The sequence below is a fragment of the Columba livia genome, chromosome 5 (genome assembly GCF_036013475.1).
Source record: "Columba livia isolate bColLiv1 breed racing homer chromosome 5, bColLiv1.pat.W.v2, whole genome shotgun sequence".
Taxonomy (NCBI): domain Eukaryota; kingdom Metazoa; phylum Chordata; class Aves; order Columbiformes; family Columbidae; genus Columba; species Columba livia.
Window position 1 is genome coordinate 12,072,973 of NC_088606.1, and position 115,783 is coordinate 12,188,755.

At 41.5% G+C, this 115,783-nt stretch overlaps 5 protein-coding genes and 1 non-coding gene across 19 annotated transcripts; 3 read left to right on the forward strand and 3 right to left on the reverse strand.

The window, feature by feature from the left end:
• The first annotated feature begins 6,003 nt into the window (after nucleotides 1–6,003).
• ANKRD9 (ankyrin repeat domain 9) lies at nucleotides 6,004–7,860 on the forward strand. Of its 2 annotated transcripts, none has more exons than XM_065063456.1 (2): nucleotides 6,004–6,160; nucleotides 6,625–7,860. In XM_065063456.1, exon 2 carries the CDS (start codon nucleotides 6,694–6,696, stop codon nucleotides 7,570–7,572), a length of 879 nt encoding a protein of 292 aa, XP_064919528.1. In that variant the 5' UTR covers nucleotides 6,004–6,160; nucleotides 6,625–6,693; the 3' UTR covers nucleotides 7,573–7,860. The 2 variants fall into 2 exon arrangements, with proteins under 2 accessions (XP_064919528.1, XP_064919529.1); XM_065063457.1 differs by lacking the exon at nucleotides 6,004–6,160 and adding an exon at nucleotides 6,211–6,333.
• Nucleotides 7,861–24,409: 16,549 nt separating this feature from the next.
• On the reverse strand, nucleotides 24,410–69,316 carry TECPR2 (tectonin beta-propeller repeat containing 2). 4 transcript variants are annotated; one of them, XM_065063442.1, is made up of 21 exons: nucleotides 69,162–69,290; nucleotides 65,737–65,848; nucleotides 64,349–64,633; nucleotides 64,110–64,238; nucleotides 63,561–63,692; nucleotides 62,462–62,619; nucleotides 61,042–61,354; nucleotides 60,125–60,257; nucleotides 58,349–58,819; nucleotides 56,688–57,682; nucleotides 55,061–55,244; nucleotides 52,942–53,115; nucleotides 50,558–50,738; nucleotides 48,898–49,039; nucleotides 47,333–47,573; nucleotides 46,466–46,555; nucleotides 45,397–45,630; nucleotides 41,598–41,746; nucleotides 28,291–28,432; nucleotides 26,898–27,047; nucleotides 24,410–26,634 (listed from the first exon to the last, which is right to left on the reverse strand). In XM_065063442.1, exons 3-21 carry the CDS (start codon nucleotides 64,580–64,582, stop codon nucleotides 26,477–26,479), a joined length of 4,410 nt encoding a protein of 1,469 aa, XP_064919514.1. In that variant the 5' UTR covers nucleotides 64,583–64,633; nucleotides 65,737–65,848; nucleotides 69,162–69,290; the 3' UTR covers nucleotides 24,410–26,476. The 4 variants fall into 4 exon arrangements, 3 of the variants coding, with proteins under 3 accessions (XP_064919514.1, XP_064919515.1, XP_005506145.2); XM_065063443.1 differs by lacking the exon at nucleotides 65,737–65,848 and having other exon boundaries at nucleotides 69,162–69,316; XM_005506088.4 differs by lacking the exons at nucleotides 65,737–65,848; nucleotides 69,162–69,290 and adding an exon at nucleotides 68,569–68,776.
• CINP (cyclin dependent kinase 2 interacting protein) lies at nucleotides 69,214–87,268 on the forward strand. Of its 5 annotated transcripts, none has more exons than XR_010472755.1 (6): nucleotides 69,214–69,332; nucleotides 70,735–70,903; nucleotides 72,260–72,386; nucleotides 73,958–74,087; nucleotides 75,931–76,208; nucleotides 86,725–87,268. XR_010472755.1 is itself a non-coding variant. In XM_065063459.1 (5 exons), the coding sequence occupies exons 1-5, from the start codon at nucleotides 69,326–69,328 to the stop codon at nucleotides 75,201–75,203; spliced, it is 540 nt and encodes a 179-aa protein (XP_064919531.1). In that variant the 5' UTR covers nucleotides 69,214–69,325; the 3' UTR covers nucleotides 75,204–76,262. The 5 variants fall into 5 exon arrangements, 3 of the variants coding, with proteins under 3 accessions (XP_064919531.1, XP_064919530.1, XP_064919533.1); XR_010472754.1 differs by lacking the exon at nucleotides 86,725–87,268 and adding an exon at nucleotides 78,831–78,973; XM_065063459.1 differs by lacking the exon at nucleotides 86,725–87,268 and having other exon boundaries at nucleotides 75,097–76,262.
• On the reverse strand, nucleotides 79,670–93,660 carry ZNF839 (zinc finger protein 839). 3 transcript variants are annotated; one of them, XM_065063445.1, is made up of 8 exons: nucleotides 91,209–93,659; nucleotides 89,371–90,294; nucleotides 87,070–87,321; nucleotides 86,207–86,299; nucleotides 85,712–85,864; nucleotides 83,937–84,077; nucleotides 82,796–82,934; nucleotides 79,670–81,045 (listed from the first exon to the last, which is right to left on the reverse strand). In XM_065063445.1, exons 1-8 carry the CDS (start codon nucleotides 91,911–91,913, stop codon nucleotides 80,054–80,056), a joined length of 3,399 nt encoding a protein of 1,132 aa, XP_064919517.1. In that variant the 5' UTR covers nucleotides 91,914–93,659; the 3' UTR covers nucleotides 79,670–80,053. The 3 variants fall into 3 exon arrangements, with proteins under 3 accessions (XP_064919517.1, XP_064919516.1, XP_064919519.1); XM_065063444.1 differs by having other exon boundaries at nucleotides 89,371–90,297; XM_065063447.1 differs by lacking the exon at nucleotides 85,712–85,864 and having other exon boundaries at nucleotides 89,371–90,297; nucleotides 91,209–93,660.
• Nucleotides 92,544–92,617, reverse strand: TRNAI-AAU (transfer RNA isoleucine (anticodon AAU)). Its single transcript has one exon. It is a non-coding gene; the product is annotated as a tRNA-Ile (tRNA).
• Nucleotides 93,661–93,821: 161 nt separating the features above from the next.
• MOK (MOK protein kinase) lies at nucleotides 93,822–112,621 on the forward strand. 4 transcript variants are annotated; one of them, XM_065063454.1, is made up of 13 exons: nucleotides 93,896–93,986; nucleotides 96,811–97,020; nucleotides 98,462–98,576; nucleotides 100,332–100,421; nucleotides 102,023–102,093; nucleotides 105,717–105,795; nucleotides 106,232–106,280; nucleotides 107,206–107,384; nucleotides 109,720–109,821; nucleotides 110,243–110,416; nucleotides 110,669–110,780; nucleotides 111,857–112,054; nucleotides 112,141–112,621. In XM_065063454.1, the coding sequence occupies exons 3-13, from the start codon at nucleotides 98,557–98,559 to the stop codon at nucleotides 112,219–112,221; spliced, it is 1,155 nt and encodes a 384-aa protein (XP_064919526.1). In that variant the 5' UTR covers nucleotides 93,896–93,986; nucleotides 96,811–97,020; nucleotides 98,462–98,556; the 3' UTR covers nucleotides 112,222–112,621. The 4 variants fall into 4 exon arrangements, with proteins under 4 accessions (XP_021148153.2, XP_064919525.1, XP_064919526.1 ...); XM_021292478.2 differs by lacking the exon at nucleotides 96,811–97,020 and having other exon boundaries at nucleotides 93,822–93,986; XM_065063453.1 differs by lacking the exon at nucleotides 96,811–97,020 and having other exon boundaries at nucleotides 93,845–93,968.
• The last annotated feature ends 3,162 nt before the right edge of the window (nucleotides 112,622–115,783 follow it).

The following is a 115,783-nucleotide window of genomic DNA, read 5'->3' on the forward strand; positions in this document are numbered from 1 at the left end:
CACCTGTTCAAATCAATTCCCAGTGGGGAAGGCATCTCATTCTCTAACTGTACAACACCACATCATTTTTCTAAGCTTTGAATATTACTGTTTGGTTTTTTTTCAGGTGCAGAGAGAGAAATGTACACGGTACAACTGCTCTTTCCAGAATTGGAGCACCAAATGCCAACTGAAATCCCAACTGGATATTGCATGACAACAGAGACAAGATGTGCTGTGCACATTTGGGGCAAGGGAGGCAAAGGTTTGACCCCCCCCGAGCCCTTGGGGTGTGCTCTGCCAAGGCCAGGTTGCTATATCATTGTGATAAGGGTAATCCTGTTAGGCAAACACATCAAACAAATAGTCGTTCCTGATTGCCGACCTTGTCTAGGCAAATCTAACCCAGGGTTAAAAATGTGCTGACTGCACAGTCCTGTGGCACAGCACACTAGGGCTGAGCGGGGGATACGCAGGGGTCTCCTGTGCCCCAGGACCCTGGTGCAGGCCCTGTCCGAGGCTCAGGCTAGTGCCTAAAAGCATTTAAAAATTGCAACAGAGTAAGTTCCCTCTCTTTCCCCTTCACTTCTTGTGCAGAAGAGGACAGATGACTCTTATGTCAGGCTGTTTTGCTTCTATAATTATGTCCTGCCTTAGGCTCACAATGTTCAGCTCAGATGCAATCCAGTCTGGTCGTATTAATACATCTGGGATAATATTTTTAACAACCAACATCAAGCTGAAGGCCAAAATCATCCGCAGGCGCCAGGAGCTCTCTGACCCCTCTCATCCGCTTGCTTATGCAACAGAAAGGATCCCCAAAAGGTACCTTTTCCCTTTTCGTCTTTTAAGGGACAAGTACACTTTTCAGCTTCCCCCTGTAACATACTGGATCAAATCTAGTTTCTGCTGCAGCTCTGGGAGTTTCCCTAGGTTTCCAAAAGGATGAATGTGGCTCATTTATTATAGGTGCCAAAATCAAGGTTTGATGAAAGGTGGCCTGCAAACTGAGCCAAAATAAAGAGGACGCTGCTGATAGCCTGTGACTATCCTTGAGGGCTTGTGAGATAGCAACAGCTGAAGGACCTTATCACCTTTCTGTCTACCTCACTTCTGCCAGAACACTTTGTCAAGGAACCAGAATAAAAACTAAGTTTTAAAGACTGGGTTATCCCACCAGTGGACACCGACAACCTCAACAAATTCATGACTCCAGCTGAGTCATTTATTCAGCCTCCCATCAGCTGGGACTGATGTTTGACAGTGGTCAACCTTCATGCTACGTACTTCCTCAAGAGCCAGCAGAGAGATGTCCTTTCTAAAACAAAGTGTTTCAGAGCTTCATTTGGTCTCCCAAGAGACATTTGGGATGCAGATTTTTGGAAAGGTGTCATATTCGCTCAGCAGCAGCCAGGAAACAAGAGAAACAAGAGAAGGCTTGTTCACTTCGCTGTTTCCAAAGCAGATTTTCTTTCATGCTGTGGGTCAGGATGGAGCTGACCCTATAACACAGCAGAGAAAGCAAACCAGCCAGGGTTATGGGTAGGTCAGGCTGAGTGTGAAGTGATGACTCACACAAAGTCAGGCAAGCAGGGAGTGCCTATAACACAGAAGAAGACTGAGGATGAAGAAGAGGTGGGTGCTGAGCCAGACAGTGTGGGGGCGAGCGGTGAGAACAGCTTCAAGGCCACAACTCCTTCCCTGGACAGAGCGATGTTGTCTGATGGTTTCAGCAAGGGAGCTGGAAGCAATGCCCCAGATTACCACTGATTCACTGCAGCGTCATCAGCGGTCTTGTTTCTCAAGTGGAAATATTTTCCCACTTCCCAGGAAAACTTGTGTGTCTCTTTTCCAAAGGGATTTGAGGTTCTGAAATGAAAGGACATGGTGATTTGTAACAGCCACTTACTAGTATACTCCCATAAAAAACAGGCACACAAAAGGCATGTCCACGATGGACATGATAGACTCAGAGGTGGGTATAGGAGGGAGATACTTTTCTCTCCACATCTGATGTACAACACACATCCATAGTGAGTTGTCCTCATCACCACGCAGGGAGGACGTGTGCCCTCCTCCTTCTCGGGGAGGGACAGGACAGTCCCCAGGCAGCTTTCCTCGGCTGCCCTCCCATCCCTGCTCCTGCAGCCGCCAAGAGCCCTGCTGCCTCTGTCCAGGCTGAGTGCTCTGGAGATGACAGAAACAAAGGGTGAGCTCCTCAGGCAGGGAACCAGCAGCAGCAGAGAAAATGAAACAGAAAGGTTTCTGGCAAAAATGTTTATCTAAGGCTTCCACGAGGTGTCAGCAACAGCTATTATTCATCACAGCTGAACAGAGGTGCCTGGAACTGCCATCCGCCCCTTCACCTGGCATGTTCTTACGAAAGAAGAACATGTCCCATCTAGAGACTACCAGCAGCTCTGCCTTCTTGTCTCTCCACAGGCCAGCACCCTATGACAAGCCTGTGTCCCCTGTCTAACACAGCAGAGCAGAGGGGTCCCCATGCAAGGCCAGGACCCTAAGGACCAAATTGATACACCTGTGTATTATCCCTGACCTAAAGAGCTCACCAGCTAAACCAGAATGGTTGAAATGGTGTTACTGCACCCACCCTGCAGACAGGATGCTGGGGGCACAGTGAGACTAAATTGGAGGTCAATGAGATACCTTCGGTGAGAGAGGGTCACACAGTGTGTATATTCTATCCCAGTGCCTCTGCTGCAAACCCCTGACTCTCCTCACTCACTACTTTCTCTCTAAATACGTTTAATTTTAGCTAAACGGGACATTAGGCGTTTCTATCTGACTTGTTTATGAAGACCCCAGAGTCAGAGGCTTGAAGCAAAGCAGCAGCTCTGCTGCTCCAGCCCACCATGGGTCTGGGGCTGTTGTCCGAACTCTGCTGACCTTTGGTCCCAAGCCTGCTTTTGAGAGAGGAGACTGGTAAATATTCAGAGTCAAACCCGTGCACAAAATCCTCACAAGGACTGGAGTGAACCCCATTTCTTTCAGCTCTTTTCATAAATGGGCGATGCACTATTTGCTCATCTTTTATCTCACAGTCAAAACCAGCGCTAAACATTAACTGTGTTCAGTTTGCTCACTGATACTGCCTATTTTCATATTGCTTTTAATTACACCCACAATCATGGCTATTAAGTCAATAGGATCCTGCCCTCAATTTAATGTAAAGATCAGGAAACAATTGACATCTGCTAGAAGAAACAGCAGAGCTTTTCCCTTCGTCTCGTTATATGGCTGGGTTTCAGTAGTGTTAAGTGGGATTTAGTTGGTCGCTGGGTGGAGAAACCAAAGGATCAACATCCCGGAGGAGGGGGAAGAAAAAAATAGCTCTGAGAGGACACGTCACATTACTTAGATATGATCGCACTGATGGAGTAATCTTCACCATGTGCCAAGGAACCTGTGATAAGCCTTCTCATAGTCAGATCAGTAATAAGATCACTTACTTAACTCAAAGTGATTAAAACCAGGCTGGACTGCAAACAAACAAGTCATGTCTGTGGGTCTGTGCATAAAATATATACCACCACAAAAATAAAACTTTCTTGAGATATTGTGTTTTGCCACTATTGCTGGACATGCTATAAGCAATTCTGGGGGCAAATGCAATACTTTTTCTGCAGTGCAGCCCGCAAACATACTGCCTCTCTACAGCAGGCTCCTGATTTGTATGTGACAAATACCTTTTGCAAACAGGGGCCCGCTTCAGGGTTACTCGTCTATTGGTTGTGAGGCCACAAGGACTCAGCACGCTGGTTTTAAGCCAGTGCTGGGGCTCGAAGCATACGCTGGTTGTAGCTGGTCCCCCCACCTCCATAGGAGAGCTTGGCCTGAGAAAAACAGTCCTGCTTCCATACTAAAGGTGTTAATTTTCTACACAAAAGCCAATTTGGCTTTGCAACTATGCTAATCCCCTGCCTTCAGGCCCAAACACCACTTGGCTTACCGTCACCCAGGCATGTGTGGAAGATGAGTAGAAAGGGCTGGGCAACCTGGCTTGTCACCACGCTGGACATCCAACTCTATGACGGTGTCCTGGTGACGACAAGGAAAGGATTTGGGATTCATGGTCGGGCAGGCTGTCTCCTGAAGAGGCAGCAGGCAGAGGTGCAGTGGGTACCACTGCCAGCAGTGGCGGGCGGCGAGGCACAGGCAGGTGGGGCCACGCCGAACACAAAGGAAGGGTTACAGAATTATCTATTTTAAAACCATTTATTTTGATCCTGCACTTTGGTACAAATTATCCCGTGCCTGCAGTAATAGGATGCAACTGGAAGACGAGTGCTCCAGCAATAGCAGGGAGAGGCGGAAGTGGCTGCCTTTAATGAGTTTTCATCTGGAATCGGACACGAGTGATGAAAGAGGATTTTCTGTGCTGTGGCTGACATCTGAGACGCCAAGAGCTGCGGTGGATCCGCGGGGATCCTCAGATGGTGAATCGCTCTGACAAACACTGGATGTAATTCTCTCCCACAAAGCAGTTCAGTGCATGTTAGCCTGATTTCTCTTCCCTGGGACATGGTCACCGAGAGTTTCTGAGTGTGCCAGTGCTGTGCAGTGTCCTGCCCGGCTCACCCCCCCCCAACCTGCATCTCCTCACATGGACCCCTGGGTTCTGGTGTGAGCATCGCATGGCAGGGAAGAAGTCACAGAGCAAACAGAGCACAGTTTAAGCATTATTTCCCCAGCTGAATGGCAGCTCAGAAGAGGTGCAACAAAGCGAGCAGTTGTTCCTCGCTAGCTTTGTTCTCATCAGGGCCAAGGGAGCACTATGAGGGTGCTGTGAGCCCCTTCCCTACTGCTCCCAGCAGCTTCCTAGAGTGCTGCAAGGAAGCGGGATGTTTCAGCAGACACGTGACGGTCCCCCCTGGTGTGCAAGCACACAGGTTGTGCTGGGACACATGGAAAGTGTCACTTATTCCTGGAGCAATCAGCAGTAGCTGCACTCCTGATGCTGGCTGGGAAGGCTGGAGATCCCTGAGGACAGAGAAACCAGAGCCATCGGCCATGAACATGACAGTGACCGGCATCGCTCGCCTGCAGTCTGATCACACCCTCCTGATCGAGAGGGTGATGGCTGCAAGCAGGGGAGGCCAAACGTGGTGCAAAAGAGAGAAAAGCTCTGAACTCACTTGGAGGGGGTAAGGACAAAGCTGATCCCACGATTTGCTGTCCCTAAGGAGGCCTTACGAGTGAGATCACAGTAACAAGAGCACTTGCATTCGCCGTGCATTACTAGCACATGGCTGTTACCTGTGCACACAGGTTTTAGGGCCAAGGGACTGCAGGCGCCCCAGGGGAAAGTCCCTGGTGCAGGGCTACCAGCTCATCCCCCACCACGACTATCTCCTTGCTCTTGCGTAGCCAAAATCTGACAGGCAACTGTCAGCTGGAAGAGCTGCAAATGTCACTGTCCGGGAGGGAAGCAAGAGCCAGGAGTTGTGCAGCAAGCACGTGTGCGCACACATGCAGGAGCCCACAGCCGCCGCCAGAGCCCCGCGGGGAGGGGGCCCTGCCCGGGCCAGGCAAGGGGTGCGACCCTGCCCGCCCGGGACCCGTGTGCCTGGGGCACTGCGGGTCTGCAGCCTCCTGCGCCCGGGAACTGGAGTGTCCCAAAGCCCCAGTCACCATCCCCAGGACCCCACTGACTCAGGACCCTATAGCCCTGGGACCCTGCGCTCTCTGCACCCCATACCCCCAGGACCCCATGTGCCCCTGATCCCCTGTGCCCTAGACCCCATACCCCCAGGACCCATCCCCCTGTGTCGCCAATATCCCCGGGACCCCACACTCCCGGGACGCCAGACCCCCAGGACCCCACACCCGGTACCCACGGGCTCCCTGCCCCGGGCCCCCGCCAGGCCCCGCCCGCCCCGCCGGGACTCGGCGCCGGCAGCCAAGTTTCTTGGAACTTTGCCTCCCGTGACGCACACGATGGTGCAGGGCCCCGTCCTCTCGGCGCAGCCAATGGGCGCCCTGGGGAGCCGGGGCGGCGGCCAATCGGCGGCGGCTGGACAGTTCCCCGGTCCTGACCGACCTTCACCGCCCGGGCCGGGGGGTGGGGATAAAAGGGCCCGGCGGCGGCGCGCGCTCCCGCTCCCGCCTCCACTGCGGCTGCGGCGGCTACGGGCAGCGGCACCGCGGGGACGGCGGAGAGGTGAGCGCCGGGCGGCCGGCGGGGCGGGAGGGAGCCGGGAGCGGGGCAGGTCCCGTGCACCGGGAGGGGCGGGTTGCCGTGCAGCGGAGGGGAGGCGTTACCATGCACCGGGTTCCCCTGCACCGGGACACGGACGTCCTGTGCACTGAGTGGAGGCCGTTCCCCTGTACCAGGTTCTCTTGCACCGGCGATATGGGCGTCCTGTGCACCGAGGGGAGGCGGGTCCCGTGCACCGAGTTCCCGTGCACTGGGGGGCAGGGGTTTCCGTGCACCGAGTGGAGGCGGTTCCTGTGCATCGCGGGGAGGGAGCTGCAGCGCACCGGGATGTGGGTGTCCCCTGCACCGGGGCTGTTGTCTGGTGCAGCGGGGCCGTCGCGGCTCGCTCACTCTCCCCGCACCGGCGGCGGGTGCAGCCCGGGAGAGCCCCGGCCGCACGGCGCTGACCGCCCTTCCCACTCCCGCAGGTCCGGACCCGATGCGGCCTTTGCGCGCCGGGGTGGGAGGCAGCCCCCGGAGGAGCCCGCCCGCCCGCCATGCCCTGGAGCGTCCGGTGGGTCGGCGGCCGCGGCGCCCAGTCCCAGAAGCACTGCAAGAAATCCTCCTTCGCCTTCTACCAGGCGGTGAGGGACCTGCTGCCCGTCTGGTTCCTGGAGGACATGCGGACCATGGAGGTCTTCCACTGGGAGGACGGGGGCAAGGTGAGCGTGTACTCGCCCTCGGAGGCCCTGCTCTACGCGCTGGTGCACGACCACCAGCCCTACGCCCGGCACCTGCTCACTAAGTTCCCCCAGAGCGCCCTGGCTGTGCCCAGCCAAAGCTTCAGCTGCTGCCAGTCCTCAGCCCCACACCTGGCCATGGCCGTCCGCTACAACCGGGTCCGCATCCTCTTCCGAATCCTCAAGGCCATCCAAGCCTTCCCGCCCGGTGACAGAGCTGGCCACCTGGACCGCCGGGGCTGTAGCCGCGTGGAGGGTGGCAAGACAGCCTTGCACGTGGCCTGCGAGCTGGTGCGACCCGAGTGCTTGCTCCTGCTGCTCGGGCACGGCGCATCGCCCTGCTTGCAGGACAGTGCGGGGAACACCCCCTTAGACACTTTGCTGCAGCAGATCGCCCACACGCCGGCAGCAAACATGCGTGCCAAGCTCCTCTGCCTCGACTGCCTCTTCTTCTTCGTGCCTCAGGACCTCCAGTTCACAATGAAACAGCAACTGTTGGACAACCGGCAGCGGTGGCAGGACCTCCTGGGGGAGAACAGGCTCCAGTGCCTGCTGGGCTTAGCTCCCCCATCGCTGTTTGTCGGAGCCATGCGTGTCTTGATCAGGACCATTTCACCTGAGCATTTCCCAGAGGCTTTGGACAATTTGCCTCTGCCTCATTTTCTAAAGCCTTTGGACTTGAAACTGGAGAGCTAGAGGGGTGGCATGAGAGCCTCCTGCTCACCTGACAGAAATAGACTTGTGCTAAAAATATATCTGTATATGAAGCTGCTAATGCAGCAGCCAAGTATCTGTTTTAATTAGGACTGTATTTTTTAAAAGAATTGTATCTGGCACTTTACAATATATTTTATTTAAAGATCCTTGCAGTGAGGTGAGGTCTGCACTGCATTTTATAAAATTATGTACGAATGAGGGTACGTAGGAGAATATATTTGTAAATACATCTAAATAAAACAGTGGCAGATGTGATCAAAATACAAATCAAGTGACTGAAAACTCTGAAGTGGCATGTGCCTTGAAACAGTGTGGATGGGGAGGGAGAGTCTCTCTTCGTTAGGATTTCCCTGTTACATAAGCCTCACGGTGCTGGAACAGGATGACTCCTTTTTTACAGCTCTCCTAATACATCTTGGCAGGGATGTGGTTTTTTTTTAAAGGCACAGATGAAAACTTCCTCATCTTGTACACAAGACCGAAGAGAAGCCAGATACAATTAAAACTTCCCTAAATAAGGCTGGCAGGGATGCACAGCTGAATAAAATACATTTTAAAAATGTACATAAATAACAGTTGGTTTCTTTGCAAAGTTCTCTCTGTTCTTCTGGGAGAGTCAAGGTGTCAGGCAGGAGCAGAAGGACGCACATCCCCCTGGCCAAAGATGATCCTGCCCAGGCAGCAGGCAGGGATGGACCCGGCCGCCCCTCTGATGGGAGGAGGGTGGCACAGAGCAGGACCAACCTCCTTGTGCCTGCCCTCTGCTCTGCCCAGGGGGATTGATGGAGGTGTGGCAATGGCCCAGGACCCTAGAGCGGCTTTTGTTGGTTGATCCTGGCTGCTCCACTGCCAATTCCCAGCAGAATGTGATGGCTCAGGTTCAGCTGAGAGAGCTGTGCCAGTCTTGGTGTCCTATCTTGGTACCAGAGGAGTAGCTTACATCATAGAGTGTCCTGAGTTGGAAGGGACCCACAAGGATTATTGAGTCCAGCTCCTGTCCCTGCATATGACAATGCCACAGTTCACACCATGTGTCTGAGGGCATTGTCCAGTGCCTCCTTGAACACTGTCAAGCTTGGGGCTGTGACACCTCCCTGGGGAGCCTGTTCCAGTGCTCCTGCACCCTCTGTGTGAAGAACCTTTTCCTCAAGTCCAAATTAAACCTCCCCTGGCACATCTTCCTGCCATTCCCTCGGGTTCTGTTGTTGGTCAGAGAAGAGATGAGTGCCTACCCTTCCTCCTCCCCTTGTGATGAAGCTGTAGACCACAATGAGGTCTCCTCCAGGCTGAACAGCCAGACTTCCCCCAGATATCCCTTTGGAGATGTTCCAAGGTACACAAAATACCTTCACATCCACCCCAGCTCAAAAAGCCCTTCGGGGGCAGTGTCCTGCTTTCAACACTTGTGTTTAGACACTTCAAAGTCCTGAGCAAAGGGTACAGCTTCAGCAATTTGCTCTGCAACCTTTACTCTACAGCATTCTGAGTGGTCACGCTGCCAATTTCCCTGTAAAACCAGCACTGCCCCTGTCTGCTCTGCAGGGCGAGAGCTGCACCAGCTCAGCCAGCATCGCCACCACAGAAACAGCCACAGCACTGTAGCTTTGTCTCTGTTGTTACACATTGTCAGTGAACCTGTAGCGTTTGGTTTCAGTGCTCAACTGCATAGCCAGGGAGCTATTTGCTACTTGATCTATTTCAGCACTGTTGTTCTCTTTGGGGTCACCAAGGAACCGATGTGTTCAGAGGGAGAAGGCCACATTCAAGGCACACATTTCTTTATTCGTGAATTAATTTTGGTTAGGAAAAAAAAACCCACAGAATGCAGCACTATAAGCTGTTCATGCTTCAGCAGAACAGAGTGGTATTTCATCTAAAATAATCTCCGTACTGCATGCACAACAGAAGATAAGCCATACTTCTGAAATTCAAGATGCAACAGAAAGAAGACTGCTATTCTTAGACTGATGGCACCAAGAATGTTTCCTAGAAGATGAAATGTTCCTTTTTCTCAAGAAACCAAGCTGATACGTGCTTAAAATAATTACCATGGGAAATTTAGATCCCTTGCTAGAAAGCATAGAACAACTAACTATTCTCTTCAGCTACCTTGTTGATAATAAATTACAGAAATCCAAAGAACTAATCCCTCGCTTAGATGCTTAATTAGAAAAAAAAATTAAAAATCTGTGTTGCTACATTCTTAGAGTACATTTTCCCCATTGATTCTGTAATAGTGGTGTGGAACCATCTTCCAAAACAGACAAGTAAAGCAGTCAGGTCCAACTTGCACATGGAAAAATGTCTTGAGGTGAAGGAAGAGGCAGAGCTGGTGGTGGGAGGAAAGTTTGCTCAGCCTTGCTGACAGAGACATAATGATATTCAGCAGTGGAGAGCTGGTCAGTTGAACTGAGTGCTGGAAGATGCTCCAGCTCCCAAGCTGTGAGGCTAATTACGCATTGGAACAACATGACAGGCTGGGCAGGACATCCTACACTTTACAATGAACCTGTTAACAAAACAAGAATTCAAGGCCAGAGCTGCCCCTGCGATTCTTCCCTTCTTCTCTGGTAATTCACTGTAGCAAACAGAAAGGGTCCCCTCAATGTGTTGTGACAGGTCCAAATTCAGGTAACTGCTGTGCCTCTCCTGTTACCCTGGGACAGAAATCAAGCCTATTGCTGAGCACATGCTGGGATCACCCTGCTGAAGGTCACTGACAAACCTCACTACGTGTGGCTTGGTGATATGTCTGGGATGCTTCATCTGGAGAGGCTGAGAGGAACCACGGGCAAACTACACAGATCACTCACCCAACTGAGTCCAGGCTTGTTTTTCAAACAGTGTCACAGCTTGGAAAAACACTGGGGCTTCTCGGCTTTGGAAACAGAAGTCCTTTGTTTATAGACCAAGCAATCGTGGCATCAGCTTTCCTCAGACTGACGTGCCAGCATGTCTCTCTGTCCTCTGCCACCTTCAGAGCACAGTGGAGCACAAGCTCCACAGCATTCTCCGTCTCTTGGCGAAGGCTGCCAGCAAAAATGCCAGTTAGTGCCAGTTGAAACACCATTGCCAAGCTTAATAAAGCAAACATGGACAGTCATTATGTCTCTGCAGAAGAGGACTGCCAGTGCTAGTCAGGGAGCCGGCCACAAAGGTGTGGGAAAGAAGATTCACCAAGTCCTGACCCCATGAGGGCACAGGGGTAAGGATATATACTTAAAAGCTTCTGTCTTACCTGCACACAGGTTAATCTAGACACACAAGGCAAATTACTCATCTGTAGGAAATACTTTCAAAAGCATATAAGGCAGCATTCCTGAAAAGCTTAGTTACAGCCAGCTTTTCTAAAAAACTACTTCCTATCATGAAACAGTGATGAAATAAATATTTCCCATGTGTATCTCAAGCACTTTCAAAACAAAGTACTACCCACCTTTTAGTACAAAGTGCGTTTATTTGCAGGTATAAAAGGCCTGAAACACTTTCATTTGGAAAGCAAGGGGAGAGATGAAGTACTGGGTTACTTTTATTTTTGACTCTGCAAATGACTCCTCGCTGCAGCTCCCTTAAATGTTTCAGGAATTACAAAGTTCAGCCTGTCTAGAATCTGCTGAACAAGCTGAAGTCTATTGTAAATTTGAGTAACTCATTTAAAAGATGCATTTGGGATCTTTAAGGCTTACTTTACCCACAATATTAAGTAGTTCAAGAATTTAAATTGACGTGAACACAAAATTAAGTGGTTTAAATAGTCTAAAGAATCCTTTACTGTAACATTTGTCTCAGTCCTGCTCTCTGACTTAACGTCCTGGCATAAAAGCTGCATCCTTGTTCTCACCCTGGTCACAGCCTGGTCTGAGCATCGCCAGATGTGAACATCTTAAATTTAGCAGAAGATGCAGGTATTAATTACACTTGAAAAATCACTCCCTTCGCAAAGATGTATAGATACGGAATATCAAGCCTAACATCAGTTTAACACTCGGCATCACACAAAGAACGTCTGCTGCAAACAGGTAAAGGTTTCATACAGCTTCAGAGGGAGAGGAAAAGGGCTGTTAATGAACAGGCTCCTCTGTGCAGACAAGTCTTGCAAACTGAACCAAACAGGGAAGCATTAAGTAAAGGCAAAAAAGAAGCAGGAAACTGCCAAGAGCAAGACCTGCTGGGAGAGGAGGCCTTGGCTACAGGTATGGCTGCAATTATAGACTGGATTGAAAATCAAATTGAAAATATCAAGGACAAAGATCCAGCACAGAGGCATGGAAAGAGAGAGACTAGAAATGGGCCAGGGTGCCAGGTTTGTTTCCTAATCTTTATTTGCCCTATGTCTGGTGTTCAAATCACTTGGGTTTCTGACTTGCAATATACCAAATCTATTGAATCAGCACATCATGGTGCATTGCATCACCTCATCTTCAGATCAATGCTCCCAACTGGACAAACAAAGCACCCATGCCGTGCACTTAATATTTAAACAGTACTGTAAATCTGTGCAAACCAACTTTGATAACACCTGTGTTAATGACAGGTGATCACTGGTTGCTGTCAGCAGCTGTCTGAGGTGAGTTCACCATTAATCCCCAGCCTGGCTTCAGTGGTCTCTCCACCTACAATATGTGAAAAAGAAATTCTGCCTATTACTTGCTCAGACCACATCAAACTGTCCTCTGTTATCACACACAAGAATCACATCTATGGTGTCGCAAGGCTGCTGCTTGCACTGATTTACTCCTCCTCACATGTGTAGCACAAGAACGGAAGGTGCAGAACTCTCTTGCAAAACATAACTCATTGGTCATAGCAGAAAACAGAAATTCAGTTTGCAAAAACATCAGAGCACCCTCACTGCTGCTAAAAGAAATGGATCCAAGTGCAGCTGGGATAAAAAGGTTCTCCCTACTTGCTCTGATGACCTCTGAAAGGAACGGTATCTCTTCGCCCAGTGTTTTAGTTGATAAACGGAAAGACTACATGAATCAACAAAGCAAATCTTTAGAAGCCTCGAAAGATGAGAAACACTTCACATTTAGGAATTTTTGCTAAAGTCAGAAGAGTCTAGTCATCTGGTCTAAATTGTGTATGACACAGGTCAGCAACTCCCATGTTGGGCCTATCACAGCTGACTGATTTGCAGCATGTGCTTTAAGTCCAGCCTTATTTTATAGTTTTTTGAACACTGGAGCATCCAAGGCTCTCTGAGGAACTTGTGGCCGAGCCAAGCAAAGGTCCCATCCAGATCAGCTCAATCTCTCACCTATCCCTAAATCACAAAACATCCCCGGTCACCAGCCTTGCCTCCTCCTTCTGTAGGAAAAATTAATCACTTGCTAATGCAAACACAAGAATTGACCGGAACGGATCAGAGTCAGCAAGGAGAGAAGCAGAGACCCACTCCAGAGAAGCAGGCAAGGCAGAAAGGGGCTTTGATCTGTCCCATGCTTAGACCTCAGCTCTGCAAGCAAGCTTTCAGCAAGAGGCTGAGCCAGTAAGTCAGGGCCCTGGGTGAGCTCCAGTCACACCAGGCCTTGTAAGGTTAAGTTCCCTGTACTGTGAGTCTAACAGGAAACACAGGGCAAATCAACTCTTCTCCTTCAGGAAATCATATTAGGCCCCAAAAGTTCAATTCCCAAATTCAGGCCTCATGCATCCCACATTCTGAGCCACGGCAAGATGCCTGTATGCCTGGGATATGAGGCTCACAGTCTCCCCTTCCCTGCCCTCCCCACCTATGGCAAACAGGAGGCTCCATGGATCTCAACAGAGAGGCGACCGAGGCGCCAGGGCCAGCCAAGCCCTTCCCTTAGGCTCCTCTGTGGAAAGCAATGGAAGGAGGCCAAGGGAAGAGAGAGGCTTCCAGGCAGAAAGCACTTGGCTGCATGCCTCCGCCAGGACAGGGAGCAGCTTCCAGCTCCCAGGAGGACAGACAGCATCGTCCCTGCCCTCATCCTCCCGCCCGCACTCCCCGCTGCCTGGCTCCTCAATTCCTGTCCCCTTCGCCGCCTGCACTTCAGCTCCTCTCCCACAGCCTCACGGTTTTGGGGGGGAAATGCCTGTCTTTCCACCTCCCGCCCACACACCAGTGATCAGGCAGCGTCCGCAGACCCTGACTCTGTTGGGAAGACTGGGAAGTCCCATCTTCTCTCTCAGCTAACAAAGCTCCCCTGCCCAAAATTGTCCCTCTGCTCCTTTGTTCCAGCCCTGGTGGTAATAACCGTTTGGATGCAAGGGTGGTTTTTTGGCATCATGCTCTTAATATTTAGGCTTCATTTTACAATCATTAGGGTTCTTTTAAATGGTGCAAGTAAATTATAGTAAACACATTATCCTACATCACATTCATATTTTTAATGTGGTGTCATTTCCCTGACAATGTTTGAGGCAGCATTTTACAGCAAAGTCTAAAAGGATAAGTAATTTCTAACTCACAGTAAGAGAGAGAATGAAGTCCCTTGAGGAGCTGAGTTTTTGAACATCCTTTCCTCCAAAACCATCTGCTAGTGCTCTCCCGCTCTCTCCCACTCCTGCAATAAGGAAAGCTATTGATGATTAGTGACTCAAAGCGACAAGACAGAAGGATGCAGACTCTCAAACTGACTTCAGTCCTTTGCTAGTGACATGTACAGACAGGGCAATGGTCAACGCCAGGCTGGACTAAAGTCCTCAACTAGTAGTGGAGGTGAACTGAGTGACTGCTTGTCTATCTACCACTTCTGTGAGGAGAGGGGCATGTTGCATCTTTCACTGCTGGGACATGGGACCTTAAGGGCCACATTGCTGAGGAAAACTACTGAGAGCACTGTAGGGTCATGGCCATCTGACAAAGAGCCATCACAGAGCTCTCGGCACTAACAAGGGGAAACACATGCCAGCAGTAAGAGCGTGGCACTCCCTCAGGGTTGCCTCCTCCTTCAGATGTCCAAGGTCTGACTCAGCTTTGCTGCCACCTCATCTTCCCTGTCAGGAGCAGCGCAAGGGCTGTGGTTAGACCGAGAACGCCCTGGCAGAAAAACACCCTCTGAGACAGCCCTGAGGTGAGAGCTGCCGAGAGGCAGACCAGGTGAGTCACTCACTGAGTCACTCACTCACTGGGCAGAATATTCTGCAAGATAAAACCAGGCTGTTTCCTTCAGAGAAATGCCAGCTGCACAACCAAGGCATTGTGTGTATCACCCAGGTCGGCTTCACTATTCAGTGGTGGTGGAGCTCTGTACAACGTGCTGGCCAGAGATGCCCAGTTCACATTCAGGAACATCATCCCAACCTTCTTGATAGATCAGTGACCTATCACCCCATCAGCCAGGGCATGGTACCAAGCTCTACATGAAAGACTCAAGGTATATCTCCTGATAACTCTTTCCCCAGCCAGTCTGATCTCTCAGGAGACTATGGCTTCTCTGAGGGTCATCACCCTGGACTGGGTGTGCAGTAGAAGACACTCCACCCTCCATTCCCTCTCTGAGGAATAAAGCCCTTACCCTCAGCACAGCCTGTCCTGAGACTCCTGTCTGCCACTGGCCCCTTCCAGCACTGCCTACACCCCTGTTCTTCAGGTGCAGAGGAAGCACCACCAGCATGGTGATGGGCAAAGAGCACAGCCCCCATCCGAGTTACCCTTCACTGCGGAAGAGACCTGGTAAATCCTGGCTCCCCAGTGAGATCAGACACCTGGGGAAGCACAGAGTAGCAGGGACCTGGGGGCTGGGGAGGACAGCACAGCCAGGCAGACAGTGGGGCCAAGCACCAGAACATTTGTATCGTGAAAGCTGTGAGAATTTGAGGTCCTAATTCTTTGATACCACATGGCATCAGCTATGCTTACATACGTGCTTAGACATGTCTGTGGTACTGATGCACTGCCCACATGATGAACAGCAAATCACATCTCCTTCCCGTACCAGTTTAGAGTGACACAGAGCAGTTTCAATCCCAGCTTTCTGAGCTGGAGCTTTTTCTCAAGTGGTATCAGCAAATATTCTTATCACCAGAGGTCTCTGGCTCAGTATTGCCCTGCAGTGGCCACAGCAGTGGCCTTTAACTCCAAGTCTCATAGGCACTCACTCAACACAAGCCAGCTAGCAGCAGACCTTGTCTTACAAAGGTCCACACTGCACCTGCAAACAGCATTTGTGCTTGTACGAGCCAGGGCAAATCAGGCAAATGTTCCTCTCTGCTGCACAGCTAAGATCACCAGGGCCAAAACCAGAACCACAATCATCTATGCTCTGCTCAAACCGCAGGACTGATGTGTTCCCATCCTCTTTCCACTTTTGCTGAAATGATGGCAAGGGAAAAAAAGAGGGGAGACCAAATTGCCTCACTGCCCCTGATAGTGAGTGAGTAATTTTCCAGCCTAGAGCCAGGCAGAGAGGGCAGGAGTAACACAGAGCTTGGCTCTGCCCACCACCAACTCAGAAGGAAAAGCTCTGCTTAGCAAATGCTTTGCCTTTTTGAGGGTGCTAAGCAGCACTGAGCACTCACTTTGGGAGGTGACAATTCCCAGCTGGTAGTCTGGATTTGCATCTATTCACCTTTTTGGCATATGCAGTTCATGCATGGAGAAGTGGCACTGTACTGTACCAAGCCACGGATACCGAGCTGGGAGGGTATTCGGAAGTCTTTTGTTCCAGAATCAAAAGAAGCCTTTCCTGCCTCCTGCTTGTGATTTGATGCTTTAGAAACTGGTTGCTCAGATACCAAACAAATCTTGTGTAGACTCCCTGCTAAAACAAAAGCATAGAAATTTATGCAACCAAATCCCTGCTTTGGACTGGGACCTTATCACTAATTAGGCTACACTGAAGCTTTACGCAGATCCAAACCTGACACTGATGCAGCTGACTCTGTAGGAGACACCCTTCCTAATGGGACACATACCGAACATGCTATTTTAATGGAATGTTGACCAGAAGTGGCCTTGATGATCCAGGCATTAAATACAGTGTGGCAGAAAGATATGTGTCCTACCTCTCTCTGTGGGCTGGTGTCTGTGAAGAAAAAAGCCAGTTTGGCTATGCGAGCCGAAGGCTTTCAGCTCAGTTGGCAAAAGGGCTGCGTGCACTGTGAGGGCAAGTCTTGAGCTCGGAGCCTACAGAGAACCTCTATTCATTGTGGTATCAAAACATGAAACTCTAGCACAACAATCATGGTATTATTGCCCACCTTTCTAGTTTCCCCACCTCTGCAATGGGAAAACTTAACTCTTCATTGGTTTGTTGCTCACTTTTCTATTACTGTAAGGTGTACTTGCTCTGACCGTCATGGTACTCTCAAGCCCACACCCTCACTGTAAAACTCCAAGCTTGATACCCAGCTGAACTTGTGGTTAGCAAGGGTCACCCCACCCTGCTCACCACTCAGGTTTACTCCTTTCCTAGCAGCATTTGGAAACTACTCCTGAGCACAGCAAGTCTGTCAGCAGCAAACCTTCATCTCCTTCTTATTGCCTGCCCTCCTTCCTCATCTGCCTACAGGTGCAGACAAGCCAGCTGCTCATCTCTTTGGAAAGTGCTGTTACTACAAGAAAACATGGAGAAATGCATGACATGGCTGGCGTTGTTGAAAAACTGAAAGGTTAAAAAAAGGGTTAGACCACACAGATCAGACCTGTTGAAGACAAAGGCTGACACTAAATGTGAACATCCACTTGTAAAGAGAGAACTTCTGAGAAGAAAGATTATTGAAATCAGCACCTAGAGTTTGACAAAAATGGATTTACTACACAAGTCTAGCAATTATTTTTAATAAATCTGCCATATGGTTGTAATGTCAAATCATCAGTGGTCAAATGAATCCCTCTCATCTTACCCGCTTGATGTACTGATTCTGAAAACCAAACCAACCAAGCCCCTCTTGTGTTACATCTGTTACAGGTGATGTTACATGTATTAGTAGCCAGCTGGTTGCTTTTGTGCTTCCTCTACAATAAAGAGCTCTGTTCTCACACGGGCCATCAGTAGGCCCCGAATGTTCTCACAATAAACCAAAATAGCTGTAGGACTGATTTGCAGAAATGCTGAGTGTTCATAGCACCAAATGTCATTAATTGAAGATGCACGTGTTCTGCACCTTCAAAAGCCCTGACCTTCTGCTAATGCCGTTCAGATCTACCATAGAGAACACAAAAGGAGGTAAGAGTACTCAAAGTGAGAACAAGGTGATACCACCTACATAAAAGAATCACGCAAAGCAACAAAACATTAGATGTCTCTGATAGATGTTCTCATCCTTTATGTCATTACAGGGATTGTTCCCTTTGTCCAGTCTTAAATGCTTCACAGAAAGGGACTGCCACCACCTCCTGACAACTGCACATCCTGATTTCCACCCTGTGGAAATGCTTCCTGCTATTAAGCCTGATTCTCCTTTCCTCATTCTTCTTTCATAGGTCAGAATTATTCTCTTCAGCATTCCCTGAAACCATCATCTTTCCTCTCCTCACCCTACCAACCATGGATTAAAGCAGGTATTCTTTAAAGACTCTTTGGCTTTTATTCCTGCCCCTCTCCCCAAGTCATTATCTCTGCTCAGTTCATTATTAATACTGGTTTTCTCAGAACTTATTTTCTGAAATTCAGGCGCTTCCAGCTGTTTGTAGTAACCTAGATGTGAACACATCAATATCAGAGCTGTACTACACAAAACAAAAGAGCTTCACCCCAAACCAGGACAAAACCTACACATATTACAGAAAACCTGCTCCGCAGGTCCCCCTGTGACTTGAGTACATTTCAAAAACATACACTCCTGTTTCCCAACCAATGGCACAGAGTGGCTTCCAACGACACTCCTTACTTATCTAGACCACAGCAGAAACACTGGGATAAAGAAACAAAACAAAAAAACCAGTTCCTTCCCTAATTGTCATCCACATAAAAACTTTATGAGTCACTGCTAAGGAAGAAAGACACTGAGTATGTGGCTATCACTTCATACAAAGTAGATGCATTTATTTTGCAAAATCACTTGCCTGGGATGGCTTCCAAAAACATCCTTTACTTGGCTGAACAGAAGCTGAGTTGCCTCTGGAGATGTCACATGGCAAAGCCTTAGATCCTACTAACAGTATTCCTGAAACCATATCCAGATCCATTGTAGTGAAAGCTCTGACATGGATTTATATAGGACTAAATATGAAAGACAAGCATTCCATATTCCCTACTTGCCTGGCTGTATTTTCACAAAATAATTTTTTAAAATAATAATTTATTTATTTTTCTAGTCACTGTGGTGCTGTTAGAACTGTTACCGGTATTTCTTCAGCGTAACATGACAACTGAATTCAGATATTTTAAATCCACCATAGGGAAGACAGCTAAATATAAGCCAAGAGATTAATGATTCCGATGCTAACAAACATAAATAAACTCATTTTCAATAGTTGTCAGATGATTCTTTTTGGGAAATCAAGAATATGTACACATCACTGCAGCAGCATTTCTGGAACAGTGATTCTCAAGCTATGGTCCATCATACACTGACAAGCGAACCACGTATGGTTTACAGAAATGTAGAACTTCTGCAGTGCTTTTTATTAAAAGTTTGATGGAAAAACTGCAGGAACATCTGCAAGGAAGTTTCAGTGGTGACCCAGGCCAACCCACTCAAGAATTTGGGAAACAACTATTTTAAATTTACCCACTCCGCACAAGTTGGTCCTTGTAAAACTAACAGAGATCAACAATGAAAGATGAAAATCTTGAATGCAGAAACCAAATAGGATAATGATATGCAAATGATCTGAGAACACAGAGACAGGTCAAATTGTTGGGTCTGTTAGACACTGGATTTCAAAAATACCCAGCTCAAGCTGAAAGTCACTGTGACCCATTTCTATCACCAAAAATCTGCAGATGGCACATACAACAAGAGCTGTGCTGCTCCACACAACACTAACTTTTTAAATTAAAAACTGCATGAAATTTGATGAAATTCAGCATGAGGAGAACATGAAGGAAGTTTCAACTGTCACGATTAATCAAGTATGTAATTTATGTCTGTGTTACGCTGACATATTCCACCTTGGCTGGCTTTAGGAACTGTGAGCAGAGAACCCTAGACCTAAAGCAAGAATCTTTAGAGACAAACCTAAGAAATCCATAAAAGATTATTAATATCCACCATGGAAGCTGGCAAAACTCACACATGTAGACCATGAGCCTGCCTGTGCTGCCCAGAACAAATGTGCTATGGGAGACACTGAAGTCCAGCCCTTAGCAGGTCAGTCCTGCAGAGCCAATATTCTCCAGGACTCTGAGCCTGACACTAACACAGATGCCAGCCTGCTCCTAAAACTGGCTTTGAGAAATCACTGGACGTATGATTGCGAAACTTAGGGATTGAATGAAGCATGGCCTTTTAAGTGAAAGCTGAGCTCACCTTGCTCAGTAGCTTTGAAACTCATCTGGCAACACATGCCATCTCTTGCCCATTAAAAAACAAAAAAAAAGACCCACACACAACCAACCATCTGTCACCTTCCATCTTGAAAGTGATCTACTAAAATCAGGTTTTAGAAGTTGCCATATTGCAAACAGTGAGCAATGGTGAAAAACATGCTACAAAGGACTATGGACAAGGTCAAAGGTAATGCAAAAACCTGCTGGCTTTAATAACATAGCAAAGCTTCAGTAGAAGGAGCAGCTTCGCTACCTCCCTGGACCTCAACTGCTGTCCTACAGCAATGAGAAGTAGTAAGATGGGGAAGAAGGAAAGAAGGTGGTAAAACACTGGCCTGGGTTGCCCAGAGAGGCAGTTGATGCCCCATCTCGGGAAACATTCAAGGCCAGACTGGACGGGGCTCTGAGCAACCTGATCTGGTTGGAGATGTCCTTGCTCATTGCAGGGGGTTGGACTAGATGACCTTTGAAGGTCCCTTCCAACCCAAACTATTCTATGATTAGATTTATGATTCCATGATAAGGTGACATACAAAACCCTCAGAGTTGTCTCTACACAGTCCTGTGTTTTCCTACCAGGAACGCTCCATACAGGCACCATTTAAGTACATAGCTGTGTAAGGAAGGGCAGGAGAGGATCCCTCCACTAAGGAACAGTACAAAAGGAAGTCAGCAGGCCTTAAAAGCAACATGATTCAGCTCTCCACTGTATCTGTTTGTAGTACAAACACTTACTTCAGATTGTGTTGTTTTAAATATACAGCCCATGCTGACAGTATCTTAAGTAACCAGCTAATCAAACCTGAAGCCCAATAGATCTCCTACACAAGTGCTATGGAATCAGTGTTGGTATTCAACAAGGTCAGCATTATTATTATTACAGTAATTATGAAGTGAATTAACAGTGCTAAACCTCTTATTTCAAAGTGTTACACTGATCATTTATGATGTTCTCCATTTAAAAGGGCTGACTTTCACCACAGCACCGCAGAATGAAGTGCAGATCCACTTGGCGTGTTTGTTATTCCCAATTTGGATCGCTGGGTGCGGCTCTCGGAGGGCACAGACTCAAGCCCATCTGCTGAGGCAGGGAACGGATTTAGTGAGACCAGCGTGGGAGCTGAGCAAGTAAAATCTCAGTCATCCTAGCAATTACCCTACTTACTCTGCGCTTCCCACGATCAGCTGTTTGTTCCCTGTAACAACCGCGGATTGTGGGGTTTCTTGCTGGCAGTCGCATTTTTCCCCCTGCAGCTCAAGCAAATTCATTCTTTGCTGTACACCCCCCGCCACGCGGCGGGCACGTGTGCCAGCCCGGCTGCTGGGGGCTTCCCTGGAACTTTCCTCACTGCCTTTTACATTTTGCTGGAAGAGGCGTAATTAGCTTGATCTTTCACCTGACCCAGGGGAGCTTTGCTAAATTCATCCAGCCCATGATTTGGCAAAACCCAGCTGTATAACAACTTCAGCAACTGTCTACTGAGTGTTCTTATCTCATGCCTTAACTGACGTAACATCTACACCACTTCTCCGTTTTATGTACAAGGCACCTAAGCACACTCCTAACAGAGAGCTCCAGGCAAAGCTGACTATACTGATTAGGCTACAGGTCCACCGAATACAAACAGAGAGCGCAGCTAACTTGTGCAGATTCAGGATGGTTTAGTACAGGACACCAGCACAATTCTGTACATGTCTCTAGGTGTATTTTCTCTGGATATGACACTCAAAACACAAGGGTTGTAAATGCAAGTCTTCTTTATCTGCTGTGAGTCTCAGCTGAGGTTATGAGAAAGGTGTATTAAAAAGGAATAATAAGTCACTGGTTTCTTCTACATTGGACAGAAACAGTGAATAACGTTTGAAAGATTAATTCACAATGACAGCTCCACTCAGTGCTATGCACTTGTGCACTATTCAGTGCCTCTATTAGAGAATCACAGGCTATAAAAATCAGTATATTTTAGTCATTTCTGAGGACCAAGACAGAAAGGACATTTTTCAGTTTTGAGGTTTTAGCATTTTTTTTTGGTATTTTATTATCTTGTATTAGCTTCTAGAAAACAGAAATCAAAGTGTTTATATATGTATATATAAAAGGTCCACATTCCATCAGAACAAAGTTTATCAAACAGAGCTTTACTTTTTCTACAGCGTTTCTTTTCCCTCACTATCATCAAGCAGGATTTGAACTTTATAGCAAATATAACAACTTTGATAGACCTATTCAAAGAGATTTTGAGTTCGATAAACTCCAAGACCAAAGGACTCAGCATGGTAATTCCACCTAGATTCCAGTATCATACCAGCCACACTACTATCTACATTTCCTGCACTGAACCCCAAACCTCACCTCCTATCCTGATTTCAAGTGACAAGAAATCCAGCTATTTATGTAATAAACCTAGAGAGCACCATTCAGCAGTTATTCTAAGGAGATCATTTCATTTATCCAGATATTTTAATCTTTATCAGTGGAGCTCTGGCTGTAATAATTCACAAAAGATAATGACTGCAACTCAACTTTCACTTTACAGCAATTAAAAACTAGTCCTCTATACTACAAGTTCTGTTCTGCTGATGTAAGAGTGGTTATTTTTAACTACAATAACCCAGTATCAAACAAATCAGGGTGATCGACTTTGGCAAGGGATAAATCACCTTTTTTTGCTGGCTCCTTGGCACCATAACACAATTTCCAACGTGCAACTTTCACTTTCAGAAAGACTATAAGAGGAATACAGTCTGCATCTCACGTTTCACAGCTAGAAATCTCAATCCAGATCTTCTCTCTCTACTCCTGATGGTAGGGAATGGGATGCGGACAGGGCTGGTTAACATAAAAACCAAAGACCAGAGATTTTTCTTCACAGGAATGAGGAGATTCCCACATCTTCATATGTGATTTATGCTTTTCTAATTGCTAATTAACAAGGCAAAGCCATAGGCATACAGGCACTTGAACTTCAAGCCTCTACACTCAGCATTTACTGAAAAGTTGCCTCAAGGTTGTTCCCTGAAATCTATCCAGAGCTCTAGCGGAAACAACTACCAACAGCTCCCTCATTAAAAGGAGTTTTAAGAGAGAAGCACAAAAATAAGCCAGAATGCCATGCTAGTCTGAAATAACCCACGAGTGCCGCCAAGACACTTGACAGGCCTCACCTATTGAGAAGTAGAGAAATTACGAGGTTCAGACCTTTTGATGTTCATGTGTGCACAGGGAAGAAGGGGAGATTCTTGTCCATCACATCAAAGACACTCTGTACAGGTACAAAGAGTTTGGAATAAAAGTGACTGTTCGCACCTCTATAAAGCTATGCTTAGACAATGACACAAGTCCATAATTAAGTGTTCCTCGTTATAATTTTCTTAGCAGTTACAGTGTTTCCTAACAACACTTCTACTATCTTACTTCAGCAACTAAACTATTTTCTTTGACAACTGTTAGTGAAAGATTTTCTTTGTACCACTTAACATGATCCTATTCCTTTTTATTGCTGCAAGACAATGAAAAACAAGGGTTACTTATGTATCTAAGATGGCTGTTTCAACTCATCAGTCACCTGAAGTTCCTTAGGCTGTGACACAGGGATTTCTCTGCGGAACAGCACCCGGCGGGGGCTGGAGGGAGACTCCCAAACTCCCAGTTCCCTGCGGGGGGTATGGCAGAAGCAGTCAAACCCATTTGTCAAGCTAAAAGCTATGGTAACTAGCCAAGGACGCTGTCACCTGAATCTGAGCAGGATTCCTAAGGCTGGAAGTGGGTTTAAGAGTCAGAAGCATCATTAATCATTGCTATGTATTCCTGTGTGAAGTTACCCAGGGCGTACATCAGTTTTCCCCTCTGGGAAGTGACGCCAAGGTGCTCTCCTGAAGCCCCAGCTCCAGTTAAAGGCCAGAAACACGGAAACTCTTCCCGTGAGCTCCGATACTTTAAAATGCAAAGAAGGGTGCAGTTACAGCATGGGGTACAGCATGGGGTACAATCGCTTGTTTTCTGCTTGAACATCTTCTAGCTGTGACCGCACATTTACATTCTTCACTGAAAGCTAAGACATTTATCATGCAAGTGCAATCTTTGTTTAGCATGCAAAGCAAGAAACATGTTTACTTCTACTACAGCAAGACCGACTCAATACAGAGGCAATAAGCTTAATATTCAAATATGAGAAGTGTTTAGTTGTCTTTGCTTGGAAGATGACCATTTTGCTGCTTTGACACATCTGTCACCATTTTTAAAAATACATGAAATAGACTTTACAATATGCAGGTCCTTACGCTGTCATTACCATATTGTCTGGGGTAACAGTAGGGGAGGGGTTTCACAAGCACGTCTGTCTTGCGCATCAAGGCAATTTCCAGACACAGAGAACTCTTGTGAATCATACAACAGATGAGTCTTACCACAGCAATTTATTTCTTGAAAATCTAGTTTATTGCACTTGTCTCAAAGCACAAACAAAACCAAAAACCTAAATACAGAAATAAAAGTAAAAAACCCATCCTAATTTCATGAAAACTACCCTAAAAAGTAGTCTGATAAGAGCTCTCGACACCAATTTAGTATTAACGACCATAGCAAGGTACAGTATTATACAGTAAACAAACAACTAGCAAGCTCAAGCCATTACTAAGATGACTTTGAAAAATGTAAGACAAAGGAGTCACTATTAAATAATGCCATTGTACTTGAGCGTCTGGTGCTTGGCAGGACACAGAGAAGTAACTCATGTCCCTTTTCCAAAGTGACTGACTCAGGAGCTGCCACAAGATACTTTTAAGCTGAATTTCAGCTTCCTTGGGGTCCTCAAGATACCAAGCTATGCTTGCATAAAACAGACTGGGTTACTTCACAAGCTGATTCTGTTACAATCCACTGCCAGGCAGGCTAAAAAATCCCCTGGCGTAATCTCCATATACAGATGAGATCGCAATGAAGCAAACATATCATCTGTAAAAGGGAAACAAATCTGTCCTCCCTGTAAGACTGAAAGATCAGACTGAGAACTGACAGCCAGTATCACAAGTGCTACGAAAAAAAAAAGTGACATAACTTGGTTCTCTCCCCATGGATTCACATTCTCACCTTGCACCATGTTTGTTCCCAGTTTAGTGCAGTACACGCATGAATTATTCTGAAAGAGAACAGAGGTTAAAAAAGAAAACACATCCTCTTCCGTATGTATTAAATTCTCAGAACAGAAACATCCCCACTTTTCAAACTCTTGGCCTTTTCTGAAGCTGGCTCTTTTACAGTATTGGTTAGTAGCTGCTTAAAACAATCTGATGATTTATAAGCCTAGAACAAACACAAAATAACTCCTCCGCCCCTATGGTGAACTCGAGTCTCTCATCTACAGTTATATTGCTTAAAAAGATGAGGTATCTTTAAAGAAGATTTAAAGAAAAATAAACTGCAATGATTAACTTAGGTTACTTCTCAGTTCATCACATACCTCTGCTGCAACATCTGCTAAGTATAAGACACTTCAAAATGTAGCTAACATAGCTAAAATCGGAATATTGTTAAGTATTTTCTCACAATATCACAACTTTTAGTGGGATATATAGGTAATTCTATCAATTACCATTTTTTGTTTTAGTACATCTAAGTTTGGTGCTCAAAACAATTTGAGTCCAAACATTAAAGCACTGGCTGGAGGCACAAATACAGCACAACAGGAATTATGAAAGCTGCCTTGTACATTCCTGCTTTGTACTAAAAACCCAACATGCAACTTCCTCCTCTTCCGAAGTGGGACCTACCCCCCAAATCTGTCAGCTTCCTGATGGCTGTGTGACATGGGCAAAATTCCCCAATATAAGGTGTAATCCAAACTTCTCCCTTGTGAATGAAGCCAAATTATGAACCTAAATTTCTCAAAAATGAAGGTTAGTAGAGCCTTGCAGATATTTATATGGAAATGGATCAAACTAAGTTCATTTCAACACCAATGCTGTGTAATCATGATTTTATGAGATCTAAGAAATACTTTGCCATATTTTCTTCCATGCTGCAAGGGAAAACAATTCTAAATATATGTACAATAGTCAGCATTCCCATCAGTTTGGAGTTCCAAGAAGAAATTGAGAAATGTTTAATGTTTCTGCTGTAGAGAAATATTTAATGTGACAGAAATCCTTCTCAAAATAAGTACACGTGTATTAGTGTGCATGCTGTTGTGAAATAGTCACTTTCATTGTTAGCAAGATTAACTTAAGAGTTATATTTCCAAAGGAGCTTCTACAGTAGTACGGTATAACAACTGGAGTATGCCACACCTAAAGAGTCTCCGAAGAGATATTGAAACAAACATCAGAACTCACAGCTGGGGGCTATTTAACAGCTCAGTTTTTCAATACAAAAGTGCCAGTGTCACAAGTCCAGTATAAGTGGCTTTTAGATCCAACATTCTGTACATACATTACAGAAATTCTGTCCTTCTGTTTTTTTCACTGCTTCACAAGCTTGAGAGACTTCATATCACTTCCCATTCATCTTCAAAATCATCAGGGTGAAGCAGAACAGAAGTGTCATTATTTTTCTGCAAACTATGGGAATGGCTAAAGGTCTTAGTGAGGCGCTGGAGAAGGGATCCTGAAGTACTGATCGCCCACAGTTCATCTAGAGGGGTCACTGCAAAGCATAAATTAACCATCTTTTAATTAAGGTAGCAGGTTCTGGTTATAAACATTAAATAAATAATATTTGGATCTATTTTCCTAATTACACCCAGAGAAGGTTTTTACTAAGGCAATAAAAGCACCCTTGGTGAAACTCTCACAGTCAAAGCATTTAGAGTATGCAGCTCCCCCTGCATGAGGGCAGCTCAAGCACCACCAGGCAGACGTCCAAGAAGGCATCGCAATGTTTTGGACCCTTGTGTAGAACCAACTTGCCTGTTAAACGCGAGACATTCCCAGGAATCTTCTTCCAGTAGTCTCCTGCTGGATTCTTGTCAGTAATGCCATAGCGACGAGCTACATCTCCATTTGGACAGCGTGCCCAAACCGTCCTTGTACTTATAGCCAGCTGACAAGCTTGCAAACCTAAAGGTAGTTGGGCATGAAGAGAGAATAACCACGGGCTTTCTTATGTACTAAATACACTGGCAGAAAAGTTTATTAAGATGGCAAGATTATAACAGTTTTTATATATACATTAATACTAGAGAAGAGCTCTCGATTATAAAAGGCACAAAGAAATACCTGTTTTGCCAGGAGGCTTTCTAAGAAAGGACTGGCAAGAAGACAATTTAGGACTACATACTTCCTTACACTGACTTTGAGTTGAACAGCGTAGACACTGTTCATGTCCAAGCGCCTGGCCACGTGTGAGCCGGACACAGAAAGCAGGCCACTCGCAGCACATGAAGCACTGCTCAACAAAAAAGCTTTTTAATTGCAGCTGTTGTATTCACTGCATCTCCTGACCATAAGGGTATCACACCGTGGATACGTTTTTATTATGTGGCCGCAGCCACCAGCAACAACCCATCAGAGGATCTTCCAAACATGATTTTGGAACCTCTGCTATATTTTACTACCACATAGGGAATAATCCAACAGTAATGACTTTAGTTTGTCTAAAAATGGTTAATGTTAGAGATGCTGTAAACCTTTTGTTTCTCCCTCTTCACAAGAAAGCAAGTACTCCACAACCAAGGGCCATGCGTTTATGCAGTGAAAAATCTTTAAAAAGCAGACAGCGTCAATACACAGCTATTTAAAAATAAACAACCAAAATTCAGTTCTATTCACAGGCAAGGCAAAAATGAAATTACCTAATCTAGAATGTACCTAGCACACAGGATGAACAGAAACACGTGCAGGATAGCACTAGGTTTTTGTTAGCCACATCTAGATAGGAACTCCACGTTGTATCACATTTAAATACAAGACTTCCCACAGCACAGTGGTCTCCTGTTGCTTAGGAATACTGCTTTAGTTCTAAATGAAATGGAACAGTACTATTTGCTAATTCAGTGGCAGCAGCCTGAAATAACACACAATGGAAATACATTAAAAAAAATATCAGATTTCTCTTCAGTTAACCACTCCATGTTCTTAAGCAAAACTAAGGTCATCTTTAAAAGACAACCCTTAGCAAATACTTTATTATGTTCCTATAAATAAGCACACTTGATTGCTATGGAAAATTGGATTTAAGCATTGCTATGCAATTTAGAGAGCAACGTAGGGAAAAAAAAACAACACACCACACAAAACCAAAACACCACACAACACTGAGAAAATGGCAGAAAGAACCAGGAATTAATGCATTGATTTTTACCTGGTACGTGTTCCCAGTCAGTGCCCACAGGCATTTCATCTGTAATTCCAACTCGTACGTGGACATTCCATTTGCTGTCAATTGCCCACAACATCTGATCATTTGGACTTGAATGAATGCTGACCAAGTTGATTCCTACTGGCTATAAAAATGAAGCACAGTATTTAACATTTGTATTGCTGCACCTTTGTACTATTGTATCACTTGTTCTTCACAAAAGTACAAAAGAGAAGTAAAATACTTATCAGATATTAAAAACAGGAAGAAATTTAACTGACATTTTATTTGCGAATGTATAAAATTACCCATTTTCCAAAAAGTCAATCCCTCCTAAATGGAAAAAAAAACATGAATGAAAGTCGATCAAAGTTACTGATAAAGATACTCATGTTTAATGTTCACCATCCAAGTCTAATATTATTAGTATTTGCTTTACCACTGTTATTCCAATCAGGTACAGTTTCAATTGCAAGTCGAAGAGGGAACTCCTCCACTGAAACGCACAAGGTGCAATACTTTCCTCTTGCCTTCCTGGAAGTTTTCCTAATATAACTAAATCTGCGCTTTATTTTTAAACATATACAAGCAGTGTGTTTTCACGGTTTGAGTGTCACCCCTTTGCCATGAAATGGTGATCTGCCTTCCCCCTGTGCTCCGTTCTACAGGAACACGACGGTGGAACTTGGGACAGATGTCCCTGCGGTACTGGAGCAGCCACACTGCAGGAGAGCATCTCCAGCACCGGCTGTGGGCAAACGCACGGCAAACACACTTCCCAGTCCAGATCAGTCCTTACTCTATCTGCTTCTGTGGAGATCTGCCTTAAGTACTGTTCAAAATCTGTGTTACGGACCGCAGCATTTCACGGGCATTATAAAGATAGTGATTTTGTAGCAAAATGCATCAGTCGACAGGTTTAACGAAAGCAAACATCCTGCGAAGCGTGTACTTTAAATAAAGCACAGATAAGAACAACAATTTTTTTTTTCCTCCACATCAGCCTTATAAGGTCACTGAAGAAGGCAGTAAAAGCCCTGGGCACAGACTGAAGCAAAGGACGTTCCAACTGAATACGAGGAAAAACTTCTGTATTTGAAGGTGCCAGAGCACTGGACCAGGCTGCCCAGAGAGGTTGTGGAGTCTCCTCTGGAGACATTCAAAACCCACCTGGACACCTTCCTGTGCGATCTGCTCTGGTGAACCTGCTTTAGCAAGTGGGTTGGACTAGATGATCTCCAGAGGTCCTTTCCAACCCCAACCACTCTGTGATTCTGTGAAATATGTCATCGACTCACAAAGAAGCACTGCACTTCTTGCTTTAGCCTCATAGGCACAAGCTGAATTTCTAGAGTGATAAATACAAGAGCAAGCAGCTCTTTACATGTGTAAGACCAGGAATACAGAAGCATAACTTGCATGTGTATATAAGCACACAACCCAGCCCCACATGGGCCTTCTGTGTACATAACAGCTACCTGCTTTGTTTTTGCTTTTAAAATTCCGGTTCAAACAACCATCTGACCTGCTATAACCAAGTTCAACTTGCATCACCAAATCAGCCCTGTCTATTCAGGCTGCAAGGCCTTTGACAGACTATCTTCTCATGCTTGTGCTCTCAGTAGGTACTTGCCCTCTGTCGGAAGCTCGAGGCTGGTAGAGGCCTGACGACGTGTTTATCTCTGGTCACGGTAAATTCACAGTGGCTGCAGTTTGAACACTTAAGAGTAAGACACTGTGTTGACTACATAGAATATATAACTGTCTATTTTCTAATCGGTATTCTGCCATATTACAAGTAAACCTAGCTATTGTATAGCAGAACAAAACAAAGAAATCAAAAACCAACAAAAAAAATTCCAAAAAACAATCAACAAAAAAAATATCCAAAACCAACCAACAAAAACCCCCCAAACCACAACAAAAATAAAACACCCCAAAACCTCACACAACTCTCCTCTCTGGTCTTGCTGCCTCTTCAGTGTATTTATCCTCACTCCTGGCCCTGTTCCTGTTTCTCCTCTCCTTTTTTCCTTGCTTCTTTCTATGGCTGCTTTGGCTCTGGCTCCTTCCGACTCCACGCCACTGTCAGGGGGTGTTCCTGGCTACTGTGCTGCTTCCAGCTTCATCTCATCCCTCTGCTCTTGTAGTCCCATATTTTCAAGTAAGGGAGCTGTGCATTTAACAGCTTGTGCAGATTGAATTACTGCACATAATCAAGTAACAAGAGATCTTTGCCTTTTATTTCCTTCTCCTCCTACCACAGTCACCTCTTCCTGAGATTTAGGACTTTCTGCCACTCTTCCCCCATCTCCTCCACACCTCAAACTGCCAGCGTGTCTGTCTGTGCCCCACCTCTGCAATACACTGCACGTTCCAGCTGCAGCCCTTCACAAACTGCCCAGCAGCTTCGCCTGACCCTTGCTACTGAAATGCTGGGGTTTGTGCACCTTGCTCTCCACTCCTCCGTGTCAGGTTCCTCTCTTCCTCTGTCATTTGTCTAGAAAATAATTCCCTGAGAAAGAACTGGAGTATTTCCATCCAGAAAGACTTACTGAGTGCTCACACCTAGTACCTAAGGCTCTGCATTGCTACAGATTTACAGGTAGTGGAAGCTAAGAAAAGCAGACAAAACACCCCAGAGCGGTAGAATGGAAGGAGTTGCATGATGCTCAGCTAGGTTGGTTCGGATACCACTGTGGCTTCAAATATAATCACAGCAAATACCTCTACCCTGTTCTGCAGCACCAACATATCTAAGAAACAAATGGAAATCATCAAGTTCAAAGTAACATCTCTACAAGTCCGGCCAAGAATTCTTCTCACTCTCCATTTTCTAGGCAAGCTCCTGTTTCCTCCTCAAGTTTCCCTACCCACCTGGGTATGTCACTTCCAGCTTCTCTTCCTTTTTCAGGCTACTTAGCTCTTCCTGATAACCTCGCATCAATAAAACAATCCTCCTACTCACTCTCGTTGTAAAGGATCCAGGCGACACGCTGATGGCAGCATCCAGTGCTCTTACCAGAGCGCCCTCCCCTGCAGCTTTCTGCTGTGAACAGACACCGAAGGGCACAGCTGGCAGGACAGCTCCTGATACCACCATGTACAGCAGCTTTCGGCACAAAACAGCAACAAGACATTGGGAAACAAGTACATGCAACTCTTGGAGCCTGTTGCAGAGGTTGTTTACCGCTGGGGTTTTTCTGTGTATGGTTTTGTTTGGTTGTTTTTTTACCCAGAAAGCAGCCGTCTACAACAAAAGGTATTCTCAGTAGAATGGCTAAAATTAATTTAAAACTTACTTGACATAATGTACCATTTTTTGGAACAATCGTGTTGACAACATCTCAGATATCACTCATTTTCACTAAGTTTTAATTACCATTAGCATGCTTTAAGTATTTTATAATCTATAAAACAAGACACAGATCTCTACAGCTGCAGTTAAAGGCTAAATAGAGTTCTCTCACAGCAGTAAAGAGAGACATCTGTGCAAACGTATAAATCTGCTGATAACATTTCAGAGACTGCTAACCACGAGAATTAATAAATTATTTCAGCATAGTCTTTTCTCATCTGGTTTAACTTCCAATAGCATTCATGAGATTTATATACTCTGATACTTACAAAAGTATACTTTATATACTTTTGTGAAATATATTTGTAATTTACTAAAGAGTTTGGAATTTTAAAGAATCTCTCACCAGCCTCTCAGCCACCCTGCTCAGATGCTGGCGCACCAAAATCTGTTTATAGGTTTACTCACAATACTCACCACCATGAGACATTGACTTGTTATGGAATATTACTGGATTTGGTGTTATTTGATTTTTAAAAAGGTGGAACATTGTTTTCCTCTTACTTGTGGTGCCAAAAATGCTTAAACTCATAAAAAAAATCTCCACAGATCGACTGATCGAATGCAGATCCTCCCACCCTCTGGTCCTTTACCTCAGCTACAAAATCCTCAGTTGCTCTCTTTTTTAATGCTGAGGATTTCCCATTGCAACCATGGACTGCAACACATGCCAGGTATGTGCCTTTCAGCATTTAAAACTGCAAACTAAGACCTGTGACTATCTTTGCTACAAATGAAAACAATGAAAACCAGTTTGCTAGCACCCACATGTCTGATGAGAAAACAACGCTGATAAAATGAAGTACACTTGAAGGAAGCAGTTCGACAAATGGCTAAATTATATCAAGAAACAGTGCCAAGGCTAAACGTATTTAAGTTTCACATTTGTCCATTAGCTTTGTAATTTTGTGCAAAGTCATTTCTTTCCGCAATCCACAGAGAAATAAGCTGCTGTGTAAAAACTTCATTTAAACAATAGTATCAAACAAAATCCAAACTAAAAACTAACGCAGCTCCCACCCCCTGACCTACTAGTCAAAAATGTTGCCTTACTGCAACCGCTCTGGTCACAGCTGAACCCAAAACACAGCGGTTCAACTTTGTAGAGGAGGAAAGGACAAACGCACACATAAAAGGTGGCAGAACATTTTCCACGTCACTTTTCAGGATCCCAGAGTCCATGTACCAGCAGACCTCCGCTATCTCTGTTATATGCTGTAAATATCCAGGATGAGGAAGAATAAACATCAGTTTCTCAGTCTGTCCAAGCCCAAGCTTTTTTATAACAGCTTGGTGGCTACAAGCAGCACAAATGTTCTCTTCACCTTCAAAAGCCAAATCAGAGACACCTTCAACCGGTCCAGGCCAGGCTGTAAGAAGGTCAGATCAGACACTTCCCACAGTGTCGAGTGTTACCTGTATATCAGACTAATCTGACTGTATTCACAGCTAACAGATATCCAGAATAACAAAAACTGCAACTTAGGGGGACCCACCCCTAATAAAGGCCTAACTATTTGCATATTATTTTCTGAGCTCCATTTGAATGGAGGCTGTAAAGCACTTTCAGCATTAGAGATACCAAGAAAGCACGAGCAACGTAAGAGCAGCACTGACCTGAATGTTTTGCATTCAGACATTGAGGAGAACAGCTTGCTACATTAAAAGCTCCTTTTTTCTCTGCAGAAAAGTTCAAGGCAGTATACAAGAGCAGAAAAGATTACAAATCTATGTTTAGTCTTCCTGGAACCCACGTGTTCTTCAGTAATGCTGCCATTGAATTGTCAGAACAAGATCATTATTTACGGACTGAAAAACTGGAGCAGTATTTTCCTCAGAAGACTTAGAATAACAGCATAACCCTTTCCCCCACTTTCTGCCTTTGGTGAATAAACAGACGAAGGCCTTAGTTGGATATCTGCAGCCTATGGCAGCTCAATCAGGAACAAAAGGCAAAGCCAAGGAGTCAGTTCCTTGACCTCTCCTTTGTTGACTCTAAATTCCTTATTCCAAGGTTTCTTCTCACAGAAACATTGGAAAGACTACAGCACATAGCATCAAATCCTAGAAAAGGTTATACCAAACCCACGTGACTATTCGCCATGATAAAGCTCAACAGAACCATAAAACACTTTCAGAATATTTAGCACAACGGTTCCTTAGGAGCAATTAATAACTAAAAATTTAATGCAATCGCTTTAAAGACCATACAAACTACAGATCGACTCAGGTTTGCCCAGCCATCTCATCTTCTGCTCACACTGTCTTATATCTAAGACTATAAACTGCAGTGCAGGAGATAATCTGTCTATATTACCACTACAGGTCGCTTTAATAACATACTGAAAAACTGAAGTATTAGGAAAAGAATGACTACGTTTTTACAGAACTGTATGTTAAGTAAAAACTACGTGCAACCATTTCCCATTAAACAGAACCTAGTTTAGCACAAGGCAATAAAAACCTTGTGTATAAGCAAGGCACTGAGTAACCAAGGCATCTTTTGCTTTTGTTTTTTAAAGACACACCTTTAACGAGCATCAGTGAAACACCCTCCTCTCATGCAGGCTCTGCCAGTAAAGCCAGCTCTCTAGTTTTCGAAACTTAAATACCTTACCAAGGAAAGTAAAGCATTTTTTTAAGGTAGGAACACCCATACCTCTTCAACTTCAGCCTCAGCTCTGCTTTGCTCTGACAATTTTAAACGATTATTAAACTGCTGCTTTTTCTGCCATTTTGCTTTTTATTGTCTGTCCATGTTATTTAACCTATTTGTGATGAAAATGCCACATACCATTGGTAGCAACAGGAATTCCCATTTCATTACCGCACTGCTTTACGAACAAATGTATATATAGCCTTTATTTGTTACAATTCATTTATTTAACCAGAGAGGGGGGAAAATACCCCAAGCACCTGTAAAAGAAAACTCCACAAACTCAGGGAGGGGGTAAAAAGATAATAACGCCACAAGAACACAGAAAACACACTCGGGATAGAACAATTAGTAGTAGTACTTGTACAGTGCTAAAGCTCTTGACTAAGTACTGCCCCAGGTAAAGCGTGGCCCCCAAATACAAGGCTGCGCAATGCAGCACTCCAGGGGTCTGGGATCCGAAATGAGGTCACTGCCTCTCAGATGGATGATCCATTCACTGGACTACATAGCCCAACCTCCTCGGCCTTGCTCACTTCTTAGCTGGGTTCAGTTAAATTCGGTCTTGCTACAGACCAGAGTATTTGGCAGTTCTGTAGGAAGGGCCATCCCAGCAGGAGAGACACCACAGCCCAGCTCCCTGGGGAGGCAACTCATCACTCAGCTGCTCTGCAAAGACAGGTCATCAGCACCTTGTCTGCTTATGAATGATGAAACGGGGAGACAGTAACACACCATGGGCAGCGGCCTCCAGGCTCCTAATTCAAGGTCCAAGGGTCTGATGGGCCCACCAGTTATGCCAGGGAGTCTCCTTACTCAGGGCAGACTTGTTGGCTCACTGAGGTTCTCTTCACTGACAACACACCGAGCTCAGCGCCCGCCTTTGCTGTCCCAACGTGCTTCACAAAAGCTAAGCCCCCAATTACAATTATGCTTTTGTTTTTAAATAGAATAGTTCTAAAAACCTCTCAAAACTCAACAACGGTAACTGTAGTTACTGAACATTAAATACATTTCTTAACCCCTCTGAAAAATAATTAACTATATAATTCTGTGTTAGCTAACCAAAATACGGGCACATAGGAACAGTGCAAATGTGAAGACGTTTCATATTACTGACCAAACAGAAGTATGAAAATGGAATGTTCTTCTTTGCAGAACTTTTGTTTTCAGTGTAAACCACTCTTGTCAAAAAGCAAATATGCCACCTTGAGATCATATTGCAAAAGGATATGGAAGGACCGTCTACTCAGTTTTCTGGGTGTATCTCATTTGGTGCACTTTTTATGATCTAAAGCTTCTGGTGCTGATAGTAATTGCTATCTAACGTGACAGGCTACACCACGCTTTTCTGAACATAGCGATAGCAAGGCCTTAAAACAAGTATCAGAAGGCTAAACCACCAAAGCAGAAAAATACAGTGAAATATAGTGACAGCAGTTTTCTTAACAAGCAACAATAGGGAAAATAATAAGTACTGAACTGAGGAATGGAATTGGCATGAGACAACTTCAGCAAAAAAGCTGGAATTGCATTTTTTCAATATCTAAAGCAGCTTTTACGTAACTTACAACTTCTTAAGAAAGGCATGCCTGTGAAGAATTGTACATATTTGAACTTAAACATTATGGCATTCTAAATCAGCTAAACAAAATAACACAGCTGCAGGAGCTTTGATCTCCTGTACCCATTTGCAACCCACCTTGATACAGCTATTCTGATTACTGCCAAAGAGTTTTTCTCTGCATCATCTTGAGAAGTGCCATCCTTCAGGAAAATCCTCTCCCCATTAATGTCTTCAGGAGGCCTCACATGAGTAAAGATACATGGAACAATAGACTACCCAGTCTGGTCTACAGATAACCAGAGGTTAAATGAGTGTATTACCCCTCCAACCTAAGCAGAATTGGTCTTATAGAATATATGGTTCCTCTGCGTCTCACCTTGGCACTCCAAAGTAGAACTCATAGCAACTCGGAGATATCTGTGCAACAGCCAGGTAACTAATGCAAGCTAGTCTGAGCTACTGAAAACCAGACTTCAAATGAACACTCATGGGGATTATGCACTAGAAAGAACAGTTTTTCATGCAAGGACTTTCAAAAGTAGCAGGGATGATTCTGAAGTTATGAAGCTTTTTCAACCAAAATATCCCTCCCCGTTCACGTATCCAGTTCTTGAACATCATTTCAAACAAACCCTTCTAACATTTCAGCTTTGATTTTGCTCACCTACCAAAAAAGATGTAATGGCAAAATCTGACCTTGCGGAGTGCTCAGTGCTTCCTCTGCAAGCACCGCTTAACACAAAACTGGCCTTAATAATAATAGAAACCTCACTGAAAAATGCAAAGATGAGGCAGATGGCGGGGATGAAAGTCTCCAGATTTGCATTAAGTGTTCTGTACAGTAAGCAGAACTTTAAATAAAGAGAGGAAAGGAAACAAAGATCATGTTAACCATTTCTAACAAGTCACCACTCATCCGTAAAATAGATTAAGAGAAAGGAAGGTATTGAAATGAAATCTAACATGCATTGATTTTGCAGAATTACACAAAAATTTCCTAAATTTCAAATTATATTTTTAACTACCACTTGCTTTGTAGTATTAACCATTTTTGAATGACAGTGCAAGTGCGAACAGCCTTAATTTGTGTGTGTGAGAGAGGAAAAAAAAAATAGCTCCTCCTAAAATTCTGACTTTGTTCTCTTACCTATGATATCGAACTTAAAATATAAAGAGACAATTATTAGGTTGTTTATGGGAAGCGTAGTTCTCCTGGTTTTGTTAAAAACAAGTTTCTCTTCTAGTGAATTTGCCTGTCAGCTAAAGCTTTCATATTAGCTGCATTTTCCTGGAGAACCAGATACATGTTTTGGCAAACATAGCAATGGAACGAGAAGTTATTGATAATCATGGATGGACATCTCGGGAGAGGGGCAACGAGAAACAGGTGACCAAGAAACTGACCAGCTGCATATAACATCCCATTCACATGAATATTTCATATAAAAGTGGGAGATCATGAGGATCTTGTCCCTTTTTTTTTCCCTTTTGCTTATGGCTGACATTGGGAGAGGACCTTGCTAGTCGTCCCTGCGAGCTGAGGCCTAGTGACAGACTGAATCCAGCTCCGGTTGGCTGCAGAGTCCAGTCCAGGATTTCAGGTGCCGGCTCTGCAGTTGCTGGGACTTTCAAGATTGGTTTTGTATATTTTGTGTAATTTTCTCTATTCTTACTAGTAACATTAGTAAAACATTTTAAATTTTTCCAACTCTCTTCTCTCTGTCCTTCTTTCCCTCCCGACCACCTGTCCTTAGTGAGAAGGGGGAAGAAGGAGGGGCAGAAGGGGGAAGGCATGGGGGAGAGGAGGTTAACAATACATCTGCCAGGGTTTTATTGTCACCCCACAATCAAAACCCTCAACAGTAGTAAATCAAAAGTTTCTCCCACCTGAAATGCACATACTGCAAGAGACCATTTTATGGCCAACTAAGTGTAAGTTAAGTGGTTCTCTTCTGCTGAGACTCTTGGAACTACAAAGGATCAACAAAAGCTCTATACAGGAGCCAAACAGCAAACATCTCCTAAAATATACCCATCTGACTCCACAGTTTGGACAAGCTATGTGGATATCTAAATAAACCTCTCAGTCTAATAAAATTGCTTTTTCAATCCTATTCCCTATGAAATTTGGTTACAAAAGAGCAAAGAGTAACAATTAAGCAAATGGCAATTAATAAAATGTTGAATGTGTTTTTAAAATAAGACTGATTGCTTATAAGCAATAGATGATTTGACACTCATTACAAATACTTGTTCTGATCTTCGTTTGCCTTAATCCTCTTAAATAAAGTTCTGCTTATCTGATAGATCCCTTAAGCTAAACCTGAGAAGTTGGTTGTTAAGGCCAGTTTTAATGTTAAGTAGCACTTGTAGGAGGTGAGCATTTCTCAAGACCAGATTTTGTCTCTGCAACTTCTTCAGAAGGTGTAAAAAATCAAAGCTGAAATGTTCAAAGAATTCTTTTCAAACAAGCATTCAACTTCTGGTGACCTTTTAAAGCAATTTGGTGATTTTTAACTTTTGACCAACGTCTAATCCATAATTATCTAAATTAGTCTTACTGACTATATTAATTTTTCTATTTCCTTTTTAATTATTATTTCTGTAGGCTAGAAATCTGCAAAGCATTATATCTTCATAAATATACATGCACACACACAGAAACATACTCTATAATATCTACATAAATAACATTTATAATTCCTGTTTATTTTTTAAAAAGTAAACTTAATGTATATTGAGGCATGCTACTGCAGATACCAGTTTTATCCTGTATATTAACAGTAGAATGAAAAATACTCTTTATGTCCTGGACTAAAATAATTTCCATCAAAGAATTTTGATCAGCTTTTTCAACATCGTTAAAGCTGCTTCACTACATAATTATTTTGACTTCTAAGATTACAGAACAAAATGGATGAAGCACAGAAAACATCTACATATGAACTACTACTGCTCAAGATATTGTAATGATGTTATCAACCACTTCTCAAGTACTGGGTAAAATAAAGAAGAGGGAGGGCAGAGAATGTAAAATGTTATTTTCATCTCAAGAGATGCTGCAGTAGGGAGTTACAAAGGGAAGAATAACAAATGAGAATGGTTTTAATCTAGGTTAAAAAACCACACAGCATCACACAAAAAAGACTGAACTTAAATTATATTCACTGGTTTTAACATGAGTAAAATCTCATCAGAACTGCTGTCTCTGAATACCTCAGTGAAGCTGTGCAAAGACGGATGCTGTGCAACCGCAGCACTCCTTTAATGAAAAGTGACACCATAAAAGCAGAGTCTGGAGCTGCTCACGAACTGCTCATGAGTCATGAGATCTGGGATATGGCAAGTCATATTGGCTCTGACATTTACTAGGGAATGAAATATCTATAGTTGGTTTTAAATTACGTTATTTGAGAATGCTGCTGTACTTAAAACAAGTGAAAGGCAATTTTGATTTCCTTCTTCCAAAAGAAAAGGACAGAATCGTTCACAAACACTCCTTACAATATTTCTGTTGTTCTGAAAATAAAGTGGGGCAGCATGAACTGTGTCAAAGTCAGTTAAGGGACAGTTAACAGTAAGGTACTGCTAATAAGCAAATACTGTTTACTGAATAGTCCACTTTTCAGACATAATCTGTTACAATTGTTATCTGAACACTAAGCTAGCATTTGGAAATAATTTTAAAGTTCACAGGTTTTCTTATTTTGCATTAAGCCTCTGTAAAAGCACAAATGGCTGCTCCTTCAGTACTTTAAGGACTTGTTTCAACGTGCTGGAATTGTCTCAAAACAAGCACGTAACCCACAAGTTTTCATCATCTCTGCAAGGAATGTTTGAATTTTTGCCCTTTCATGTTGACTCAATAAATTTGCAATGTCAGGTGTTGGCAAGATAACAGGAAAGAGAATGACACTGCTCTGGGGATCAGAAGGTTATCATTTTGGAAGGCAACATCATCCAGCTTCCTCGATAAGCTAATAGGAAATAGTTTGATTTTCAACGTTGTCCACCTAAAGACATTCTATATAAGGAAGTCACTGCTAAATAATAAGCCATGGCAAATCCCAATTTCTTGCAAACACATTTGTATTGAGCACTTTAACCTGCTTACATGGAGGAGTACAGAATACGCTTAGTACAGACAATATAGTATCTGTGTAGAGAAACAGCTTTTTGGTCTATTTTCTTGGATAGAGGAATCTTTGGTAAGAAGATACTACACAAGTTTAGGTCCTTGCCTCTTGGCAAACTCAGTTTAAGCATCACTGATACCCTCAGTCTCTTTCTGCTTCTCTACTCTCTGTTAGCAGGAAAGGAAAAAAGTCTCTTATAGATCCCACCAGAAACACCCACCTGCAGCACATAAAGCATGAGCAGTGTAATCTAGCCCTTGTTGCAAGCGATGCTGGTATTTATTTACCACTCTGTTCTGCTCTTCTGCAAAACAAGGTGCCATTTCTCCATGTCTGACCACATTCCCAGCATAGAGCGACAAGTCTAACCAGAGCTGTGCTAACTGATGGGATGCAAATTTACAGTTTCATTTCCCTCTTTCCCTGCCCTTCTTTGCTGTTACACCCTGAGATTCACAGAAGGAACTGGTAATTGGCTGGTGAGCGATACGCAGAACTAAAAGTGAATGATGTAAGAGACAAATAAACTTGCAACTGCACTGCCACAGATTTACTTTTATTTCTTAATATGTACCACACATTTCAAAACCTTCAAGAGAAATTCTGTTACATTATATAATGTAAATCAAGTATGCAAACATATCCAGTGCTACTGTGCTGGATCAGCAGACAGTTCAAGTGATTTCATGCCAAGGAGCAAAGAATGAAATCAGCAGTCAGAGGTCAGCTCTATTACAGCAGCCCCAACCCACCACACAGTTATTACTCCTGTTTCATTAACTTACAAAGTATTAGAGCAGCAATGAAAGCAAGCACTGAAGTTTAAGGACTAGGAAAAAAAAAAGAAACCAGATACTGGACAAAAAATGTTGTCCATTCTCTATATTCAGAAAAGATGCTCCCAGGGTACTTTAGGAGGCTTCTTTCCACTCCAGTCCTCCCAGCTGGCACATAGACAGGATATAAAGTTTTCTCCCTTGTTCCCAGTATGGGCAGAGCTGCAATTCTACTGCATGCTTAATACCACTGGGTGATAAGGGACATCCCTAAAGCCAGACAGAGCACCCTGGCAAGCATTCCAGACTGAGGAGGCTGAGGATAAAGGAGGAGGGAGGCAGAGCAGCACTGAGCCTTCCCACAGCCCATGCTCTGTGCTCTTTGCCAGCCCAACCCCTTGGCCGGCGTACAGCAGGTGTCTGGTGGACGGTTCAAGGCTGCCTTTTCTACTATGTGCCCATAAAGTTGCTGTGTTACAACAAGAGTAAACTTTCATTAAGAACAGAAAACAAAACCTTCCACTTTCAAAAAAAAAAAAATAAGGTATTTGGAACTATTAGACAAATTTGGTATGACTTATGGTGATTCGGCAGCATATTTAGAGTCCATTATACAGATGCTGAGGTTTTTTTTCCCCCCTTTTTTTTGGGGGGGTGGGATGGGGTGAAAGAGAAATCCTGTAGAATTTAAACATGTAGGACAAAGTTTTAGCTACACATTTAAAATCTGGCCCTATTGTTTCCCATGAATGTTAAAATTATTCTTTTTCAAATACATAGAGATAAACCACACAAAGAACTGTAATCAACATTTTACCTGTATAGGTGGCTCAATCATTATCCACGCAGGAAGCATCAGACTTGGGTTAAGAGGTTGAGTTCCTACACGGAAATAAATGCCACCACTGGTGTCACAGGCCCAAACATGCTGATTTCCACAGGACAAGCTGACCAGCTTTACAGAACCTAATAACACAGAGACTATTAGCAACCTGGCTTTTTCCTTTCAAATTCAGCTAATAATGAGAACTCTTATTTAGACCTGATGGTATTAAACTAGCTTTAAACACAGTCACATAAAAATGATTAAAAGTTAATACAACTTATAAGAAAAAAAAAAAAAAATCACTGGATACAATTAATATACTACCTGGTAGTTTTAAGTGAGGTATTTCTCTTTTAAATCTAAAAATAAATGGTTTAGTCATAGGATACTGCAATTTCTAAAGCACACTAAAAATATGTTATTAAAATAACTGAATTCAAGCAGGGAAACATTCTGTGACAAATGTTATCAGCGCCTAGACAAACTTTCACATGACCTCATGTGACCTTTTCTCTCCAGCTGGCTTTGCTTGCAGACTTTTAAAGGTGTTGATCTGCTAATACATTCAGCAAGGAACATTCCTAATGCTAAATATGAGAGCATACAGATTATGCATTTCATTGTTAACGTACCAGTGTCCCATCTTTAAAGGGCCTGATTTTCAAATGGATTTATATTCAACTGTGTACATATTTCTTACACCTATCTCAAAAGTGCAGCAGTATTTTAACCCTATGTAAGTCAGCACAACAAAAACAAAGCTGCCAAATAAGTATGTTTTGCAGTTTTGGGGTTTTTTTTGCATACCAAATCACATCCATCAACCTTGTTATTAAGTTTGCAAAGACAGTAGAGAAACATATCAGATATTTCAGACTAAAAATCTGCTAGTTAACTGCCAACTCGAACTCTTTCACATTCATTTTAAAATAGCCATGTGAGGTAATATATGTAACATTTGATTGTGTGGGTTGTTTTTTTCCCTTCACAATCTTGGGACAACACAATGTTAAGTAATGGAAAACATGTCGTTCAGAAAGAGAGACCCAGTCAGTACAGATACACCACAGAAGGAAAGCTCTGGTCAGACTCCAAACTAAAGACTATAAATAGGCCTCGCTGGCTGATTGAACATACCAGGGCTGCTTGGGATACCCCATTCTGGGTAACAGTTCTTCAGTGATGTGAAATCTGGCAACAAAGGCTTGTAAAGTACATCATATATAGCATTCCTTAAAGAGGTGGGTGCAAATTTATCCCACAGAACGCAAATTTAAAGCACGTATTTCTGCAGCAGGCAATATTCCCTGTCATTAAGGCTTGCTAGGATAAAGAAAAGAGAACAACACGACTAACACAGCTTTGTTTTTCAGTTACTGTAATAGTAAGCAGATCTTCTCTTTAACCAAAATTATGTAATTTTCTGAATCATATTAATTAGAATTAATTCATCTCACCCCAAAACTTCCTTTAATCATGCAGCTTGATATCAAAAACAAATGAAAAAACCACACACAAAAACCTCGAAGGCTCAGAATAAGAACATGTAGAACAACTTTCTTTTGTAGGCAGGGACTTGACATTCAGCTACAAAGTCAAAATCTTACTTAAAACCTCATTATTCCTCCTAACAAAGTATGACCTGAAGTGGGGGTTTTGTCACATGATGTCTCAGCTGTTGAAATGTTCTGATCCAAACAAGCACCCAAGCACTCAAACGCGGAATCACATATCACCTACTCGGCATAGCTGATATTATTTACGTCTACAGTACAAACTGATATTCGAAAATGCAGCCCTTAAGTAAACATTCCGGGGTTTCTCCCTCCTCCCACTGACCTTTTTTATCTCAAGAGAACATCATGCTAACCACATTCACCTACTCCTCAGAAAAAGTAGCATGATTCAGAACCATTGTTTATAGTTAAAACCTAAAGGTCATTCTACCGTGTTCAGAAACCTTGATACCGATAGTGGAACCCTATCAGTATAGTTTACTAGATACTACTCCCAGTACATAGTGTAAAAGCATGAGGAAGATACTACCAACATAATATTTCAACATTAATGCTGGCAACCCCATCACTTCCATACTGAACTCTGAATTGCATTTTACAGAAACTTGTTCCCCAACGCCTCTCAAATTAGAGTCCTAATGTTTCAGGAGGAAACTTAAACATACACTTGAACAATAACAATAGTTCCCCAATTTCTTCAGGACCATTAGACCAAATAAAGGCTTTTATAATCATGGATAAGCATGATTCTGTCCGCAGTGCTCTACCACACACATTGAGTCGGACGAAAAATGCCTAAAACATTTTCACACTTTAGTATTAACCCACAGTGACAAGTAAAGTGGAGCGTTTAAAGTATTTCCTGACCCCAGATTTCTGCAATACAACCAGAACGCCACAAAGGCAACAGGAAAAGCTGAATGTAAAGGCTGAACTTCTGAACTGCTGAAGTTCACAAACCAGATATTACTCGGCTAACACCAAGTACGCTGATTTCCTCTATGAATGCTTTGAGATTTGCAGACAATAGCGAGGAGTTATTTATTATTTCAGTCAAACAATTATTACCTAAACTGCTGGAAAGCAACAGTATCATGAGAAAAGTTTCTAACTCTACTAAACAACATGAGAAGAGTGTGGACAAACATATCCTGTAGGTCAGTGAAGGTTAAAGAAATGAAGCAGTGCTTAAGCTATGGTACGATAGTGATTTGGAAGTAATCCATCAGGTCTTGAAAACCTGGTGTATAACTGGCAAACAAATTAATTTTAAAAAGTTTTCTATGAAGTACTACAAATCATGTACTGAAATTGTATGTGAGGCTTCAAGTCTGCCAGCTGTGTCTGCCTTTTGTTAACCCTGAAACTAAAATTGTTTGTTCCCAGAGCAGTCGTGAACATTGCCATTAAAAATGGAAAAACTGCAAAATAGTTGAATTATTTTTAAAACAGTGCAAGAGTGGTGCACAGTCTCAGTTTCTTTTAGCTCCTCTCAGAACAGGAACACAGGCCAGGAGAAAGATAAGAATGTTCTACCAATCAGACTGTCAAAGAAATAAATCTAATTGGAATATGACTGATGAAGCTGACACATGGCCTGATGACTCCAGAACCAAATTGGGAGGACATTTTAATGACCAAACCATGGTCAACCACCTTGGTCTTATGCCTAACCAAATAAAAAGAGCAGTTAAGCAGCAGCATGTTCTTAACATTATGCTGAATCATTAGATCGGTGTAAACCTGCACATAAGAGAGTGTTTGTTATCAAATGCATTGCTTATGAATGACGTAACTCTCGGTGCACAGTTTTTCCTTGACAGGATCCTAATGAAGCTTTGACCATTCTGTTAAGAACGTGTTTAACTGCAAAATTCACGGCCTTGTGTACGGAAGGGCCAGGACCACACAATTATGGTTACAATACCGTAGAGGAACTAGACTAGTTAAAGCTACTGGCACACCTGTACAGCACCGGGTCAGGCTGAGGTGCCTCTGACTGACAAACTGTAAGAAGCACATACACATACAAATTATCTTGCAAACAGCAAACATGGTTTCTCTAGCAAAAGGCTGAATGAAACATTATTTGAAAGCTGTAGTTGTTCCTGATGTTTTACAGTCCTCTGCTGTGAAGCCCATTATGGTAAGGTACTATTTAAACCAGTAAATGTAATATTCCATATCAGTAAACCAAAAGATACTTCTGAGGGAAAACACTGACTGCCTGCTAAGAAAGCTAAGAGATAGTCAACTCAATAAAAATATCATACCTAGTTGAGAGAGATCCAGTTTTGTCCAATGCATCCCTGTTGGACAGCTGGATGAGAGTGTTCTGATAAATATCTGCCCGAGACTATCCAAACCCCAAATAGCATCCTGGCAGGCAGAGTAATGCACCATTTCAGCCTCCAGTGGCAGCTGCACCGTAGAAGGACGAAACTGAGGATTCTGATCACTGACACAAAACAGATCCTTGTTGCTTTGGCACAGCCACAGAAAGCTTCCTATGGAAAGGACATTTCTGTTACTGAAGTCATTCCTAACCCACTCTGAGAAAGCTTACATATCTGCGTCTTCTGAAAAAACATCAGCACATTTGAAGCCAAGAAGCTTTAGTTTTGCCTATGTTCACGGGATAAGATTTTGAAGCACAAATACACATCCCAAGCCCTAATTTAGGCTCTTAAATACTCTCTTTCTGAAATCAAGCAAGTAGTAAGTGACCTTATTTGAAGAAACATCTCATTTAGAGAAACTGGTAGAGAGAAGATATATGTAACAGTAAACTATCACTTCCTTTTATTCTTTTGTTCTTCTTTATCCTTGATAATTACCTTTGAAAAATAGCATTCCTTTTCAGCTCTAAAACACACATTTTTACCAATAAAGCTAGTATACTTAGATAGATAATGCAATTGTTAACTATTGTAACTAGTAGTTGAATTCCTTAGCGTGGTTGCACTTTTACTGATGTGCAATTTTGCCGCAATAACTGTACTGACAGGAGATGTACTTGGTTAGTACAGGCATCCCAGTAAAGCATACTCCAAGATTTCATATTACAAATACTGGCAAGTCATGCTGTGGCAATTTAGGAAGTTACTGCTCCTAAAGAACTACCTGTTTTTTCTGTTGGATGCCACTCCACACCAAAGGTGGCAGAATGATCTCCAGTAGTTTTACAGATATCTTTCCACCTTACTTGAAATATTTTAGATCCCTTCATACAGAAAAGGCTCCCAAAATATGAAGTAATTCAGGATATTTAATTACTTATATCATCGATTCCACTTTATTTAAAATTCAGATATTCTAGGCCAGCACTGTTGGTTCACTAACCTTCTTTAGACGGAGCTGTGGAAGCCAACACAAAAATCCATTTTGTGGCAGAAGCAGTACCACGAGGCACAATATTATTCCAGTAAGTGCCTTGCAAGAAAGAACGGAGTAGTATTAGCATGCACCTTAATTTTGTATTAAAAACTGTTATTATGTAAAGTGTGAGTATTTTAAAGAAATTCTATTGCAATCAATTATTAAATATCATCTAGACAAGATCTTCTATGTCAATATCTCAACAAACTATTGGGGTGGTAGAGAAAGCCTTTCCTTACACATACAATAAACACACATACACACACAGAACGCTGGGAGTGCAGAAAAGGAGATGGTAGAAGATTAATGGTCTTCAAAAGACCAATTTGGTGACAAGGTTAAACAGACAATGTTCTAGGTCTATTCTTAGTATTTCCCTGATCAAAGAAATGTACTAAATCAAAACTGTATTTTGAAAAATACAGCAAGAAAAATAAATAAAAAATTCTTCTGTTATCACTGTAAAACCATAACATTACTGTTTTGCATAGTCACACTGATCGTGAACCAGATTCCACCGTGCTAGATACAACAGGTACAACACCTTAAGATCACCTTCTCACCCCAGAGAAGGGACAAGTGTATGTGTCACAAGTGCACAGTTCACTCGCAGACAAGGAATTTTCCATGAAAAATACTTCCCTTGGAACAGGGAGGTATTTAAGACCAAAAGCTAAGGAATCATTTCATTTAATTTTTAAACATGAAATTGTTTGTTAAAGCTGCCCTGACTCACCACAGATAATTTTTGTGGAGACAGAACTGTTGTTAGTTACTTTCTCCTATTTATTTTTCTTAACTTAAAAGTATTAGATATAAAAGCAAACCAACCTATTAAGTTTCCCTTTGCCACATGGAATTCATTTTTGCCTGAAGAGATCCAGACTCCGCTGCCATTAACTCCGAGGAGGCTGGGCTGACACTGAAGCTGCTGTGACCAAAATGCCATTCGAAGTTTATCAGCCACCTTCTCCACAGGTGCCTGTGCTGCTGTTGCCACTGTATGAGTTGCCTGGATTATTGTCTGGAACAGGCTGCACTGGTCAAACATGACATAATCAGTGATGCTTACCTGGGGGGGGAAAAAGACAGTTCTTGATAATTAGTTAAGCTTTTGGGTGAACTGCAAAATCTTTCAGTAGCAGCTTTTTTTTTTTTTTCCAATGCGCGCTTTATATACAGGAAACCTACTGAGATTTTAGAAACCTTTAAAACATACAAAGGGAAAAACAAAACCCATAGGCTTTGTATAAGTAAGATCCTTGATAATAAACCAGATCAAATATTAAATATCAGCTTACAACGCCCTCCAGCCCAACAATCCCCTCTGAATTTTAAGAAAGCTCTTGGTTTGAGGATGACTTTTCTCTCCCCCTAAAAACACCCTGAGCTCTGCAAACTAAGAGGCGAATTTTCAGTTTCCCAAAGGAGAGAAACTTGTATAGTGTAGCAATTTAAACCACATTGTAGAAACTTGCATGTACTACTCCTTTACAAGAACCTCATGAGCATATTAATTCATAAGACAGGAGGAGGTCTAAATAATTGCCCAAGTCCTGTCAAGGACAACTGGCTTGGCAACACCCTGGGATACTCCTACAAAGGAAGGAAATGCTTAAGAGCACAAAAAGAAAAGCAGTTTGCCAAAAACCTCAAACCCAAGCTATTCATGATGCCCATAAGCAAGAAGAGATTACAAATGCAGATAAACTGGAAGTCTTTTAACGTGTAGACAAGTTTTCTGTGTAACTGGTTTTGTGCCCCCTTCTCCCCACACTTATCTCTGGGGAAAATCAGCTAGGAAAAACAAAGAGTGGGGAATTCTACATCAATACCGGGGAGTACTAGTAGTAACTTAGGTTTTACCCACATGATCTGCGACTGAAGCAAGCAGCCCCATATGGTTCGACGAAACCTCAAATTAATGGAAAAACATGCAGTAAAAGCATTTTTGCAAGGTTACTTACTATTTATTTCCCACAGCTAAAGAAAAGGATGGTTACTGGAAGACAGGAGACTGCATTCAGCAGCCAGGCTGGAACGCTCTGCCTACACAGCGTGTCCTATTGCCACCATTAAGACACCAAGCGCCATGTGTGATCTCATCACATGTGATGTGACCTGGCAGAGCATTTCTTGTGTTCTTCAAAACTAACTGCTGTGATGCTGCTCTGGATGACCATGGGATGGTGTTTTGTTTTTTTTTCCCTTTTTTATAGCAGACATGAAAAGGGATTTCAGCCACAGCCATGCTGTGGTTTTAATCTATTGTATGAAGAGTGCTATAACATATCAAACAATTAATTTATTTTATCATAGAACCTCATGGGAAAACAATGCAAATAATAAACCCCAGGTAAAAGACTGAACTAAAAGCAAAATTTTAAAATGCCTACTTGCCACCAATGGTTATCATCTCCTTGTGGTTTCTTTGAAACTATACCAGTTCTGAACCACAGATTTCCATGGATATCCAAGGCCCATAACGTCTGCTGATCTCCAAGGGTTATGCACACAGGTTCCAAAGCTTGCATTTCACTGGAAACGCAAACAAATACAAAAATTAAAAACCTTAATTCAAATTTATGCTTACAGTATCTTAAGGAAGCTGTTACGATGCTAACAGCAATTCAAAATGATCGAACTCAGCATGGCCAAGCTCAAACACACATTTGATTTCAAACTTTCACATGTATTCAGTAATTCAGATTGTATTAGTTTGCGGAAGTAAAAACGATTCAGCAACAAAAAATAAGTCACTCACAGATCATTCAAGATTTGAAACTTGGGTTCATAACAACAAAACTAAACAAGAACTAATTTGTTCAGTAAATAAGAAATAAACAGCTGTGTTCTTTATATTTTGAACAAAGCAACTTCATAAATATATCTCCTCCAACTTCCTTGACCTATCCTGAGAACACCACTAGCAGTTCAGGGACCATAAACAGAAAACTCAACATATCTATACATATATAACAAAGACAACTGTTAAGGTTAGGACTATGTGTTCCCTGTATAAGTGAACAATTTTCAAGCTTTGAAAGCTAATAGGATCAGGTGAGCATCTCAGACATTTAAAAGGTAGCAAACAATGCTATTTCTTTCAGAGAACCTCTCTCAACAATTTAAGAACAAATAGGGATTTGCTTTCTGCGACTATAATGCAAAGCCCAAGAACATTAAGTGTACCTTAGGTGTAGGTCAAGCAGATATTTAAATTAAATAAATTAAATCAATACATATTTTAATTAATTAAATAAATAAACTAAAGTACATGCAAATTTCATATTTGAACAAGACACTGAATACTTCTTTAGACTTTTCAAGAGCCAAATACCAGGTTGGGAGGTAACACAAGTTACAGCTTCACAATAGGGTAGTCAGTAGAAGATTAAAATCATCTGATGACAAGAACTGGAATTTCTTCCTACACTTGCTTCAGGCTGATGTCACAAGAGAGAAAACATTCTAGATTCTCAAAGCCAGCAGTAAACACTCAGTGCTTGTAACTTTATCGCAAACTAATTACTGTGAGTGTAGGATCAACTACAAAGCTAAATACCAATTACTCAGAATATTTATACAAATCTGTGACTGGGAAGTGGAAAAGTATTATCGAGATGTGTGGATGACCAAGAAAATGCTGAGATTTAATCTCAGGAAAAATTCACTCAAATATCTGGAGAGCTCATTAAAGTCATTAATCACACACATTAAATAAAGAGTGTTTGATCAAAAAAGCCATATTGACAGACATTACAAACACTTTTTGAAATTGTTCTCAATTTTTTAAACTTGCTTTAACTGTATTACCACTTCTGTTTACAGCAATTTCTTTCATTACATAGCAGTCATCAGACAGAAAAACACCAGTTACTCTGAATATGTGTGGTCAAAGACTAAAGGACATATATGTATGTATACACATGCACATATATATATGTATGCACATGAGTTCAGGTAACACTTTTTCAAACACCAAGGAGTTCCAGCACTGAAAACAATTATTTGTGCCATTCTGGTTATAAGGCCGTCCCACCGCAGTGTCATTACCTGACAATATCACTCTTCCATTGCTCCCCTTCAGGACAAAAGCTGCGGACTCCCTCCCGGTATAACAGGACCCGCTGCTCACTCAGTGCCCACACAACATTATTTCTGGACGTAACCTGCGACAGTGGATAAGGGCAGTCAACCTTTACTGCTCGGGCACAAGGACGATCCACACTGAGGCCTACAAATCAAAAAAGGAGGATTGCTTTACAAACTTTGGGTTGTGGTTTTTTTTTTCAACTAAAAGAGAACAAAGCTACCCAATAGAAGAAAATGAAGAGGGGAATACCCTTGACGTGCTAATGCTTTTCATTCAATCAACATTTCCTTGATTGACTGCTTTCTTCTATAAACTATTACTCATTTCCTCTAATATAGCTGAATTTATATTTTGAGAAATAAAGCACTGTATATCCTTCAACATCCCACAGAGCACACAAGTTCCATTCTGTCATTTCTGTTCCTTTTCTCCCTCTAGTGTCAATACCAGGAATCTCAATTTATAAAACCTGTACTGGACTTGGCAGAAGCATCAAAGAAAAAGGCAGCAACAGAAGAACCTTTGCCCAAAACGTGCCAAGGAGAGAGGCAACCTTATCCAAATAGTGTCTGCAGAGCAATTACAAAAGAACATGCCGCAGTGTGCAGTACTGAAAGGAGAAGAGAGGTTCCGGTAGATTTACAAGTAGTTAGCACACATTTATACACATAATCTCGAGGACCATGTCTTCTTCAGAGTTATACTGAAGCTTGATCTACACGGCTGCAAGTGAAACACCTCAAGAGACACAGCTTTGGCCTAATCTTCTCATGCTGCCAAAGCAAGTATGAACAGACTCATCTGTATGGTATTATAAAATAACAAGAATGCTCATTTCCAAACCTCTGAGAACACACTGTTGTTTTACAAGTTAGACAGGGCAGGGGAGGGAATGAAAAGATCTCATAGAAAAAACTATCACTACTTCCCTCACATTAACATGATGGGTATACTTAGAACTCATTTTTGGCATCGAAGACAAATTTGGGAGCCTAAGAAGAGCAGAACATAAGCTGACATAACCAAACCAACGTCTCATAGGGAAGAAAAACATTGCTTCAAACTTCCACAGAGCCCTGTATGGTTGACACCCGAAGTTCACTCTTTATCACCAGTATCCCGTACACATGTGACCTTGGGCGGGCCCTTTGATTTCTCCGTAACTCCTACACCTAATTAAAATAATCTAAGAGCAGAGTATCTTTGAATCAATGCTGTGTATTTACACAGTTTTCTTAATCATGAAGAATTCTATATTGTGCTACAGCAATTACATCTGCAAGAGAAATTAGAGTACCAGAATTAAATGGAAGACAAGAATTCTGATAGCTACTCTGAAATGCTATCCTGGTTCATTGTCTGCTTCCCCCTTACCCAGTCCTCCTCTCACTTCTCCAGTAACTCTTTCATCATGTTATTTGTAATTTTTCCTTACTGACTCATCTCTCTGTGCAAAGCCCACATGTTCAAGAGTCCTTGACACTCTTCTCCCTTAACTCTAAAACTTGGAGCTCCATCCTTCATCCTAGCTCCTTGTATTTCACCTGAATATTCTCCATCTAACACCATCCAAATGCATCCCCTTCTATCCACTGAAGGGGACAAAACTAAGGCCATGACTTCAAAGTTCCCACCACACTATTCCTTTTTCTGATTCTTGCCTCATCCACACCCAGTGAGAAGGCAGCTGTAAAGATTGTTGCTCCACAGCCCGTTCCATTCCTCCACTGGCTTTGTTTTCTCTGTCACATAAAATACATACCACTTGCTTGTACTTCCAAAGCACCATGTGATTTTCTGTCTCAAAATATCTTCCTTTCATTGTCAAGTGGTAACTCTTAGCTCCAACAGATCTGTGCTTTTCAAAACACACAGCTTCCACTTTCCCCTACTCTGTCCCCCATACCTCAGTTTCTTCTCAATAGCCCACACACCATCTCATTGCCTTTCAAAGTCCTTCTTAAAACTTTGTTAAAATCCTTAAAGCAAGAAAAGAAAATCCACTTCAGGCTCAGTTGTTTCAGTGCATCATACCATTTTCAAGGCAAGGATATTATTTCAATATTTTCTTCAATCCTTTTCCATTTATCTGCATCCATTCCATATGATAAATTCTCTATACTGTATGTACCCTACTTGGCACAAAAAAATAAGTAGCCATGAACTGGCTTTTCCAGTCTCCTAATTACACAGAATCTCACAACTGTTTCCAACCATTTCTCAAGATAAAAAAGCTTCCCTATGTCCTGGCTGTGGATAAAAGTTGAAAACAAATTGTGATCATTCCATGGACTTGAAATACAATAATCTTAGCCCACAAAGCGCCTGCAATTAAATCAGGTACCTGTTTGCAGATACAGATCTCCATTTGTTCTGATAATCCAGGCAGTGTCATCACTTAAAGATACAAATACAGCCTGTGGTAAAGCCTCATACCAGTGGCGTTTTCCTTTTATAGTTACTTTTCCACAAGCAAATGCTTTGTTAGTCTTCTGTTCAATCTTCCAGAGAAGAGCCCCTGTATGAGGAGTAAAGAGAACATAATATCACTTAGCAATTACTGTAAGAGAGACAGCTGATTTGTCCTACCTACACCTAAACTAATGTGACTGGGAAGGCAAACCACTAGCATTAAACAAACATACAAGATTTAAAAACACCTTTTTTTTTTTTTTTTTTTAAAGCAAAACCAGAATAACGGCCAACTTCTCTAGGAATTGCTGAAATCCATTAGTATATGTGAGACTTTTACAAGTTCAAATGCTAGTCACTTCTCCTTACTTACACAACGAAAAATACCAAACAAAACTTCCTTGTCAGAGCCACATAAGCTTACTATTAGGAGGCTGAAATTCATAGCTTGCTTCTGTAGTAGTTGGTACATCCTCAGTACATAAAGGGGTTAAAGGTAGTACTTTCACCTTTCACAAGTACTAGTAGGACCAGAGAGTAGTGACAAACACCCGAAGGTCTGTGCTTTTCCATGCAGCAGCGGGCAGTGCCATTGCCTGCTCCTTTCGTAGCACATCACGAGCAGACAAAGCTCAGAAACGTAACTGCACAAATCCATCTGGAGAACGTTCTCCCTCATGTGAATCAACATGGATAGCTCAGAAAAAGAAAACCAAACGGAATTCCAAACTCAACTGCTGATGAGCAACCATGCTGGTTCCTACCAGAGCAGTACATTGTCACATTAACTTCCTTTAAATAATTCCACAAAGTAGCATTTGTTTCCATTTTGATGTTTGCGCTTAATACGCTCCTGTGTTAATATATCCACAGGAAACTGCAGATGCTAGAAATTTGTATGGATTCAACGCAAAACAGTTGGAGCTCCTGGAATTGAGGAGTTGAGAAACACAGAGAAAAAACCTTTTGCCCAGGAAATCTCAGAGTCACCAACAGCCACTTGATGCTACCAAGGGCAAACCTCATACTCGCCAGCCCATTCCTTTTATTTTTCGGCAGGCATCTGCGTTTGACCACTGTTAAGGACAAGATACTGAGCTGGATGAATCTGTGATCTCACCTAGTACAGCCTCTCTTAAATTCTTTTGTCCATAACAAAGCTCAGCTACAGATCAAATAGAACACCTTTCCTCAGAAACAAAGGGAGATTGCCATGTGCTTTTGGAAATTACAGGGGAAGAAAAGTTGCGGCAAGGCAGCAGACTCAGTAAATAAAATGTCTGAGAAACTTGTATTTTAACACCAGTCCTGGAACAATCTGGAAGGCCAAAAGTGATGCAAGTTTGTAACCAAAATCTATTTCTTTTTAATCCAACACAATTGTCACTCTCAACCATCCAGAACAAACTCATATGCAAATACACCAAAAATTAAAAGGTTTTTTCTTTAGTACTTGGAAAAAAAAAAAAAAGAAAAAAATCAACAAACAAACCCATACACAAAACCAATTCTATATTTACAACAAAAAGAAAATTAAATTTGGGAATCATAAGCAGTTCTGTAACAAAACCCACGGTTTTGTATAGACAAGGATCTCTTCATTCATCTCTGCCTACCACTGAACTATTACTTCTGAAGTTCACTTGAATCAGGCACCAAACTTCCCAAAATGTAATATGAACCTGTTAGAAACACAACCAGTTAAACCAGAACGTGGTGTGCAGAGGTAGTGAAGATGCAGTCACATCACACAATATGACCCTTGGATAAAAAAAAACAACCACAACCAAACCCACCACCAAAAAAAAACCCACTACCTTTATGTGAAACGAGTCCCAAACAACCAAGTTTCTGGAATTACTGTATTTAAAAAAAAAAACTGCCTACATGGAAATTACATACGCACTGAGCTTTATTTGTGATCTCAGAAAAACAAGGTTTCACCTAATTAAATAATAGCTATTATTAAAAATATAAGAAAGCAAATAAAACACACAAGTCTATACGAGTTTCACATTGACAAGGTTATAGTGAAGCAGATGCTGACCAACCTGAGGGGGAAACCGCCACCTGCTGTACCCCATCTTCAAACTTCTGCCAGCGCAGCCCCGCGGCGGGCAGGGCGCTGCAGTACAGGCTGCCCCTGTAGTCCAGGCACCAAATGTACTTTTCTGAGACAACCAGGCTCAGGATGCCATAACCAGGGCCAGAGTATCCCATCCAGCTCTCTGCAAACTAAAAACTGTAGAGTCAGAGCAGTGCCAGGTGTCTTCCAACTGCATGAGAAAATGGCTATATAAGCATAGCAACTCCCATATTTTCACTCCAAAAAAAACGAAACTTAAGGTTAAGTACCTCGATCAATGCATAAATTTGCCTTGTGTAAACTACAACCAGATCTGTCAGTGTTCTCTAAGATATGTACTGCAAAGTAAGACTGCTAGAACAAACATCTCAGAAAAAAGAAACAAACAAACCCAAACCTCCAAACTGTCATCTCACCTCCAAAAAGTGGAAAATCTTCTCTTATTAATTAAAGAACACAAAGTAAACAGCAGATGCAAAAAGGAATACATAAAAATGTACACTCTGTAGTTCAGGAAATTATTTTTTTACTATGAAGTGATGAGCAAAGCAACAAGAAAGTTGGAGTGCAGAGACAGCTAAATATCCACCCCGATACTGTCTGCATGGTAAAGGAGCCATCTATTGCAGAAAACTGGTTTACAGGCTACTATCTTAAATTTTCGTAGCTTGCATGAGGTGAACCCAAGCACTGCATACATGACCTATAATACAAGCAGCTGTGGAACTTTTCTAAACATTTCAGTGTGTAAGAATATCATTACTTGAAACTGAAAGTCTTCTGCACTTTGGCCTGCAGGTGTTACTATAATAGATAGGACACCATCAACTTATAACTTAACCTTTATCAACAAATATTTGGTCGATCTCAATACAGGGCTGTTATAGATTTAACAAGAAACAAAACCCCCAACCTAGAAGAACTGTATTTCCTCCTCAAAGACTTCTGCTAAAACTACTTTACAATTAATTTTAGTATTTGCAATCTATTTTAGTATTTATTTTCTATTGTCTATATGAGAATTACTATTTCTGGAAACATTCACCCACAGAATAACAATGAAGGAAAGAGGGCTAACAGAAAAAGGAAAAATGTTAACATTTTTTATAGTACTAACTGCTACCTAGGGCACAAAGATTAATCCTTATTCTGACTATTTACAGGTAAAATGATCCTTAACCAGGGGCCAGCCATGTGAAATCATCAGCACTAATTCCTCCCGAAGTCAGAGAAAGTTGGGAACAGCATCAAGCAGAATTTGGGCTACTGGAGACCCAAACATTTGGGTTTACTGTTCACTCTTCAATGGATGGGTTTACGAGAGCATTTTTGTTGAGCTAGAAATAATACAGCCAGTGCAGCTTCTTCACATTGTAAGCACACAACAACTGTTCTGAAGACACATGCATCACATTTAATGAAAGTTACAATACATATTACTCTTTGGCTTTAAGAAAAAAAGTAAGTAAGTAATTAAAAAAAAGCAAGTAAGAAAAAAAATGCTTTCCTAAAGAAGTAAAGGATAGTAATTACATTAATGTTTCTTCTGAAATGCTGCAGCTATGTATTTTAACCAAATTGAAAACACATACCTGGTCAGATTTTAACAGCACCGTTTCATCTAGGCTTATCTTGGCCACATCCTGGGAACCAGGCCCAGCAGCAACTTCAGGCATGCTGGCCTCCGAGGACGAATACGGCAATCCGTGTCCATAAATATCCTCTTCATCACTTGAGGCAGATTTCTCAATCTTACTTTCATGAGGGTCTGCTACTCCTTCAGTAGTGCTAGTACTACATTTAGCTTTGATTGCACCTTCAAAATTCCATCCAGAAATGGAAGTGTCATCTGAATAAACGTCATTGGAAATGTCAAAATGGAGCACAGAAGGGTCCGACAGAGCACTGTGTATTAGAGAGATCTGCTGTTGTTCTTCCTCACCAGTTTCATCACTTTCCTTTGATGCCAGGGATGTCTGAACACCAAGTGTAGTGTCACATTCTAAAAACATTTGGTCTCTAAGGTCTGACTCTTCAAAAGATTTTTCGGTATCCTGAAGCTTCATTTTATCTACATTTTCATCTATTTTACACAACGTAGGAAAATCCTGTTCCTCCTCTTGGCTTGGCTTTCCAAGATAGCATTTATTGCTGACAGAAACCACACTACTGTTACATTCACCATCAACACTGCCGGTCAAGTCTTCTGTGAGGATGAGGGGAGAGACAGATGTCAAAGTATCTATAATAGTTGAAGTACCCATGCCACTGTCACTGTTTGGAAGTTTCTGTAAATCAACCACATCTCCATTTTCTTCATTAATTAGTACAGTCCCAGACTCAGGAGACTGTAGAACACTGAAAGTTTCCGAACCGTTATCTTCTTGCAAGACAGTATGGGACTCCACACTGAACATGCTTTCCTGATCTGGAGATCCCGTACTCAAATGATCAATGCTGCCACTCATCAGACTGGAAGTCACGGAAAAGGAGTCTGCATTCAACGAATGGGGACTATCGCCAGAAAGCTGGCGCTCATAAATTGGTGTACCTTCCAGAGAGCTGTGGTTCTTCCTGGTCCCGCTTTCTGTTCTCATAAAACAAACAAACAAAAAGGGCAGGGGTGAGGGGAATAATATTAAATAGAATCTATTACATTTCAATGCAAAGTAAAAAACTAAAATATTTTATTACTGGGGGAAGAAGAGAGTTAAATTTAAATTTTGACATACTGACTTTTCTCAACTTCAACACTGAATGATACATACAAAGCCAATAAAAGTCTTAATATGAAAACATTTTAAGGCTGTAATACCAATACAGAAAACAATTAGAAAGCAAACACTCATACTATTTTAACAACATTCTTTTAACTAAAAAGAATGGCTAAGAAAGACAGTGTCAAATAGTTTAAAGAGTATGAATAATTTTACACAATTCCAACATAAAACTGGAAGCAGAGTCCAATGTATGTTACCATTAACCCACACATTAGAACCTTAAGCATGTTTACATAAAGCAATACAAAAGTTAAAAAAATAAAACAAACCGATATAAAATGACTTAATCAATTGATCACTTTAAAGACAGGATTTCATCTGACACATAAATGGCCCACCACAACCACTCAAATATTTCAAGAGCATAGCAAAATAATATAAACAGAGCATGTCAAACACGCTCTGTCTGTGACACATCAAAAGCGACGTGTTCTAATAATGAGCAGTGGCATGGAAAGTTCTGCCAGACTTACCTTGTTTCTTCTTTTTTTTCTTTTTCACTTTAATTGGCTTTACAATGAGTTCTTGATCAAAATCTTCAGAGCTGATGGTGCTGAACCGTTGTGAAGAAAGTTGACTTTCTCTCTGAGCTTCTGAAAGGTGGTCTGCACATATCATAAAGCTAGAGCCGCTGTCCACAGAATTTACTGAACTGCTCCTGCTTCTTGATTCACTTACTATAGAGCAGCCCCTTCTTCTTGTTTCATTGCTCAAGTCTCCCACTCTATCAAAACTTTTCTCTGATAGCGTTGGAGTTTCCAGATTATCTTTCACTAAAGAATTAGAGTCATTTTTATCACCAATAACTGAAGGGGAAGTAACCAATTTTTTATCTGTTTCCACTGAAGGGCTAGATGATACCGATGCAACTACTGATAATGGGGTCAGCAATTTGGGACTCGTATCTGTTAAAGGATTCGGCAATTTTGAATTCACATCTGAACCTGACCAAAAGAAAAATAAAAGTATAAATACTAATGTGTCAAGTGAGCAGGAGGACAGTTCTTGAAGAGTACTGAAAGAAAAGAAGCGTTATGCAATGGAAAAATACTCTAAGTTTGCAATATTTCAAATACATATATGCACACACACAATGTAAACTTCATGTAAGTAAACCTATATTAAATAATTTTAGTAAAATCAGTCTCCCAAAGCCTATATCAAACTTCTATCAACAAAATTCTGAATTTGCGTATGAAGAGTGGTACAGGTCTTTAGCTTGGAACACCCAACAGTATCACATACTGAAATGCCACCCTGTATCTTCAGCTTCTCCATTCAAACGTTCAGTATCTTGAAAAGAATCAAGGAAAATTTACCAGATAAACGACTCTGCTAACTAGAAGAAAATATACTTCAAGAAGGCTCCTTCCAAACTATACTTAGAAGTTAAAATAGTAAGCACTCCCTAAAAGTTTGTGAGCAAAGAACTGCTTAAACGACTGAAGTTATGGCTAATAAGGAAGTTAAGTTCTCTAGCATTCAGTGAGACTTCACAGCATATTTACTAGCATTTTGCTAATACAAGATGGAATATTTAAAATGCATTAGTAGTTATTCTGCGAATGTAATATGCTGGATAATGGTGTTTACAATCTTTATGATTGAGAAATCATCCAGAATCATCATTAAGGAAGTATTATTAATCCATTTTAGAGAGTTCTAGTAACATAGATTCTGAATTCAGGTGGCAAATAATAAAACAAACTCTCTAATTCTTTTTGGAATTTTAGTGACTATTCTTCAAATGTTTTGCAAGTTTGCTCTTTTTCATTGCGGGGAAGGCTGAGATTTCCTCTGGAATGTGGGTGGTGACAGGCGGCGCAGAATCAACATATTCAAGTATCTCCAACCCAGACAATTGAGACTGATAAGTAAAGAGATAACCATGATCAGGATCCAGATTGCTTCAGCATCACGGTTTAGAATAAGGTCCCAAATGCACAGATGCCTGGCTAGGATAGTGCCGTTCCACTCTCAAAAAAAGGGAACCATAATTAATTTCTTTATGGTCCCATTCTTATTGCAGCCAACAATCTGCTCAGATGAGCAGATAAATCAGATTTCTAAATATAATCTGCAGAAACAGATGAGTAACTCTAAAAAACGTGGTAGGGTTTTGCAATGATCTGAAGGTTTTTATGTGAGGTTTTGGTTCGTTTTATAGAGGTCTTTTTTAATATTAAAAAAGATACAATAGGCACCATGTTCCATGAGGCACATCCTAAAGTTTGCTAATCTATACAAACCTATTGATGACAGTCCTTCAGGTCTACTTGAAATTCTTATTATGTCTCTATCCCCCTTTAAGAGAAAAATCTCATTGTTGGTACAGGACACAGAGACGATGTCACCATATCCTTCCAAGCCACCAATCAAAGCCTATAAAAGAGTCAACATACAAAGAAATTATTGGTATCAGATTAACACGCTGTTTGGACAAGACAGTGTTCTTAACGAAAGTATTTGCTGGAATTCAATCAACATAGGTACTTACAGAATAAAGATTTTATCTTATAAAAAAAGAAAACAGAACAAAAGAAGCAGGACAGCACTCTTTAATCATGATGTAGCTCATTTTATACTAATTTTAATTTCACAGGTCTATCCATTTTCTCTGTCCAAACGGGCAGCAACCAGTTACTTGAACAATATAAAATTTGGTGGCAAAGAAGAGCCACAGGACAAATTTAAAGATGCTAGCTTGTATTCGCTTTCATACGTACTTTTAAAAAAACAAAATAGTCTACATCGCTCTATATACCAATAAAAAAAATAATACTTGTTTTATTTGCAGACACCAACAGTAGTAGAAGGGAAAGAATAAATGGTTCCAGGCACATCTTATATGCCTAAACCCTATTTTTACATTAATTACTAGATTTTAGATTTATATTTGCTTTGCTAAATATCAAAATTGGCTATGATGCTAACACCTGGACTGAAAGCTTTAAATGTATTTAATTTTCAAATATAATATATCAAGTTTGTCTCTGAGCATATCATTGCAGCAACAACTTGAAGAGGGAGAGAACAAAGTCTTCTTTCTTAGCTTTAAATACGGATTTAAATCATAGTCATGTAACAGATAATCCAAAGAGTCTTATGGTACAGGATGAATGAAAATGAGTAAGAAACAAAACATACACCCACAAGATTTATTTACCTGGTTCACAGTGTCTAGTAAGTAGATGCTGTACTCATTCCAGGTCAGCACCCATCCTTCCCGGAAAAAGCACGAAACAAGCCCAAGGTGTTTCTCTGGGGAGCTGTAACTTCCTCTGTCAGGTGGTTCCAAACGAGGATATAGTTCAAAAGTTTTTATTCCTCCAGCAAATACATCTTTCAATATGAAAGTGGCCTGAACAGTCCCGTGAACATCAGACTTCCAGAGACGAAGCCCGGGTCTTGCAGCAAATAGTGTCAGGTCACTCTGTTTACACAGGCCAGGTATAAAACATGCTCCAAATTTGCCAGTGCTGAAACACAAACCAAGAATTTATTTAGAAGGCTATATACTCAACTTATAAACATTTTTAAAAACTAATGGCACAAATTTACAACTGCAAGTTACCAAACGTTTTGTTCTTTGATTAAAGTATTCAGTCAAATGTCTGAAGTACAAATTTGGTTACAGTAAGACAAGAACAGTGCTTCCAAACAGCCAGTTTTCCCTCAGCTTTAGATGTCAGACACTAAGTCTGTCAAGCACGTTAAATGACTCCTCCTAAAAAGCTTCATAGGCTTAACAGTCTCTTTGCTCATCTCAGAAAGATCCCAACTATGCAGCCATCCTTCTCCCAGAATTAAGAAAAAACAAGCAGAACACTACAAACACTCAGAAACTGACAACCTGTAGTTGCAAGAAGGAAGGAACTACCTGAACTGTTAAAATCTTCTTCTCTCACACATAAAAATACTATCACACAAAAACACCCTTTGTACATAACATGGTCCTGGGTATTCCTCTTACTATCCATATCCCTGAAACAAACACTAAAACGCTTCTTTCAAGAGTCCATTTCCTCCACTTCCAGATATAGCCAGTCATGCTGTTCTACGAGTGGGTACCCTCCTTCATATCCAAAAGGGATTACACAATGGAAGATGCCAGGTCATACGAGAAGTTCCTAGCTTTCATATCGACTTTCAGTGCTTGCTGTACCTTTCCCTTTTAATTCACTTCAGCATGTAAGAAAAACTGGGATGCTGACTTGCTTTTTGCATTAGACATTACATCACCCATTAGATGGGTGTGACGATAATGCTTGCTCACACCAAGTCACAGTAAACCAAGAGGGACTGCAGAGGAAGTTTGCCCAGTGATTTCAGTTTAAATGAGAAAAAATCTTAACTATTTTTGCATAATAGTGCCCTGAAAATACGACTAATATATTTGCAACTATGCCCTTTCTAAGTAGGTAGAATTGTCATTTCATGTTTGAGCACACAGCTACTGTAACTAACTTTTTGAGAGCGGTCTGCTGTGGTGTATTAGTTTCACTGCTTAGATCACTCTTTCTGTAATCCACTCTGAAAAGCTAGTATTAACAGATGGGCCTGTATCAAGATTTTATGAGGGTTACTTTTTTCTGGGCTGTGTTCCAACTTGCTTGACGGATTTCTCTTCTGTGTAAAAAAGTATAGTCCGTTGTAAAGTAGAGACGAGGAGCACTTTCTGGTTGTAATCCAGCTGGACAATCGATGATGGCTCTTCCAACACAAGGCTGGAGTTGCAAATACCCTATTAAAGATACAGGCAATTAACAAGAGTTAACCTTTCCAAAAATATAAAGTAATAACTAACATTTCAAATAAATTAATATGCCTGAAAAAAACTAACAAACAAAAGCTTTTGAACTACTGCTGCACAAAGTATACTTGATGAATGAGGTGTTTCTTTATGCAGACAAGAAGGGAGTTAGATCGCTTGTACCACAGTGGCACACAATGCCATTTGATTTCTCTCGGAATATTAACCAGCGTATTTCACTCAAAGTCAACAGTAGCCCCACAACCCATTTTCTTCCTTTTTTCTCCATGGCCAGGTCACATAATGCCAAGACAACTGTTGCACTCAGAGACGATAAACTTTGTCAAATCAAATGAGGGACAGTCATGGGTAAATCGGGAGGCCATTGTTTAAACTTTTCTCCCATCTATAAATTTAAGTTAGCATTTATTTTGTTCATGTCACACCTCTGTTTTAGTTAACAAACCATCCGAAAAATTCCATTTACAGGCGACATGCTAGAGTCACCCAGTACAGGCCAAGTGTTATTTTCCTTCTGTACTCTATATTAAGATGCTGAACAATTCTGGAAAAAGTACTTAATCAATATAGTGAATCAGTGACGTCGCACCATTCAAGGAGAAATTACTGGCTGAGATCTGAATGGAGACACAGACAGTTATTTCAGATGGAAACATGGTAAAACAGGAAGGATCACTACTCACTTTTTCAAAAAAATAATAAGTAAAAAAAAAGAAAAGGCAGTTGTGAAGGTTATCTAATGGTTGTCTTGCTGGGTGTGTGCACACCTGGCCAAGCGTACACATACCAACAAAACAGTCCAACTAAATACCTGATACTAAGCAATTCACTAACTGCTAAATATTTAAACACACAAGCATGCTTTCAGAAAACCATAAATGAGAATTAAGGTTTCTGTAATAAATGATCACCTGGTCTAGGTCTAGGGCAGAGTACACAATCTTCCCTTTGTCATCTCCAGAGAACAATTTCATTCCATTGGGACTCCAGGCTAAAGCTGTGATGCTACTTTTGTGGATACCAGCAACATCAAATCTCCGAAGCTGTGAAACGATACCGAAGTGTTACAAGAAGGGGAAGAGAAAAATGGAGACACGAAGCCTATTCAGTGACTGACTGATAAATTGGAGATCAAGTGCAAAAGTGCAAGGCATTCTAATTTTTATTTAGCACAAGAAAAACTCAACAAACAGTCAAAAAACCCACCACCAGCTCAGCCACTTTTTACAAAGGATGAATTTATCAAAAGCATTTTTGATTAAATGTATCTTTTTTAATGAAAATCCTGATTTAAGATCACTGCTTTTATATGCTTAACATATGAAGCCTAAAACATATTCACAGATATTTCATCAGGCAAAATTCTCTGGTTTTTCACTATTATAAAGAATCATGGTAACATTCTACTAGGATTCGCCATACTAAACCTCACAGTTGCCTCGCCAAATGCAAAGATTTACCTGTTTGTTTCTTCCAGGTAATGAAGACACAAGCTGAAAAACTGCAACCCGACCTGAGGCTGTACCAACAGCAACGAGATCATCGAAACAACTCAAGAGCTTTACAAAAGTAATAGATTCGCACTTCCCCTGTTGAAACAAACCATACATAAATTTGCAAAGTTAATGAGCGACAAACAGCACCTCAATTCTGAGCAGCTCAACTTCATTAGAAGAGATGAGTAAAAGTTAGTATTTACCTCAAAATTGTATTTTTTCATTTGGTTTAGATGTCTGCAGTAGAGATAAAGCATTCCAATGCTGCTCCCCACAGCAATGTAGTCTCCATTGGTATCGAGTGCTGTGAGGTAAACCACAATTGAGCGAAAGCCTTTTTGGATCTTTGTAGGAATGGCATTGAGAAGATAATACAAAGGACAAAACTCCTTAAATATAACTGGTGAAGCCACAGATGCCATAGCAAGCATTGGCATCAGCAACTTTAAGGCGGAAATAAACACATCTACTTGGCCACATAAGGAAATCTGAAAGACAAAAGCCAAAGATAAGTCATTAATTTCTTTGAAAAGAGTAAATGGTTACAAGAAAGCCATCATTTAGCAAATAAGGATGCAGAAATGCTCAGGTTTTGTTTTGTATAAAGAAAAAGCAAGTTAAACTCTTCTAGTGAATGCAAGTTATTCTTAGAAGAGCCTTTTTCTTAAGACTAAGCTTATTAGGTTCAAACAATATCTAAGGATGTATGGTAACCACTAAATATGGTGTAACCACATTTTCTTGCAGCTGTGAGCTCATCAAAGTTGAGTTCAAATGCAGTATTTCTCATCTAGCTAGTGAAAGAACCACAAGAGCTCAGATGCCGAACAGTCCGTGCAGTATATTTCGTCATCTGACTGCAAAATCTACCTTCAGCCCTCCCAGTGCTGAGAGCACAGGATATTCACTGTGTTAGACAGGGCTTTAAGATCAAAGTGTCAAACTAGTATTTATGCTTGACTCCTTAGCGCCCCACATCCCAAGCAAAACATGGTTGAGAAACAACTCAGTTATAACTACATCTGCTATATAATCAAATAACAACCAAAAAATGATAATACTGTGGGAAGAAAGGGGCAATACAAAAAGTAAAGAAATCCTGTTTTGACAGACATGGGAAAATATCCATGTAGCAACTGAATTTAGAAAGATAAGAAGCAAACAGAGAAGAGTACCATATGGCCATGTTTCCCTTTGCAGTTAAGCAAATAACTTCGTGCTTTGTAAAACTGTAAATATACTTAGGGGATAATTTTGGTACTTTTCCAAGAATAATGGAAACAAACACTTTATTTGCCTTCTTCAAGAAGACAAATCTAGTCAGATCTCACCATAGTAAAAATGCACCAGGATCTTCAGAAAAAGCTCCTATGACCATGACGTACGTAAAAATATTTTTAAAATTTAATTAAACGCAGTAATTTTTCTCATTGGGGGATGACAGCCTTGGCAACAACACTTTTCAGCAGTAGTTATGCTCCTCATGGATGATTTCAGAACACAAAAAAGGAAAGAAACCTTCACTTCTTGAATCTTATTTTGCCATGAGCAAGTCTGATTAACAGAATAGTTTAGAATCTGCCAAAAATACCTGCAGTTTTCCAAGACACGGATTTTGGTTTCTGCAAAGAAGAAAACTTTCTATGGTTCTTTAAGCCCGTAACATTGAAGATTTTCTTAAGAACCAGCAGAGTTATAACTTCCTTAGAGAAATAAAAAACAGAAATATGCCAACTGAAGTAAGAAACACTTCTAAATGTTCGCAATTATTCTGTAAAATATTCCTACTGCAATATGTGTGATATGTCCTATTGTGCCTAGCTTTTATTTCTATAAGGATGGAAAACGGCATTTGTTTGGCAGCTTCACACACTGCTTAGAGAGTATACCAACTAAATTAGAAAAAAAAAAGTAACTGCTCTAGTTTAGTATCTCCATTACTGTGAAAAGCTCCGATGTCTCAATTTTCTAACTATTTCAGTTATTGTGCAAGACGATTCAGCACACTGGCTTTGGGCCCTGCAACAGTCGCTGTCAACACACAATTCCACTAAATCCAATGGGATTACTTGCATGGCATTACCCATTCAAGTCCATGTTAGACAAGACCACAGGAATGAAGATTGGTTACTGGACCCATATTTTACTTGTGTTGCAAAACCTGCCAGTAAATAAGCTAGCAGCAGTTATTACATGTGCTTAATTATGATAAATTTTACTGCTTGCTAGAACTTACGATATTAATTCCACCCTCCTCCAGTGTTTACTACCTGACACCCATTCCATAAAATATCACAAGGATTAGCTGATTAACGTACCCACACTAATTTTGAATGAAGAGTTCCCTTCAGAGTTGTGTTCACAGATAACCTCAGTGCATCACCACTCTTTTACAATACTTTCACACACCATCTATTTCCTATCCTGTATTTTAGGCATCATGCTCTTCCCTTCAGCATTTACTACTTTCTATCTACAGTCAACTAAATTTATGGAGAACCCGCTGCTAAGGTCTCTTATTCGCTGTTCTAAACATGCTGTTTCACCAGTTTAGTGATTTTACTAGCTGCTGGTCTTTTTTTTTTTTTCCCTTTTTTTCTAATAAAATCCAGTTTTTGTCCTGATTCTCATACATACAAATCTTCCTCTGTCTAATCTCAACTTCTACCACTCTCCAGCTACTGCCTCATGAATTTAACATATTTAGGTTTTTAAGTCCCCTTTGTCACTCCTACAATTCACATCTGTCATCATCCCATGCTGCTCTCATAGCTGGAACCAGATCACATTCCCCAGTTGCCAAAGGAAGTCCTTAAATTTCATTCTCTCTCCTAGTTTCCATCACTTATCCTTCCAGCTCAACTGTTAAAAACGTAATAATTCATTACAAAGTATGGAATTATGGAAATTTCTATTATCCAGAAAAACACTAGCACTCTTTCCTCTACAGCCACCCTATCTGCAATCTGATGCATGTTTTTTAAGTTTATACTTTATTTATAAAGAGGGTAAAAAAAATTATGAGTTTGATAGGGTTTATTTCCACCCCACAGAAAACACTGGGAGGAATTATTTCTTGTCACATACTAAGTTAAATTTTAAAAACCCACTGTCAGGTTACAATCAAAAAATGTATTAATAAGCTATAATTTCGTGCCATCAAACACAAATGACTTTTACCTTGAGTAGTCTACAGACTAACAAAACACTTACACAGCTTCTGTGAAAACGTAACTGAAAGCTCAAATCATCACTTTACTAAGAATACTGCTAATTAAGCAATTTTATCTGCATGAAACAAATATATACAAGTATACAGGACCGGAGAATTGCTATGTGGCCTGTATTCTCAAAAACTCTGCACAAACACCACAATTCTCTGCTTTATAGCTTAAAGTCTTCAACATCCCCCTAATCACAGTTGTGTATCACATGTAGTCTCTTTACTAACAGTTTTAGGATTATACGTTCTCTGGTTTTCCTACTTCATTAATGAAAGGCAAACAGTGGATATAATCTGTTTTCTCAGATTGGGAATTGGACGCACACATTCACTGTGTCAGCCACAGTTACTCCAAAGTACATTAAAAGCTGTCGAGGGCAAATCAGCTTCTGCTAAGCAGCTGTTCTGCAGCAGAGATAAAGTAGAAAAAAATACCATCTATTCCACATCAAAAACAACCACCAGACAAAGGAGTCCTTCCATCTCAACTCGCAAAGTTCACAACAAGCTTTTAAATATTACATTCAAGGCCATGTTTTGAAAAACAAACTTTTAAAAAATTTTTCACTGGTCTCAGAAACAGGAATAAGGCTCAACACTGCCTAACAGGGGCAACTAAAGCCAGAGTTAATCCCATGGCTAAACAGATAGGCAGCGGTTAAAGGTTCAGTGCCAGGGTATGCCACAGACCGACCGCAGGAGGCTAAAGCCATCACAGCATTTCTCCGCGCCCATGCCCTGCCTGTAGAAGAGTAACAACAACTTTGGGGTTTCTTTTGTTTTTATTCTTCGGCATAAAAACTTAAATTTAAGCTCTTCAGAATATGGACAACTCATATATGTGACCACAGCTAAACACAACAGTCTCTGTTCTCAGCTAGATCTTGCCAACTAAAAAGAAAAGCGGTTTTATTTTCTAATACTTCTCACATTTGTAGCTCAAGGGGCAGGCTACCCAGCTGCCACATTTCCAGAGCTCTTCCCAGCTGCCAGGCAGAGGGGAGAACACAAACTCCCACCCACCCCGGTGAGCTCTGCTTTTGCGTACCCCGGCTGCGGGCAGAGGACCGGCCAGCACGCAGGCTGCAATTACCCAATTAACACGCCCTGTTGCTCCACACACAGCTCTTGAGATGTTGCATTTTTGCCTCGAAAGAGTTTCTTTTGAAAGAAAACTAGAATAAAAACCAACCAACCCACCCTCGGTGGCAGGGCCAGAAAGGACAGAAGGTGCACCGGGGCACCACACACGCAGGTGCATCCAGGGGGGGCAGCAGAAACCTGCCCTTCTGACGCTCTTGGGACACCCAGTTTCTCTAGGAAATCTCCCTTAAATGTACTTCTACATCCTGGCAGATGTTTCACGCCATTCCTTCTGCTTTCCAGCACTTGAGGGGCTGCAGCTCCTGGCGGGGGAGGCAGCACACAGCCGCGGGCCACGGACGAACAGCTGGCAACGCCGCCTCGCCTGCCCGCCGGCTTTACCTCAGCTTATACGGGATTTATCGCCCAGAGCCGGGCCGGGGGGGGCGGGCGGCGAAGCTCCTCCAGTCGCTCTGCGGGCGCCTCGTCCCCTCCGAGGCCACAGCGCTCCCTCCCGCCAGGCGAACCTCCGGGACAGGGGCGGCACAGCCGGCCCACTCCCTCCTCCGCGCCGGGCTCGCCCGCTCCTGCCAGCCGCAACAGGCGGCAGCGGCAGGCCTGGCTTGCGGCGGCCGGGGAAGGGAAGGGAGAGCCAGGGCAGACCCTCAGGCGGCTCGCACCCGGCTCCGCGAAGACGCGGCTCCACTCACCTCCTCGGGAGCGCGGGGCAGCCGGAGCCGCCGGCGGGAGGCTGAGGCAGAGAGCGCCGCGTCGCTCAGGCCCCGAGGCAGCGGCGGCGGCCCCGGCTGCCTGCGCCGCTCGGCGGGGCCGGGCCTGGGCGGGGCCGGACGTGAGCGCACTTCCGCGGGGCGCCATGGCCGGTGAGCGAGCGGGGGCGGTGCGGGCTGCGCTGTTTGCTCCGCCGGTCGGGCCGTGGGGCCAGCTGCTTCCCGGGTGGGAGCGAGGCGCAGGGGGGGCTGGGCCGGGGGCAGCAGCCAGAGGCCTTGGCGCGTCCTAAATAAATACAGTACCACTGTCTGTTCTGCGCGCCCGTGCCGCCGGCGTGTTTCGCTCACGCGTGGGTGTAGGTGGGGAAGGTGCCCCCGGGAGGAGCGAGTAATCCCGTGTCTCGCCATGCGTGTGGGCTTCGCGTTCGTGACCACTTTTGGAGCGTCTCTCTGAACAAAAAGAGCGGCGGGCGCCGTTCCTCGGCCCGAAGCCGGGCCAGAGCCGTGCGAGCGCGGCCGGCGCTGCGGGCCTGGGCGGGAGCGGCTGCTCGCAGCCGCCCTGAGGAGGAGCTGGCGTGTGAGCAGAGCCAGCTGCAGTGAGTCCCCGTTGCTGTGTGCTCCTCTAATGACACATCGTGAAATTACGGTCGGTGGTAAGGCACCCGCCGCCTTGAGGAGAGGCCAGGTTCCTCGCAAACGCCTCAAGACATCAATTCATGGTGTGAGCACCACACGCGTGCAGTAGCCATGGCCGTGATTCCTTACCATCATGTGCTGCGTTAGCATTTCACTATCATACATTGGCAGAAAGAGTGTTGTAATAGATTGGCCAATACTGGAAACAGCGTCCAGAAGAGGCTACAAAGTTGGTGAAGGGTTTGGAGGGGAATTTGTAATAAGGAGCAGCTAAAGTCACTTGGTTTGTTCAGCCTGGAGGAGACTGAGGTGAGACCTCATGGCAGCTACAGCTTCCTCACAAGGGGAGGAGGAGGTGGGCAGGTGCCAAACTCTTCTCTTTAGTGACCAAGGGAATGGCAGGAAGATGTGCCAGGGGAGGTTTAGGTTGGACATTAGGAAAAGGTTCTTCACCCAGAGGGTGCTGGAGCACTGGAACAGGCTCCCCAGGGAGGTGTCACAGCCCCAAGCCTGACAGTGTTCAAGAAGAGACTGGACAACGTCCTCAGACACATGGTGTGAGCTGTGGGGTTGTCATATGCAGGCACAGGAGCTGGACTCGATGATCCTTGTGGGTCCCCTCCAACTCAGGACACTCTATGATTCTATGAAAGCCACTGCTGTCCAGGTTACAATATCGCATCTCAGAACATGCTTGCATTTTTTTTTTAATAACACGATTTTCTTGTAAATTGTAACAACGCTGATAGTCATGAAATCCTATTCTTCATCTGAAGACAGTTAATGTAAATTCCATTTTACTTTGATCAATATTCAGCAATAAAGCAAGGTATTCATTCATGCAAACAGCTGCTGGACAGCGCACCGATTTGTTTCTGTATGCTTTAAATGGCTTGAATTTCTTTATTTTCTCATACAGCAAAAAGTCCTGCTGATGGTACTCCAAAAAGACCTGTTTTATCTGTCAGTGCAAGAAAAATTAAAGATAATGCAGCAGACTGGCATAATTTAATGATGAAATGGGAGAGACTGAATGATAATGGATTTACTACAGCAAATAAAATAGTCAACATGAAGATCAGTGAGCAGTAAGTATGCTAGTAACACATATGAGTAAAGACAACATAAAGATTGCCTTTATTGAGAAATTAATCTGTTTTCCTCACTAGAAAGTTCTTTTTGGAGGTGAGGAAAAGAACAAGTCGGAGTGGATAAGCTAGCTCTTAGATCAAACTCGGCAGTTGTGCTTTGTGGTTGCATAAACGTTTTACATTCACATAATAGATGTCTCCAAGCTTAAAATAATCTCATAAAGTAATGATATTTGCAAGAAACTGATGTCTATTATACATAGTCAAGCATAACAGATATTTAAGATTCTTCTGTAATGTAAAAAGTTAGAATCTAATCCTATAGTTTTCTGCTCATGTGACTTTGCTGACTCTCTTGCATATTTACACTGAGGCCAGTATTACCAAATTTCACTCACATCAAAAGCTCAGCAGATTTTAACAAAGAATCAGTGATGTATATAGACAAAAATGTTAGAACAGTGATGATTTATAAAGCAAAACAAAACAAACCCCACCACACTTTGGTAGAGCTGAATCTTCATGGTGTAAAGAAAATTCTGTAATTATCAGGGTTTTGAAAAGAAACTTCTCCAGAGTCCTGACAGCTGAACAGGGGTTTGTCTGACAGGGTTCTGACAGGTACAAGCTCAGGAATATTTTGCTCTAATAGTGTCAGATGTTGGTTTCACTTTCTAGCAGTCCCTGTCTACGTTTACAGCTTCTGTGGGAAAGTCAGCAAGACAGGATAGGTGTCTGCACATTGACTGCTCTGGGTTCACAGTGAAATGTCGTAGCTTAAATTGTGCATGAAGGTGAGCTTGTGCTGAGGCACCAGATTGTTAGCTGGAGCAGCTGGAGGCTGGGCACACCTTGTCATAGAATCATTTTGAGTGGAAGAGACCCTCAAAGTCATTGAGTCCAACTGTTAACGTAACACTGTCACTAAACCCTGTCCCTAAGAAGCTCATCTGCCTGTTTTTTAAACACCTCCAGGGATGGTGACTCCACCACTTCCCTGGGCAGCCTGTTCCAGTGCCTGACAACCCTTTCTGTGAAGGGAAATGACCATTTTGAGAGAATAACTTATAACACAGGGGCAAGGTAAAATGGGGAGAGGTGTTATCTTAATAGCTGCAACTGTTTTTTTCAAGCACATGCTCTAAGGTAGAGTAATTCTTTGCTCCTCTGAAGATTGCGGTACCAGCCCCAATTACTCACACAGCTGGCTATGTCTCCTACTGGTTTTAGGTAGGAATTCTTATGAACAGCTTGTGAGAGATTTTAAAGGATCAGATCATATGGATTTTAAACCTGCTCAGCTCAAGTAAACCTATATACCGTTGTTTATCCTGCCTTATGTTTCTGTTTTAGATTTCAAGGCAATAAACTGGAGATAGCATGTGATAACAGTGCCGCAGAATCTGAAAAGCCAACTCCAAAATACAATGAGGAACTGGACAATTGCTGTGCAGAGTTACTTGAGACCTTAAAGCATATGGTAATGTTCATTTTTTCAGTCTTAGTCAGTATGAATCAGTTCCAAGTGTGTCCAAGTATGACATAAGGAAATGTCCTCAAGTGTTTGTTGTAAACAGAAATTTGGGATTTTTATTCATTGTTCTTTGGCTTCCAGTGTGCACCATTAGTTTGCTTGATTGGTAAATTTGAAAGTTAGGTTTACATCTGCCGTCTTATAATTCTACTCCTGCCATTATAAAATGATCTTCTGAAAATGAAAACGCGTCATACCAAAATGCATTCTAAAACTGCATCAGTTTTCTGTTTTCTCATCCTGAATATTCTATTTAGAAAAAAACAAAACCGAAACCAAACAAAACACAAACAAACAAACAATAAAGCATGAAGTAGTGCTTTACCTGCCATCATATCTTTGCAGTTTTCTTTGATCAGATATAATGGAGTTATATTTTTAATCTGCCTGCCTGCATTTTCTGTGCATAATGCCTTCTCTGGAGAGTGGAGTATGATAATTATCTGTAACCCACCTTTTCTTCTGGATACATTGCTAGGAATTAATGTCACCTGTCAGTCTGACAGGAAACTTTTTTTTTTTGCCTGATACTGCAATTTAAAATTCATATTAAAAATAAGTTTTATGGCCATCTGCCAAAGTAGAGGCCCATCAAAGAGATGATAGATCTATTTTTTTATGTAGACAGGGTACCAGTCCAGTATTTAGAATAAACAGGAAAGCAGCTGGATTTTCCTCAAATGTTGTTCTGTGGGAAAAAGTAACAGTGTTTTTTTTTCCTTGAGGTAGTTTTGTATTCACACTACCAAGTGTCTTGATGGAAGTTTTTATTACTCCTGCATAACAGGAGTCTAAGCAGCCAGTGTTAGATTGGATACTAAACATAGCTTCTACAGATGTATTTTATGTTTTATTCCTTATAAGTCTGTACCACCATACAAGTTTATAGAAATATCTGTAGCTTAGCTTCTTGAATTAAAGATACTGCCTGCAAACTCCATTGTGTTGTAAATATTAGTCTCCATCAGTAATACAGAAAGTCAGGTCAACATGAAGGAAGTGGATGGAATGACCTGTTTTTCGAAGCAAGCTGCTAAATCAGCCCAGATATATTGTCAGTCACAGCCTGAGCTGCTTTTCTCACCTGCCGCTGATATTTTGAAATCAAATTTAAGTCATCTTGACATGGTAATGTAAGAAAGCATGTGTTTACAGGGCTTGTGCCACCTTGTTTGTAGGCAGCCTGATGTTTTTCTCCACTACTAAATTGCTATAACGAAAATAGAGAGAGAGGTGAAAAAATGAGAGCGCACTTTAATATATCTCTACATGGGGGAAACAAAAGAATCATGCAAAATCAGAGTCAGTAAGTCATATCTGCAGTGTTCAAAATATTAGGGTATCTCATTTTAAATCCGTATATAAATTCCAGCTTTAGTTCCTGCCTGGAGTTAAAAAAGTGAGTAATGCTAAGCTGAAATAGTCTCGAGAAATAGTGTGTTTTAAGAAAATGTTCAAGATTATAGTAGCCTGGTGTCTTGTGATGTTCATTAACATTACGTGTTTATCATTTCCAGACAAAAATACAAATGAAAATGGAAAAGCTTACTTCAACTACTAAAGGAATCTGTGACTTGGAAGCATACCACCGTGGAGCTGGGAACTGCACAACGCACTTCTTTCATACATGGCCCACACCGTACTTCTGTAAGTAAAATATTGATTATCTTAGCTAATTGTGCTGTGTGGTTGATGGCATCTAATTTAGGACTGAAAAATAAACCCTTTTATCTGGATGTGTTAGAGAGGGAGAGTGTGTATCAGTCTCCCTTAGGATTAACTAATCAATAAACACATGAAAGTACCACTTGGCTTTAGGTTGCTGCTGCTGACTGCTTGTATGAATTGCCAAGCGTTGTCTGACATGCAAAAATTACAGCATAAAACTGAGCTTGTCAGCAGCTTACAGTGTCCACGCCAGAACAGCCACAGCCTTTGTAGAGACATATTTGCAACTGGTGGTGTTAAGCCATAGGCTTAACAGGCTTGCCTTGTTACTTGGCACTGAAATGAAATCCTTGAATGCAAAGAACACACCATGCCTCAGTTAGTTCTCTGGCAGCAAAAGAAAAATACAATTATCTCAATGTCAGTCAAGTAAAGAAATGTTCAGTTATTGTCTACTGCGAGTATCAATCCCTTTAGCATTCACTTGATGGCAAAAGGTGCTGCCTCCCAGCGCCACAGTTTTAAAACAGAATTCAAGAGAAGCCTGATTGCATGCAAATCAACTGCCGCCTTTGTGAAGCAAAAGTCATACTTTGGCGAAGCACTGCTTCTTACTTCGCTACCGTAAAGTTAGGAGGAATCTTTTGTATTAGTTTCTGCAAGCTTAAAAGGGTAAGAATGATGAAGACAACTGCTGTCAAAACACTCGTTGTGACTGAATCCTTTAATGATCTCAACTCCATGAAAGACTGCATCCTCCTGAAGATAGGGATAGTTCAGGCTAGGTTAGAAACACAAGATCAGTCTCTGTTTAAAAATCATTTATGTGGCTATTTTTTTATAAAGTCAGATAAGATTATTACATAAATGTATTTTAACCCCCCTACCAGTATTACTAACAAAACTAGTAACAATATTGTATTTTACATTATACCCTTCAGTTTTGGCCTGTTGTTTTCTTTTACTGTTATTTTTCACTGTTTCATAGATCATATAATGTATCTAGAGTGTCCTGAGTTGGAAGGGACCCACAAGGATCAAGTCCGACTCCTGTCCCTGCATATGACAACCCCACAGCTCACACCATGTGTCTGAGGACGTTGTCCAGTCTCTTCTTGAACACTGTCAGGCTTGGGGCCATGACACCTCCCTGGGGAGCCTGTTCCAGTGCTCCCGCACCCTCTGGGTGAAGAACCTTTTCCTCAAGTCCAACCTAAACCTCCCCTGGCACATCTTCCTGATATTCCCTTGGGTTCTGTCATTCGGCACTAAAGAGAAGAGTTTGGCACCTGCCCCTCCTTCTCCCCTTGTGAGGAAGCTGTAGAACAGGATGAGGTCTCCTGTCGGTCTTCTCCAGGGTGTTGGTGTCACTTAATGGAGATCATGCATTGCTAAAGTGCTTGGCAACATGTGAGGACATCCTTTAGATTAGGCAAAATCAACAGTGACTCTGAAATGTGAAACTTGTATTTCAAGATAGCATTGCCAAATTTGAAAACAAAATTTCGGTTTTTTGAAAGAGTATCTATAATTGCTCATTTTACAGTGAGTTCTGAGAATCAATACCACTGCTTATTCTAGAATTCATGTCAAAATCGCAAGCATATAAAATATATCCAAAATCTGAGGAAATTGTTTAACTTTTTATATTCTAGTGTACAAACATTATTAATGCTGTAAAACCCAAGATGTCTAGATATGGGTAACAGCTTATGTAAACATAAGATTTTTTTTGATGATCAACATATTACAAGTATAATTTAACTTTTAGAGAATTGTTGAAATGTTCTGGTCAATGTGCTTGACTTTTAATTCATTTCAGACGAGGTTTCTCTGAAGCTTTCTGAAATGTACAAGAAGGAGCTACAACTCAAGCAAACAATTGTACAAGAAATTGCTCATTCTGCGGACCGGGATCTGCTGATGGTCTATTTATCATCATGGTTGTACCAGCCTTACATTGAGAACAGCAGCCAACTGCTGCTTGAAGCCATGCTGCTGGAAACAGGACACAGACAGTGCTAGAATTTCAGATGTTACGTGGCTGGCTTCTTGTGATGCTTACATGAATCTGAAATGGCAAATTGCAAGGCTTACCAAGTAAGTTGAATTTTTGGAAAGTTTATTAAAAATATTTGTCTCTGTTTGTATTTATTTTGTCTCAGCTGATATGCCTTTTTCTTCATGGGACTATCTGGTGTTGGTTGCTTCATTCATTTTAAGTGCAATAGAGAGGCTACAGGTAAGGCCAAGTCCCCTATAATCAGAGAGAGGTAAGCACTGCTTGGTGGTCTGAGGGGATCCAATGCACATAGACACCTGCAGCAAATAATTCAAATATTTTCCAAGTCATGACGTTCTAAAATACCTACATTATCCCTTTCACTGTAAAAGTTTAGCACTTCTTCATAATTCATGGGTTTTTTTTTGCGTGATTTAACAGAGCTAGTGCTTTTGTACTTGCTTTGTCAATGAGGAAAAAGAAAGGAAAGCACAAAACAAAGCATCCCAAAGGATCCACGTGGTTTGGTATGCAGTTCTGAAACGGTGTCGCAGGCACTAGTGTGAATTCTGGTTTGCTTTTGGTTATAGTGTGGTTAGGTACATGACCCTTGAAGAGGGGTCCAAGCCTCAACCAGCACACTGGGCAGGTTTAGTACAACTCACCATTCCACAGGCATTATGGGAAAAGGTCTTGTCTCTTTTAATATATTGTAACTTTTTTCTTTTAGAGATGTTTCATGAAAGCATCTGTTGAATAAAAACAAGACCTACTTCAGTCATGTCCTTACCCCATATTGTTTGCTTGCTGTCATAGGGCTCAGCGAGTTTTTCCTTGAATTGCTGTTTCTGATGTGAGATGGTTTGGGTTTAAAGGCGTGCCCCCTCTCTATTTTTGGTTAGCAGTTCACATGACAAGAATCTGTGGCTCAAATTCTTGGCTTTCTTGGAAAAGAGAGTATGGAGTGTGTTGGGGAGAAAAAGTTCATGCAAAAGCTGAAGTGGAATTCAATACCCTTACTTGCTTTCACACCTCAAGTCGTAATAATCCCTGTAGCATACCGTTATGTCAGACCTGGGTAGCATGGGGAAGCTGCTACACTTACCCAGCTTTTAATAATTGCTAGTTGCTATTGCAAATTAGCACTTTTCAGAAAAGTGTATTACAATGTGGAAACTACACAGCTGTGTCATCAAATTTTTAGTTAAATGCCTAAAGCATAGTGAATTTAGGCCTTCTGCTTACTTCATTATGATTAATCTAAATTCCTCCCACTGACTGATTGCCCATATGACCTGCTCCTATATAAACTGTTGATTTAGATCGCCTATTTCACACAATTATGCAGGGTTTCTGAGTGCCATTGACTCATTGTGCCCTGACAGATGTTTACCCTTGGTTCTCCTTGAAGAAACTATTTGAACTAAAAGACAGTAACACAAAATGCACGCTGCTATGAAATGGCTGTGGTTTGACACTAGAAAAATCTAGTTAGAACAGTGAGAGATTCTGGAACACATTGCTGATAGTAAAAGCAGGGTCACTTAACTCGTTCTAAGTTGAAACCCCATGAGCTTGGTAAAGGAAATACACAGGTTTCCTGCAGTAACAGAACAGAGAAGAATTGGAAGAGTTTTCTCAGCATGTTATTCTGTTCAACAGGGGTTTTTTTTTGACACCTTAACAGTATTCTATTCTTACCCCAAATTTCTAGTGTCTGAACGGAAAGCCTGCTGTAGCTCACAGAGAATACAATCAATTATGACTAGCTTTGTGGAGTTATTATTTTCCTTTGCAAGCATTCCACCTAGTTTAACAGCCACCTTCATTTATCTGAGTAGGGCCAGACCCTTGTCACTATGGAAACACCTTCATACTTGAAAAATATTTTCCAAGGAGAAAAGGTTTGTTCACTTATAGAATTGTTCTTTTAAGATGAGAGTGGGTGTATTGTATTTCCCAGCATGTGCAAATCAATAGGGAAGGCAGAATTGAGGCAAATTTTCATTGTCTGCCCAGGTGGAAATTGTGGTTTGTTCTCATTTCTTAAGAGGAAATAAGCTTTTCAGGAAGGAGTCTTCATATTCACAGACCCCCTTGCTCGTTGACTGCTACCAGACACAGCAAGATCACTGCAAAATCACTGCAGAGATGCTTTGTCATTATAGCTTTAAGTAGTTCATTGTTACTCTTGAAGCCCTCAGATGTAGTTATTAGACAGTCAGTATAAAAGAGCATAATAAAGAATTGCTCACTGCAATCATAGACTTTGGAAGGCCAGCAGAACCTTGCTTTGTGTGGTAGCTTTATTTACAAGCTAGGCCTGTATCCTCTGACAGTTACCACCTCCTGAAAAATAAAAAAGGAGAAAAAAACAAAACAAAACAATAACTACACCATAAACCCGACAACCAAACAGGAGCTCACTAACATATGATGACATCTTTCACATCCACACATAAATTCAGTGGTTTGGCTAAGCAAGTTAATCTCCTATTTTAGGCAACCAAGAAAAAAAACAGCCAAACAAAAAAACCCCAAATGACAACAAAAAACTTGCAAACCCAACCATACTAAAGGGACATAGTAAAGCAGATTGTTTCCATCTCTAAGTTGTCCTCTCTTATTTAGATTCAGTTTTACTGTTAGGTTTTTCCTCCGTAACAAGACCATGAAAAATCAACATTCAGTGCTCATATTTGTTCTCCTGCTTATTACAGATCCTTTTAGCTGATTTCTCCAGTTTTCATGGTAGCCTCATGTATTCAGCAATGAGGCAACACAGACATTTAAAAGGTATGTCACTGGTTTTCAGTAATGTCTATGACATGACAAGAACAAGATAAAGATACTTGTCATTTAAGGCTGTTTTTTTTAAGCTTCTTGGAAGGACAGTGCCTTGGACAAGAAGCTGCTAGGAGGTCTCCACAAAAATATCATCATCCAAGCAACATACTGAAAGTGTGACAAAAATACAAAAAGCAGTAGATAAAGTAGATAAGTAATTTGGTAGGATTTCTATCTGCATAGAGAAACCGGGATTACAGTCAAGGATGTATTTTTATTATGATTAAATAGTACAGGTCCTTGTAGAGTTACTAGGAAGGTCAAAGCTCAGAACTGATAAAGGATGCACCATCTGAAAGAAAAAAAGTATAATAGAAGTATAACAAAAATAGACCATCAGAGACTGAAGGAAAAAAAGGATTTGGTATCACTAAAGAAAATCAGATCACTACTTACACACCTTCCAGTTTCTGTCCAAGTTAACAGCAACTTTTAAAGGTGCAGCTGAACATTAAACAAGCACGCCTAAATACATTTCCAACAGTTCAGTACAAATCAGGTCCTCTTTGAGGCTATTTTTGTCTATTACCTCAGCGGATGCTTACTTAAGTAAGGATCAGCTAAGCTGTCACTTTGTGGGTTATATTTAAAACTGCTCATTTTTCCTTGCAGATTTACACACTAAGTCTAGATGCTAATGAATATTCAAGCTAGCTTTAAGAAAGTGGAAAAACAAAGTGTTTTGTTATCTCAGTGGCACAGAAAACACACATTTTCAATATAGTCTTTATTTCACCCATATACAGCTTGCCAGTACACAGCACATCACTGCTGAACAGCAGTACAACTTACTGCATTTTTAGATGGCTAAAGAGAAAAGGAATTATGTAACAAAAGGGAATAGTGCAACAGTTTTAGGGTTGACAGATTTCCACTTTCCACCCACCCCCAACACATAAAGCAAATAGAACAATGTTAATTCTATAATTTTTGGTTGCAACGCTGCTAGATATATATAAACATAAGTTATAAAAAGTACAGGGCATAAAAACAGTTTACAAATAAGTTAAATTTCCATTATTTCAGTATTCACATTAGAAAAATATACATTTTATAGTCAGTCTTTTCCAGAAGAAAGCATATACAGTTTTCTAATTTATGGCTCCAATTCACTTTGCGAGAGCAAAATGTCTTCACTTTGGCCATCTGCTTCCATTGCCAATAGCGCTTCCACAGTTTCCAAAGGTATACCCTCAGGTGTGCGAATGTGCATCGTAGTACCATTGGAATCGGTTACAATCACGATACCTTCTGCCTGAGACAAAACAGCAGTATCTGGATGAGACAGGATAAGCCCATCTGAAGTCTGAATAAAAATCTGTTCGTGTCCCTGAGACAAAAAATCATGGCTCTCATCAGTAATCTCAAAGGCTACAGTTTCATCTACAGTAACAGTATTCTCCAGCTCATGTGGTTCACATGTCCCACATGAAAATTCAGTCATGTTTTTGAAAGAGTTTTCATGGTTCACATGAGCAGACAGGGAGGCTTCCTGGGCAGGGCTCTGGTGCGACTCAGTCTGGGCGCTGTGTGTGTAGGTTATTGGCACAACATTTGTTGAAAAAACTCTTTCAAGTTCCTGCATCTCATCAGCCACATCAGCATTATGAGGTTGTTCAGAATGTCCTTTAATTGCAAAACTCTGGTTTTCTTCTTGCAATTTCTGATAGTTTTGCTTGTGACCATCTCCTTTGCTTGTTGGTACGCTAGCGCTCAGACTGCCCATTGCCTTCTCTGACACAGAGCTGCAGAGTTCAGGAGCTGACAGCCCACTTGCTGCGTTCCCACTCACAAAGTGCGCTTGAACTAATTCAGGTGAGCCGTCCACTTCAGCAGGCAATACAACTTCAGAATGTAGCGGAGGTGCCTCACCTGCCATATCTGGTCCCTGTATGTTCACAGGCTGGGAATACTCAATCCTCATTTTCACAGTCTGGGAGAAGGTACCTGAATTTTCAGCATTGATTCTAACTCCTGAATCGGCAAGTGAGTTATGTTCTTCCACTGTCAGCAATGTATTTCCAGTTGTGCAGCAAGTTATATGACTATCTTCTGAAAGCAGGATTTCTCCGTTTAATGGATTAAAACCTGAAAATGTGAAAGAAATATTTTTTTGTTGGGCAATCTGATATTGCACATCCAAAAAATTATCTTTCAGCAATAATTTTGGAGGAAAAGCTAGACTGCTTCCCTGCTTGCCTTCCCCAGATTAGCAAACCTGAAGCAGCTTAGAACAGTTTCACAGCACTTCCGCTGAGAGGGCCAGTATAAAAATGCTTAAGGAATTTTTGGATAGCAAAATATTGAATATTTCCATACCACAGGAGCTTACGGTAAAAGCATTTTTTTGTTAATCCTGAAAACAACCTGGGCTGAAAGTCAATTTTCTTCCATTTGGCGTACAACCGATAACGTTAAAAGATAAAGAATATGTGAGGCACAAAGTTGTCAGCTGCTCATCCCCATTACCATTTGTAAATCGACAGAAGCATTTAAACTTGATACAATTTCTGTTGATAATCAAGTACATCCTGGACTCAGACATGTCATCAAGTTACTACATTTCTAATTAGCTGTGCTAACAGTCCCAGGAGCACTTTCATCCTGTGACAGAACAAGTAAAAAACACTAGGAATGTAGTGTGCTTTACTGGTCATTTGATCTGGCCTGAGAGCCAGGTCACAAACCCAGGCGGTAGCTGAACAATAGCTACTATGTTGTAATAGCATGAAGTGCCAGTTTTTATTATTGAAGATCAAAGGGAACAAGTAGGTTGTTCTTGTTGTGAAAGATACCACTGTACAACAAAGGCAGCCTAACCCTGCAGAAAGCACCATTTTTAAATTTTTGTACTGTAGACTAGCAAAGGCCTTACTAGCGGGTGGATGTGAAACAAAATGTTAAAAACTCATAGCGCAGAAGAAAATCATAATACAACAAGGATTAAGCGTGGTCATGCAGAGAGCCTTTCAGAGAAAGAAAAACCAACTAAGGGGGGAAAACAAAACCACCACTGTTGACACAAAGACGTGCAAAGGGCAAAAGCAAAGCGGCTTACAAGCAACCCCAAAAGAGGTATTTGCAAAGCAAGAGATGGTACTGATAGACACACCTTACTAGAGATGGGTAAGGGCTGGAATCTTTCACAACAGTGATCACAACACCTCTGAATTACTGCAACACTTTTGCATAACAGACCAGTGGAGTTTAGAGATGACACGTGGGGACCCATCTCACTTTCTAATCCACTGTTCCCCTGCCAGTCTGGCGGGCAGGGGGAATAAAGACAAGGGATAAAAAGAAAGGCAACCACCCAAAGGCTGTGGTGCAAAACGGTGCCTCAATTCCAATCCTTAGGTCCAGCATCTCCTCTGGGATACAGGGCAGCCTGTGCCAGCTCGCCCCCTCCCCCAGGACACACAAAGCTCTGATGATTCTGCTGTTGTGACCTGCTGGGGCAAAGAGGAAGGACACGCTGCTTCCCTTGCCTCCGCTCTCCCACAGCTGACACTAAGGTCATGCACCACCTCCGCTCTAAGGGCCAAGAAGCAGTCAGGAAGCACACAGTACAAGATAGCACTATGCTCCTAGTACTGCCGAAGTATAAATAACTGGATTATCATGCATTTAGAGTTGAGCTACTGCCGTGGCTGCATCATCTGTAACTTTTTTTCCCCCCACATGAGGTCTTTTCAATTAAACAACTGCTTTTAAAGGACCTGGGAAGCAAGTTACGAAGTGGAACCTTAAGACAAAAATCACAGTAGCTTGAAGAACAAAGAGACTTGTTCAGCTCCTCCACAAACAGAACATGATTGGAAAAATCTGAAGAGGTTACCATCTTTTTCAAACAGTGTACACAAATTCCCACTCTTTTCTTTCACTTCATCTTGGCTGGCATAAGCATTATTCACATTCTCCATTACGTCTTCTAACTTGGTCCTTTTGGCTGATGGCAACAGTTCCTCCCCTGAGCTCTGTCGATACAAGAGATAATTAACTGGCTGCCACCGTAACAGCTGACAATACTGGAAAAGATGACAAACTAACTGTGGGCACTTCGTGGTAGTGAACTGATGCTCTCCTTGAAAACAGGATTTTACACTAAAGGTCTTCGTAAAAGGATTTGAACACAGACCTCACACTTTGTCGAAATGCCACTTTTGGTATTTGATTGAAACAAACTGCCCTTGCTTCAACACCAAAGCTGCTTCTTGAGCCTTTCTGAGTCGTTGTACAGCATAAAACCTACTATAAGCTCACTCTCCAACTTCAGTAAAGGGCTGTGAACAGCCTGCCCAGCATTGTTTGGTCAATGAAGAAATACTGATCAGCTCTTTAAATTCAACCACAGGCAGAAAGTGGAAAAGCACTAGTCTTATATATCCACCAACAGAAACAACTCCGGATTAAATAAGATGTAGAACACTTAAGGGGACAGACCACAGAGATGTGACTTTTAAGAAGAGGAAACACTGTTCCTTGCTACAGCTGTAAACAGACTAAATTGGGTCAACTGGCTTGTTAGAAAGAAATAAATTATTTTCATGCACCTCTGCCAACCACCAGTTAGCAGAGCAACCACTTCTCCAGCATCTGAGCCTGCTCAAGGTTAATCCCATTTACTCTAACACAAGTTAGTAGAATCTGAGGATCCTTCTCACTGTGTGGCCTCCATTTACTAGCACCTCAACAAAATTCTTCCATCCTTATATCATGAATTACCTGTAAGCCTTTGAGATTCCATCCTGAACGGTACCAAGTGTCTTCCCAAAGTACATCTTAGCATGCTAGTTCACACACTCTGCTATGATACCACAGTAGAGAGCACTTTTTAAAGTATTTCCAAACACCATGATAGCCTTACTTTAATACGAGTCAGATAATACTAGTTAGGTTTTGTAAGGAATAATTAGCTGGCTTAACAAGTTTTAATTTGTCTTAGTTTGATTGTCAATTTTCACAAAGGTTTTCCGTACCTCAGCTAACCGTTTTTGTCCCAGTATCTCCACAGGCACTTGCTCACTAACCACTTTAATTATACATTGTGAACAAGAGTCTACGCCTCCCGTCTTTTGTTCTCCAGTGAGTATTTCTGTAATTCCTAGTGATTCAGCAACCTTTAAAAACAGTTATAGGAAAAAAGTCAAAGTTAGCCTTTCCAGTCTGAATACACACATGCTGAAATACTGATTCGTTTCCTTAAAACTGAACTAGAACTACATGGGGTCTAGTCTAACAACAATCGTCATAGCTCAATAAAGTATTTAGATATCGATGTTTTCTAGTAGCCTCCATATTAATAGAACACGACCTTTATTTGAAGGTGAATATTAACAGGCAAACTAAAAAAAATTAAGAGTACAATGGTTATATATAGAACCCACAGACAGTTACTAAGAGCAGAATTTAATAAAGAACACTGTTGAGGCTCTCCATTATTTAAAAAAACATTTCAGTCTTCCTCTTTAAGAGTATCTCATAGTAGTTATGGATTCCTCCTGCCCCCATTCCATTCCTGTGCTTCATCCTTATGTAGGTGTGCTACTATACAGCTTCTCCAGTTTCTGGTTTGGGGTTTTGGTTTGGTTGTTGTTGTTTGGGTTTTTCGTTGGTTTTTGGTTTTTAAGAGCACACTTTTGTATTAAGAAGGCACACTAACACTGAAGAGAACCAAGAAAGAGATTCCATTTTAGGACTGCCAGTATCGACAGCATCTCTTTACTTGATGCACCTTCATTTCACCAAAAAGAAAATGTTAATTACAAAATGGCCAGATGAGCACACTGTAATTCTGGTAAGTTTTTTAGTATGTACACTGAACATCATGATTTATTCTGAAAAATAAGTATTAACCACTGCTAACAGCCCATACAGGACTTCATTTGTTAATCCAGGGTTATTATAAGAAGCAAAATCTGATCTCCACCAACCCTACTCTGAGTTTTGTTCCCTTCTTATAGCAGTTAACAAGTTCAGTGCTCAGGTACCTTCATGAGCACATTGTTTGGAAATTTAGGTGGAGGTAGTATACAGAGTAGTGTTTTCTCTACTGAGAGAAGGGAAAACCACAAGTGTTAAGTACATGTACAAACGTTATACTTTTGTTCTAAGCAAGGGTAACATAAATTGATAACGATCCATAAGGACAAACAGATCCACATTAAAAACAAATACCAACAACCAGAAAACCAAACCTACATTGTCTTTCTAGATGCAGCTGCATAAGCAAACAAATGAAAAGTCACTGAAATAAGTTTGCAGTTTTATTAATGTATTCACTGCCTTTCATGTTCGTTAGTATGACTGCATAGATGTATTCAGTTTGTCCTCATTTTGCAATGAAACCACCTATCTCTTTAATTCAAGGCCACTCATTTTAAATATAACCCACTAATCCTAATCCAACATCAAGATGTATTTTTATTAGCAGTTAATGCTGAATAAACCTTGCAGAAACATGCAGCTTCATACTACCCTAAATATGCAAGACATATCAGTGCTGCTAGAATTTTATTTTAAATATATTTCTAGTTGTATCTACTGCCACAAACTAGAACTGCAGTTTTATTGTTGACTTTTCAGTTAGTTATTAGCCTTTTTACAATAATGTCTATTTTGCTCATCAAAAAACATACTTTCTTTAAATAACATTACCAGGATGACAAAGCTTATCAAAGAAAAATGCAAAGCACCTAAAATAAATATAACAAAGAAAAAAAAAATCACCGTTCCAAATAGAGTGCTTTATTACCTTAGCATCTTTTATTTCAACAGGCTGCTGGCAACTCAGCAAATCAGAATTACTGAGATGATCATAAGCCATTTTCTTTACCATATTATGCAAGTCTTCAAATTCCCTATACACATCTGGGAAGTAAGCTTTGGCTGGATACCCTTTTTCAACCTAGAAATAAGAGGGGAAAAAAGGGTTTGTTTCCCCCTCCCTATATTTAAAAAAAAATGAAATTTGTCAGTTTGTTTTGTTCAACATTTTAAAACGGAAATATTGAAGTCAAAAGATATAGAATATTCAAAAATGCCACTGACCTAGGCAGCAAAAAGCCAGGCTTTCAATCAAGAGACCTACCAGAGTTTTGCCTGTGTTAAGATTGGAGTGATGCATAGAACACATACATTTTGCACAACTCTAACTTAGAAAATTCACATACATCTCTAAAGGAATCTTTTTATGTATGCTAGTGGAAGTCTCCCTAAAATAATTTAACTTTTTTACATAAAAACTTACCTTCATCAACAGGAATTCATATACTGTAACAAGCTTTGCGAGACGTGGGAGAGCCAGCTCCATTAAGTCTTCATTATCACATTGTTGTATCAGCTGTCAAAAGCCAGAAAGAGTTTATTAGAGCAAAGTAGCCTGCAGAGGTTATGCATCCCACATTCAGACCATAAAATATCACTACGTTTTTTGAAAAATGCACTGTATGTTGAAGTAGCATTGAGAATAGATGCAAATTAACACCAACCGAGGAGATAAATTAGAAAACCTCAGAACAATTACTACCCCTACACAGACAAAACTCAGTCCCACAAATGTTGCGAAGAGCAACATCAACAGCCATAAAGGATCTTCCACAACACATAGGAAACAAACAGAATATTGTGTTAGTTGCATGGATTTTTATCCCAATTCTATCCTCCTCCAAGAGCTTGTGGGTTTGGCTTTTTTATTTTGGTTGTGTTGGGTTTTGTTTTTCCTTTTTGATGTCCCCCAACCTCAGTTAGGTTTATTTCTCTTTACAGTGTTGGAGGAGATACACAATAGCAGTTAGTAACTTTGCTTCTCCAGAAGGACGGCAAGAGGGTATCCACATGTCAAAAGACCCTCTCCAGACTGAACTCCCACATTCTCTTTGTCCAGTGTTCTGCTAGAAGTATTCTTTCCTTAAAAGACAACTTAAAAGCTTTCTTCTTAGAAGATGTCTTAGGCTTTCATCTTGTCAGTACATAAGGATATAATTAAAAAAAAAAATCATTAAAAAAAATAAAAATCAATCTTTCTGAAAATGATTCCTTGAACATAAATGATTAAAAAAAAAAAAAGGCGGGGGAAGATACTTGTGAAGTAATTGCAGAAGAGAACCATACCTCTTTTAACCTAGCTTTTCTTCTGAATACATTGTGCTCTGCTGACACACTACTAAGTGACTTTGAAGGGGACTGACCAGGTCTGCTAAGCCTTCCAGAACACTTGGATCTTCCACCCATCCTTGGTCGACCACGTCTCTTTGGTCGTCTGGGTCTTCCAGGTCCTTTTGGTGTTTTGGGTCCCCGGTGTCCTGAACTGGTCTCATTTTGTTGTTCTGCCAACATATGTCTGCTTTCTGCAGACTTACAAATCTTAATTAAAAGAAAAAGTATTTGTTCACCATTTTAAACAGTGTTTTGAAGAAGACAATTTTATGATTAAGTTCTTCATCTATGTAAACAATAAACAGCATATTAAATAAATAGAAAGCTGGATACAAGCACAACTGCTAAGAAAATTGTGGAATAAATCCACCACATTAGTAAGACCTCTACTTCTACAACACATGTATGCCATAATTTGCAAAGTCAGAATTTTTGATCCACAAAATGTCATACAAAATACAAAGCTTAAGGAAATATAATTAAAGAGCTGGTTTATGTCGGTTAAATATATGTAATATATTTGAAATAAAATATGTCCTCTTCAAATAAAGAAGTTGTAGAAATAATGACCCATAAAACACACCCAAAGAAAAAACTGGTTTCATTGAACTGTCAAAGCACAGTGGCTTTATATGGAAGACAAAAATTCTGAACAGCCATGAACACTGACAAGCCTGGTAACTACAAATGAAAATAGAATATATTGCCTAGTTTCCACATTTCAAAATCCTTAGTCTTCCCTAAGAACACAGCTGAGAAGTACAATTTCTATTGTTACCATTGTGATCGAAGCAGTGATTTCTTACTGAACACATCTTCCCTTCCAAGCTAGAATTTCTAATAATGTCCCAGTATTTTTTAAGAGAGGCATTTACAATAGTCCTGAGCTAGATAAGGCTTTTTTTCATAATCAGTACATTTCCACTCCAATCCAAATATTCAGTAGTCCCCCACTATTCTAATGATTAGGAGAGCTCTAAAAAGGGCAAATTTATGTCAGTTCTATCCGGAGATTAAATTACTAAATTAGTTCCAAATATGACATCAGACTAGGTTGAGCTTGGGGATCTTGACTGCCCTCCTGTCTATATCAATGTACCAGTTTTAATAATCCTGCTATTCTTCCTAGAAAGTATTCACCTGGCCAAAACCCGGAACAAATCAATAACCTAAAGTGCAAATTTGTAGAATTCTTATTTGCTAGTTAAAAGTAGCAGGTGCAATAGCAATCTAGCAGTCAGTAGTGGTATTACATGAGACTGACTGGAATTTTTCTAAATTCCCATCATCCTGAGTAAAATAAGTGCTGCACAAGTAACACTACACAATAATAGAGAGAGCAGACTTCAGCATTCTGCAGTTCTGTTTCCATAGATGACAGAAGAGTGTAGAAATGGGGGAGGTTTGTTTGCTGCACTGGCATCTTAAGCTGTAAATTTTCACATTTCTGAGAACAACTTCACATTTATAAATAACACTAATAAATGTGACATTGCTGCATCTAAATGAGTATTTTTTCCTAGACAGCAGTTGTATCCACTTTTGCTGCAAGATGTTAGAGCCATTTCGACATTAAAAGAGGAACTTTACTTTGAAGTGAACAGCCAAAAACATCACAGAAAAAAATGTGCAGCTACAGTAGCTTCCAACCCAGAGACTCAAGTTTCACCAACGTGTTTGGTTTGCAGGCGTAGCTAAGCCACACTTCAAAAACCTGCTCTGGGAAAAACTCTGTTGGATTCCAAACAAGCGTCATCACAGAAAAATCTCTATTTCCGTAACAGAAATTGACAGAGCAGAAGATGTCTTGCTGTCTAACATGCTAAAGGCTGGAACTGAACCACACAGTAGTCTTATCCGAATGCAGAGAAGAAAGCCATTTACACAGACAAGGGTTTTTCAAGCCAAAAGCTGTATGTCAGAAAACCAGTAGGAAATGAACACTCAGCAAACTTTTTTATGTGCCTGTGCAAGAACACTATTCCTGCAACGCTGCAAGAGACAATAACTTGATTTTTAAAGCACTTAAATGGGAAATTTGTTCAATTTAGTATACTGGTGGATGTATCTGAGCAGTACAAAACTTCTACATTTTACTAATGACACGTCCTACTGAACTGACATGCATTTAAATCCCTGTCTTTAGTCTTACTCTGCTGTCAACAGGAACTCAGATGAATGAGTACAGTATATGGCTACAAAAGTGCCATTTTACTTTCTACAGAACTGGCAGGTTTTCCAAATAACACACTTTACCTGTTCTCCAGCCTTCGAATCAACAGTTCCTTCCAGATCAGTAGCTAGTGCATTTTCATTATTTAAAGTGACAGCAGTTGAATCCAAATGTGCTGGACTCATCATTCCCTCTCTTATTCCACAGGCATTGTCCACAAATATACTTCCATTAGGCTTATTTAAAGGTATTTTTTGAGGTGAAGACTCCAGCTGTCCATGGCCTGGGTTAAGTTTATAATGTCTTGCTAATCCTCCTTTTCCTATATAGGATTTTTCACAAGTCTGACATTTAAACATTTTGGGTTTCAGATTATAATTTGAAGAACTGAATAATGCATCCTTTCCCTTCACCTTTCCTTCTTCATCATCTTCTATACTCAGCTCAGAATAGTCATCAGAATCGGACTGATGACCATCAGCCAAATCCTCCATTTTAATGAATTTATAATCTTTAGCTTTGTATTTTGGGGGTCGTGAAATCCGTCCAGAACGAGTTTTCACTTTCAAGGATTTTTTTAACTTGTCATCCTTTTGGTTTTTTTCAAGGCATGGTATCAGGGTATTTGCTGAACTGGCTGCAACCATGGTGATATTTGGAGACCTCGTAGCTGATACTGTGGCACGCGTAGCTTTCTGTCCATTTATCATCTTAGATGTGGGAATCTTGTTCACAGACACTGATCCCTGAGATGGTAAAGGTCTCTGCATAAGCAACTGAACTGGAGACTCAGAACTCTGCAGGAATAGCTGCTGCTGCTCAGTTCCTGTAACAGGCTGTATCCTAATTATCTGGGGATTAATAATGCCAAGTCCTGATATACTAGAATTTCTACCAACCGACTGACTCAGCATTATAGTTTTGGACTGGATTGGTGCCAATGAAGGCATTGGCCTTTCGGTTTCCTTCATCTGTCCTGGCTGAACTTGGACACAAATGGCTTCCAGCTGCTTTTGTGGAAAAAAAGGAAGAGTTGAGATTACACAAATACAGTATTTATAATACTTATCAATACTTATCAAGATGATACACACATGCCTTTAAAGCAAAGCACAGAGAAACCAATGCCCATCATTAGTTTTCCATTTTAATGCATCAAAGCACAGATTTAACACCAAAGCAGAGATTCCCTTCCTTCAAGCTCTGGGCTTTCCTGCATATTCCCTGATGTGACTGCTGTTCAACTAAAGCATGTAAAGTTTGCTCTCGTGCCATGTCAGAGCTTTGCATCCTGCAAGCAGAGCTGTTCTGCAATAGCAGAGCCAATGCCATCACAGGGGTGCAGTCATAACCTTCAGCAGCTCAAACGCAGGAGAACTTACAGCCTGCTAAATGATACGGGCCAAATACCAGATCCAGGACTTACCACTGCAAGTGCTCTGTTGAAAAAAAACTTTGTGATCACGATTAAGGGGAGCTATGCATTACTGTTCATCTCCCTCCTCATCCAAATTTCTGCCTCAGCTTGAACCGATTACTTGACAACACCTGCACCCCAAAACGTGGGCAGAAAGCCCAGGTACTGTCACCTTCTGTAAGAGCGGAATGCAGTGTCTACCTGTGCATTGCCGCTTAACCACTACGAAACAGCTTTTCTAATCCGTTTTAGCTGCACGTGTAGGCGGGCCAAAATACTGACCACAGCAGCTTGTTATCTACATTCAAACGCAGACTCTTCTAAACCACGTTGAAAGTTGTGTCTTTCAGCTGCGAGGCTCGAGTCTACACCCAAGGGCAGGTGTGGCCGAGGAGGAAGGAGGAAGAAAAAGCCTAGCGCCCTCCGAGACGTGCCCTGGGCGGTGGATTTCAGCACCGAGCGGGCGCCGCAGCGTCCCCCGCGCCCAGCCCCCGCCCCGGTTACCTTCTGCGGGAGGAGCCGGGCGGCCGCCAAGGACTTGCCCTGCTGCAGGGCGACCTGCTGGGCCACGCTCTGCAGCTGCTGGGCGGCGTTGTGCATGATGCTGGCCAGCGGCGGGGCGGCCCCGCAGGCCTGCGGCGGCAGCGGGCCGGCGTCCCGGGGCGGCGGGCACCCCCCGCGGCGGCAGGGCTCCGGCGGGGCGGCTGTCGGCGGCTTCTGCTGCTCCTGGGCCTTGCTCACTTGCTCGATGACCCGCTGGAGCTCCGCGGGGGCCAGCGGCGTGGCGGCGTGCCGAGGTGGCGGGGGCGGCGGCTCCGCCGTGCCCGGCCCCGGGCTCCCGGCGGCGGCCAGCAGCTGCTCCAGCAGCCGCCGCTGCTCCTCGGCGCTCAGCCCCGCGCCCTCCACCAGGCCCCCGTCCGCCTGCAGGTAGAGGACGGTGCCGGCCGCCGCCGCGCCGCCTTCCAGAGCGGCCAAGCTCTGAGCCAACTCCTCCGTCACCGCCAGCAGCTCCGGGAGCTCCGCGGGGGGCGGCGGGCACACGGGCTCCACGGCGCCCCCGCCCTCCTCCTCCTCCGCCGGCCGGGCAGCCCTGCCCGCCGCCACGCTGAGGGCAGCCCCGCAGGCGGCGGCCGCCCCCCCGGGGGGCTCGTCTTCAGCGAGAGGAGGGGTCGGCGGCGCCTCCGTGCCCCCCTCCTCAGGAGCCGCCATCTTGGCAGGCGTCAGCGGGCGGGAGCTGCATCGGCCCCCCCGGGGAGGTCTCAGCGGCACGGGGCGAAGCGAGGGGCACCGGCGGTACGCGGGCCAATGGCGCCCCCGGCAGCAGCCCGCCGCGCCCCCAGGGCGGGGCCGCCCGGCACCGACGGCGGCCTGGCGGGGGCAAAAGCCTTCGGAGGTGCGTGGGCGCGAGTGGGACCCACGAGTGGTGTAAGCCGGCTGCCCGGAATTAACGCGGTTTCGCGTTCCATCTCGTAAGGCGAAGCATGTACTCGTCACTCACTCTTACTTGGCGGGGTTCCACGCGCCCGTGGGCAGTAAGCCCAACAAGGAGGCGGCAAACGAGCCTGTGCCACGCGCGAAGTGAAGCCCTCACGCAAGAAAACGCGCCTGCAGGGGTGACCCGAGGACGCCGCGGGCGGGCTGGCGTGGCAGCCGCCCTCGCAGGTACAGGAACCCGCGCCCTGCCGGAGCCGGCCCGGGCTCCACCAGCCGCGGAAGCACGGGCGGTGCCGCAGCGCGCCCGGTGGGCTCCGCGCTGGGTAACACCGCGTGTGCCAGCAGGAGCGGGGCGGTGGGGAGGCGGCCGCTGGGACGAACAGGAGAGAGAAAAAGAAGCGACTCTGGCCCGTACGGGGATCGAACCCGCGACCTTGGCGTTATTAGCACCACGCTCTAACCAACTGAGCTAACCGGCCAGCTGACGGCGTGAGGCTGCTCCGCAGGCCAATTAACGTCACTACGCAAACCCGCCGCTATTCTACCAGAAAGGAAGGGACGAAAAAAGCGACAGCCGGAGCAAGTGACTTCCTCAGCTCCCGGGAGCGCCGGAGCTGGGCCCGCACAGGCGGGAACACGCTTAACTGATCAGCTCAACCAGAAAGCACTCAGCCCCGCATACAGAGATACAGCGGCCGGGGGGCAGCAACGACCACAGGCCATGTTCGCGGGGGGGCTTCTTTCACCTCCTAATACACTATTACTTCTCCGGGCTTCCTAGGATATCATTCTAGTTTAAGTAAATAATTTATTTTGGGCATTTATGTTAAAACATTTACTCATTTGGCTGTATAATGCACCATCAGGATCTCGGTTCTCACGGACAAATTATTCTCCTTTCCCTAATATTTTGCTTTTTACGAGTTACGCAGCATTTAAAAGACAAGGTTTCTTCACAGCTTTGAACCCTACATTAAAATACATTATGTCCGCTTACCAAGAGGCAAACACCATGACCAGGGTGGGTGGGGACACCTCTCCAAAATGCCGGGTTTGGTGCGGTGAGAACCCGAATAGAGACCGGGAGCTGGGGGAATGCAGTGCACCCCCCCACCCGCCAGAAATAAAGCCCGCCTGCTACCTGCAGTGGCACACGGGAGCCACTGGGGATCAGGCGATCACCGCAGATAAACCTCAGCTTTCTGGGGTGCTGTAGATACCGCGACACCAGCCAGGGCCACCGATCCCGCTGGTGGTTTTATGGCGCACTCGTCGGCTCAGGCCGAGGCCCGCACGCCTTAACCCCTCACCGAGGCAAGGGCCCGACGCCACCGCCTCGGGAAAGACCGGCCCGCGGAGGGACCGGGCAAGAACCGCTCCACAAAAAAAAAGGCATGCATGGAGGTACAAACACATCAGGCCGCCACTCGCTCCGTGACCCAAAGGGCCCTCAACCTCGCCGGCTGCCGGACAAGCCCCTGCCCGCCGCCCCCGGCCCCGCCGCGGCGCCGCTTCCACACCGGAGCACACGCACCAGCACTCCCCCAACTGCGCAAACTCGCTGAGGAGAGGCGGGGCAAGCAAAGCAGCTGCCCCTGCGTGCTGCCCACTGCGCATGCGTCAACTCCTTCTCGCCGGACGGGAGGCCGCACTGCGCCTGCGTGCCCCGCGTGCCGCGGGAGGGGCCGCGCCGCCGCGGGGGCGGGGCCGGAGCCTGCGCGGTTGCCAGGGTGATGGGAACACAACATGGCGGCCTGAGGGCCGGGCCGGGAGGCTCTTGGCGGTCGGGGGGGGACCCGGCCGCTCTCTCGCTCACCCCGAGACCTGAAGGCGAGCGCAGGATGAACAGTAAGGGGGCACGGGGGAAAGCAGCGGGCCCTGCTTGGTGTGCAGGCCGCGGGCAGAGGGCCTTTCTTCAGGCGCCTGTGAGGGGGCCGGCGGCCCTGGCTGGAGGGGAGCGGGGTCCTGGGCCGGGAGCACCTGGGCTGAGGTGGCTGTAGGTGCTTTTGTGGTCCCTGGAAACTGCTGTCACTGCTGCCAGCTGCTAGATGTGCCTGCCGAGCCCACCCATGCCAGCGCTCGTCTCTGCATGCCGGGCAGTTCTCCGGGGAACGCTCAGAAATCCTCCTCCCAGTCCTGTGAAGCAGTAGCCTGGCTGTCCTCTGATCTCTCTGAAGGCTTTCTCAGAAATTACCAAGCTTCCTCATTCTTTATTCTGCAAACCTTTCCTTCCATCACTTAGCATCCTTCTTCAAATCACCCCACGTCACATCCAACAGGTTTGGCGTGCTTCTGAATGCAATAATTATGTATCATGGCCTTGTGACTGTGGCTGAACTTCTTGCTTTCTTCATTTTATTTTGGTTCTCTCCACATACATCAATATCGTATTTAAATGTCATGGCTTTTTCATTCTCAGCTTCTTGGCAACTTTGCAACAAAATATCTGCTTTAGGTATTTATAGTATCCTGGTTTGACTATGGCAGTAGTATATTCTCTGTTGTTTTGCACTTGATTCTTTAATTCTAAATGATGATTGATTTTATGAGCTCTCCAGTTACAGTAATATGGGTGTAGTCCTTGAATTCCATCACTTGCTCATGATTTAGTTGACATTGTTCTTAATTTCCTGCATCCTGTAGTCTCTTGCACATTAGACTGTTCTATTGAATGATTACCCCTCTGCCATTTAGATGGCCACGTTTTGGTGTTAGACTAGTTCGGATTGCTGCAACTTATTCTTACTAATAACTTCTGCCTTATCTTTTGTACTTATTTTGTTGATTTGTATGGAATTTCATTCAGTTTTCCTAAATTTTATCTGCCTTTCTGCTGACCACTCTAAGCCTGAATATCTGTGTGTGCTTAAACAGAGAGGAGGGAAGGAAGAGGTTGGGTAATATCGAGCTTGTTATAGATGCCATGAAAGCATTGCTAACTCATTATTTGGTCTTCTTTATTCTTTCATTTTATATGCAAGCGTAATTAAAACACTGTTTCTTTAATTTAATCCTCAAAGCTTTCAGTCTTAAAATCCTGATTAAAAATATTAAGATTTCTGTCATTTTTCATCTTTCATTACCAGAAATCCAGGCAAACCAACTGGTAACTAGTTTAGTTTTGTAGCTGTAGTAAGTTTCGTAGTTTAAAATTGACACCCTTAGACCTGACTGTTCTCTTTCAGAGTGTGTTTCAAGTCCCTTGTTTTGGTGGGGGTTTTGCCACTTTTGAGAGATCAGTTATATGGCACTGAAGTGGATTTTTAAGAATCTCCAGACATCTTGGCTTGTGGATGCAAATTTTATTCCTTCTTATTCTATATAAACTTTTATGCTATTATTCTTACAATCTCTGAGTTCCCTTCAGCTTCTCATTAAACGATAACTAACTCATCACATGGTCATTCTCATTTTTTCCCTAGGACAAAAGGTCTCTCATCTTCGGTGATCTGTTTTGTTGAGAGTTTACATGTTGATTTTATGCATCAGAGACAGTTCAAACAATGCAATTTTCCTTCCTAATTCTACATTTTATTCGATCCATTGAAATTATTCAGGTCTTTGCTGTCATTCTTTTCACTGGATGGCTCTCTCTCAAGTGCGAGGTTAAAGCCTCAGTTGTTTGTTATGTGTGAGTTTTTCATTTTGTATGGGTAGCATTCTATTGTAAAAACTTACAAGAACAAACCTAACATGCTTACATGAAGAAAAAAACCAACTTTAGTGCTGTAATTATGTTTTAAAGTGTGTAAATATTTAACTCTTCTTACACTATTAGAACTCTTCAGTTTAAAAGAAAAAAATATCAAATTATTTTGAGCCCTCCACTGTCATCTGGACTTCTCTTGTAGGAGAAAAAATATATATAATAAAACATAGACAAACCCAAATTATATAAGTATATACTATATTGTCTTTATATATCTAAAAATATTTTCAATAAATATGTACAGTAATGTTTTCCCTGTGTTTCTCTGCTTAAGTGCTTTGGTTGATTAACACCTCTTATTTTCAGATCATATGACTTGATTTTTTTTTTAACACTAGAGAATCAATAACTTGCATGTAAGAAAAAAAAATCTGGGATTGTCATTTATCCAAATCAAAGAGCAGGTCAATAAATAGCTATTTTTGTGTGTGTCTGCCTTGGATATTTTTTGCCATAGGGTCTGGCTCTGACATTATATGCACATATAACATAGCCAGTATGTATCTGACTGATTAAAGAATATCAGTTGCTACCAAAAAGATCTCTTGTCAATTTTTCTTTGGAATTCTGTTAAAATGGGATTTAAGTATTCTGAATTTGCAATCTCCATGTTATATTTAGCTAGGAAATTGAAATTTCAAGGTGGGGGTGGAGAGCAGTGTGATTTTTGCTGATAAAGCACGTTGCTCAGTCATGTTGCTTAGTGGGTGCCGAAGGCAAGGGATCGCCTTGCTTAAAGCACTGATTGAGCCGTTATCAAATAACAGCCACATCAATTGAACAGTCTTATGGTCTATTCCCTGTTTTGGAGTCTCTGTTAGGGATTGCCCGCTTTACCCATAATTATTTTCAAATTCTGTTCCTACTTATAAAATAGTACTATTTGTAAACTGTCTGTATAGCATGCATTAGGCAGTGTCATTGATTTTAAGTTACTCTGCTTTTTCCTATTTTCAAATTTAGATGGCCCAATTATTTATTTTATGATTCAGCATGATGGATAACGATCAGAAAATCTAAACAGCAGGTGATAGAAATGAGAAGAACAACTGACAATTCTCAGAGCATTGCCACTGCTATATTGGAGAAAGAGGGATTTGCAAGGGGAAGGTCTCTACTGATCAAAATATAAGCATTTGGATCACGAGGAAAGGAGTAGTTTTTTAAACAGGAGTAAGTGTGAAAGTTGAGGAGGAGAAAAGAGATGAAGACAACACAAATTGATTGCTAGTTGGAAGACAGCGTTAAAATGTTCTTGTCTAAGTAATTTTTCCCTCCGCAAAATTTCTTGGCAGGCTTTCTCCACTCTGAGGCTGTATTTATACTTGTAAATTAAACATATCTGGAAATCTTCTTGGACACAAAGAGCGACTGGCATGAAATGGCCCATGTCTGTGCTAGTAAATTCTCTTATCTTCCAAAACAAGGCAGTAGGACACAAACTGCTTGAGGAATGACCTTAGAAGGAGCCATCACACCAGGCTGGGAAGGTGCCTGGGAGAGCGGTGGTTGTCACACACCAAATCCAGGCCAGGGACTGTTGTCACAGTAACTAATACAGACAACTACACTTCACTGAATTTACTGCTATCGACAGAGCTTAAGGCTCCTACAGTTATTCCGACTCCCATAAGGGGCTGAATATGATAAAAGGGTTTTCCTGCTTTGCCTCTCTCAAAATGTCTGGGTTCAGATCTTTCTTAAGTAATAAGACTATGTGAAAAGCAACAGCAGCATAAAGCTAACCAGAACTGGCCTTTGCTTGGATGAAATTACTGCAAGAATTATCAAGATGGAATCTGTAGGTGCTAAAAATAAAGGGAAACAGGAGGACAAAGTGGGTGAAGGGAACCAGGGAGTGGGATTGGTAATGAGCAGTTAATCACAAAGCTGAAGGAGAATAAAGGAGGAAAGAAATGTCAGTTTTGGAGGAAATTAGGAAAAGACTCAGAAATTAACAGAAATAAAGCTTGCTTCATAACTCTTGTGTTATCTGTTTCATCTCTTAAAATTCTGCAGAATTGACTAGAATTGACTGATTATCACATCCTTTTGTTTGGTGCACTTCATTATTAAAATGAAGCATTACTTTTGGCCTAGTGCAAAACTTATATCTGAACTTAAAATCAGCAACTGCTTTGCTTAAAAGAAAAAAAAAACCAAAATATTTAAAAAATAAAATAAAAAATCACCACTAAAACTACCAAAACCCCAACGTTGGAACAATGAAAAGACACACTTGCTTTTCAAGATAATTTTATGTGTTCAGTACAAGGGGTTTTTTTTGTGAAAGAAGCAAAGAATAAGTTCAGGGCTGAGTTGCTAATGTGCTGCAGCAGAAAAAAGGCGTGAAGTGCAGAGGCACCATGCAAGGAGGTGGTAGTTTGTCTAAGACTGAATTACTGTATTTTACTTTTAGGAATATAGATTTCTGTATTATGGGCAGCAAAACTTCATTTACTTCTCTCAAATAAACTTACGTGTTGACAAAAAAAAAAAACCTTTTAAATACAATTTTTCCTTTAGAATTTAACAAATCAAGTATGGATTAATATACAGTCTTCATAACCATTTTTGTTTTAAACATACTGAAACAGTGTATTTTTGTTTTTAGACTACAAACCAGTGGGTAAGATAGGAGAGGGAACATTTTCTGATGTTCTGAAGATACTGAGTCTTAGGGATGGAAAGTACTATGCATGTAAACACATGAAGCAACATTTTGAAAGGTATGCATAATTAATCATAGAAAATCTTGTTCAAATTAAGTGGGGAAATGTGAAATTAAGACACAATGAAGTTTTTTGAATACACATGTATTAAAAAGGTTTGCATGTAGTACAGAAATGAAACTCTGCTGTTGATTGTGAAGGGCCTTCCCCTTTCGCTTTGGAGTTATTTCCTTGTGTACTCTAATTACTGTACTAAAAGCTGCCTGGCCACTGGGTCGAGGGTGAAACGAGAAGAATGAGGACTAAAGAGCTGATTTCTGCTTTTCCAAATGCATTGAATATACTTGTGCTGTTTTTCTTTTTGCTGTAAATAATAAGAGGATGTGGAAAAGTGTCAGTACAACCCCTGGACAATGTTTTCTTCAGTCTTACTTAAAATACTGTCTTAATGCAAGTTTAAAACACTGCATTTATCCTTAGTCCACGTATTACATTAGTTCTACTTCATGTTTGCATTTATATGTAATTACATCCATCATCAAGATGCTGTTTGGTCACAGAACAGGTGCTTTTTATCAGTTATGAAAATAGAGGAGATGGCTGTGGAAGTAGACGTAGACTTGACATTGTCCTCCAAATATATAAATGCCAAACAATGCTTTTTGGGTCACTGACTTTGTATTCTCAGTCAAATATATTAATTTCCCAGTGAAATCACTGAGAGGGCCACATTTGTTCATACGAAGTAAAATGGGACATTTTGCTCTTTACATAAGATTTCACAATGTAACTCAGCCTCAAAGGCTGTAAGTTAAAAAAATGAGAACTCAAATACCTTCAAGTAATGTTGCTTCTGATTCTCTGTTGTGTTGCTAGAGGGCTGTTTGGTCCATTACCCACAACTGACCAAATTGTCCAATTTATTATCAAAAAAGTATTTAAACTAACAGCTTAACTATATAAAGGGCAGATAGTATAAAATTCAGTGGTAGGGCACAACAAGCAGACTCCTTTTGTCATGTAGCATGTTTAAAACATCTTTTTTAGGCCTTTAATTGATAAATTGACTGACAAATTCTTTTCATGAAATTAACTCTTTTAGCAACAGACAACAGTGTTTTAAACAGAACCTGCCCATACAAGGTATTTCTCCTAGTTTCAAATTGGAAAATATTCTTTTGATGTGTAGCTTTAGGTCTGACTGTGAAAAGGCATGTGAGTCCTGTTCTGATCCATTAAATAGTGTGCAAAGCTCTTTGTTTCCTGCTTTTTCCCCAGTCTCTGTAGCATATAGTTTTGTTCTTTATTAAAATCTAGGAAGGCAATGTAATATTTAAACAATAATTGAATACTGTCTGTTTTTCATGTAAGAGGTTACCATCAAAACTTAATTTTAAATGTTGAATTTGGCAAGGCTAGATTGTCACTTTCATCATGCTGAGCAGGAGCTGGAATGTGTGCCGTGCAGAATAAACCGTGTAATGCATCCTATTGCCCAGCACAGAATCCCTCCCAGATAGCTCCTTGGCCTGGTAGCTTATGTCTGGAGCACAATAAATAACTACTTAGCTTGTTTGGGTAAGTCCAGCTACTCCAGACTGCAAGAAGGAATAAAGCCGTTCTGCTGATTACTGGTTTGCACTGTAAAGAACCAAAGCAGTTGAACAATTTATCAGATCCTGCATTTGAGAATTCAATTACAGACTAAAGTGGAGTACAGTCTGACAATCTCATGGCAGGGAAGAAAGATAATTATAATCCAGTCCTTGATGGCAAGTCAGTGATCCTCTTTTCTTTTTAATTCAACTTTAGTTTGGAACAAGTTAATAATCTGAGAGAAATACAAGCACTAAGGAGGCTGAGTCCACATCCTAGTATCCTTACGTTACATGAAGTTGTTTTGTAAGTATGGTGCATTCGTTTCTTTTTTCCTTATGCCTTTATTTGCACAGTACCCAGTAACTTTTTGGATTAGAGGCAACCTGTAGGCACTTAACCAGCTTTTTATTCCATCAGAAAGTAAAAAAAAAACAAATTTGTCATATTCTGAAGTCTTCTTGCCTTTTTTGTTAAGAAAATGTGATGAAGCTCACACTTTCTGTGGCTCTTTTGCAGCGGACCAAAAATATTTAAACATCAGTATTAAAATTACAGACTTCAAACTACAAACTTCATATTGTGCTATGTCATAGTTGCTGGTGATTTCAGCCTGTGTCCCGTATCCAGTCAGTGCTTTAACTGCACAACGTCGTGCCTGCAGGAGACGGTATTTAGGTTGGGCCCACACAGAGCTTATCTGCTGGAATAGGCTCTGGTACTTCAAGGATCTTGCTTTGACTTGTCAGTTTGAACTAGGGATCTGAGGAAACTATTTGGCAGTATCATTTTGTCAGAAACTTTACAGACACCCCTTTGCAAATAATAGAAGTTTAGATCTCTGAATAATGGAGAAGCTGAGCTACAAATTTAGAAAGAGGTAAGTCAGTGATGAAGTTGGGTTCCTTAACCTCATTAGACACATAAGTGTCTTCTGGGGACATGTTCTGTCTCACAAAGAGATCAGGTTTTGTGATGGCATTTACTCCATTAGTGAGCATGACACTGTGAGTGTTATTTGCACAGTGAGCCTATCCTTATGCAACAGCAGACGTATACTTCATTATTGAAATATTTGGCACGAAACTTGTTGACTGGTCTAAAGTATTTTTTCTTGCTCTTCAGGCTCTTATTCCTCTGCCCGGGGCTCTGGTACTATATTGTTATTGACAGGCCCATTTTCTACAAATAGACAGAAAGCCCATAATCATGGCAGCAGCTTGGCTTTCTGGAATTCTCAGCTTCAGCTGCCGTTGTTAACGAAGTGTCATCCAGATGGCCAGGCAGCTCGCGAGCTCTGTCAGTCTGTCTGCAAACCCAGCTGCAGATTGTACCCTCAGCCTTTTGCTGTCTGGGTTAATGGAACATTGCAGAGGGGATGTACTTTAATGCAATTACCTTGTAAGAAAAAACTGAAGACCCAAAGACATTTGCCTCTGCAGGGCAGTGAAATGGAAAATAAAGTGTCAGATGTATTGTCATATCATGATGATACTTAAAGCTGCTGTTGTCAGCAAAACACGGATTCCAGGCAGATACTCATTTCCATGCAATAGTGCACTGCTGGTGACCCGACTAGAAAGTATTTTCATTTATGGAGTAATAGCTTTCCTATCTTTTATTGTGAGACTGTGTCAGTTAATTTACTGGAAATGTCTTGGTACTGAACAGTGTGATATACCCAGAAAACATGCATTCAAGTACCTTCACGGAGTACATCAGTTAACTTCTGCACTAAACTAGAGCTGTGATACATCAGACCCTGAGCTGAAAAACTTCTATGAGAAAGTATCAATTAAAAATGAAAATGTCCATTCGGTTAAACTAAGTCCTTTTTTTCTATGTTGTGTACAAATAAACATGTAAATGTTATTTCTAGCTTAAAGTCTCCCTGTTTGTTTCTTCAGTGATAAAAAAGCTGGCTCCCTTTCACTGATATGTGAACTTATGGACATGAATATTTATCAGCTGATAAAAGGTATGTAGAATATGGTTAAGAAACGCTCCTTGTGTAGATCACAAAGTGGAATTAAGTATTTTTCACGTGGTTGTTCACTGTTACATATTTCAAAGTTCATAGGGAAATTCTGTGCTGTACCGCTTTACTCTTGTTTTTCTCCCCAGTGCAATAAACCCACGTGTTTGAGGTGTGGATGCACACAGAAAGTTTCTAATGAGTCAGGTCAATGACCATTTATTGCTGCAGTCAAACCTTACATGGAAACAGCCAAACAACCTCGACTGCAAAATGCAAAATAATTGCTTTATGTAACAAAAAAATAGAAATTAAATAGGTTTGTTATGTCACAACTGGATGATATAACAATAAAATTATTTCCATTTGTTTCAAAAGCTACTGAATCAATCAATATTGACTTTCAAGTTTATATCTAGTAAAAATGCCCTTTACCAAGTTTTCTCTATAAAATAATATTGTTCCCTGCAAGTCCCTGGATTTAGAAATTCTGGAGCTGTTTGTTGAAGCAGTTGTGAGCCTGCAAAGCTTAAGGAAGAGTTCCTATAAAAAGTTTATAACGAAAGCTGATTTAAAACCAGGGTCATACAGACACCAAAGGAGTTTGATATAGTAAATGAAGGGGCACTGACTTACAATTCAATATCAAAAGAGGACTTTTTAACTGAATAATTAAAAATTTGTAATGTCTTAACAGTTGGGAGGTTCATACAAGTAACTCAGCATGCAACTGTCATTCAGTGTAACAGAATAAAGACTTGCTCCCAAACATAATGTTAGTGACACTGAGTATTCAGATCTCTAACAGGAGGAGTAACCATGTTCCTGACCTAAATAAAAATTTGAGATTAAAATAACAATTGTTTGTTGATCGCTGAAGCACCCGTGAATATTTGCTGTTTTAATAAGGCCAGGATAAATCCATGAAGTTGTGAAGTCAAAGTAATTAACAGAATATCAGAATATGGATAGAAAGTTAGCCTTGTGCATTAAAAACAATCTTGCACCTTCTCTTTCTAGGAAAGATACTGTACTTCAGTTATGAAAAAACAGAATGTTTAGGTTTGTTATTTAACTGTTGTGTTTTTTTTTTTACTCCAGAGTATTTGCTTTCAATTGGTGACATTTCTCAGTGTTTCATTCTTTCTATGTGAAAAAGCCTGCTATATTAAGCATTATATACAGAAGGAAATTAGTCTAATAATTTCAGTATGTTCTGCTATTTTTTTTTTTTTAATTTTAAAACAGTATTATCAAATTCAGGTTTTCTATTAGAAGGTTGTTTTCCTGCTGCTTATTTTAAAAAACCTCCTTTTTTATGTCAGGGTGAATCAGTTCAAAATGAAATCTGTTCAGTTGTCCTCTGAAATGCTGCAGTTGAGGTTATCTAAACATTAATCTGGGTCTACATGAACTTCTAGAAATTGCTGGTTCTTCTCTGTGGTCCGATGTTGTGTCTGGACTGTGTTTCCCATGATACAGTGTACGAGGTGGTGCCCAATCATAGAATGAAACAGGAAAATGAACAACAGATTCCTATGGAGAGTCTAATTTTTTTAAAAGTAATTGGATATTTTCAAGCACTGAAGCATTTAATTCGTGTCAAGTGTTTTGCATTTTAGAATCTATGTGCTTTTTTGAAATTTATTTTGGGGTTTCAAGGTAGATGTGTCAACAGAACAATTTTCCTATGAGGCAGAAGTAGTATTTCATTTGTTTTCTCCCTCACTCTACTTGTGGCTTATCTCCACAAGACAAGAAATAGAACATATGGCGGTCACTTCAAACAATAAATATCTGGCTAAAATTCCAAGTACATAAGTAAATTGGAAAATTAATCTTAATTCTGAGCCGGAACACTTATCGACTGAGGAAATCTAGATAACAATGGCAGGTAGAAGGAGCTCCTTTTGAATTTTCAGCATTGTGATTTGAAGGACTGCATTAGTAATTTGTAGAACAATTAAATTGTGTTCATTAGCAACGCTCTGTCAGAAAACAGTTTTCAGAGTGTACTAAAGTAGTTACATTTCAGATGATTTGTAATATTTTGTATATTTTGCCAGTGTTTAGTAATGCAAATGCCTGTCATTTCCTGACTACTGACTTCTTGCAAAATTGAGTTTAATATGAGTGCAGAGCAATGTTAAAAGGCTTTAAGTTGGAAAAATTTAGAGGCAAGCATGGTTTGCATGAAATCTTGTAATGAAGAGAAACTTGAAGCAGGGTTTGACTGAGAACAAATTTCTAGTTTAACAAGGTGTATGGAGACACTTCTCTAAGTAGGAGGACAGTTCACTCTAACGCTACTAATGCACAAAGTTGATCCTTTTGGCTTTTTTTGTTAATAAACTTACCGATTCATGTTATTTCAATCAAGACAAGGCTATTTGTCTTTATACAAAGCCATAATTCCCTTGCTATTAATACATAGTGCTATCATAAGTCATTTAATAACTGAAAACCAGTCTTGCCTTTTGCTTACTCAAGAACAGTTTGGTCACCTAAAGCGATGAACAAAATAAGGCTCAGAGAGGGGTGGGGGAGATGCCTCAAGGAAAAATGGCTGTAGCCTCCAGTGCTGCCACCTGATGATTCGCTTCATCATTACTTTCCAATAAGATTCTGTAATGATAAAACTGGAAGTAGAAGAGCACGTGCTCCAGATTTTACTGGATCACGACTTCTTTTTTGAAGGCCTGCTTTGTTTTAAATACTAGTGATAATTTGAGTTGGTTTGAGCAGCTGCATTTTCTAAAATAATTTCTACTATAAATGACAAAAATGCTGATGTTGAAAGCACCATTTCTCTCTACTGGGGTAGTAACACTACAATTCCCAGTGTGAACGGGTTATCTAATGCTGCTGGTTGGATCCTGTGGCGGAGCAGAGCAGCCCTGCGCCGCCTGCCAGGACTCGCAGCCTCAATGAGTTACTGTCCCCATCATCTCCCTCCTCCTCCCCAGCCAATTACTCATCCTGCTGTCATCGGGCAGATCAGTACCTGCTTTGTTTTTCAAAAATGCCATCATTTCTGCCTCCGTTGGTGACATTGCAGCGTTACATAAAGGCATTACAGCAAGATTGAAAGGCCTTTGGAGCCTATCAAAGAAAAAAGCTGAATGGCTCTGAAAAATAAATTTTATAACTGTCATTATTGCACAACAGCAATCGCAAGCTGAACTGCAGAGGTTAACCTTTAATCTGCAAGTCAAATGTGAATCACAGTCATTTAAGCATTGCAGTAATTTGAGGCGATTGATACGAATCTTGAACCTTAAGGACAGTTGCTTTGTTTAGAAAGGAAATCAGGTGTTTATAAGTGAGATATTGTCGTTCTGTTAGAACTTGGGGAAACGCACTGCAAGAAAAACATGCAGTAAAAGCTAAGGCAGATTACAGAATATCAAATTGACAGTTGTTAGCTGAGCTATTCTGGTGCACAGTGAAATCTAAATTATGTCTGAAGTTGAGTGGAAAGTGGATTACAAAGCTAGCTATAAATGACAGAAATAATATCATTGAAAAGCATAATATCAATGCGTTATTGGAAGCTGAAGAGTAATATTTTTTTGCATTCTGTTGTTTGCTAAAAAGGTCTTGTACAACTTGAAATTTAATTCTAGGAAGGAAAAAGCCATTATCTGAAAAAAAAATTAAGAACTACATGTACCAGTTATGCAAATCTCTTGATTACATACATAGGTAAGAGCCCTGGTTCAGCAACAGCTTTACGGTAAACGTCCCATACATTGATTTCAGGGTCATATGGTAGAGACATGCAGTTATCTGGGCCAGCAAGGAGAAAAAAGGCCCTTGCCCCTGCAACTGTGCCTGCAGCACAGCCCGGCAAGGAGCTGCGGGACCGGGAGGGGGTGGCCCCGTGATCCTTCAGTGACCCTGGGGACAGCAAAAGCCACACACACGACCTCCCCCGCCTGGGCTTGCCCTTTCCCCAGCCCCAGACCTGGTGCTGTTATCTTACCATGGTGGCAAAATTCACTTTGTTTTTTACTATGCGGTTGATAAGTTTGAAGAAAGTGTTAATTTCTCAAAGTATTTTTGTATAAATAATTGTAAGCATTGGTAATGTTGCTCTTTTTACTGAACTCTTCTCCCTGGTGTGCTTCTATTGGTACAGAAATGGGATATTTCACAGAGATGTGAAACCAGAGAACATATTAATAAAGGTAATTAATTTTATGTGAAAATATTTAACTGAAAGTGAAGTATATCAGTATTTTTCTCTTTACTCTGAGAAGGTAATGTTTCTTCACGAATAAAAGTACAGTTTAAAAAAAAATATATAGACAGTTCCATGTAATACCATATTCCTCATCTAGATGAATGAACAACCCAGTTTGATATTGGCTAAAACCCGAAATGAATCAGGTGCGTTACGACCTACATGTTTTCACTCCGGTTGGAAAACCTGTTCTTTATCCTGTATTAATATGTATTTTCCTTTCTGTGTTAACATAGAAACAAGTGACAGGGTTCAGTTCTGCCACTCAGTCTTTCTATATTCAAGTCCTATATTTAGTGGTAGTTATTAGTACAAAAGAGAGCAGAAGGTATTAGCTTTCTGAAGATTTCTTCATAGAAATCTGTTCTTCTGGCAGTTTCAGAACGGTATTTTGCTAATGTTTGAAAAGCAACGTTTTCAAATTTCAGTTTGTGAAATCTTATTTTCTGGACAAAAATTTTTCTTTTAAGTTTTACAAGTGTCCAGGAGAAGCTGTTACAGAGAGAAGCCAAAGTCACCTACTGTATGATTGCTGAACTCAACCACTCTTAAGAAAATATCTTAATCCAGATGTCCTATTCAGAAGTCTTCCATTCAGTAATAGTCCATATAGTTTTGAATTAACTCTTATCTCTTTCTTTTCATGATGTACAGAAGAGTATTTGCACATATTTTGAGACACAGAGATCTTCAAGCCTGGAGTTACTTGCTATTTAAATGTACTTTTACTGCTTTAATACTACCCCTGGGATTTCTGAAAGTTTAAAGTAATCTGTGATTTATTTTATGGTGACTATCACACGTTTAAGGAAAACCTTTGCTTGGATATTTCAGTGTTTCTAATTTGTCAAAATACTTTCTTTTTGCAGCACAATACCCTGAAGTTGGGAGATTTTGGATCTTGTAGGAGTATCTATTCTAAGCAGCCACATACAGAATATATCTCTACACGCTGGTACCGAGCACCTGAATGCTTACTTACAAACGGCTACTATAATTACAAAATTGATATATGGAGTGCTGGCTGTGTTTTCTATGAAATCACAAGGTACAGTGTTCAGTGGTGGGTCTTACTTATTATTAATCAAGAAAATCAAAGGTAAATAACTCAAATAAGGAGCACAAGGTATGGGTAGTATGATCTTTGTTTCCATGGTGTTCTGTGATCAGTCTGCGGGTTCACGCACAGCAACCCTGCTCAGCTGGCGCTCCCTTCACCCCGTGGCAGGTTAGTAATAAAGCAGCGGGGTGTTCAAAAGAAGATAGTACCAACAAATATGATTTACAAGTAAAATAACAATTTTAAACAGTTGTTCATTGTGGTTTGGTTGGTTTTTTTTTTTCCATTGGCTTAACATTTGAGTTTGGTAAAAATGTGTTTCCTGTGCTTTATCTCTGAATAGAATATGGCTTGTGTCCTCTGTTGACCATCTCTAACTATCCTCATATCCTGTTAATGCACTTGATGGTAAAATTTCTCCCTCTTTTTTTGGATTACTGTTCTGCAAAAATAAAGGAAATTAGAGAAGCCACTCTCTGATTTACTGCTTTGATTTATAATACAGTGTGTTTAAGAGCCTTGTGCTGGGACCTTATGTTCTAGAATATCTTGAAGTTGGATTCTGGTGAAGGAAGAGTCCAGGAAAACCCAGATTGAAGTCCTTTAAGCTTGTGAGTTATGATGAAACTGTAACTCAAAAAATGTGTAATTAGTCTTTAAGAAAAAAAGGAAAAATAACCACCACGAGTATTCCTCCAATATCTTTGTGCCCTAGCAACAGCAGCAGTTCTTCTTTATTCTCCTCCCACACGGCTGTCTCCGATATGCAACCAGGAGTGATAACATTTGCTTTGCTTCTTTCCTCCTCCTCCACATGGCGAGTGCAGCTGCTGCCATCACCATCACATTAAATGACAACCCTTATGCTTTGCCTGCTAACTCAGAGAAACAGTTCTACTTCGGTCAGAAAACTGTTAATAGAAAAATCCCAAATGCGGCACTTCTCTTTCAAAGTGAATTGGGACCAAAAGCTTTAAAAATGCCATGTTTTTCTATTTCAATTTGAATCAGGTGGGCTTTGAAGTTTGGCAAGAAGATTACACGCTGCAAAGTGAAGTTTTCTTAGGGCAAAAAACCTCAAAGAAACTTCCTCATAATTTTTAGCTTAATGTAACAAATTCCATTCTTTGCAACTACTGCACATTTTCAGAGACCTGAGAGTTGTGTTCAGAGAGAAATGAGGGATGTTTATTGGAAATTACCAAACTGAAAAAGATGCAGCCTTGCCAAGCTAAAGGAAGCTATGGACAGGTTTATTTCTTTTTACGTGCATCTTGCACTTTTTGCTGTTGAAGATTTGTGCAAGCCTTTATGCTTTACACCATGCTGTGTAAGATTTTTGATCCTTTTACTCAGCGATGCTTATCTTGGTCTCCTTCTGCCTGTTCCTTACAAATGGTGGCTCCTGGATTACAGTTTTTTGTGGACAGCACAGTTCTTCCCTAAGCTACAGCTTTACACTTAGAGGCAGCACATTTTGTAGCTCACACAAAAGCTGCTCCCAACTGCTTGTCGTGCTATGGCCTCACAACATGAATCAGATCTCGCAAAGATTTCTGAAGACGTTCAGAGAACTGTGCAGCCAGCTGTTAGACTGAATTTGCAAACAGTTAAAGAAGTTTCCTCCTCCTACGAAGAGGGCTGAATGTGTTGCTTTCACGAATCACATGATGGTACTTAAATTATAAGCCGAAGGTAACCCTCTGCTAACATGGAAAAAGGCAACTTGTGCAAGAAGCAAATGGTTCTGGACCTAAGTTGTTAAAGGTCAAGCTTGCTCTACTGATCACAATGTTCCAAAGACTCTACGCAAGATTTTTTATGAACTGAGGGTGATGCTCAGTTCACATTGCCATCTTTCCAGTATTGCTGCTTGCAGAGAGCCCGTGTCTTAGGAATGGAATGTTTCTTATATATTTCTCTGTTCATACACAACAAGAGGGATTGCTTGACTCTGCTGTCTTAAAATGAAGAAAACATGTCGCCTTGTGAGATCTGCCACTTCACTAACCGCAATCCCATATTCTTGGCCTTTCACCGGGAGGGATGTTCTCTTCACATATTTACCCCAAACCCGTGAGGAAAGGGCAACTACAGATCTTTGTTTAATACCCCAAAATGCCCTTTCAATCCAAATATGTGGTTGTATTGATCTGCCACTCACGTTATCCTTCAGTTGACTGGTATTAAACTGTCTGCAAATGAATAATCCTAAAATTTATCTTCCTCTTAAATGAAACTGTTTTAACCAAAGTGGCAGCTATGCCACTTCAACTAGTTTAACTGTGTGTTCCCAGTGCTAATGCCATCTTTTAACTTGCAGTTTTCAGCCTCTCTTTCCTGGATCTAATGAGCTGGACCAAATTTCAAAAATCCATGACATTATAGGCACTCCTGCTAATGAAACTCTGCACAAGTTCAAGCGGTAAGTATGCACTCCCGTAGCAATAATGTCACTCTTTAACTGCCCACAATATAACCGTTCAACTGCATGCAATTTCTGCTCGGGGAACCTCCACAAAAGTCTAATTCTTTTGTGACAGCTGCTGACCAAAGAGCGGTGTCTTCTATCTATCCCTCCCCAGAGATAGTCACACATTTGTGAGCCCTGACCGCAGAGCAGAGGAAGCCTGAATCAATCTTATTTGGCCTTTTATTTCTGTAGTATCCTTAAGGCCAATGACATAACTTGTTAGGAAATAAACTATTTTTTTTCCCCAGCCAAATCTTTCTTACTTGGCCTTAATAAATTATTACCTCAATCAGATTAGAATACACTTTTTTTTCAGTAAATTGTAATTTTTTCTGAATATGCATTAATAACTGTTTGTTCTTGCTTAACACAGGTCAAGATTTGTGACTTTTGATTTTCCCTTTAAAAAAGGGAAAGGAATACCTCCTCTGATGCGGAATTTATCTCCCAAAGGCTACTCTCTCCTGTATGCAATGATAACATATGATCCTGACGAGAGAATTGCTGCTCATCAAGCATTACAGCACCCTTACTTTCAAGACGTATGGCAAGTGACTTCAAATCACTTCAATCTTGAAGACTAATAGTAAAAAGTAGGCTAAAATTAGGAAGTGGGGGGAGTGCGGTGTGCTTATTAGTTGAAATGGACTGAAATGAAGTTTGCTTACAGTCGCAGTATTTAGCTTGCATGACAATGAATGTTATTCAGTCAACGTTATTCTTTGCATTGAGTCCAAACTTCACCTAAAGCACAACTGATGGTTTTATTATCTTTTTTCTTCCCGCCCGAACTTTCTAGGGCAGCTGGTACACAAGATTTGGCCAAGCACAAAAAATTAAGATTATTAGGAAATACAGCAGGGCAAGCACCTCTGCACTGGTGGCAAATTTCAAAGGAAAGCCAAAGACAGGTAATATATAAGTGGAAGAATTGTCAGCCCCTTTAGAGAAGTGACACTGAGCTTGTTAGCTAGAAACAAATGTTTTACTTAAGCTGATTACTTGGTTTTATTCAGTCTGCCTGAACACTGATCTTTATTGGATCTGATGCAGTTCCACCCCCCAAAAGTCCTGAAAATCGTGAGTTAGAATTCAGCAGCTGTGATACCACATAATCCCTTCAGTAGACAGTTGCCATAGTTACTATTACTTAGAGCAGGGGTGTCAAGCTCATTTTCACCGGGGCCACATCAGCCCCTCGCGGTTGCCTTCAAAGGGCTGAATGTAATTTTAGGACTGTATAAATGTAGTAGTTACATTTGTGTGTAGGAGTAGTTACATTTATACAGACTTAGAGGGTCAGTTCCACATTCTTCTCTTCTTTTTTTCCCTTTCTTTAATATCATCATCCTCTTTTTGCTGTCTGCCTTTAAGTTTTATAGATGAAGTTGCAGCAGAGACAGAAAGGATGCTTTTGCCTTTTCAGGCCTTCGGTCTACATTTTGAACAAATAATTTAAAAAAAAACCCCAACAACTTTATTATCCCGTATTTAGATGGTATCTGGGAAAATCCTAAACTTATATTTGACACTGGAAATAACAAAAAATAAAATCTGATAAAAATTCTGGCAAACTAAAGCTTTTTTATATTCAAGCTATGAGAAAAATGCTCCATATATTCACTCTTATGGAGTGAGATGGAAGTTTGTACTACATGAAAAACTCTCAAATATGTTTTTTTCACAAAAAAAAATAAAGTAGGAAAAAAATTTAACATTGCATTTAACATGGAAAGCATGAAGTCTCCTTCCACAGGAACAGTCATTTTCCACCAGTTTAGTTCTGGGGTTCATCAGTGTGGGCTTTGTAAGAAGTTCCTTCAGGAAAAATTGCAAGAAAGTAATTTTAAAAACAAAGACTTAGCTGAAGAAGTATTTGGCAGCGGTTTGGGGTTTTTTTTTTCTGATCATTTGGATTTTCTGTTTTAATTTTATTCCATAAGATGTTCTCAGAAAGAAACTGAAAATTGTTTCTTTATTTTAAAAGCGTTCTCTTAGGAAAGTCCAGGAAAACACAAAACAACGTGGACCTCCTGGTGGAGAATTACCAAAATTAAATGCTTCTGGATTAGCCAAAGTCACTTCCCATTCTTCTCCTGTCTTGCACTCGGTTTTCCAGACGCCGAAGGAAAGTGGTGACACCCCCGTGTTACAGTCCGTTAGATTTATTGGATCAAACATCGAGGTACAGACTCTAACTTGCTCATGAAAGTGTAGCAGCAAAATGTGTTTTACCCAGCGCATTTCAAAGGCTTTTTGTTTCCTTAACAGTCTGAGAAACAGAAGGCACTTAAGTCTTCCCCGAAATATTTCCACTTACCCGCTATAGAACGAAGAGGAGGCGGCCACTGAGCACCTTGTAAAGTATTTGGAGAGTGAGGAAAAGCAGGACTGTGCAGTGAGAGTCCAGTCACGCTGCGGTTGGCAGAGCTCCAACAAGAGCTGCTGTGCCTTGTTTCCTGTTCCTCTCACAGTTCGTAGGAAGACCCACAAGGCTCTGAAGGCTGCTTACCTCCCATTTCGGCATTCTGTTCCAAAGGGTATCAATCCTTAATTAAAGCATTGTCTGGTGGAGCTCAGAGAGCGCTCAGGATTGAACTTCCTAAGTATTTTTTCCTTTTAGAACCTGGTGGAGGAGGAGGTTGGTTAAAAATAACATGAAAGGATTCTTTGAGCTTCACTATTAGGAATGGAATGTTATCTACAAAATGTAAGTTTCGTATTTTATAATAAATGACAGCTAACTTTTGTATATTTTTTAGATGTTAAAAATTTTTATTTCTCCATCAGTTCTGGAAAGTATTCACCTCCCGTATTCAATGACTTCAATCTCAAGTTTTATTGAGAATGTGCAATTATGCAGTCATATGAGATACTTGATTTTGATGCAGTTCCTGAATGTTTTTATATAACTATAATCTAGCTAAAAGCTAAAGCAACTTCTTATCCGACTCAAAAGCAAATAAAGCAAGTGATAGGACAAGAGGAAATGGCCTCAAGTTGTGCCAGGGGAGGTTCAGATTGGATATTAGGAAACAACTCTTCCCGGAAAGGGCTGTCAGGCACTGGAACAGGCTGCCCAGGGGGAGTCACCATCCCTGGGGGTGTTTAAAAGACATTTAGACGAGGTTCCTAGGGACATGGTTTAGTGCTACAGTTTGCTTATGCTTGGACTCGATGATCCTGAGGGTCTCTTCCAACCAAAACAATTCTATGATTCTATGAAAATTCAGTAATAGTTTTATTCAAACCATTGATCTTAATCAAAAATTTTCACAGTGACTGATACTGCAGCAAGTTGCTTAGAGGACACCTATCTTACCATGGTTCAGAAATGTTGCACACAGATCAGTAACAATTTAACACAACGTTACTGTTTTCTAGTCCTATGAAGGTAAGAGTTAAAAGAGTTAAATCTTACTTCCAAAGAGTAGCTATTGTAGTTTGATACCGATGATTTTAAAACTCCCAAGATCTCCTAAAAAGTTGCAATAATAATTCTGCAACATTTAAATTTGGTGATGTGTTACAAAACAGTTCTGCTATTTAAAAAACAAATGAGTGTGCAAGTCATACTTAGCGTGGGGTTTAAATATCTTCTGCCTACCAAGTATGTGTGCAAGACACGTTTTGCAAATAACTTTTCAAATAGTTCCAAAAGTTACTCTGCTCATAAGCGGGAAGTGATCAACTCTTTTTCAAGTAACCAAACAGCTCTGGGATTGCTGCTGCTGTTCAAAATCTGCTGTGCAACCAACAAGTGAAAAGCAGGCAGGGAGGAGGCGGGCAGGGACGGGCAGGTTGGTTCGGCACCACGAAACAACACTGCGGGGAGCAGATCTCGATAAAGTCACTAAGCCAAACCCTAAGCGACAATTTGAGATTGAAGCTCTAAATTCAGGCAAACTAATTATTCTAATCTGTTAAGATGCAGCTCAAACAATGCAGTAAAATACATATTAAGATTTTATAAAAATACTAGCCCAATATGCTCTCAGCTCTCCTGAGATTTTATTAGGCTACGCATTTGTGAAAATAATGATTCTTCTCACTCAATTAGAGGTTATCCAATACATGGCTTTTTTATTGTGGTGTTGATTCGTTGTTTTTTGCCATCTCAGCACTTGCAGGATTCTGTTGTGACGGCATTAAAGCCTATTCCTTGTTCTACCATTCAGCTGCCAGATAACTCCAAGCACACCCAATTCCACATTGTAGCTTTCCATTGTGGGGAAGCTCATAAGTTCCGTATGAATCCTTTTGAGATCTACTGCTTAAAAGCACTTGTCTATACTATGTTTATTTTTTGTTTCGAAGAAGGTATTTTCACACCGTACTGAGAATCAACATGACATTTACTAGCAGTTGTTTTTTTTTAATGTGAAAATATTAGCATGCTAAATGTTTGTGGTACATATTGTGGGAGTAATTTGTTAGTGTCAATTCAATTTTGACTATCCCGGTTGAATATCTTGCACCTGCATCACAGCCTACTGTACCTTTACTCATTTTATTCCACTTCTTCATAGCAAACTTTCAGAATCTCATTAACAGTAACAGAAAAAACATCCCAGCCCTGGCAAGAACTCCTGTAAAATGAGGCTGTAGCACATGAACAAGGCTCTGCAGGGAACCCTGTATCGCTGCCAGTTGCCTGATGTGTGCCAGAGTAGTTTTCTCTTACTAGGACTGAACAAATACATAAGCAGAGGTTTATTGGAGGAAGTATCCTATACCAGTAGAGTGAGAACATCTTTATAAAGGGAGAATTAAACAGCAGAAAACATAACAGTTCTGCTCTTCTTATTTTATTGGAACTTATACTAGAGGGATGTTGTCCTTGCCTCCAGTCCTAAGCAGAAAATATGCTCCTGACAATGGTACCTCCAAGTGCGGAACACACACACATAAAGGCAGAGTGACTGGTTTTACTGCTCTGTTACACTTAATCATCTCCCCACTTCCTCATGCTTTCACATTAGCAGCTTATACTTACAGAACAGGTAGAGAACAATACGGTAATGCAGTATTTGTTCGAATACCTAGCATAGGTTTACATATATATATATATATATATACACACACCTAGCATAGGTTTATATTTATAAAAGGTGTGATGCTGAGCTTCGGAAATGGAGATAAGGAGTGCGGCTCCACAGACAGCACAGCGTAACTGTAACCTCCAATTTCTTACCTTTGGAACTCAGAACAGAAGGTGCCATGAGCTTATTCTTCCAGAGAGGAAGATGGTGAGTTGCTTGGGGCTAACATAGTTGAGCATGGCGTGCAGCAGTAAAAGTGATAGCCTAAAAATAGGTAACTTACTTTATCTGAGGGATTTTGCTCTCTGCAGTTATTAATTTCTTACAAGATTAAAAAGAGAAAAAAAAGGTCAAATCCTGCTACCCACATTTGACTGATCATGCAGACCCAGCGCTCTCTTACCCAGCATTATACAGCAGGCTACAGCTCATATTATCAAGAGGACGTTGCTGATGGAGATGTATTAACTGTCTTGGTAGCTTCCCATAAGCTTTTTCTGGAAACACCAAACCACAGATGCTGAAGTTTAAATATTTCAACTAAAAAAAAATAAAATCCTTCAGATCGTGTAGGTGCAAGATACTTGCCTGCTTTTGGAAGTGCTATTTGCAACCATTTGCTTCTGTAATTCATTTATCAGGTAGGTAATTATTCATACACCAGGAAAGCAGTTGTTCTTTTGAAAAAGGATTAAGTCAGAATTTTTGGTAAGTTTTAACTTGGGGAGAAAAGCCATCAGAGTAATATCTTGGATGTCACCAGTAATTCTCTCTCGTGTACTGTGTATCTGGGGCTGTCAGGCTGTTATAACGAAAAAGGCAATTTCACATTCAGCAGATGATTTTTTTGCTATGAAAATTGGAAATCTGAA

What these genes read in the sequence shown, in the direction of transcription:
- ANKRD9 (XM_065063456.1), top strand. Translation starts at nt 6,694, where the DNA reads ATGCCCTGGAGCGTCCGGTGGGTCGGCGGCCGCGGCGCCCAGTCCCAG.
- TECPR2 (XM_065063443.1), bottom strand. Translation starts at nt 64,582, where the DNA reads ATGCCAATGCTTGCTATGGCATCTGTGGCTTCACCAGTTATATTTAAG. An exon ending in TGAAGGACTGTCATCAATAG is followed by an intron (nt 58,820 to 60,124) that starts GTTTGTATAGAT and finishes TCTTTTGGTCAG; the next exon opens with GTTCAGATGTGAATTCAAAA. An exon ending in GAATGTCTCGCGTTTAACAG is followed by an intron (nt 26,635 to 26,897) that starts GCAAGTTGGTTC and finishes TATGCTTTGCAG; the next exon opens with TGACCCCTCTAGATGAACTG.
- CINP (XM_065063458.1), top strand. An exon ending in AACATGAAGATCAGTGAGCA is followed by an intron (nt 70,904 to 72,259) that starts GTAAGTATGCTA and finishes TTTCTGTTTTAG; the next exon opens with ATTTCAAGGCAATAAACTGG. An exon ending in ATGGCCCACACCGTACTTCT is followed by an intron (nt 74,088 to 75,930) that starts GTAAGTAAAATA and finishes AATTCATTTCAG; the next exon opens with ACGAGGTTTCTCTGAAGCTT.
- ZNF839 (XM_065063444.1), bottom strand. Translation starts at nt 91,913, where the DNA reads ATGGCGGCTCCTGAGGAGGGGGGCACGGAGGCGCCGCCGACCCCTCCT. An exon ending in CCCGGCTCCTCCCGCAGAAG is followed by an intron (nt 90,298 to 91,208) that starts GTAACCGGGGCG and finishes TTTCCACAAAAG; the next exon opens with CAGCTGGAAGCCATTTGTGT. An exon ending in TTGAAATAAAAGATGCTAAG is followed by an intron (nt 84,078 to 85,711) that starts GTAATAAAGCAC and finishes CTGTTTTTAAAG; the next exon opens with GTTGCTGAATCACTAGGAAT.
- MOK (XM_021292478.2), top strand. Translation starts at nt 93,872, where the DNA reads ATGGGAACACAACATGGCGGCCTGAGGGCCGGGCCGGGAGGCTCTTGG. An exon ending in AGGCGAGCGCAGGATGAACA is followed by an intron (nt 93,987 to 98,461) that starts GTAAGGGGGCAC and finishes TTTTGTTTTTAG; the next exon opens with ACTACAAACCAGTGGGTAAG. An exon ending in ACTCTGCACAAGTTCAAGCG is followed by an intron (nt 109,822 to 110,242) that starts GTAAGTATGCAC and finishes TGCTTAACACAG; the next exon opens with GTCAAGATTTGTGACTTTTG.